The 144,179-nt window shown below is 40.0% G+C and overlaps 1 protein-coding gene and 1 pseudogene across 10 annotated transcripts; one reads left to right on the forward strand and one right to left on the reverse strand.

The window, feature by feature from the left end:
- Nucleotides 1-17,371: 17,371 nt before the first annotated feature.
- LOC124101934 (dual specificity tyrosine-phosphorylation-regulated kinase 1A-like) lies at nt 17,372-21,262 on the forward strand (annotated as a pseudogene).
- Nucleotides 21,263-27,955: 6,693 nt separating this feature from the next.
- On the reverse strand, nt 27,956-82,832 carry Hao2 (hydroxyacid oxidase 2). 10 transcript variants are annotated; one of them, XM_046458190.2, is made up of 11 exons: nt 82,757-82,832; nt 76,990-77,043; nt 74,466-74,604; nt 72,465-72,616; nt 70,465-70,748; nt 68,988-69,197; nt 65,464-65,622; nt 65,052-65,121; nt 34,423-34,629; nt 31,418-31,582; nt 27,956-29,156 (listed from the first exon to the last, which is right to left on the reverse strand). In XM_046458190.2, the coding sequence occupies exons 3-11, from the start codon at nt 74,594-74,596 to the stop codon at nt 28,345-28,347; spliced, it is 2,190 nt and encodes a 729-aa protein (XP_046314146.1). In that variant the 5' UTR covers nt 74,597-74,604; nt 76,990-77,043; nt 82,757-82,832; the 3' UTR covers nt 27,956-28,344. The 10 variants fall into 10 exon arrangements, with proteins under 10 accessions (XP_046314146.1, XP_058439570.1, XP_046314145.1 ...); XM_058583587.1 differs by lacking the exon at nt 82,757-82,832 and adding an exon at nt 82,684-82,702; XM_046458189.2 differs by lacking the exon at nt 76,990-77,043.
- Between the last annotated feature and the right edge of the window lie 61,347 nt (nt 82,833-144,179).

Here is a 144,179-nt window from a genome sequence, read left to right on the forward strand (position 1 = left end):
AATATGTAGATCGGCGCCAACTTTTTCTTCTATCAGACGCAGAGTCTCTGATTTGATATCTAGCTCCTTGATCCACTTTGAGTTAACTTTTGTGCATGGCGAGAGGAGGGGATTCAGTTTCATTTTGTTGCATACGGATTTCCAGTTTTCCCAGCACCATTTGTTGAAGGTGCTATCCTCCCTCCATTGCATGCTTTTAGCTCCTTTATCAAATATAAGATAGTTGTAGCTTTGTGGATTAGTCTCTGTGTCCTCTATTCTGTACCATTGGTCCACCCTCCTGTTTTGGTACCAGTACCATGCTGTTTTTGTTACTATTGCTCTGTAATATAGTTTTAAGTCTGGTATCGCTATACCGCCTGATTTGCACTTCCTGCTTAGAATTGCTTTTGCTATTCTGGGTCTTTTATTTTTCCATATGAATTTCATGATTGCTTTATCCATTTCTACAAGAAATGCCGTTGGGATTTTGATTGGCATTGCATTAAACCTATAGAGAACTTTTGGTAATATCGCCATTTTGATGATGTTAGTTCTGCCTATCAATGAACAGGATATATTTTTCCATCTTCTAAGATCTTCTTCTACTTCTCTTTTTAGGGTTTTGTAGTTTTCATTGTATAAATCTTTCACCTCTTGTGTTAGGTTGATTCCCAAGTATTTTATTTTTTTTGAGGATATTGTGAATGGAGTGTTTTTCCTCATTTCCGTTTCAGAAGTTTTGTCGCTGATATACAGAAATGCCTTTGATTTATGCGTGTTGATTTTATATCCTGCCACTTTGCTGAATTCATTTATTAGTTCTAGTAGTTTTTTTGTAGACCCTTTTGGGTCTTCTAGGTATAGAATCATGTCATCTGCAAATAGTGATAATTTAAGTTCTTCCTTTCCTATTTTTATGCCTTTAATTTCTTTCGTCTGTCTAATTGCTCTGGCCAGTGTTTCGAGAACTATATTGAATAGAAGTGGTGATAGAGGGCATCCCTGTCTTGTTCCAGATTTTAGGGGGAATGCCTTCAATTTTTCTCCATTGAGAATGATGCTAGCCTGAGGCTTAGCATAGATAGCTTTTACAATGTCGAGGTAAGTTCCTGTTATCCCTAGTTTTTCTAATGTTTTGAACATAAAGGGATGCTGTACTTTGTCGAATGCTTTTTCTGCGTCTATTGAGATGATCATATGGTTCTTATTTTTAAGTCTATTGATGTGGTGAATAACATTTATTGATTTCCGTATATTGAACCATCCTTGCATCCCAGGGATGAATCCTACTTGATCATGGTGCACAATTTTTTTGAGGTGCCTTTGTATCCGATTCGCCAGAATTTTATTGAGGATTTTTGCATCTAGGTTCATCAGAGATATTGGTCTGTAGTTTTCTTTCTTTGAGGTGTCTTTGTCTGGTTTCGGAATCAGGGTGATGTTGGCCTCATAGAATGAGTTTGGCAGAGCTCCTTCTTTTTCTATTTCCTGAAATAACTTGAAAAATATTGGTATTAATTCTTCCTTAAAGGTTTTGTAAAACTCCGCTGTATACCCATCCGGTCCTGGGCTTTTCTTGGTTGGAAGTCTTTTGATTGCTTCTTCTATTTCATCTATTGTTATTGGTCTGTTTAAGTTGTGAGTATCCTCCTGACTCAGTCTGGGCAAATCATATGACTTAAGGAATTTATCGATGTCTTCACTATCTTCTATTTTATTGGAATATAGGTTTTCAAAATAATTTCTAATTGTCTTCTGTATTTCTGTAGCGTCTGTTGTGATATTGCCTTTTTCATCCCGTATGTTAGTAATTTGAGTTCTCTCTCTTCTTCTCTTCGTTAGCATGGCCAAGGGTCTGTCAATCTTATTATTTTTTCAAAGAACCAACTTTTAGTTTTGTTAATTTTTTCAATGGTTTCTTTTGTTTCAATTTCGTTGATTTCTGCTCTGATTTTAATTATTTCTTGCCTTCTGCTACATTTGCTGTTGTTTTGCTCTTCCTTTTCTAGGGCTTTGAGATGAAGTGTGAGCTCATTTATTTGTTGGTTCTTCCTATTTTTGAGGAATGACCTCCAAGCGATGAATTTCCCTCTTAAAACTGCTTTCATTGTGTCTCATAGATTCCGATATGTTGTGTCTGTATTTTCATTTATCTCTAAGAATTTTTTGATTTCCTCCTTTATGTCTTCTGTAACCCATTGATCATTCAGTAACATATTGTTCATTTTCCATATGATGTAGGATTTTTCCTTCCTTCTTTTATCATTGATTTCCAGTTTCATTCCATTATGATCAGATAAAATGCATGGTATTATCTCCACCCCTGTATATTTACTGAGGGTTGCCCTATGGCATAATATATGGTCTATTTTTGAGAAGGATCCATGTGCTGCTGAGAAAAAAGTATATCCACTTGATGATGGTTGATATATTCTATATATGTCAGTTAAGTCTAGGTTGTTGATTGTGATATTGAGTTCTATAGTTTCTTTATTCAGCTTTTGTTTGGAGGATCTGTCCAATTGTGAGAGAGGTGTGTTGAAGTCACCCATAATTATTGTGTTGTGGTCTATTTGATTCTTGAACTTGAGGAGAATTTGTTTTATGAACGTCGCAGCACCATTATTTGGTGCATAAATATTGATAATTGTTATGTCTTGTTGGTGAATGGTTCCTTTTAACAGTATATAATGTCCTTCCTTATCCCTTTTGATTAATTTAGTCTTGAAGTCAATTTTATTCGATATGAGGATGGCTACCCCTGCTTGCTTACGAGGACCGTGTGCGTGGTATATTTTTTCCCAACCTTTCACCTTCAGCCTGTGTATGTCTTTTCCAATCAGATGTGTCTCCTGGAGGCAGCATATTGTTGGATTTGTTTTTTTAATCCATGTTTCCAGCCTATGTCGCTTTATTGGAGAGTTTAAGCCATTAACGTTTAGAGTTACTATTGTTATATGGTTTGTATTTCCAGCCATGTTTGATTATTTATCTTCTTTTTTTTTTTTTTTAATTTAGTTTGTTTCTCCATGGTTAGCTTTTCCCCCGCCCTCTGTCTTTATAGAGGCACTTCCCACTGATGGTTTTGGTTATTGTTTTTCATTTCTTCCTCGTGTAGTGTTTTGCTCAAGATGCTTTGCAATGCTGGTTTTCTGGCTGCAAATTCTTTTAGCTTTTGTTTATCATGAAAGATTTTTATTTCGTTGTCATACCTGAAGCTTAATTTTGCTGGATACAGAATTCTTGGTTGGCATCCATTGTCTTTCAGTGTTTGAAATACGTTGTTCCAGGATCTTCTCGCTTTCAGCGTCTGTGATGAAAAATCCGTTGTTAACCTTATTGGTTTACCCCTGAATGTAATCTGCCTCCTTTCTCTTGTAGCTTTTAATATTTTCTCTTTGTTCTGTATATTGGATATCTTCATAACAATGTGTCTTGGCGTTGGTCTACTGTGATTTTGTGTGCTCGGTGTCCTGTATGCATCTACAATTTGTATATCTGTTTCCTCTTTTATTTCTGGAAAGTTTTCTGTAATTATTTCATTCAGCAGGCTACTCATTCCCTTGGTTTGAATCTCTGTACCTTCTTCTATCCCAATGACTCGTAGGTTTGGTTTTTTTATGTTATCCCATATCTCTTGGATGTTTTTCTCGTGGTTTTTAACCAGCCTTTCTGAGTTGGCTAGGCTCTTTTCAAGATGATATATTTTGTCTTCATTATCTGATGTTCTGGCTTCTACTGCTCCACTCTGTTGGTGATACTCTCAATTGAGTTTTTAATTTGGTTTATTGTTTCTTTCATTTCTAGAATTATTGTTTGGTTTTTTTTTTATAATCTCTATCTCCTGATAAAGATGCTTAACTTCTTCTTTTATCTGTTTATGTAATTCATTTTCAAAGTGTTCTTTCACTGTTTGGATTTGCTGTCTCGTATCTTCTTTAAGGTTCCATTCCATTTGTCTAAGGTATTCCTTGAGTTCTTTATATGACCATTTTTCTGCTGACTCTAGGTCCTCCTGAATATTTAGGCTGTCCTTCATTGTTTGTACTCCTTTTCTTCCTTGCTTTTTTATGCTGCTCATGTTACTTCTTGTTCTGTTTGACTGCTGAGTTTCTGTTTACTCTTATAGATTTATTTGATGCTTGGGAGGAAAGATATTAGAAGGGAAGGGAAGAAGTCACTAAAGAGAATGAGAGTAGGCAGGTAGAATTCAAGGAAGGGGGAATAAGAAAATTGAAAAGAAATGAAAAGACAAAAGAAACAAAAATAACAAAGATTAGATAATAAAGAAAGAAAAGACGAGAAAAAAAATTTTAACAAAAATAATAATGATAATAAAAAAATGAAAATTAAAATTTAAAAAATAATAATAATAATAAAATAAAAAAAAATTTAAAAAAAATTAGAAACATTGAAAAAAAGTTAAAGAACAACAACAAATAAAAATTGAAAATGAAAGAAAAAGAAGAAAAAAAAAGAAAAAGAAAAAAAATGATAATAATAATAATAATAAATGCAGTCCTAGAGTTCTATTAACTTCTCTTCCAGTAGTTGGAGCTGTGCCCACTGGGCCAAGCTTCTCCTCTCAATAGGTGGGAACCATTCACTGTGCAGCAGCTCTTTCTCCTAGACTGGGCGGGTCTCTAATCCTGAGTGTCTAGGGCCTTGTCTTGTGTTTCCTCAAGCCAGGCCGTGCTCACCTGTGGCGCTCACCACAATACTGGCTACATGCCAGGTCTGCTGCTCCTGGGAGCCCTGTTTTCATGAACTCCTGGGCTCACTCTCCCTGTTTGCCTCCCTCAGACCCTAAGTTTGTAGAGCTTGGGGCTGAGATCCCCCAGCGAATTTGCTTGCCCTCCTGTAGCCACGCCCCCGGTAGCTGGTGCAAGAGACCTCAGTTGTCAGCACTGGTGGGAGCGGTAGCCGGGAGTTCCACGCCGCGAGTCCCGCGCCACTCCTGATTCCCTCGGTCTGGTTATTGTGTTCACAGGAGAGCTGGGAGTGGCCCTTAAGGTTTCCCCGCTGTGTGGAGAGAGATGACTAGGGGATTACACACCTGTCGCGCTGGTTTCAATGCAGTTATCTCCTCTGCCCGTGACGCCATTTCTCTGCCATGGTGGTTTCCCATGCAAATGGTGACCGTTCGTTCCCTTTGCCGGGTGACCAATGCAACGGGTGGGTCCTGACTGTCTCTCCCAATCCCCGTTTCAGTCCTGTGGCCACTGCCTATGAAGGCTCGGTTGGCTTTTACCTCTGTAAGTTCCTAAGGGCCGGCCAATTATTTCAGCGGGATCGTTAGTGCTGAGTCACACGAAGCAGGTGAACCGAAGCTTAATTGCCTCCGATTCGGGCTCTGTGTGTGTGTTCTGAGGGGCCCAGCCTGTACACCCCAGATCCACGTCAGCTCAGCATTGCCTAGAGATCCTGAGCCAACAGCATTTAGACAGTTTACAGCTCCCTATGCCCGCGCAGTTGAAGATGTCGGAGACTTGATCTCTCTGCGCCTGCCACCATGTTAGATCTCCTCAATGATATTCATGTTGCCCTTACAGCTTCCTGGCATAAGCAAGTTCTTGGGATTATACAAACTGCTGCTTCTGTTTCCAGTCCAGATTTCTAGAAATGAAACCCTGCCGCCGTCGCCTCCATCTCTGGGCCGCGCTGACAGGCGCTGCGCTCGTCTGTGACCGTAGCAGAGCCTCCCTGGCCTCCGTGCTCTTCAGCCCAGTGCCCGGCCCCTGGGGCCCAAGCGGCTGCCGCCGCGGCTCTCCGTCCCCCTCCTCCGGAGCACGGGTCCCCTGGCAGGGGGGTGCAGAACGACCCCAGAGCAGGCTCTGCCCGAAGGTGCAGTGGCGAACAGGCCACCGAGGCGCTCGAGGCTGCAGTCCAGCCTTCGGAGGACAGGGCTCGGCACGCAGCCCAGCTCCAACCTCTAGGTGCGGCTGCCGGACAATGTATACAGAGCCATCAAGACAGCGAGCAGAAAGCAAATGGCGGCTCCCGCGGAGTGGATTTTCGGCACAGAAACCACAGCCCCGCCAACAATCCCAATCCACAAACTCTCCCTGTATAAAAAATATTCAAAAAAAAAAAAAGAAAAAAAGGCGGGGCGCACTGAGCTTTCTTTGCCTCGGGTACTTACAATCCACTGCTGATTACACATTCAGCTTCTCTGCCCGGAGCGAAGCGAAAGAGGAAGCAGATGGGAACAAAGCACCCGCGGCTCTGAGCAGCCAAGCGTCTCTTTTTCGATCTCTTTGTTCTTCCTGCTGCTTGGCAAAGTGGTCCACTACAGATTAACGGTGAAAGGAGCTCTAACAGACTGTGCGAAATCTCTATTAAAGCCGCTGTTCTGAGCACCATGCTCAGCACTTCAGCAACCCCCGTACGCAGCGGCCATCTTCCAAAATGCTGTCTTTTTGGAGCGGGGGACCAAGAATACAATTCAGGGGCACTCAACCACTGAGCCACTGCACCTCCCTATTGTTTTTTTCTATTCTACTTAGAGACAGGTCTCACTATGTTGCTTAGCCCCTTGTTTTTTGCTGAATCTGGTTATGAACTCTCCATCTTCCTAGCTTATCCTCCCAAGCCACTGGGATCACAGGCATGTGCTTCCAAGCCTGGTGAGATGCTGTATCAAAAAAAAGAAAAAAAATATTATATCTTCCTGAATCTTCCTGTCAATGAATCACATGAAAGTGTTTCTTTACTTCCTCAGGCACAAAAATGTAAACTAATGATTACCAATTATACCGGAGGGAACTTATCAATTGGACTAGATTATGTTCAAGTCATTTCTTAGCTAGTCTCTCTGTCCACCTCGTGGAAACTTGCATCAGGAATTTCTCGGAAGAAGTGATCAAGACATAGACAAGAAAAGCAGGAAAAAACATCTTATTTTGTGTTAATAATCACGGCTAGGTCCTGCTTGGTGTGTTCACAAGCCCCTTTTCTACCCAGCAGGATCATGGGAAGGCTGGCTTATCATCTGGAAGGAGGGAGGTCTTGTCCAAGCCTCACTGTGGTGGCTTGAAGCGTGAAGCAGACCAGCTCTTGGTTGCACAGGCACCTCGTGACATCACTGGGACTTATGTAGATAGTGATCTGAAGGAAGAAAACGGGGGCTCTGATCCTCAGAGCTATACCTGAAGCATTTCCCAGCCTGCATATGCAGGTGGAGCCTCTAACCAAGGACCAATGAGAGAAACTGCGTCTGGTCACCCTGGAATTCCTTGGCTGTATTAGTTGAGGCTAGAGATAGTCTCAACTTCAGAGTGGCTTTTGAACATTTACTTATAAAATGTGGATATTGAGTAAATAGATTGGGTGGTCAATCATATGCAATTTTATTTAAGCTATACTAGCGATTTTAGTGGCAAAAATGGTCAAGAAGGAGCTCAGTGGTAGAGCACTTGCCTTGCACATATGAGGCCCTGGGTTCGATCTACAGCACCACAAAAAATAAATGAATAAAATAAAAGTTTCCATCTACAACTAAAAAAATATTACTTAAAAAATGGTTGGGATGGCTATAGTATCAGTTATGTATCTCCTTCTTTGGGATGATATAAATTAAAAGCCATCAGCCTAAAGTCCTTTCAAGTGTCCAGGTGAACAGAGGCAAGCATTGTAAGGCCCTAGGCTTTTCTGTAATGGCTCCTAGAGACCACTTCCACACAGCTTCCCCAACTGGAAAAAGAAAGGCCAGGGTCAGGCCAAGTGTCTGTCTTAACTGTTCACCACACAAGACAGGAAGGTGCACGGAAGGATGCCAAAGGCCAGTCTCTGCTCTATTGAACACATTTTTGGTAAACTTTAGAAATAGTTCAAATGTTTAAACTCAATATAGTTGTTAGGAAAATTTACATTTGACACTTTCCCACCAGGACTTGAGCAGTACATCATCCACTTGGACACTCTACCTGGCACCACTGAGGTCAGCGTTACCTAGTGCTGGGGTCAGTCTGCACCTGTGCTCCCTAAAGAATCCCAGTTAATCCTGCTTAGTTGACATCAAGCTTCTGCACTCCCCTTGTCTCTCCTCAGGTGCCACCTGCACACTCAGCCTCCGCTCTGCACTAGCTCTCAGGCTGTTTCCTCAAGGTGCGCTCCTTGGTCTCTTCCCCAAATCCCACCTGCTCTCTGGTGGTTCTCCCAACACCTTAGGCTCAGCTTTCTCTCTGTGCTCATGTTTTCCCCTAGCACTTTAGCCAGTGGCGGAGCATCTGCCCCTGTTTTCCTTATTCCTTCCCACAGGCTGCAGTCCCCAGGAGCAGGTAGGGGAAGGGAGAGTGCAGGCTGGAGCTGCCTGCCATTGCCCTGTTGGCTTTTCCTCCTCTGTGTGCTGCATGTCATGCAGTGCATGCTGGTGTGTGTGCAGGAGCTCTGACTGCCTGTAAGAGGCAGTTCTGTGCCAGTCTGAGGTAGGAATGGAGGACCCTGTTGTCCCAAGCATTTGGAGGCCTTATGCTTATTGAGTGGAGGCCACCATCCAATCCAATATCCACTTCTCTTCCTCTGCTCACCCTTGTCTGCCTTTTGGAGACAATGCCTCCATTTGTGAAAATGCCTCAGTGTGTTCAATGACAGAAATCACTGGGCTAAAAGTGAGAGCGAAGGCCTTTCCCAGATCCCACCTCTCTGCTTTGCTTCCTGTGCTACTGACATAAACATGCTGAAGGCTGTACACACCTCACAGAGCTGGGCAGTAACTGGCTTTTGTTTTTTCTGCATCTGAGGGTCCTGAGGGCATCCTCCTTACCACTCCCTCACCTTTCCCCTGCTGGTGACCCTTTACCCTGGTGCCTGCTGCTGAACTAAGCATGTTGTAGGTGGTTCCCAAGGGATTCTTTTCCATTTCTCCTTCAGACCACAGTTTATAAGTATAGCTTTAGTGTGAGTGCCACTCCACAGAATTCATGATTTTATCTCCTCCACTTTAGACATCCAGTGTTTCAATTGCCCCTTCCACTCTCTAGAAAATTATTATTGAGGAGCATCTCTCTCTGTCCACTATTGAACATCATGGACTATAAAGAGATTTCCTTGGTTTTCAGAACTAATATTTGTCTAAGCTTTAGAAAGAACTTCTACTCTGGCCTGTAGTCTTCTGAGCATTTATTTTTCTCTGGCACTCTGTAAGCATAGCATAGTCCAGAGCCATTTCTACTCCTGTTGGGGCCCATGTGTGGCCCCCCTGCCAGAACGTTCAGGACCTTCCCTCCATGGATTCTTTAGCCACCTGCTGCCTCTATCCTCTTTGCAGGAAGACAGACAATTTCCTATGGCATCATGTCCCTGAAAGGGTGGGAGAGAAACTTGTCTTGATTAAGCCCCATCTCTACTGCAATAGAACCCTCATGCCAATTCATTTTGTAGACCTAGGTGACCACATTCAGTGACAAGATGGGGACATCACATTGTCAATTCCAACAACCTTCCCAACTTGGAAGGGATTTTTTTTGATGAACATCAAGTCCTACTTCATTATGCACTCTGGAAATGTCCACAGATTGTTCCCCAAGTGTTTGTTCTTGTATGTACCAGGGTTCCACTGCACTTCTACCTGACTTAGAGCATGACTTTGCTTATTTCCCACGACTCATAAAACCCCAGGACAGAGGGGGATTTTCTCATGGTTTCATTTTTATACATGCAGTTCAGCCTTTTATACATGCTTTTTACACATGCTTCCATGGTAATAATTTTCATCCATTCATCTTGGACCTATTAACTGCAAACCAAACGGGTCTCTGTTGGTTAGTTGAGAGCTGTTTCTAGGTCTCCATCCACGTGCTGATAGACTCTAGCAGCTCTTTAAACAGTTCCAATCCTCAGGAAATGTGTTGTGTGTTTGTGAATACCTCCTCCCTGCCTCCCTCAGTAGCATAGTCCTGTGTGAAACATTTCCAATTGATTCAGGTCTCCTTGGGCAGTATCATGCAAGTAGAGTGTTGCCCTAATGTCACCCAAGACGCTGTGGTGTTTCAGGTTTCAAGATGAATTTATGAATTCTATTCATGAGAATAACTTCAATTAATTTCTGATAGTAGGAAAGAAATGTGAAAATGGTAAGAATTAAATGGGCTCAGTGGGGTCAACCCTCACAAGCTATCAAAAAAGCTGGGAATCATGAAGGAAGTACTTTTATTCATACTTACCTCAAACCATGACAAAAGTCTGTCCCAGAAGCAACCTTGCAGGAATGCCATGGCCACCTGAGTTCAAAAATTATCTGAATGTTTCATCTCCAATTATACTCACCATATTTTTAATCTTTGTGGCCAGAGATCATTCTTTCAAAATATTTGCTGCAATCCTTTTCAGTTTTCTCTTTAACAAAAAAAAAAAACTCATTGCATCAACATATTTTAATTTGCCCATAGTTTTCTATGGCACACATAGTCCCATTGTCCTGCTCTCCTCTTACAAAAGTATCATCATTCATGGGAGAATCATCCTGTGATTTTTCCCCACCTTTAATGAATAGCATCACAATAGTACACACCCATTGAGGTGAATGTCCTCTCCTGCAAAGTCCTATTAGTTGGTTTTCTCTGGATGGTGCTCGTAAATCTTTGCATAAACCCCACTTTTGTCACACATAAAGCTGTTGTACACTAGGGATTACTCTGCATTCTCCAGGCTCAAGCAAAGTTACAAATTTCCATTCACCAATTGTAATTGATATGGTTTGAAGGATGTGTACTCATGCTGTTATGTTTGTATAGGAGCCCACTCTAAAGCTCCTGTGTTAATGCAGAAAAATTCAGATGTGAACTTTTTAGATGAACACAGCTATTACCTAATCAATTGATTCTAGCTTAATGAACTGGCTGGGTTTTAACTGTAGGCAGGTGGAGTGTGGCTGGAAGAGGTGGGTCACTAAGGATGTGCCTTGGAAGGGTTGTTCTTTCCTGCAGCAATTTCCCCTCTCTCTTATTCTGCTTTCTATCAGACATGAATTACGAGTGCTCCTCCATCAGGCCCTTCTACCATGATGTTCTGCCTTATCTTAGTCCCAGTGGAGTGGACTTGGTCCACCATGGAATAAAATATATGGAACAAGGAGCCGAAAGAACCTTTCACTCCTCTACATTTTTGTTGTCAGGCATTTTGGTCACAGCCATGAAAATCTACCTAAAATACATTTTCTATTCTATGGTACTTGTAGGAGAAACACTCTCCCAATTAGATACAAAGTATGTTCCTTTAACATAGTCAGGTGAAAGAGCGGCAGGGACTTCACATAAAGCCTTTGAAAGATCACACCTCTCCTGTATGCTTTCATTGTATTCCATCAACCCTTACTTTGCTAGCAGTGGCCTCTATTAGGACCTTACCCATGGGTTTTGGCCTCTCTCTTCTCCATAGGTAACCATTCCTCTGCGAGATGTAGTCTTCCTTTGCATCAAATTTTAAGCTAATGAGAAACAGTTTATTTACATAAGCCATTTTACACATTTCCTTTCTCAGAATTCAGTCAACCTTTAAATTTTATGTTCCAGACATTTCTCCTTCCCCAAGACCTTTATCCCCTCTCCTGTGCAAAAGAATTTGTGTCCCCAGCAGGAACCAGCCAAGGGACCTTGGACTGTGGTCAATCTGTATCTTGATTCCTGACTATTGATTATCTTGATTTCTGACTATTGCCCCAGGCAATATCAGATTCAATTTTTGCTTTGTGTTTGTGCACAACCCTGTTAAGCAACTGGCCTTGGGTCATTGATATTTGAAAGATGTGGTGATAAAATCTTTGTTCAACCCCATCTCTATTCATGGGTTTCATTTTATTTCTTAGTAACCATTTATAATTTCCCATCTACTGTGAAGACTTCTGAGAGTGTTGGCTTACATTTTTTTTCTTCTTACTTTCACCACTACCAATGTTTTTAATAAGTGTATTTTGATATGTCTTTAAATTAGCACAAGGCAAAAGATTAGAAGAGAGCGTAAAAAAGAAGCTATTTGGCTAACAATTTGGGGCTAAACCTACTAAGAAAATACTGATCCACATTCCTAAGTATATGTTGAATCCAGAGACTCAAAACACAAAAGGGCCAGTGGGTTTTTTCTAGCTACCCAAGACTTGGATTTGGTAGGCAGCACCTTTAAGGTAGAGAGAGGGCGGGTGGAGAGAAGTCAAAAGGAAAAGGAGGACAATTATCTGTCAAATGTTCATCATGTTCTGATTTCAACCTGCATTAGTCAAGAAGCAAAATGTATTTGCTAGTATAATCTAATTTCCAAATGTATCCACTGACAATATAGCATCTTCCTTCCCCCAAAGTTTACACGAATGCTCCCACCTGTGGTGGGACAGACATCTTCCAGTGGCTACCTTGACCTGTTGCTGCTGGTTGTGGGAACCTGCCCAGATGTGGTTCTTTCTTGTCCAAGCCAGTGTTCGTATAAAATGGGTCAAAAATATGTCTAGTTTCAGACTTCCCTTGGCCTCAAATGTTTTACTTTAACATTTTCTTTATCCATATTATTTCTCAAAAATCTTTAAAAAATTTCTGCCTTCTTAGGATGAGTCCTGTGGCAGTCCCTCTGCTTTCCACTATTTATTTCCTAATGAGCCTCTTGTTTTTATTTGCATGTGGAAGATGTGGGAAGAGAAGCTAATACAGCAATTTTCAAATGGCTTCTCTGACCACAGCTTGATTTACCTTGAGTGAAGTTATATGGCACCCTTCACTGGAACATTGACTGTGAACTTGGTGATGAGATTTTTGAATAGCAGGGTGTCCAGATCTTCTGGATCTAGTCCCACAGACTTGCATAGGAGGCATGCTGCTGCCTCTCTTTGGGGCTCTACTCTGCATTTATAGGGGAGTTGGGAGTCCCCTTTTCAGGGAAAAAGACCATACAATGGCTTTTATCCAATCCACAAGGCTGGCTGTTTCCTTGAGAGTAACAAGTATGGGTCTATAAAATGTGTTCTTAAGAATCGTTGGTAAAAAAAAAAAAAAAAAAAAAAAAAAGAATCGTTGGTAAATGGGAAACAGTTTAGGATTGATTTGTTTGGGGGTCTTCATTAAAAGTCAAGTTTTTCAAGAGTTAAAGTTCTAATTAATATATGTAAGTGTATATTCAAAGAATGCAAAGAGTTTAGATGTGCTTTGATGAAAAACCTAAAGGAAAAGCATACAGCACAGTATTTCATTCAGAAAAAAAACTAATCTTTCTAAATTCAGAAATTTTGTAGGAATTGTTCCAAAATACAAACTTAAGGAAAAATCAGCAAATTGGTAAAAGACCTAAAAAGGTTAAAAACAGGAGAACTTTTTCTTTATTTTTGGTACTAAGGATTAAAGTAAGGGGCACTCAACCACTGAGCCAAATTCTCAGCCCCACTTTGTATTTTATTGAGAGACAAGGTGTCACTGAGTTGCTTAGCACCTCAGCATTGTTGAGGCTGGCTTTGAACTTAAGATCCTCCTGCCTCAGCCTCCCCAGCCCCACTGAGATTACAGGTGTGCAACACCATGCCCAGCAGGAAAACATATTTCCAAGGAGTATTTTTAAATGAATAATAATTTCATATGGTACAGTAACATTTTTGTCCTACAACCCAAGACACACATTTCTGGTATGGGATAAAAGAAGGTAAGACAAGAATTAAGGATGTGAACAATTGTACAGTGTCTTAGTTGTAAAAGTTTATAAGTGACAATGTTCTTAAAAATTATGTGTAATTAAGTTGGCTACAATTTTTTAAAAAGCTATTTAAAGTGTTCTTTGAATTTACAATCAAATGTACCAATATCAGGCCACAAGCTAGTTCTCTTAGCTAAGCATGGTTTACCTAAGAGATTAATTTGTTCCTTTGAATGTTTACAAAAAAACTTATGTAGGAAGCAAAGGTTTTCCATTTCATTAAGATAATTTCTTGGGTTTTTCTCTGTTTTTTATAAAGTTTTGATTTCCTAGATAAACTGAATGTTACATTTAAGTTTCATTTAAACATCTATTTGTTTTAAAATCCATCACATGATCACTGTATGCCTCTGGTTAAATCTGGTTTATAATTCTAAATGAATGAGCAATTATTATTTTATAATGATATATGGGATATATATTTTATAATAATATGTGGGATATATGATATGGATAAAAATGTTCAAAAGACATTCTAAACCTTAGAAAATCCAATGGTCCTGCCATAATACTATCAATCATGAGGGCTATGTTAAAATACTGTGTACTATGAAAGTAGCTAAATTGTTATGTTAGTTCCTAAATTCTCATCAAAATCCCAACCATAGCTGTCCTGAGTCTTTTGTGGTCCATAGGTCTGATTCTTCTCAGAAACATTTACAACCAGAGTCCTAGAACAGACTCTAACAAGTACTCATAGATATAGCTTTCTGATAAAAATCAAACTTTTTCATAGACAAATGGGTTATCCTTTAATTATCTTATTAGGATTTGGTATGACTAAAAAATCATTTCTTGATTCAAAAATGCAATACAAACTAAATTTGTTTTGATCTTCTTGGTTTTGTTTCATATTTTTTTAAATTTACAAATAACTTTGTAAGGGTAAAAGAAATTGAAGTTAAAGCATAAAAGTTAAAGGGTAAAAGACCGGGTGTTGTAAAGTTTCTAAGCTGCAAGGTCTGAGTTAAAATGTAAAGGATTAGGTATTGTTAGGTATCTATGCTACCTGCAAAACCTGAAATTTCTGTAGCTGTTGAGACAATGCTTGGAACTGCCCAGTAAATATTTCCCCTGACTATTTGGTTGTTTAATAAGGGCTCTGTGTGGTCGCACGTAGGCATTGCAGGGCCTGGACCAATCAGTTTAAATGTAACCCCCTCCTTAGGAAAGACCTATCACTCCAGCCTGACCTGTTCCCGCCAATGAATGAACCAATCATGTTTAGGAGTTGTTATTCAATTTTCCCGCGCCTCATGATGATTTGTTCTGATGTATACAAGGCCCTCCGCCCTCCCCAAAAAGTGTACTTAAGCAGTGCTCAGCCCCTGCTCGGGGCTCTGGGCTGCTTTCCCTTCTTGAGTGGGCACGGAGCCCCAGCATGCTGGTTCAATAAATCCCCCCTTCTGCCAATTGCATGAGTGGTCACTTGGTGGTCTCTTTCTCCGACATTTCGCGAGATCCTTACAACTTGTTTAAGAAGATCTGCATCAGCAACAGTTTTTAAATTAATTTTGTTTTTATTAGAAGTATTTTCCTTTTAAAGCTTTGTTAATGTATCCTTTTGGAATTCTGCAGAAGTGCCACACCTCATAAGGATCTGGACTGATGTTTTGAGATGCAGGCCATTCCCTACAGAACATACAAGATTTTAAAAAACCTAACAGTGGACTCAGGTAAGCTTGGCCTAAAAACCACTCCTTCTAATCCTCCTTGTTGCCCAAATATGTCAAAAGAGACTTTGACACTGAATCCCATTCAGTAATCACTATCCCTCCAATGTGGGACAGACAGATGCATCCTAGCAATGAGGGACAATCAAACAGGATCAGTGATCAGCAATTGTCTTCAGGAAAACTGTCACAAAGACAAGGCAGCAATTGGGAAAAAAGAAAGAGGCGGGGGTGGGGGGCATCTGAATGAAGGTGAAGTCACTTGTGTCAGTTCTACCAAGAACTAAGTAAAGCCAGGAAGTTGTAAAGAAAGTTCTTATGCATAAAAGTAGCTAAATTGTCATGGTAGTTCCTAAAACAAGTTATTTGTAAATTGGAAAAAAAAAAAGGAAAATAATGAAACAAAGCCAAGAAGATCAAAACAAATTTAGTATGTATAGCAGTTTTGAATCAAGAAACATTTTTTTCAGAATTATCACAGAAGACTCTGCCAGAATCTTAAATTGAAGATTCTGATCTAACAGGCCTACTTATCACTTGGATTTCTGGAACATCTGCTAAAAAAAAATACTACCAAAAAGTGATGGCTCACACCTGTATTCCCAGCAGCTTGGGAGGCTGAGACAGAAGGACCTCAAATTCAAAGCCAGCCTTGACAATTCAGTCAGGCCCTAAGCAATTGAGTGAGACCCTGCCTCAAAATAATACATAAAAAAGGCTGGGGTTGTAGAAAACCCATAATCTGTCAAGCACATCTAGTTTGTCCCAGGGATATTCTTTTCATAAAGGGTTAAACACCTAACTTTTATGTATGTCTTTATTCTTCCTTTTGGCCATGAGATGAAAAGATGTGAGTGGGCTTACATTCTTGAGAATTTTTTTTTTAATGCAAAATGCAGGGGTTGGAGGAAATGGTCCAGAGGCTGAGAAGTAAGAAGTATGTCTGTGTATTAAAGGCAAAGTTGCTCAAGTCACTAGTAATTAACAGAAGGAATGATCTAGCCTATTTATTTCCAATCAAGGCTGCTTCCCCAGTTGCAAGGACCCCAAACCCAAAGGTAGACAGTAAAGTGAGATAGGCCAGTGCTGCTCATCCAGGTTCACTATGGGAATGTATGAGCCTCCCGGAAACCTTACAAAATAAGTATCCTAATAGGGAAACTGGGGATAGAGCAATGTCTCATCCCAGTTTAGATTATATCGAAGAAACTTTTAAAAATCTCCTGTTTTTCTTTAATTTTTTTTTCCAGAAAGATATAAGGAAAGCTTTGAACATGTGCTTATAAGATTATGGGTTGGGCTGGGATGTGGCTCAATTGGTCGCGTGCTCACCTGGCATGCATGCGGCGCTGGGTTCGATCCTCAGCACCACATACAAATAAAGATGTTGTGTCCATGAAAACTAAAAATAAATATTAAAAAATTCTCTCTCAAAAAAAAAAAAAGAAAAGAAAAAAGAAAAAAAAAGATTATGGGTAATTCGGAGTCTATCTCTGAAAACTAAACTCAGGTACATATTAAATAACTGGAATTATTTTAAGGCAGAGCACTAGAGGAAAAAGAAACTGATCTTTTTTTTTTTTTTTTTTGTAACACAGCTTGGTTCCAATATAAGTTAGAGAGCAGAAAATAAGAAGGCTCCAAAGAAATGAATCCAGGCTTCAGAACAGGCCTAATTGCTTGCCTTACCTTAAGCAAAAGCTCCCCCCTCCTTCAAAGATGCCCCAAGGCGCCATACAAAATAAGGGAAAAATAACTCTAGTCCCAGAGACCCTGGACACTGGAGCAAGGACTGCCCCAGAGTCCACCCACACTTGAGTTATACAAAGTTATACAAAGAGGGAAATCATAAGAGATAAGATAGTTGATGTGCCATGAAAGGCTGAGGGTACCTGAGGTCTCTCAGAGCTCCCTTTGATCAACTGGAATTACTTCAGAAGAGCCTTGGGTAATTTTGCCATGTTTGACATGGCAAGGAAGGATGTTAACTGCCCTTTGGACATAGGGGCTTGATTTTCTCCATTGATTGAAACTCCTGGACCGCTTTCCAATCAAACTTGTCTTGTAACCAGAGTTGATGGGACTCCTCAGCCTAAAGGATTAATATACTAACAAGGTCCTCTGGCTCTTGAAAACTCAGCTCAGACACCAACATTTCAACTTGGTGATTATATCTTACTTAAAACTTATGGAAAGGATTTTTCCCTCACATCTGCTCCTTGCAAAGTGAGAAGATCTGTATCTAGATATTTTAAGGAGGCTTTCAGGAGATGGAAAAGCACGGAAGAAAGTGCACAGCTTTAAAAAGTTTTTATGATGGCTCCATGGGTAATTTTAGAAGGCCGCGGCACGGTGCTGGCATGATCTGAGCATGGTGGTGGCCGCAGGAGCATCCTGGATCTGGGTGCAGAATCTGGAATTGCTGAGATATCTGCAATGCAGAGCAGCCTCTTCCCCGCCCCCACCGCAGCCTCTAGGGCATTTTCTTGGGAGTTGGGGCACAGGAGCCCTTCCAAGAATGTTAAGGCGCGGACAACTGCAGCAGAGCGCCCCCTGGGAGAAAGGCTAGCGCAGCGCGGGAAAGCGTGTTATAGGTTTTATTTATTTATTTATTTATTTTTAATAAAAAAATTTATTTATTTTTTAGTTTTCGGCAGACACAACATCTTTGTATGTATGTGGTGCTGAGGATCGAACCCGGGACACACGCATGCCAGACGATCGCGCTACCGCTTGAGCCACATCCCCAGCCTGAGTACTGGATTCTTCCCTCCCTTCCCCCACCCCAGTAGGATGATAACAGACTTGAAAGAAGACCATGCATACAGAAGGAGAGACTTCAGCATGCAAACTTTCATCAGTTCGGCTTGCACTGTATAGATGCCCCATTCACATCAGTACAGTGACCACCACCAGACAAATGTAAGTGACTAACAGGGTTTTTTCTGCCTTATCATATTCTGACCGGATTTAGCAACCTCTAACTAAACAGAGGCGGATGCCCCAAACCTTCCATGATCCCCTAACTGCTCTCCTGAGAAAACTTTCTGTTGACTTGATCAAAACATATAAGCATATTAATGAAGTTTACTATGCAAAAAAGAAGCAGAGACACCAACAGGTCAGGGAGACAAATCTAGTCATAAGAAGGAGTGGAAGGTTTACAATAATGGTTATGATGATGATAACAATGATTATTGTAAAAAACAGAGAAAAGTGGATGGATCGTTGCAAAATTGACTTCTTGATAGGCAAAGGTTCCTTTGGACAGGCTATAAAGGCATATGATTGGGTGGAGCAAGAATGGGTTGCCATTAAAATAATAAAGAACAAGAAAGCTTTTCTAAATCAAGCCCAAATAGAAGTGTAACTTCTGGAGCTCATGAACAAGCATGACACAGAAATGAAATACTACATAGTGCATTTGAAACACCACTTTATGTTTGGAAACCATCTCTGTTTAGTTTCTGAAATGCTGTCCTACAACCTTTATGACTTAAGGAACACCAGTTTCCTAGTGGTGTCTTTGAACCTCACACGAAAATTTGCACGACAGATGTGCACTACACTGCTTTTCCTTGAGACTCCAGAACTTAGTATCATTCACTGTGACCTAAAACCTGAGAAAATCCTTCTTTGTAACCCCAAATGCAGTGCAATCAAGATTGTTGACTTTGGCAGTTCTTGTCAGTTGGGGTAGAGGATAATACCAGTATATTCAGAGTCACTTTTATGGGTCTTCAGAGGTGCTACTGGAAATGCCTTATGATCTTGCTGTTGACATGTGGTCCCTTGGGTGTATTTTGGTTGAAATGCATGCTGGAGAACCTCTGTTCAGCGGTGCCAATGAGGTAGATCAGATGAATAAAGTAGTGGAAGTTCTGGGTATTCCACCTGCTCATATTCTTGACCAAGCACCCAAAGCAAGAAAGTTTTTTGAGAAGTTGCCAGATGGCCCTTGGCACTTATAGACCAAAGATGGAAAATGAGAGTACAAACCACCAACAACCCATAAACTTCATAATATTCTTGGAGTAGAAAGAGGAGGACCTGGTGGGTGGCATGCTGGGGAGTCAGGTCATATGGCAGCTGACTACTTGAAGTTCAAAGACCTCATTTTAAGGATGCTTGATTATGACCTCAAAACTCAGATTCAACCTCATTATGCCCTGCAGCACAGTTTTTTCAAGAAAACAGTTGATGGAGGTATAAATACAAGTAATAGTGTATCCTCAAGCCCTGCAATGGAGCAGTTCCAGTCTTCAGACATAACCTCCAGTACATTGTGGAGCTCAGTGGATCACAGGGGAGGAGCAACAGTGGGAGAGACAGGTCAGACCTGACACACCAGCATGGGCACAGTGGCAGGCATTTCACGGCTGCCATCCAGGCCATGGACTGTGAGTCACACAGTCCCCAGGTGTGTTAGCAATTTCCAGCTTCTCTTGGCTGGTCAGACACTAAAGGTCCTACACAAATCACTGCTGAAACCCATCCCATTCAAGAAACAACCTATCATATAGCCCTTCAGCAGAATGCATTGCATCATCAGCATGGAAACATTTCCCATCATTACCACCAAAACCATGGACAGCAAGCTTTGGGTAACTGGACCCAACCAAGGTCTACAATTCTTCAACAAATAGCTCCTGTACTCAGGATTCTATGGAGGTTGGCCACAGTCACCACTCCATGACATCCCTGTGTTCCTCGACATCTTCCTCCTCTTCTGGTAATCAAAGCAATCAGGCCTACCAGAGCGGCCCAGTGGCTGCTAACACCTTGGACTTTGGACAGAATGGAGCTATGGACATAAATTTGTCTATTCCAGTCCCTGCCAAGAGACTGGCATAGCTGGGCATCCAACTCACCAATTTTCTGCTAATACACCTGTATATTACATGACTGAGTGACATCTGACGACGAGGCAATAGGGCTGACGGAGAAGAATCTCCCATGACAGGAGTGTGTGTACAACAGAGTCCTGTAGCTAGCTCATGACTACATTGAAACGTGTTTTTATAGAAGTGGTGTATTTTTTCCAAAAACAACGTGAAAAACTGCTTGAATCAGAAGGAGATTAACACACTGAACTGCTACAAGTGGACAAAGCTGACTCTTTTTTTTTAAACTTGAAAAGATTGCAAAGGGACAATGAAGTTTTTTAGAGTCATGTCCAAATCCGTCTTCATGGATAGCTCAGAGGTACCCTCTTTTTGCCTCCCCCATTTAACTTGCCACCTCTTCGTCATAGAGGGTTTTTTTTTCCTTATAGTCAATAAAAAAAGTTAATGTTCAGCTGTTGGTCTTGGTCATTTGCCAACTAATTTTGAAATAAAAAGGCACAGTACATAATTTGCACAGGGCCCATGAGGTTTTGATTGTTTGTTTGCACCAACAGGTCCAAACTAGGAGCAGGAGTAAACCAGAACTCTCAGCATGACCTGAAGTGAACCGGCTGGTATTTAACACGTGCTTCATTTTGAGATTATGCTGTCTTAATGTAACACAGTTTGGCAGTTGCTAAATGTGTGCTCCTATTTTAAATTGACCACTTTTAGGGTGTTATACTTTTGAGTAATTAAATTGGGAGAATAAAGATATAGTAATTTATTACCTGTCCAGAATCAAAAGAAGCCTAGAAAAGAAGCAGTTCTACCTCTGCTGATAATCCTGTTCAAAACAGTTCAGCAGAACACCACGTTACTTTTTATTGGTTAACTCCATGTGGCTGACTAGGTCAATTTTTTCTGAATAAAACAGGTTTTTATATGTAGTCAGTGACAAAAGAAAGGCTTAAAACTACGTAAATGTGAATGGAAACTTGGAAATATTCGTTTTTATAAACCACAATTTGCTTGTTGTTGTTAATCAGGAAATCCATATTTATTTTGTAATTAAATGTCAAGACTGTTTTGAACAACCAACAATAAAAAATTTAAAAAAAAAAGAAAAAAAAATGTCAAGACTTTGGATGAAAAAAAGATATTTTAAGTGTATTCACAGTTAAATTTCAGGGATGCACTGCATGGACCCATGTGCCTAGATTTAAATCTACTCTTCTTAAGAATTTACAGGATCAGGACCTTGCTGAAGCCACAATCAATATTCATGTCTTTATGGTCCTGTTCAAAAGGAAGGAAGATCTTAAGTTTCCCTATGTATTATGTACCAGAAATCTTGCTCCTTTTTGTGGTGCTGGTTCTTTTTCTTTGGCTATGGGGATTACTCCACTCTATCAAAAACCAGTACCTGATCTGTGAATCTGCTTAATAATCCTTCATCTTTTACTCCTCAACTTCTTGGCTTACTTACCCCTTGGAACTACCACACACAAAAGGATATGTCAAGAGTAATGACTAGATGCCTTCTTCATCTTCTGATAGATTTTGCATCATTCACATTACAACAATTTCTGCTTAAGATGATGGTAATGCTAGAAATGTTTCGACCCATCTCAACAATGGAGTTCAACCTTCCTGTGTCTCCTTTAGGTCAGGCAGGGTGAGACTTTCCATCCCTGACTAGGAAGGGCCCACACCCTTGTTAGCTTGAAGCAGTTCTGGAAGATAGATTTTCAACCTTCATCAACCTTGAGAATAAGAGGTCAAAATCAGGGCAGGAAGAAATAAGGTGGCATAGAAGTCATAGGATAGGTAAAAGAGAAACAGACAGGGAAGGAAAGAAGGACCATCACTATCCATCTAAGATCTCCATGAAAACACTCACCTTTACCTCACCCCCACCCTAGGCCTGTTTCTCCTCCCAGGACCACCTTCTTAAAACTCAATAAAACTTAAGGGTATTGAAGTCCAGTTCATTTGTGCCTATGTACCTTGTTAGGTGACAGAATGAATTTTAAGACTAACATAAAAAGCCTAGAGAGAGCAATGGGGAAAGTCCAAGCACTGGTGTCAATCCAAAGATTCTGAAAGAACCAGACTCTTGGGACCCACGCATGCTCAGCGGTCATCAAACGAATCAAGATTATGCTGACACCACCCCACCTCCACTCATGTCCACCCTTTACAAAGTGTCCTTTAAAGGTCTCCTGAGCCCTTTTCCTCTAGAGTTTTAAGCACATTTTTCTCTAGAGTTCTGCAATCCCTCTCCCTTTGAGTGCATATCCTGCTCTATTGCTTGCTTTCCTGAATAAGTCTCTTCTTGTGCATCCTTTGTCAGGTCCTGTAATTTCTTTCCATGGTAAATCAAGAATCTGCTGGGGCTTACATGAGCCGTAAAACCCCACAAATCGATAAGGAATGAAGACAAAGATATTCAGAAAGGGTTTTACGGCCCATGTCGCACACAGGCGGTGGACATGGGGTTCCCCTCTGGTGGAATGGGCTGGCTGAGAAATAAAAGCAAAGAGAAATAAAATGGCAAAATAATCACAGAACACAGAAAGTAGTTTCAAAGGAGGAGCAAGACAGGGAAGCTGACCAGATGGGTCCAGCTTCTGACACACAAAGAAGCCCACGTCTGCTTTATTTATATTGGGAAATATCAAAGACTTTCCATAGAAAGTTCTTCAACAAAATAGGATAGTGGTGGAGGTTGGTAGGCAGCTCAGTTCCTAACAGGTTACTGCCCATCCCTGGTGCTACTGCGAGGGACCTTTCTAGCTGATTGGAGGGGAAGATCACGTGCACTGGGTGGTCTGTCTCTGTGGGAGAGTCATGGGAAGTTCCCAATGCCAGACCTATTCCCTCCCTAGATGCATGCCTAGAAAAGGTTCTCATGCATTTCACAGATGGCTTCCTGCAGGGTTTGGGGGAAAGTTCAGGGATAGGTAGTTGTCTAGAGGAGGAAATAACCTCTAATTTATAAAATTCTTGAATCACAATGTATTCCCTCAGCTCTCAAAAAATGTATTCCATCCATTCTTGGAAATATAACTTACTGGTTTCTGATGATACTGAAGGGAACCTGTCAGCTAGACTGGATTTTGTTCAAGTCATTCCTTAGCTAGTCTCTGCCCATGATGTAAGCATTGTATCAGCAGTTCATCAGGAAGAAATGATCAAGACACAGACATGAAGAAGCATGAAAGGCATCTTGTTTTCATTTAATAATCACAGTTATGTCTCCGACTTTCTTAGTTCACTGACCAGAGCAGATTTTCTCCCCTCACACTTTCTCCTCAGTGTAAAGAAAACAATAAGAGACACAGAGACAAGATGCAGAAGCAGGAAAGATGGCAGAATGGCAGAATGGCCAAGCTACCAGCTTAATTTATATCAATAGGTTATAGTAGGTCAGTGGCATCAGTATTACATTATTGTCCATTGTCATTAGGTAGGTTATAGAGTTAGCAACATCATGCAGCTTATTCCTCAGTTACATACTGTAGTTGCAATACGCAATGTTAGGAGCATTGTGTAGCTCTCAAGAAAATTCATTGTTTAAAGTGACTGTTATGTGGCCAGGTTCAGGTGCAGCAGAGCTTGGTGAAACATTGTGGTTATCTAACAAGAGAGTTTTGTTATTTCCAGGAGCTGTGTGCTTGAGATCAAAGTCGAGGCTGATAAGACTCTAGTACAGAGCATAAAGCGGGGCACTGCTATAGCAGCCAGGCATCCTGTATCTTTGCAGCCAGGCATTCTGTGTCTTTGCACAGAAACTCCCTAGCCACCTAGCATGCCAGTCATAAATCTATCAGAGACTTCTATCCCAAACACAGAATCCTTACACCTCAGCTGCCCTTTGCAAGCAGGATGTTTTGATGATGGGAAGATAGGAAGGAGAAGACGGAGAAGTTGGCACATTCTAACACAGTAAGGGTGAACGTGAAGGCTGATTTTGTTCACTGACTACAATCAACTTTGACTTCTTTGTGGTGAATTACTCTGCCAACTAGAAGTGTGACTTTTGATGAATGATAGAGGGTTAGGTGGTAAGGACAGGAGGATGTCTTTAGTACCAAGATCTTATCTGCTGTGCATGGGGGATTATTAACCCAGCAGACTCAAGGTCAGTCAGAATCTCTCCTGAGGTCTTGTGTAACTGTAGAACATTGTGTTGAAAGTCCTGCAAATCAGGCAATGGACACTTTATCTGGCTTGTTGGGCAGTGTGTGTTCTTGGAGATACTAGTAGAGACCCGGCTGGGAAAGATCTTGCTAGAAGTGCCCTGAGCATAGGTCTAAGTGAAAGTGATGGAAGCATCATGGGTGGTTTGCGGAGGTAATTCTAGTGCTCCCTGGGTTGAAGTCTACAGAGGCTATGGGCATCATGTTCATGACTTCAGACCCAGACTATTACTGGCCTTGGATAGCCACTGTTTAACGATGCTGCAACCTTGGCCCAGTGCTGTATGGAGATGAATCCTTGACCTTGTCTATGCTGGGGTGGGTGGGGAGAGAGGAGAGGAACAAGTGTGAGGTGTTGGGGAAGGAGCTCATGAGATCGCAAGTCAGAAGGATCTTGGTAGATTCCAGGAAAAATGTCAGAGGCCAGGAATGGCAAGGTAGTCGCACCCAGGGCTCCTGTGAAGGGTTAAACTTAGGGTTAGGTTACGTGAATCTCCATTTACCCTTGATGCCTGCATATGGGGTGGATTCCATCTATCATTTCCCTGGCACATGTCAAATACTACATAAAACTTCAAACACGATGGTAAATCCAAAACCACAGAGGAAAGAGTTAGTTCCCAAGGGACCAGAAATACCTTAATAATATAAAACTTTATCTAGAATATATCGTAAGGGTCCCGCGAAACGTCGGAGAAAGAGACCACCAAGTGACCACTCATGCAATTGGCAGAAGGGGATTTATTGAACCAGCATGCTGGGGCTCCATGCCCACTCAAGAAGGGAAAGCAGCCCAGAGCCCCGAGCAGGGGCTGAGCACTGCTTAAGTACACTTTTTGGGGAGGGCGAAGAGCTTTGTATACATCAGAACAAATCATCATGAGGCGCGGGAAAATTGAACAACAACTCCTAAACATGATTAGTTCATTCATTGGCGGGAACAGGTCAGGCTGGAGTGATAGGTCATTTCTAAACGGGGTACACATTCAAACTGATTGGTTTTAGGGCCTAGAGGACTACGTGAGCAGTTACACAGAGCCCTTCAGTTATTAAATAACCAAACAGCCAGGGGAAATGTTTACTGGGCGGTTCTAAGCATTGTCTTAACAGCTACAGAAATTTCAGGTTTTGCAGGTAGTATAGAAACCTAACAATACCTCCTTTACATTTTAACTCAGACCTTGCAGCTTAGAAACTTTTACAACACCCGGTCTTTAACCCTTTAACTTTTACGCTTTAACTTCAATTTCTTTTACCCTTACAATATCTGCCTTAAATTAGTACTGCTGAAATAATATGTTGAGTATTTACAGTAACACCTGGAAATTCTTTCCAATGTACATATAAATAGAATTGTGGAAGCTTTTTAGGTCACCTGTTTTATGGCCTTATAGATTTCATGAACCCAATGAAAACTGAATCTCCATTCCGCATTCCATCCTTTACCTCTAGATATAATCTATTCTTGTTTTCAAGGTAGAGTTTTAAGTGTCTATATTCTTAAGCCTCATTCAAGGAAATTTTGATGTTATATCCTTTATTTCATTCAATTTTGGATGTTATATCTTTTTATCTTGTAGGTGAAACTCCAGATGATCTAATATTAGCATTAATCACCTGTGAAATCCTTCATATGTCCTTCAAATCAATCAAATTTGGAATTATCAACATTTCCTGTGCCAATAAAATCAGGTGTGGAATTGGTAGATTTTATGCAGACCTGCTTCTTCCTTGACAAACTGGAACTACAGTTGCCATTAAGATTGGGTTTAGAAAATGGGAAAGTAGAGATGTTCCTTGGCCTGTGTCTCCAACAGAAGAGATGTGTGTGTGTGTGTGTGTGTGTGTGTGTGTGTGTGTGTGTGTGAAAGAGAGAGAGAGAGAGAGAGAGAGAGAGAGAGAGAGAGATCATCACAAGGGATAGCATTAATTGAATTGGGGGTGGCAGAGGTACTTTGTGAGTAGTTACTTGAAAATGTCACAATAGCTGTTTGGTTTGAATAAATTTGCATTTGAATAAATCTGGGTAGAAGCAGCAGCAGAGGCAGCAGCCCTGGCCCCAGGCTGGCCACCATTGCTCTGCTCATGTCTGTTCCGTAGGTGTACTATGTGTGTGGCTGGATGTTAGATGTGAGGAGATAGGATAGCTCTGGCTCCCGGACTGTTCAGGTAAGGTGGGTGACATGACCAGTGATGGTAGCTTAGTATGGCTGGAGCATGCACAGGTGATAGGAGGAGATGTGGCAGTTGCTGTAATGTAATCCAGCCGCTCGCTCTTGGTGGCATTGAGCTTCTCCTCATAAGTCTCTGTTTCTCAAGCCCTGCAGACACTGCTTCACACTCTTCCCTTTCTAAGTGTAGGCGTGTCAACCTGTTCTTGGGCAGCAGAGTGGTGAGATGGTGGTCACAGCCCGCTTTACTACTGATAATTTGGGTGTATTTAGGCAAGTCACTTCGTCTAACAGGCCTCAATTTTCTCATTGGTGATAGGAAGGAAACCAGAGCTGCAGGCAATGGAATCCCACAAAGACTCTGATCTGCCCATCAGGAGAGAAGGCTCCTTCCCCATTTGCCTAGGATGTAACCAGGGACAGTTGTTTCCCTTGTGACCTGACTTTTGGACTTTGGGTTCTCTGGTTCATGCCTATGTAATTTAAGTCCCTGCACTTGTCTCAGTTGGGCCCCTGTCCTTAGGGAAATTGAGAAGGGCAAGAGGGAGAGACGGAGGGAACAGAAAGAGGCTAAGAATATACAGGGATAAAGTAATATAAGATGGGACCAAAGGCAGAGGGGAGAAGGAAGAAGGAGGGAAATGCGGTTAAATCTGGAACTGAGAGAGAGTGTGATTCCACTTTGCGGGGTGTATAGGCTATATAGAGGTAAATTTTGAGAGGGGATTTGGACCGACTCTCTTTAATTTCCCAGGAATTCATGGTTTTTCTTTATTATGTGGGTTGAAAGTTTGAAAAAGGGTTATGAAGATCCAGAAGGGCCAACACACACATGTTCAGGTGTGTTCTAGAAAGTTCAGGGACTCTGACATTGGAGGTGGAGGCTAGAAGCCTCCAGTCTCATCTTTTTTGCCCAGGGCCATTTATGAAGGCATAAAGACCTCCCAGGTACCCCTCAAGGATTCTCTTGGTTCTAGAAATCCTCCTGCACTGGGCTGGGAAGGAAGGAGGTAAATCAAGGGACCCGTGACTCTACCAGAGGGAAGTAAGCCTGTGCTCCATAGCTCTGCTGTCCCACTGACAAACACGGTGCAAATTGCAGGATTCAGAGGCAAGATGGGAGCTTTCAAGGGAGTCTCCCTGATGAACGGGCCTAGCCATGAACCAGTGACTGTGAGCAAAGTTGCCTCAATTGTGACACGGGAACTGGGATCCCTGCCTTCTAGTGAATCTGCTGAGGCTGGAATGTCAGCCGTCTAGTACATGCCTGAAACATTGTAGGTTAAATTAATCTCAAGTCCTCCTCCAGGCCCCAAAACCAATATGCCAATGGTTTATTCTCCTTTTCTAAACAAGAGGCGGCCATAACTGGAAATGCAAGGGAAAGTTTAAAAAAAAAAAGTGTGTATCAACAGAGAGACACCTCCTGCAGATTAGTTTTTAAACATTTATTGGTCTTTTCATTGAGTTTGTGAAGGAACAGGAGTTTTCCAAAGAAAAGAAACACTTTAGCTTAGGAGCAAGATAATGGAATCAATAGACAAAACTCTAGGTTATAAGATGTCCCAAACAGTCCCAAACTGGCAACAGAAACTGATAACAGCAGGTTAAGCAAAGCAGCTTAATTTCCTCAGAAATTAAGGCAGAAAGCTTTTGGTTGGACCAGTAACTGGGAAGTTTTCTGAGGAAGAGACTAAGTTGGCCATTGTGTGAAAGGGAGGCTATTGGACTTGGGCTTCTCAGTTTCTGGAAGAAACCAGGAGTAAGAACCTGACAGATAGCTCCTGACAGCACCCATGTCCATATCCCTGCCATCTCCACATCACTTAGACTTGGTCTTCATGGTTTCCCTGTGCTCCTCTATCAGGGAAGTGACCCACCCCATGGTTTTCTCTTTGGCTTCTTCCCAGCTATATAAGGGCTTATACCCCAGATCTTGTTGAGCTTTCTTGTAGGAGAAGGTGAATACACTATTTGACAATGTCAGCAGGTGGCGGGTAAATGGGGGTTGATACTGGTGAATGGGACTCAGCAAGAAGCTCACTATCTCTAGCAGGAAGGCAAGCCAGTACATCAGAAAGAGAGGAGGGCCCTGCCTGGAATCAAGACAGACGCCACCTGCTTTGCTCATGGTGGAATTCAATTCATCATAGCTTTGGTGGGGTGTGTCATCTGAGATGTAGTAGAACTGTCCTCGGATGCTCACGGCCTTCTTGGGGTCCCTCAGAGCCCTGCAGGCCAGAATGTGTGCCCAGGCCACGTTGCCCACGTAGACCGGGTTAGCTACAGAGAACTTTCCTGTATTTTCCAGGACTCCATTGTTCCTGAGGGCCCTATTCACAATTCCAGAAAGTACAGGGCTTCCTTCCCCATAGATGTACATGGGCCTTAAGGAACAAGTCCACAAGGTGTCCCCATTTTTCAGAGTGCTCCCATTAGCTGCCAGCACAGCCTTCTCAGCCAGCTTTTTGCTGTAGGGGTATGAAGCCATCCATATAGTTTCATGATGCTCTTCCTCGTGGCCATTCTGGACGATCTCCTTGTAGGAGTTGGGTCCTGCTACTTCTACTGAACTGGTGTAGATGAAGAATGGCACACTAGCTTGGATGCAGGCATCCAACAGGAGCTGGGTACCTGCATATGGGGAATAAGTTGTCAGTATCAGGAAATAACCCTAAAACACCATGACCATAGATTTATATGTATCTCATTCTCCTCCTAGAAAAGAGGGTTTGCTACAGATCTATGTGCAATTTTTTTTCTGTGCTGACTAATGCCATGCTATAGCCATAGGAAGAATATAAAAAGGGAGGCTGGGGACATAGCTCAGTTGGTAGAGTGCCTGCCTCACATGTACAACGCCCTGGGTTCAATCCATGACACCTCACACACACAAAAGGGAAAAATAAAAAGAATACACAAAGGATAGGAGGCTAACATTTGGGTTCTAATAACAAAGGATTTCTAGGCTTTGGAGTTTCATAGATTGTGTATGTGTGAGTGTGTATGTGTATGTGTGTGTCCTTTGATTTTGGAAAAAGACATAGGGTTTCTACTCTATTGTTGGACATTAAAGAATTATTTTCATGTGTATCATTTCATTAAAAATAAATCTTTTGAAATCTAAAAATTCAGGAATCCATACTCTCAAGGACAGCTGGAATTTCACATTACATTAACTCGTGCACAGTGGTTTATAGAAGACATGCACTGTTAGATGGAAATTAGAGTGCTGCCATGTTTCCCATTTGTTGAAAGTCAATAAAAACTTTGTCACAAGAGCATCGTTTGAGTCCGTAAGTAAATGGTTATCAAGTTGTGGGGAGGTGATGGAGACCCAGCCTCTGTTCCCAACCGTGTGTTCCCTCAAAGGCTCACTCCCAGCTCTTTCTGTGATTCTGTTTGCCTAGTTATGAGCAGTAGGGGTAGTAATCATTCCCTTTACTTAGCTTTCTTCAGTCCCACACTGGACTTTACTATTGAGCCTGGTTGGAACTGACGAGAAGCATGAGCTTTCTGTTGGGAAGACCTATAATATTAGAGTTGTCTGGAATCCCTGTAGCAGTGTAGATCTGCAAGTCCTGGAGGAGAGGTAGAATGCATTCTCTTGAAGAAGGAAGTGATGTCCTGAGCAAAGGATCATTTTCATTTGTTTACCTATATGTGCATTTATTTATTTTTATGTTTTTCCGTTTAAAACTTTTACAAAAATTTGATTTTCTGGAAAGGCAACCTCATTTATTTGAAAATTGTTAATGTAGTATCTAGAAAATTTTGACTTGGTTTACTAGCAGAGGGAAAAGTCAATAATTATGATGTATTTTTTAAAGCTGTGACAGTATTTTGGTAAACTGATGCATATAATCCTGCTGTTTTCATTTTGTATTCTGTTAGAATAAACAAAGGCCTTAGAGATAGGGACCGAAAATGAATATCTAGTTACTCACAGTACCATCCTGCAATGTGGATGGTTAGTGGTGCAGCTATGTAGAAACTGGGAAAGGCTTCATTTTAGATAGTGCTGGAGATCAGAAAGCACCACTGGGTTGCTTTGAAAAAAGGAGTCACTGAGTGAATTGAGGTCAAGGCATAGAGGACAGATGGGCCAGGGGCTTGAGGACACTAGTGCAGGGAAGACTGTCCTCCAGAGCTCAGATATTATATGACTTCCTTGAACTAACCTATCTCAATTTGGAGTAGATTGGAAATGCAATTCAGGAAGAACCACCTAGCATTTAGTGATGAGAGTCTGAGGAGGAGTTACTTTGGGCACTTGTGTAGGAGCTACAACATTAAGTATAGACCCAGTGGGAGCAGAAGAGTTAGGATTATGGAAATGGGATCCAATTATTGGTAATGAAATATCATAGGATGGCAAATGCTTGACCATTCTGTCCTCTGTGGGCCAGCTATGCTAGTTCTCTGGAGAGGAATTCTTCCCTGAGGTGGGAATTTTTGGATGTTCTCATTGTCCCTCACACAAAAGCTAATAGCATGAAGGAAGAGGCACCTGCAAGGTCTCTTCTGGCCCAGAGAGGCAGGGGGTGAATGGACCTCAAGAGCTTGAAATGAGAGTCAAGGTGACTTTGGAATGAAGGAGCAGGAGGACAAGGTTCAAGTTGGATGAAGCCGCACAGGTGTGAATTTAAATTTCTTCTCTCTAGGGTCTACCTGTGGGGCCTTGGCCAAGTTCCTTGTCCTTTCTCAGCCCTGGATTCCTCATGTAAAATCCTGAAAAAATAATAGCCCTGGGCTCTGTCAACTGAGATTGATGAGCAAAGACACCTAGGCCAGAGCACAGTTGGAGTTTGGTGGTGGGGGCTTCTCTACCCCTCCTCATTCTTTACTGCCACCCTCATCTTTCACCTGCCACATACCAACCCAGGTCACTCTACCTTTCAGATTGACGTCTATGATAGCCTGTCTGGAATGGATATTCCAGATATCAATAAGAGCAGCTGTGTGGATGACAACCAAGATGCCCTGGCAGGCGCTCCTCAGGCACTGGGCATCCAGAATGTCGCCTTCCACCAATGTCACCTTGGTCTTTGTCTGCAACTCTGTAGGAACACAAAGTAGGTGATTAGAAAGCTTTCTGAATGAGCTTGAAAGTTTCCTGATAAAGCAGTTACCTGTGTCTTCCAGTACCATCATAGATGACAGGGAGAGTGTTGGTGGGAGACACCTTCCAAGGAAAAAGCAAGGAAGGAAATCAAAATGGATAGCAGATTTACTCAGAAAGAAAAAAAGGACTATTTAATTCTATTCCAATCCAGAAATCAAAATCGGAGCATAGAGCTAATGATTGAAGGTGAAGCAGAGGCAGAGGGTAGGCAGCATACAAACCAACCTTGGCCTCAGCGTGTCAAAGGCACAGCTCTGGGGTTTAAGAGATAGAGAGATCAGGGTAAGCAACAGGTTAACAGGTATGTCTCTGCTCCAGACCTGATGAGGAGGATCTAAGTCCCAACAGTGGGAGCAGAGGAGGGAGACCCGCAAGGTGTATCAGGCCTCCCCCTGACAGGTCCTGTTTGTCACTGGGTCTGGGCTGAGCAGAAAAGAAGAGATCACATCAGCCTTAGTGTTTCATGCTTGTGTGACTAGGAGACTGGAGCCATTAACAGGGAAGTTAGGATGGGCTTCAATGACAGATCTAATGGAACATCTCTAATTGAATATGAGATATTATTAAAAGCAAACATCAGTCCTGAAAATGCATCAGTCTCCAAGGCACTTCCACTACAGCCACCTAGCTAGGAGCAATGGATACAAGACCAATGTCTTCAGGCTTCTCTGAGATCCTCAGGAATGATACTGCCCGTCAGGCTGTCAAAACTTTGCTACCCTTCACTTGATTTCTTATACATAAATTTGCAGTTTGCTTACATTTTTATTTCTTAGTTATCCCATCAGATAGGAGTTCTGATTGCAAGAATTGCTTATCCTTTTTAATCCTCTGCAGACCTTTGTGTCTTCCAGGAAGGCACTACAGTGAAGGAGGTCAGGACAGGGAATGGCAAGGAGGTAGGTTTGTCCTGAGAGTGGCATTGCTCCTTCCTCTGAATCTCCTTTGCTGCTGCCTTCAGAGGAACTGTCTCAGAGAAAGTGATGGGATAAGGTGGTGAAGCCCAGAGCTCTGAGGAGAATTGACCTTTATCTGCCAGCACTGAGGCACCTAAGATCCAGGAAAGGACATTTTGGGTGCTTTAAGGTGGCGCCATAGCTCCTGCCTTGTCCAAGACACTGAGGACTTGGCCCGTGTTTTATTTATATGGAATAAGTATTTGCTTTTCTGGTTGAATCAGATTGGAGGGAGGCCCAGAGGGAAATGATTGGACTAATCCATCTATAAGAGCTCAGATGTTGCAACCAGACCTCCTGAGATCAAACCCCTCAATGTCTTACTCTAGCTGTGGGGCCTTGGGCAAGTTAATTAGCCTTTCTTTCCTCATCTGTAAAATAAGGATAACACCATTATCTAACTTCTGGTGATCTCATGAAGAGATGATTAGTTAATACTGCCAACACTGTACCTGGCAGAGAAAAAAAACTGTAAGGATTCTCCACTGGTACCCCTGACCTGTTACCATTAGGAAGCTATTCCTCTAGGCTGAACATTGCCCTCTCCTGCTGTGATACATTAGATTGCAATTACTGTTGAAGCATCAGGCTTATAGTAAGTATTGGTCACGTGTCAGTATTTGTTTGAGAACACACTGAAGCAGGTAGGAGAGAAAGATGGAACTTTGGAAGCAGTCAGAGGAGCAGAAAATAGTACAGTGATCATTGTGGTTCCAGAGTGTTGTCCTGGGTCCTCTGTGTGCAGGACTGGTTCATTTGAGAACCTGTGCCTGTGGGTAGACACCCAGTGCCTCCAAATTGTATGTGTAGGAAGGCAACTCTTTGGAATACACAGGGGCCAATGAAAGACTCAGGACTTACTGTGCCAGGAGTCAGTCCAGGGCCAGGTGATGGACTTTAGACAAAGTTCAGGAATAAGACTTTAGACAAAGTTCTGATTTCCAATAATGAAGTAACCTCAGATCAATCTCCCATCCTATTAGGACTTTAATATCCTCACTATCTGAAAGGGTGAATCCTCTTTCCTACCTCCCCACAGGATTGTTTTGAGGATCTGGGTTTAAGCAGGTTGGAAATGCACTGGGGTAGCACTTTTGGCAAAGAATAATATGTTGCTATATCAAATATGCAGTCACCTTTTTGAGAGAATGAAGAGCAGAGAGGATTGGTGAGTAAGAGGAATTCAGATGAGGCAGGTCTGGTTTTGTCTTGCCTGTCATGTTTACTCTGGCTACTGCTACCCACTACTGTTCTCTCTGTCTCTGTTATCTTTCTCTGTTATCTGTCTCTCTTTCCTGCACACACATGCATCCTTAGTCAGCTTTACCTTCCCTTCCTTTTCATTCACCTCACAGAAGATACTGAGGCATTCTCTTAAAAAGCAGAACAAATGAAAGCAAAACACAAAAACCCCAGTTAATCAAGGGGGCAGTACCCTATTTTAAGGTCTCCCTCAGAATGGCCCTTTTCAGATGCTGCACGCCAATTCTGAAGTCCCAAACCTTCAGCACATTAAAGAGCTGTAGGCAGAGAGAACTGATGTGTCCTAGAAGCCCATTGGCTGCTTATGGCCATTTATCTACTTCTGGTTCTTGTCAGAATCCAGTCTCCAGAGAGTTTCGCAGCGTCCTTATGCAATAGCACCTGTGACTACTCTGGATATTCAGACATAGGTGGAGACTTATGGCTCCCTATTTCCTTCATTTGCTGGACAATAGGCCTTCAACACACACTCCCCCAACACACACACACACACACACACACACATATACTCAGGATTCATAACGGAGACAGACTTTCAAGCATCCAGCATACTTACTAGACAATTTCTCCTTGATTTCTGGTCTGAAGGTCTTGTCCAGGGCCCTGACCTCCTGCAGTTCCTTCTCCTGCACCAACAAGCTGATGATCCTCTGGCCCAGAAATCCTCCGGCTCCTGTCACCAGGCAGCTCCACCCAGTCATGGCCAATGCAGGAAGCAGTACACAGTAGGGGACAGGTGTACAACAGGGTGACCCTGAAGAGGCTAAAAAGAGAAGTCCCATGAGTACAGGGGTACAGAAACACAATATATTTACTCCACTCTATTGTCGAAAGCTCCCATATCCCCCCCATCTCCACCACTACCACTAGGAGTAGCAGAAAGAACATGAACAGTTCTAACATATTAGATTGTTAAAAGACCGATGAAAGAGCCTTGGTCCTGGTCTCCTCCTTCTCCAAGGGCAGGACTGGAGCTTTTTATGTTGTGCTTTCCAGATCAGCCAATCACCTGAACTCTTGCTTCACTTTCATTGCTTGCTCTCCTCTCTGATGCCTCCTCCCCCAAGGCATGGCCTTGGTGTTTCATCCCTTATTCCTTCCAAGATCAGGAAAAGAAAATAGCTTCAAGGCCACAGTGTGATTAAGAGTCTGTATTTTAGTCTTAGTCAGACACTTGTTCATACAAACTGTCTGTTATTCCCAATCTATGAACTTAAATTAGAAAAGGAGAAATTTCAAAGTAAAATATATGATTTGGTCTTGTTCAATAAATACATCTGGAAGGAAAATCCACATCAGCCCTTAGTCTCCTCTCTCACATAGTTTGAGATGTTGCTGCCGTCTTGCAAACTTTAGAAAATTTTAATGGTGGTAGCTTCAATCAGCAAGTCATAGGTCAGGTGACTTCCTTTCCCACCAAATATATTCAAAACTTCAATTTCCTTCTCCCAAAAGAGCTGTGATTTCCTATGGGGAGAGCATCTTTAAAAGGAAGCCATGCAGCCATTTAAAATTTATGGCTCACATCCCAAGAGTGGGGTTTTGTAGTTGTGTGACGCTGTGGATCTCAACGTGGATGTTTGCACTCACTCCACATTTTGGCTATAAAACCACTTGCAGAAAATTCCTGAACTGAAGGTGCTATGAATGCTTTTAAAGCCTATGCCCCAGAGGTGCCCAAACGTCACTGCCAGAAGGTACTCTAGATACTGTGTTTCCTCCATTTTTAAACATTTAGTTATAACTCATGGACATTAAAATGCTCAGATTTTAGTTTTTTTTTTTTTTGGTTAACCTTAGACACTTGTAAGTACCCGTGTAAGTACCACCCCAAAAAATATATGAAACATTTCTGTTACCCCAGAAAGTTCTTCTTGACTCTTTCCAAAAGTGACTCCTTCCTCCAGTCTACTCCTGTAGATACCCTAAAGGCATCTACTTTTAGAATTTTATCTCCTTAGAATTCGTTTTATTTCCACAGTTTGGTATTTTCTTCTTCTAAGATGTCAGTGTTCCTGGATAGATATTTAAATAGACAATCCATCTGAAATTAAGTTTTGTGAGAGAGGGCAGAATTGACTTGACTTTTTTTCTATTGTTTGTCAGTTGTTACATTTTATTGATTTCTTTTATTTTTATTATTTGCTTTTATTTATTCAATTTGGGCTTAATTTATTATTCTTTTTCAAAGTTCTTATGGTAAAAGCTAAGATAAATGATATTAACTGATTTTAGCTATTTTGTCTCTTCAACTGTAAACATTTCATTTTTCTCTGTAACAATTTAATTAAACTCACCCTGTGCTAACTGCATCCAAAATTTTGAAGTATTGCGGTTTTAATCGTCATTTAGATACAGGTATCTTCCAATTTCCTTCATATTTCTTTTCTTTACCCAAGTGTCATTCAGAAATATGTCACCCATTTGCTAAAAGTGAGGCTTTTTTTCTATAAGGCTTATTATCATTGATTTTTAGTTTAATAACTTTGTAGCCAGAGTATATTCTTTGTATGATTCTGCAATATTTATTGAGACTTGCCTATGGCCTTATATATACATGTTTTATATTGTGAACATGACATATGGACCTTAAATGAATGTTTTTTGCAATTGTTGGGAGTAATGGTCCATAAGTGAGTGAACTTGACCCATCACTTAACCCCCCTAAGATGTCAGTATTCCTGGATAGATATTTAAATAGACAATCCCTCTGTATCACAGATGTTCTCCTCTTCCCACCTGGGACCTCACTGACAATATTTCAAATACACTTTCTTAGGAGAGTTGACCCTATTCATTGTGTAGCAACTTGTTTTCTGAAGTTTTCAGCACTAGCTAAAGGCCTCTGTTCTTGCTGAGACCGGAGTCAGGGACTCTCTGAGCCATGCAGTTGCATTTTATGCCTTTGTATGTTGTAGTGGACACTGAAGTGTTCCTTAGAGATCTCCTATCACCTTCAGCTCTTGGGAGTGTTGGAGGCTGGTTGATTTCATCTAGAATCTCTCTGGATGAAATGAGTTGCCTTCAACCAAAAGAGCATTTAGACTCTGAAAGGAATCAATAAATATGAACCCTAATGAAATTGTGAAAGGCAAGGCCAAAAGGATCACAGTATGACCTTTCTTTTATTAATTTTTTTATTAGCTCTTCTTAGTTACCCATGGCATAATTTTCCTTTCTTTTACTTTTAAACATCTTTTTTTTTTAAAAAAAGTATCATTTACATGCCATAACACCTGTTTTAAGTATACAATCTATTATTTTTGGTAAAATGTGGACTTGTGTAACCATCCTCATAATCTTGTTAGGGGACAATTCTCTTATCCTCTAAAAGATCTCTTATACCCCCCAGATACTCCTCCTTATTTTTACCTCCCCACCCCCCCCCCAGCTCTAGCCAACCCCTAACTGACTCTAAAGATTTGTTTTTTTCTGGACATCAGATGAATGAACTCATATAATATGCAGTCTTTTATACCTGGCTTTTTTATTTAGCATAAAGTGTTTTGGGGATTCACCTATGTTGTAGCCTGTATTAGTATTTCATTCCCTTTATGTGCTGAACAGTATCAATTATATGGGTACACCACATTTGTTTTCTTATTTTTTAGTTGATGACAATGTTGAGTGTTTCTACATTTTGAACTGTTCTGGAGAAAGTTGCTATGAATATTTACATAGATGTGTTGTTGTAACGATATGTCTTTATTTCTCTTGGGTAGATACCTAGGCATAAAATCACAGGGTCATATAGTCAATTTATCTTTAACTTTTTAAAGGAACTGCCAAACCAGTTTTCTTATTTTTAAGTCTATTGATGTATTACATTTATTGATTTCCATATGTTGACCCGACCTTGCATCCCTGGAAGGAGCCCCACTTGATCACGGTGCACTATTTTTGTAAATATGATTTTATATGCAATTTTCCAGAATGTTATTGAGAATTTTTGCGTCTATGTTCATCAGGGATATTGGTCTGAAATTTTCTTTCCTTGTTGTGTCTCTGCCTGGTTTTGGTATCAGGATGATACCAGCTTCATAGAATGAGTGTAGAAAGGATCACTCCTTTTCTCTTTCATGGAATAATTTGAGGAGGATTGGTATTAATTCTTCTTTGTAGGTCTTATAGAACTCAGCTGTGACTCTGTCTGGTCCCGGGCTTTTCTTGGTTGGTAGGCTATTGATGGCATCTTCTATTTCTTTGCTTGAAATCGATTTGCTTAAATTTTGTATGTCCTTCTGACTCAGTTTGGGTGGATAATATGCCTCTAGAAATTTGTCAGTGTCTTTGAGGTTTTCTATTTTACTGGAGTATAGATTTTCAAAATAGTTTCAAATTGTCTTCTGTATTTCAATAGTGTCTGTCACGATATTTCCTTTTTCATCATGAATTTTAGTAATTTGAGTTCTTTCTCCTTCTTTTCATAAGGGTGACTAAGGGTTTGTCAATTTTATTTATTTATTTCAAAGAACCAGCTTTTTCTTTTGTCAGTTTTTTGAATTGTTTCTTTTGTTTCAATTTCATTGATTTCTACCCAGATTTTAATTATTTCCTGTCTTTTACTACTTTTGGTGTTGGTTTCTTCTTCTTTTTCTAGGGCTTTGAGATGTAGTGTCAGGTCATTTATTTGTTGACTTTCTATGAACTCAATGCAATGAATCTTCCTCTTAGCACTGCCTTCACAGTGTTCCAGAGATTTTGATGAGCTGTATCAGAGTTCTCATTTACCCCTAAGAATTTTTTTTATCTCCTCTCTGATGTCTTCTGTAACCCATGAATCATTCAATAGCATATTATTTAATCTATCTGTGCTAAACCCAAGGCCAACATCATTCTAAGTGGAGAAAAATTGAGAGCATTTCCTTTAAAAACTGGAATAAGACAGAAATGCCCTCTTTCACCATTTATATTCAACAGTCCTTGAAATTCTAGCCAGAGCAATTAGACAGACAAAAGAAATTAAAGGGATACAGACAGGGGATACGGACTGGAAAAGAAGAACTCACAGTATCATTATCTGCTGATAACATGATTCTATACTTAGAGGATTAAAAAAAAATAAAAAAACTCCACCAGAAAACTTCTAGAATCAACAAATGAACTCAGCAAAGTAGCAGGATATAAAATAAATACCCATAAATCAAATTTATTTCTATGCATCAGTGATGAATCCTCTGAAAAAGAAATTAGGAAAACTACCCCATTCACAATAGCCTTAAAAACAATACTTGGGAATCAATTTAACAAATTAGGTGAAAGACTTCTACCACGATAACTACAGAACACTAAAAAAACAAATAGAAGAAGAGCTTAGAAGATGGAAAGATCTCACAAACTCTTGAATAGGCAGAATTAATATTGTCAAAATGACCATACTCCCAAAGCTCAGATTCAATGCTGTTGAATACAATGTCATTTCTTATAGAAATAGAAAAAGCAATCATGAGATTCATTTGGAAAAATGAGAGACCTAGAATAGCCAAAGAAATCCTTAGAAAGAACAGTGAAGTAGGAGGCATCAAAATACCAGAACTTAAACTATACTACAAAGCTACAGTAACAAAAACGGCATGATATTGGCACCAAAATAGACTTGTAGACCAATGGTAGAGAATAGAAGACACAGAGACAAACCCACATAAATATAGTTATCTCGTACTAGACAAAGGCACCAAAATATACATTGGAGAAAAGATAGCATCTCCAATAAATGGTGCTGGGAAAACTTGAAATCCATATGCAGCAAAATGAATCTAAACCCCTATCTCTCACCATGTACAAAACTCAATTCAAAGTGGATCAAGGACCTAGGAATTAGTCCAGAGATCCTTTGCCTAATAGAGGAAAAAGTAGGCCCAAATCTTCATCATGTCTGATTAAACACCAACTTCCTTAACAAGACTCCTAAAGTGCAAAAAATAAAATCAAGATTCAATTAATGGGTTGGATTCAAACTAAAAAGCTTCTTCTCAGCAAAAGAAACAATCAATGAGGTGAAGAGAGAGCCTACATTTTGGGAGCAAATTTTTGCCATACGCACATCAGATAGAGCACTAATTTCTAGGATATATAAAGAACTAAAAAAACAACACCAAAAAAACCAAACAACCCAATCAATAAATGGACTAAGAAACTGAACAGACATATCTGTTGTACATCTTTTCTCAGAAAAAGATATACATTTGAACATCAAATATATGAAAAAATGTTTAGCATCTCTAGTAATTAGAGAAATGCAAATCAAAATTACTCTAAGATTTCATATCATGCCAGTCAGAATAGCAGTTATCAAGAATACAAACAACAATAAGTGTTGGTCAGGATGTGGGGGGAAAGGCACATTTATACATTGCTGGTGGGACTGCAAATTGTTGCAACCAATCTGGAAAGCAGTATGGGGATTCCTTAAAAAACTTGGAATGGAACCACAATTTGACTGAGCTATCTTATTCCTTTGTCTATACCCAAGGGACTTAAAAACAGCATGCTACAGTGACACAGCCACTACAATGTTTATAGCTGCACAATCCATAATAGCTAAACTGTGGAACCAACCTAGGTACCCTTCCATAGATGAATGAATAAAGAAACTGTGGTATATATACACAATAGAATATTCCTCAGCATTAAAAGAGAATAAAATTATGGCATTTGCAGGTAAATGGATGGAGTTGGAGAATATCATGCTAAGTGAAATAAGCCAATTCTAAAAAACCAAAGACTGAATGTTCTCTCTGATAAGTGGATGCTGATCCATAATGGGTGTGGGTGTGGAGAATGGGGAGAATGGGCAAAGGGGACATGGAGGTAGGAAAGATGGTGGAATGAGATGAACATTTTTACCCTAGGCACATGTATGATTGTACATGTGGGTGCGACTCTACATCATACACAACCAGAGAAATGAAAAGTTGTGCTCCATTTGTGTATAATGAGTTGAAAAGCTTTCTTCTGTCATGTATAACTGATTAGAACTAATAAAAAATAAATTAAAAAATTATTGCCTAGAAAAAAATGGTCCTTGGTCATTAAGGTCAAGAATTCTACAGTTACTGATATGGCATTATGTAAAAATGTGGATGTGTAACCGATGTGATTCTGCAATCTGTATTTGGGGTAAAAATGGGAGTTCATAACCCACTTGAATATAATGTATGAAATATGATATGTCAAAAGCTTTGTAATGTTTTGAACAACCAATAAAAAAATTTTAAAAAAGAATTCTAACCCATCAATATTGTAATGGTTAAGGAATGATGTCAAATTTCCTTTAAGATCTCCTTAATTCCAGTTCAGGGGCCCAAAAATTTAGAGCACTAGTTCATCCATGTGTGTGAATAAACCTGAGTTCTCCAATCCTGTGAGTGATGGTTGGTCTTTTGCTAGTGTGATTTCCATAGCACTACTGTGGCTGTAGCTGTATCTACTCAGGAGCTAGGCCCCAACCTCCCTCTATCAGTGCCTGTCTGAGGACAGGTCAACTGCTAGGAGCTTTAAGTAGAAATGTTCACCAGGGTTTTAACAGGACTTGAAACTTGGTGGCCAAAGCTGTATTTAATTCTTCCCTGCTGAGTTAGGAGTATAACTCAGAAACAGAGCACCTGTCCAATATGTGCGTGGCCTGATGTTCAATCCCCAGCACCAGGAGAATAAAAAAAAAAGGAAAAAAAGAAAAAAGAGAAAAACATTAAAAAATAAAAATAAGAGGAGAGTAATAAGAATAAAGAAATGATGATGACAATACTATTAATAATAAAAATAGATGAAGAAAAAACTGAAAATTAGCAAAATATTCCTCCCAGCTAAGATGCTTAGAAGTGCTTCTCTCTAGATCTTGCAAGGTTGGAGTCTGTCCTGGAGAGTTAGTGGATTCCAACTGCAGCTTGATGTAATTCCTCTCAGCTCTGCCCAAGGTCTTGGGGTGGTGTGCAGGCTATAATACCCTGTGTTTCTTGCCATAGGGATTAAGGTAGAATGTTGAACCTGCAAGGGGTATGTCTATTTGCAACCAAGATTTTTAGTCTGTGCACTGGCAAGTGTCAAAGCCCTAAAGTGGGTCCCTGGAAGGCAACTGAACCAGAGAATTCTGTGCTGGATGGGGTGATATGGGACAGAGAGACTGGCTAGCCTCGAGCAGGAACCTGTCACCTGGTCCTCATTCAAAATCACATGTGACTCCTGTTTCTTCATGTCACAGGGCAGAATGGCTGAATCACTGGGCCTACCACACACACCCTGTTGCAGCTCACACTCCATCAATATAAACCTTTCAGTGAGTTTGTGTCAAAGTTGCTTCCCAAGCCATGACTATCTTGTGTGGTCACTGTCTGCCTAGTCAATCCAGTGGGTGTCCACAGGGAGCCTGAGAGGTGATTATGCTGGATTTTCTGATTCCCCCTAAAGTGGTTTAGTCTTTGACAATAGTGAGACAAGAACAAAGAGGCAGTCAGTGTAAATAGATGATCAGGTCAGATCTGGAAGATGGGGATTGGTTTTAAAGGAAATGAAATGCTAATACCTCCAGAGCACTTCCCCCTCCTCTTCACCTGTTGCTAAGGTCACCTGCCTGCAGGAAATTGTTCCTTTCAGCAAGGAATTGTTGACAAAAACTCCCCTGGGCGACTCCTTTCCAGTCTTTTCAGGCAGATATGGAAAATAGGGAGAGGTACCCTATAGGGATGGTTCTCTTCCTTCCCTTGGGGTCACTATATAGGTGGAAAGGGAGGAAAGGGCATGAGAATAAAGGAAACCTAAAATCTATAAAGGGGCAGGATACCCCCACTCCCTCAGGTACCAGCTTTGAAACCCCTCCTCTCTGGAGGAGTCTCTCTCTCTCTCTCCCCACCCCCCCCCATCATTTAAATGAAACTTTTTGCTCTTGCCTCCATGTTTCTTGGGTGTTCAATCTACAACACTGGAGGAATGGAACCAGTTGATAATTTTCAAGATGGATTTCAATAGGACCTTTCTAAAGTTAGTTCCTAGTTAAAGTACTTTAAGAGTTTGCCAAAAGATGCAGTGATATTTTTACTCTAAACCTAACTTGTTGTGCAGACTCCAGGGTGCTGCCTTCTGACCATGCTATGATTTTTTTCTCTTTTACCTTTACTCCCTTGGAGGGAAAAGTCTCCTTCCTGTGCCTGAGATATGGGTGTCAGGGGCTCAGGTACTCTGCTTATCTTGCTTGGTTATTCTCCTTACGTAACAGTGATCCTCATTACCTTTGGAACAGTAGCCCTTGCTGCTTATTTTAAGAGAGACATGTTTTTCTTTTATTCTTCTCTTTCTCTCCCTCCCTAACCTGGGGGCAGGGAATAAGATTACCTTGAGTTATCTATTCTTCAAAGGAAGGAGACATCCCGCAAGAACTGGGACGTGACTGTCTCCAAAATTAACAAGTGAGTTTCAACACATTATTCAGGGCACACTTGGGACCTCCTGCCAGGGCACACCTGGAATGGAGCCTCTGAAGAGCTTCTTTAAAAGCCCTCTGTTTTCGCTGATGGGCAGAATCAGAACCTCTGGGACAGGAGTCCCTTGTGTTTTTCCTTTGCTTGCAAAGCAATAAATCTTCTTTTTCTTTTTTCTCAATACCATGTCCTTGTTAATGGATTGCCATTGGGGACAAGGACCAAGCTTTTGGTAATAACTTGTCTCCAGAATTCACTAGGTTCCTGGAAGATCAGGCAATGGCAGTGACCAAAGGAAGCAGATTATAAAGGCCACTGAACAAGGCTGTATTTGAGACTCACTTCCAGGCGGAACTTGATCAGACAGACAGAGTGGACAGGAGGAAGGTCTGAGGAGAAACGGCGTGGGAGCTTGACAGGACTGGAATTTTATGGGGCTTACGGCAGGAAGTGTAGTGCCAGATTTGTGGGACCCCAATAGCCAAATCCGATGCAATCACACAAGAGTCTTTATTGCAAGCTCGAGCCTGGACTCACCACCGTTCCTGATGCAGTGGTCCCAGGGAGTGAGTCCTGGCACTTTGTCCAGTGAGATTTTATAGGTTTTGGGAGGATACTCTATGCGTCACAACATCACACAGCAAATCATTTCACATCTCGGGAAAGTCAAACAACAACTCTTAACATTGATTAGCACATTCACTGGCAGGAACAAGTTGGGTAGGGGTGATTGGTTGGTACAAGAGGGGGATTCCTTTGAACTGATTGGTTTAGGCCATGAGAGGTGTATATGCTAAACTACATGGTTTCCCAACATGTTATCAACCACCATAAACTACTGGGGTGGGGGGGGGTCAATCTGGTGTCCCAGGTATTTTCCCTGTCTCATGCTGATTGGTGGTTGCTAGGGGGTTGCTATGGGTCCTCACCTAGCCTAACTGAGTCAGGGACACCTGGTGCCACAGATCTCTCCTGTTATTGGCAGACAAACAACTCAGCAGGGTGTGTATGTGCCTAGAAAGGCTCTGTGGGTTTTTCCAAGGACAAGGGTCACGCCCCCTTCCTTAGAACAGGCCTTGAGTTATCTATTCAGGTAGAAGCTGCTGTTATTTATTTATTTTCAAAAGTGGAGTCACATCAGTTTCTCAGAAGGAAAGGGCTTGGGACAGGAAAAGGGATTTTTAGAGTCCCTTGTCCCAATGGAGTTGTTCAGGGGAAGTGGCTGAGATCCAGGATTGGCCAAGAGACCCTGCTGATTGACAGGCAGTATCTTGGGTGCCTGGTTGTTGTTTCTTTCACTCGTGAGGGCTGCTTGGTGCTTTATTCCTAAGTCACCGCCACCCACCTGACAGTTTGATTTTCTGTGATGTCAATTTCTGCTGTTAATCCACAGCCACTCACCTCCACAAGCAGTTATACACCTATTGCTTTGTTTCCATCCTGTAGAGGAACAAACTAATGCTGGATATCCATTCCATCATTTTTTCTATAAAAGTGTTTTATATTCTAGATACAAGTCCTTTAATATATTAAAATATTTTTCCAGTCTGTAGATTTTCATTTTAAAAGGGTACTTTCTGAAGTGAATTTTTAATTTTAATGACGTTCTATTTTTCAATCCTCCTCCCATTTACTACTCTCATTTTTACCTATTCGAGGTCACAAAGATTTTCATCTGTTTTCTATAAAGAAGTATATCATTTTGGCCATCATTTAGGACTATAATACATTTGGATAGAAATTATGCATGTGTTAGTTAATGGTCTAAATTCAGATGATTAACTGGTTTAAATTCATTGGGCTGGGGAAGATAGTCTTTAAGTAAGTAATGCTTGACAACTGGATTGTCCACATGCTTAGGGAAGGTCAGGGCATGCTACATAAAATGAGGCTCATCAATAATTGGCATTAGAGGTATTTTCTTAATATAACAAATCACAGATTAAATGATATTTTGTATTAGAAGAACTCACAAAGTTCACAGGTCAGCAAAGGAATATATAAGTTATGATTTCCCTATTCTCCTATCAAATACAGTTGCAGAAGTGGTCACGAGATTGTTGGGCTCAAAGTATTGGTCTTCATTCCAGCATAGGGATATTAGCCTCCTTTATTATATTTTTGTATCAGGTAAGTCCAAGAGATTAGCTTTATCAATGAAGAAACCCAAAGAACATTGGTGCCAGATTCTGAATTTGGCATGCTGGCTGTTCACAAAAGTTATATGGGGAAATCAGATTCCTTGCATCTGGAGTCCTTGGGACTCGTAAGAAGTATTTTCCTCTCCCTAGAAAAGAAAGTCACCTACTCCATGGGGTGTGCTGGGCACAGTCCCTCATGCTGGGAAAAGGGAAATCCCTCTTCTGAGATATCTTGTTAAACTCCTTTGGTTGTTATGCTCAAATTCGGGAACCCCCAAAAGACCACCAGAGACCAAGATCAATGTAAGCAGCAAAGAGGTGTTTATTGCAAGCTAGCTCAATCCTCCGCTTGCACTCAGCAACTGGTGACGCTGAGAGGCCCTGAGCCTAGGGTTTGCAGCAGTTTTATACACTCTTTGGGAAAGGTAGGGACTTCACATACATCATAACATCTCTTAGCAAATCATCACACACCACGGGAAAATCATAAAACAACTCTAAAACATGATTAGTGTATCAAGTGGCAGGAAAGAATCTGTAAAGGATTATTGGTTAGTTCAAGGGGTTGATGCACTTAAAAATGATTGGTTTAAACAGTGAGGGTGTTGCAAGCGGGGTATGTGCCAAGCTGCAGGGCTTCTAGTTTAGATATTGGTCACCACACCTAGGTGGGGGCCATCTGGAATTTCAGATATTTCGATATCTTGGCCTATCTTAGGTGATCACCATCTGCAGCTTTTCTGAGAACTGTTTCCACGGAGCTTTTCTGTGGTATTTTCCTGACTTTAGGACTACAGTAGGTCAGAGGTTAAGTTTCAGAGCAAAATGAGGTCCCAAGTAGAATGAGGTTGCTTAGGTCTTTCATGGTCACTTTAGAACCATTATGCTCCTTGTATGTCCTGGAGAGGTAAATTTGGGAAAGAAAAGCATATGATAATTTTTAAAACTACAGGAGTAAATGAAATAATTTAGGGTGAAATTATTTGTGGGTAAAAAGAAAAGTCTCAGGAGTGAATCCTGAACAGAGATACCAACATTTAGAGTCTGAACAGAGGGGAAGGAGGGGCCAAGGTAAGGAGACTGAACAGGAGTACTGGGAGGCAGGCGAAAAGGAAGAATGTGCAGTTGTGCAAGTCAAGCGAAGAAAATGTTTCAAGAAGGAGAATGTGGTTCACTATGTTGGAGGCTACTGAGACACCAGATGCAATGAAGGAACTGACCACCGGTTTCAGCAACATTAAGTTCATCAGTACCCCAGTAAGAGCAATTTCCAGGAAGTGTTGTGTGTAAAGGCCAATTAGAAGTCAACACACTATCATCTATGTGTGGAGGAACAGATGGAGAATAGTGAAGAGAGTGACTACACAAAAAGCTTGTTCAAAAATTTGTGGCATACTTTGTGTTCCTCTAAGACTATGTTTGGTACATAAAGCTCCTCAGGTGGGTTGCTGAAGCACATGGGCCTAATTTAATTTTTAATGAGTTCAGAACAGTCCTGTAATTTATTCTTCTACTTCTTTAAAGAAAAGATTCTCCTTAAATCTTCCCACTATTTGGAAATGAAAAGAAACTCAATAACTCATATAATTGCATTTTTCCCTCCACTGTGAGAAACATCAGACATTTTGAAGGAGATATATCCCCATTAGTTAATATGATTAATATTATTTAAATCAGGTATTATATGCAATTTATATCATGTTGAAGCAGAGCACATTTTTGTATTGCCTCTTATAAATACTTAAAGTAATTGTTATGTATAATTCCTTTTAGTTTTGTGTTCTAATGAACTATTTGTGCAACTCTAGATCTAGTTCTAAAGAACTATTTATGCCAAGAAAAAAATGTGCAGCTCCAATACTAAAATAGTATTGCCAATATAAAAAAAACAAAGAATTTATGGCGTAAAGATATCAGTTAAAAGGTGTTATAGACAGCAAGGCCAAGAGTTTGTTATTGTCGTGATGTTGTTTTACTCTACTCCATTTATTAATCTTTAACTCCTAGCACAGATAGTCAAAAATGCATGATACAGAATAGATCTTCATAAAGCTAAGTGAAATTAGCCAATCCCCCCCAAAACAAATGCCTAATGGTTTCTCTGATATAAGGCGTCTGACTCAGAGTGGGGTAGGGAGGGGGAGCATGGGAGGAATAGACGGATTCTAGATAGTGCAGAGGGGTGGGAGGGACAGGGAGGGGCAGGGGGTTAGCAATGATGGTGGAATGTGATGGACATCATTATCCAAAGTACATGTACGAAGATATGAATTGGTGTGAATATACTTTATATATAAACAGAGATATGAAAAATTGTGCTCTATGTGTGTAATAAGAATTGTAATGCATTCCACTGTCATGTATTTAAAAAATGAAATAAATTAAAAAAAGGAATAGATCTTCAAAAATTTTTGAATGTTTTTTTTTTAATTTTTTTTATTGGTTGTTCAAAACATTATAAAGCTCTTGACATATCATATTTCATACATTAGATTCAAGTTGGTTAGGAACTCCCAATTTTACCCCAAATAAACTGGTATGCCTTTCAAAAAAAAAATTTTTTTTGAATGTTTGACTAAACAAAGTGTTTATGGATCATACATATTTACATCACCTAAGAACTAGCCTTGGATCTAACACATAATAGGAACTGAATAAATTTTATTGGATGATTGAATAAGTGGCTAGGAAGATAAATAAGCAATAAAGGACTCTAGAATATCTTGGTGCTTTGGAAAACCATATGGACTAATAAATAAGAGGAAATAGAAGAGAACAGTGAAAACAAAATAAGACTACATACTAATGAAAAGTCAGAATTACTGTCCAGGCCAAAGCAATTTGTCAAGAAAAAGCAATTTTATTCCCATCTAAAGGATGGATATGAGTAGATTTCCGGGTATTTGGAGTGTTTTTTGAAGATCCAGTTGTCATAAATAAAAAAAGAGAATGTTCTATAACATTTACTATAAAGGGAGGCTTACGTCCAAGTTGTTTCTGAGTGCAACTTGGCTGTCTTTTCTAGCACAGCTGTCTGTGGGAGGAAGGAAAGGGAAAAACATATACCTATGGATCTCTTCCCATCTACCATCTATTATTCTGCCTGCCAGTTCTCTTGGGAAAAGGTCACATGGATGCTCTTCAAGTGTGTAATCCAGCGGCTAACAATGTGGTGTGATAGCCAGTTTCTACAGAGGCCTCCTGGCATTCATGTCATTGTGTAATCTTCTCTTGAGTTGGGTGGAATCTAGTGATTTTATCCTAACTAATATGACAAAGGAATGTTACTCTTGTAAATAGAAATAATCATGGTTACCATGCTGCTAGCAGATTTCCTTGTTTGCATTGAGTTTGATGAAGCAAATTGCCATGTTGGAGGTGAAAATACAGCAAGGAACTGAGGGCAGCCTCCAGGCAATTGTCACTGAACAGCTCAGAACCATTGTCAGTAGCATCCAAGGAACTGAATCTTCCAACAGCGATGTAAGTGAGCTTGGAAGTAGACTATGCCCTAATTGAGTATTCAGATGAGATCTCAATCCTGGGTGTCACCTTGGTTGACATGAGAAACCCTGAAGCAAAGGACACAGATAAGCCATATCTGAGTTCTTCATGCTCAAAAATTGTAAGATAATAATTACTGCAGTTTAAGCTGCTAGGTTTGGGACAATTTGTTACACAACAACAGAATACTAATACAAGTGGAATCTCAGGCAGTGGTGGAATGCTGATCTGGTGACTGAGCACAAGCTAAGCCTAGCATTACACAAGGTCACTGTAAAATTCATCCATGCATTTCTCTGGGATATATGGAGTGAACTCATCACTATGTCAGGAGAGATCTGGATTCAAGTACTGATTAATTACTAGCTCACGATGTAGTTTTAGATATGTCACTTCATCCCTTTAGGTCTGACCTAAAATATGAAGGTATTTAGTTTGGAGCTCTGGCAATTCCAAAGAATCCAGTAGAAAAATGTATTCAAGGTGTCAGAGGTCTTCCGGGGAATATCTTTTGGGATAATGTTGACAATTAAACACTAACTTTCAACAAAATTAAACATTAACTTTCAAAGTTGAAAACTAACTTTCCAGCTACTGATATACTTCATGACTTATAATGTCACTTAAAACATATGGACTTAGTTGGAAAACATATTAACCTTTCTTGGGCCATGATTCATGTCTTATTTATCTTTATATCTCCCCAGGTGATTGTCACATAGAGGTATAATGGATATTTGTTGGACATATTAATAAATAAATGATGAATGAATGCCAGATGACCACATTCATGCCTTTATGAGTTCTTAGCCTGTTTGGTACTGCTATAACAAAAATATTAAAGATTGGACAATGTATAATAAACAAAAATTTAGTGGCTAATAATAGTTCTATAGACTGAAGTCCAGGATTGAGGGGTACATTTGACGAAGTTCTTTTTGCTGCATCATCCTATGAGAAGAGGGCAAAGAGTGAAGGAGAGAGAGCAAAAGTAGACCAACTTGTTTTTTCTAAAAGGAAACTACTCCCTTGATAATAAAACCACTCCTGAAATAATGGCATTAATTCATAAAGGCAGAGCCTTAATCCCTTCATTGGCAACACTTTTGCAGTGAGGATTAAGTTTCTAGCATGTGTTTATTTGGGAGATACATTCAAACCACATCAATGGACAAGGTCTAAATGTCTTAGAGGGAAAACGTAAAGCAGACTCAACTTCTTCCCTTTTAATAAAACTAAAACTAAAACTCTTTGCTGCATGTTTTTTACTAAGTTGATATGTGGGCAGAAGGTGATGAGAACTGTTGTAATTCTAGGGAACTCAATTAGAGCAGGACCAAGAGCTTTATCCAGAGTCAGAGTATGGAAAATACAGAACTATCCACTATTTATCACTGATGCAACTGATTGGTTGAACTGATTGATTAATCATGTCTCTGTGGCAGAAGCCTCATATTTATATTTCGTTCACTTATTTTTTCTTTTGTTATGCTTTTATGTTTATTTATTTGTTTATTTTATTGGTGCACTCTAATTACACATTATAGTAGAATTTGTTGTTACACATTTGTACATGAAGCCATGTGCAAACCTTTTACACTAACAAAGCACTCTTCTGTTTACTTCAAACTTATGTCATAACTGATAGACCATGGCCTTAGGATTCAGTTCAAGTGTTGAGAAAAATGTTCTTTGATGACCAAATGCACCCAAGATTTTAGGATGATTTTTTTTTCTAGCCTTTAGTCCTTGAAAGTCCTCAAGATATGTTCCCTTATCTTATCGTTGTACTACATTTTCTCATAATTATGATTTTTTTCAGCCCACAGGATCATATTTTTTTTCCAGTGGGAATATGTTTTTAACCCCTATTCAGTCATTAAAAACCTATCTATTGGGCAATAGTGAGAGAAAAGCTTACTGAAAAAAAAGTGTGGAAATGGGGTAAAACAGGAACTCCCTGATTTCTTATTCAAGTTAGCCCAACTCTGCTCTCTTCCTGTATCTGCATTAAGAGTGGATCCTAGGATTCCACCCTAGTCCAAGAAAATCCTAGCCAGAAGGAATCAAAACTCCTGGGAGAAGAATTTCTGGGTCCATACTATTGAATGTCCCTTCTCCAAGAACACCAAGTTCTCTAGAGAAGAAGGAAGCTTAGGATTGTGGACGACTTAGGGACCTCACACTTTCTTAGAGAAACACAGGAGGCCATCGTGTGATTAATGATGAAGGTGCAATTAGAGTGATGTGTCTACAATCTACAGAACACAAAGGTTGGCTGGCAACCTCAGGAAGCATAAGAAGGAGGCTCTTCCCTAGAGCCTCCAGAGAATTATGGCTCTGCCAGCACCTGAATTTTGGACTTTTAGCTTCAAGAACTGTGAAAATAAATTCCTGTTGTTTTAAGCACAAAATGAAAAACTATAAACAAACAAAACCATTGAAAGTGACTGATTTGTAGCAGAACATGTGCTAAAATCTAGAGGGAATTAAGGGTGAACAAGACAGAGCCTTTGCCCTTGAAGAACTACCATTCTAAAATTGAGAACATATTCAAAGAGTTCCTCATATTGCAATTGAGTTGTGGCTTGAGACAGGAAGCCAGAGCCATCTACCCCTAGGACTTAGTCAGAACTGGAATTGTGTTTGGAGACTTGGTATAGCATAGGTTTGAGTTAAATTATTCACCTGGCTCTCTTCTTCATCCTCAACTTTTTTTTTCTTTCCTCCTCCTTAAAAAAAGCATTAAAAACATTCTGCATAAAGATTATATTACTTACTTTTTTCTTTAGACAGCTTTCCTGACATAATTTATATACACTATGATTCACACATTTAAAGTGTAAAAGGTTTTTACATAGCCACAGAGCTGTAAAACTGTCATCACAATGTAATTTTAGAGTATTTCTCACCCCACAAAGACTCCCCACACCCATTGCCAGTAATTACCCATTCTTCACCTTCACCCGTAATCCTGGGCAACCAGTAGTCTGCTTTCTGCATGTCAGTACATAATGTATAATCCTGCATGCAATATTTGATCATTTTTTAACTTTCACTTATCACAATGCTTTTAAGGATTATCCTGGTTGTAGCATGTCAGTACTTCATCCTTTTTATTATAAATATATTAGAAACTAGAGAAAAGTAAAAAGAAGAAAAGTAACCATACCCAGAGGTAACTCTTGTAAATGTGTCCATAAGTTTCTTTCCCACTCTTTTTCTTGTATGGTTTTATGTGCTTGCCTGTGTGTTGTGTATGTGTTTGTGTGTACTTTGCATTTAGTTAATAGCAGATATGATTTTGTATCCTGTTTTTGGCACTTATACTAAAGACTGATTTCTCATGTCATTGATATTCTTTGAAAATATTGTGCCTATGTGATATTTCATCATATAAATGTACTATAAAACACTTAGCTATTTCCTTATTATTGAGTATTTGGGTGATTTTTCATTTTCACTATTAAATTATTATTTATAATCTTGAATTGAACCTCACAATAAAACAATAGAATAAATAACAATGTGCACTGGTGTGGGTCTGTTGTAATTTTGTGTATTTGGTGTCTTGTAAGACCCTATATTTGATTTCCCATTCCATTCTTAAGGTTCAGGAAATTTTCTGATATCATTTCATTGAAAAGATTGTGCATTCCTTTGGTTTGTATCTCCAAGCCTTCATCTATCCTAATAAATTTTATATTTGGTCTTTCTCTATTTTTCCCCCATGTTTCTTGGGATTTCTGTTCATAGTTTCTTAGTATCTTTTTTCCATGGTCAAGGTTATTTTCAAGATTACATATTTAGTCTTCATTGCCTCAAACTGTAATTCAAATGGAAGATCACTATTGAAATTATCTTTCACTTCCTGTATTTTCTTTTTGATTCAGGCCTTACTTTTTCTTATACCTCAAGATCAGTTTATGCACATTTAAAATTCCTTCTCTGACATCTCTTCCACTTTGGTGTTGAGGGATTTGGTTATTGAAGTATCTTGGTTTTTATGGGGCAATTTTTTCCCTTGCTTTTTCAGCATACAGAACAAGGATAGCAATTTAGAGCCTGTCAGAAAAAAAGGATAGGTCACATTTATAGGGAAATCAATCCAGATCTCAGCTAATTTTATAACCCAGACACTCAAAGCTAGGAGGTGTTGGAATAGTATATACCAAGCTCTGAAAGAAAATGGATGCCAGCCAAGAATACTATACCCAGCAAAATTCAGCTTCAGAATTGATGGTTAAATGAAAACCTTCCATGATAAACAAAAGTTAAAAGAATTCACAACTAGAAAGCAGGCAATAAAAAACATACTCAATAAAATATTTCATGAAGAAGAAATAAAAAATAAACATTAAACTAGCAAAGGGAGAAATTATACTAGAGAATAGTCAATCAAAGAAAGAACTAATTCAAAGAAAATTCAGAAATAAATCAAAATGAAAGGGTATGAAAATTATTTCTCAATAGTAACATTGAATGTAAATAGTCTAAATTCTTCAATCAAAACACATAGTCTGGCAGATTTTATTTAAAAATAAGATCCAACAATATGCTGTCTCAAAGAGACTCACCATATAGGCAAAGACATCCAGGACTGAAGGTGAAAGGATAAAAAAAAAATTGTTCACATGGATCTTGTAGACAAGCAGGGGTTTCTAGCCTCATATCAGATGAAGTGGTCTTCAAGCCAAAGTCAATCAGAAGAGACAAAGAAGGACATTTCGTACTGCTTAAGGGAATAATACATCAACAAGACATAACAACATAAATATTTATGCCCCAAACAATGGAGCATCTATGTACTTCAAACAAACCCTTCTCAATTTCAAGAATCAAATAGACCACAACACAATAATACTGGGTGACTGTAACACACCTCTGTCACCAATGGATATATTCCCCAAGCAAAAATGAAATAAAGAAACTATAGAAATAAAAAGTACAATTAATAATTTAGACAGGTATATAATATAGAATATTTCACCCCTAAATGACTGAATACACTTTCTTCCCAACAGCAAAATTGATCCTTCACTAAAATAGACCATATCTGAGGCCACAAAGCAACTTTTAGCAACTGCAAAATGGCAAGAGAAATAGGGAGAGACAGACAGAGAGAGAGAGATAGATACTATCTTGCATTTCTTCAGATTATAATGGAATGCAATTAGAGAAATTAATGATAAGATATAAAATGGAAATCATTCTATAGACTAAATAATACACTATGGAATGAACAATGAATAGCAGAAGAATTCAGGCATGAAATTAAAAAAAAAAAACAAACTACTTAGAGGTAAACGAGACTAGTGATACAACCTACCAAAATCTCTGGGACACTATGAAGGCAGTTCTCAGAGGAAAGTTCATTGCATTTAGCCCATTCATTAAAAGACTAGAAGGTCACCAAATAAATAACCTAACATTGCATCTCAAAGCCCTAGAAAAATTAGAGCAAATCAACACCATAACCATAGAAGACAGGAAATAATTAAAATCAGAGCAAAAATCAATGAAATTGAAAGAAAAAAAAATAATGAACAAAAAGTTGGTTTTTGAAAAAAAATAAGTAAAACTGAAAAACCCTTAGACAAGCTAATGAAGAGAAAGAGAGAAAAAACTCAAATCACTAAAACTTGTGATGAAAAAGACAATATCACAATGTGCAGATGATAATCAGAAACTATTCTGAAAATTTATACTCTATAAAATAGAAAATCTTGAGAACCTCAACAAATTTCTAGAGACAAATGGTCTACCCAAATAAAATCAAAAAGACATAGAAAATTTAAACAGATCAATTTCAAGCAAGAAAATTAAAAATACCATGAAAGATCTCCCTTGTTCGTGAATAGGCAGAATTGATATTGTTAAAATGGCTAAACTAGCAAAAGTGCTCTACAGATTTAATGCAATTCTTATTACAATTCCAATGAGGGGATATAAGAGGGCAGGCTAGAGGGAGGCTGCATTTTGTGTTGCTCTGTGACCTGGGATTCAAGTAGTGGGAATACTATTTCTCTGTGAGTGGTTAGAGGACCCTTGACAGCTGTTTCTATGCTGAAATCATGGCAGCTGTGCCTGCACAGGTCTCCAAGCCTCAGTGTCAGTGCAGAACTCCTAGCCACTTGCCTACACAGGACCTCTGGATGCCCGAACAGGACCACCAGCATCAGCACACTTGCAGGAATTCTGGCTGCTGCTCCCATGCAGGACCCCCAGCCGCCACTACTCTGTGGACCCTCATCTAACAATGTGGGGCTCCCCAGGTCGCCTCCATCTTGGGACATTGCAACCACTGCCATACTCCCCTACATATGATAGCTTGCACCTGGGGACACCGCACAGGGTCTGGAGACAGCCTCCAGCCACAACACTACATGCCACAGAGCTGCATCTTTGAACACACCACCCAATGCCACCTCCAGGGCCCACCCAACACAACACTCCGTTGCTGAAAGCAGCCACCTGCATCTTGGGACACCTTTGTTGCCATCTTAGTTGGGGCAACTCCAAGCTTGGGACATTGGCTGGGTCTTAGAAGCAATATCAAAGTATCTATAGTCCCCAACTTTCCTCTTCCCAGCAGCCACTAACCCGGCATTGTGCTTGCAGCTATGCAGCCGATCTGTAGCTCACAAAACCTGGTCCTGAACTTCCCAATACAAAACAGCTCTCTGCAACAGGTGTGCAGCACCCAGAGCACAGCCTACAAGACCTTCGGAGAGAGAGGTTCCTGATTGGGAAGTAGAAAGGGAGAGGGTGAGTGAGATACAGTTTAGAGACTAAATTAGAGACCAGGAATTGTGAGGTTTACAGTCCATATAAGGAAATAAGACCAGGCACCCACGTCACATGAGCAGGCCCCAAAGGAAATCCTTGGGGGTGCAGTCTCCTATCAGGGACCTGCAAATGCTATACTCCACCTCCAGGAGCTTTTCCCTGTAGACCAACCCTCTCACCCTAATAACTTTCACCATCCTGAGGGTGGAGATACCAGCAAACAGACAACCCCATTTATTGGATGAGAAGGGAATCAGGAAAGATACTAATCTCCAGCAAAAACAATCCTTGTATCTCCCTTTGAGATTTTTGTTTCTCTTTTGTCTCTCTCTCTCTCTCACTTCTCCCAGCCTCACATCCACAACATTTGTGAAACCAAGTACATTTTATGAATTATGCTACTGTCTGAATAGTATGTTACAGTTTTGTTGTACATTTTTTAATCTCCTATTTTTACATTTTTAAATTTTTCCTAATATTAGGTTTGTTTTTGTTTTTTTTACTCTCTCTATTGTCTTCCCACTTACTTGTCTCCTGAAAATCAATTTCTCTCTCTTCTCCTGCTACTAATCAACTTCTTTAGATTCTTCTTTCATGCTTCTTAAGATCTAATAACTCTGTATCCTCTCACCTCCTACCCCCTCAACATCTCATCCCACACCTCATCCCTGGTTCTTTGTCCACCATCAGAAACAGTAGACCCTTTTGCAAACCTACTGAATATATTGTAGGTAATAACTGAACTCACCATTTCTGTGTATTGTGACACAACTGTGGACATTTTCATAGCAGCTATTTTGTTTGAGGCTGTATATTGTTTGTATTGGAATTAGTTAATATTGTTCTTCCCCTTAAATGAGAGGTATTGGAGCCATGCAGGAACATTATAAGCCTATAGGTTAAAAAATGTAATGCTAGAAGGGAAGACACAAATAATAAGAAAAAACAAGGGAAGAAAATGCTCCAAACAAACCAAGATACTACATTAAGAGAATCCATGACAAGCACAACTGAAGAAATTACAGAGCTGGAGTTCAGGATGTACATAATTAAAATGTTCTGCAAATTGAAAAATGATATAAAAGAGAAAATACAAACAGTAAAAGATCATTTTGATAAAGAGCTACATAATCAAATACAGGAAACAAAAGATTATTTCAATAAAAAGATAGAGGTTCTGAAACAAACAAACAAACACAAATCCTAGAAATGAAAGAAACAATAAACAAAATTAAAAGTTCAAATGAAAGCACCACAATTAGATCACTTGGAAGACAGGACCTCAGACATTGAAGACAAATTATAAAATCTTGAAAAGAATGTAGTCCACATGTAAGAAACCGTGAGAAGAATATTCAAGAATTATGGGATAACATAGAAAGACCAAATTTAAGAATTATTGGGTAGAGGAAGTCATAGGATTCCAAACCAAAGGAATGAACAATCTATTCAATGAAATAATATCAGAAAAATTTTGAAACATGAAGAATAAATTGGAAAATTCATTCTTACAGGATGCCAAATGTACAAAATCACAAAAGATCCACACCAAGGAACATTATATAATGAAAATGCCTAACATACAGAATAAGAAGAGAATTTTAAAAGCCACAAGAGAAAATTTTCAGATTACATATAGGGGAAAACCAATTAAGTTATCTGCAGATTTTTCAACCCAGACCTTGAAAGCTAGAAGATCCTGGAATAACATATACCAAGCTCTGAAAGAAAATGGATGCCAACCAAGAATCTTAAATCCAGCAAAATTAAGCTTTAGATTCAATGACAAAATAAAAACCTACCATGATAAACAAAAGTTAAAAATATTTACAACTCGAAAGCCTGCACCAAAGAACATCCTTGACAAAATATTCCATGAGGAGGAAATGAAAAACAACAATAAAAATCATCAAAGGGAGGTATTACACTAAAGGAAAAACCAATTAAAGGAGAAACCATTTAAGTTAAATACCAAAAATAAACAAAAATCATCAGAAATACAAATCATGTCTCAATAATAATCTGAATGTTAATGACCTAAACTCACCAATGAAGAGACATAGACTGGCAGGTTGGATTTTAAAAGACCCAACAATGTGCTTTCTCCAAGAGATCATCTCATAGGAAAAGACATCCACAGACTGAAGGTGAAAGGTTGGGAAAAATCATGCCACTAACATAGAGTATAGAAACAAGCAGTGGTCTCCATCTTCATATAAAAAGTAGACTTCAAGCCAAAGTTAATCAAAAGGGATAAAGATGGGCATTTCATACTACTTAAGGGAACCATTCATCAGGATACAAAATCAACACCCATAAATCAAAGGCATTTATGTATATAAGTAACAAATTCTCTGAAAGAGAAACTAGCAAAACTACCCCATTTACAATAGCCTCAAAAAATAAAATACTTGGGAATCAACTTAATAAAAGAGGTGAAAGACCTCTACAATGAAAACTACAGAATGCTAAAGAAAGAAATTAAAGAAGACCTTAGAAGATGGAAAGATATCCCTAGTTCTTGGATAGGCAGAATTGATATTGTCAAAATGACCATACTACCAAAAGCAGTATACAGATTTAATGCAATTCCAATCAAAATCCCAATAACATTTCTCATAGAAATAGAAAAAATAGTCATAAAATTCATCTGGAAAAATAAGAGATCCAGAATAGCCAAAGCAATCCTTAGCAAGAAGATTGAAGAAGATGGCATCTCTATACCAGGCCTTAAACAATACTACAGAGCAGTATTAAAAAAAACAGCATGGTATTGGCACCAAAATAGACTAGTAGACCAATGGTACAGAATAGAAGACACAGACACAAACCCACATGAATACAGTTATCTCATATTAGACAAAGGTGCCAAAACATATATTGAAGAAAAGATAGCCTCTTTAACAAATGGTGCTTGGAAAACTGCAAATCCATATGCAGCAATATGAAACTAAACCCTTATCTCTCACCATGCACAAAACTCAGCTAAAAGTGGATCAAGGACCTAGGAATTATACCAGAGATCCTTGCCTAATAGAAAAAAAGTAGGTCCAAATCTTCATCATGTTGGATTAGGCCCTAACATCCCTAATAAGACTTCCATAGTGCAAGAAATAAAATCAAGAATCAATAAATGGATGGATTCAAACTAAAAAGCTTTTTCTCAGCAAAAGAAACAATCAGTGAGGTGAATAGAGAGTCTACAGAATTGAAACAAATTTTTACCACATGCACATCAGATAGAGCACTAAACTCTATGATATTTAAAGAACTCAAGAATTTTAATACCGAAAAAAAACCAAATAACACAATCAATAAATGGACCAAGGAACTTAACAGACACTTCTCAGAAGATAATATACAATCAATCAACAAATATATGAAAAAATGTTCAACATCTTTAGCAATTAGAGAAATGCAAATCAAAACTACTCTTAAGATTTCATCTCACTCCAGTCAGAATGGCAGCTATTAAGAACACAAACAACAATAAGTGTTGGCGAAGATGTGGGGTGAAAGGTACACTCATACATTGCTGGTGGGACTGCAAATTGGTGCAGCCAAGATGGAAAGCAGTATGGAGATTCCTTGAAAAACTTGGAATGGAACCATAATTTGACCCAGCTATCCCACTCATCAGTTTATGCCCAAAGGACTTAAAAACAGCATACTACCGTGATGCAGCCACATCAATGTTTATAGCAGCGCACTTTACAATAGCTACACTGTGGAACCAAGCTAGATGTCCTTCAGTGGATGAATGGATAAAGAAAATGTGGTATATATACACAATAGAATATTACTCCGCATTAAAAGGGAATAAAATAATGGCATTTTCAGGTAAATGGATGGAGCTGGGGAATATTATAAAGTAAGCCAATAAAAAAAATGCTGACTGTTTTCTCTGATATGTGGATGCTGATCCATATTGGGGATGAGGGGCAGTGAGGAGCATGAGAGAAATGGAGGAGCTTTAGATAGGCAAAGGGGAGGGAGGAGTAGGGTAAGTACATAGGGTAGGGAAGATGGTGGAATGAGATGAACATCATTGCCCTAAGTACATGTATGAAGATATGAATGGTGTGACTCTACTTTGTGTACAACCAGAGACATGAAAAATTGTGCTCTGTATGTGTACTATAAATTGAAATTCATCTGCTTTCATGTATAATAAACTTGAATAAATAAATAATAAATAAATAAATAAGAGTTCCAATGTTATTCTTCATAGGAATAGAAAAAGAAGTCATGAAATTAATTTGGAAACATAAAGGGTCTAGAGTAGCTAAAGTAATTCCCAGTGAGAAAATTGAAGCAGGAGGTATCACAATACCATATCTTAAATTATACTACCGAGCTATAGTAATAAAAAATGGCATGGTATTGGCACCAAAACAGACATGAAGACCAACTGAGCAGAATAGAAGACACACAGACAAACCCACATAAATACATTTATCTCATACTAGAAAAATGTGACAAAAACATATACTGGAGAAAAAGATAGCCCCTTCAACAAATGGTGTTGGGAAAACTGGAAATCCATATGTTGTAAAATGAAATTGAACCCCTGTCTTTCACCCTGCACAAAACTCAACTCCAAGTAGAACAGGACCTAGGCATTAAACCAAAGACCCTGTGTCTACTAGAAGAAAAAGTAGGCAAATATTCATCATGTTGGCTTAGGAACAAAATTCCTCAACAAGACTCCTAAAGCACGAGAAGTAAAATCAAGAATCAATAAATGAGACGGTATCAAACTAAAAAGTTTCTTCACAGCAAAGTAAATAATCAAGAACATGAAGAGAGAGCTTACATAATAGGAGAAAATCTTTGCCACCTGCACCTCAGAGCATTAATCTCCAGGATATTTAAAGAACTTAAATAAACCTAACACCAAAACCCCCAAACAACCCAATCAATAAATGGGCAAAGGAACTGAATGGGCACTTCACAGAAGAAGAAATATTAATAATCAACAAACATATGAAAAAAATGATCAGCATTTCTAGCACTTGGAGAAGTGCAAATTAAAACCACACTGAGATTCCATCTCACTCCAATCAGAATAGCAATTATCAAGAACACAAGTAACAATAATTGTTGGTGAGGATGTGGGGGGGAAGATACACTCATATATTGTTGGTGGGACTGCAAATTGGTGCAACCACTCTGAAAAGCAGTATGGAGTTTCCTCAGAAATCTTGGAATGGAATCATCATTTGATCCAGTTATCCCAGTCCTCTTTATATACCCAAAGGACTTAAAGTCGGCACACTACAGTGATGTAGCCACATGATTGTTTATAGCCCCTCAATTCACAATAGCTAAGCTATGGAACCAACCCAGGTGCCCTTCAACAGATGAATGGACAATGAAAATGTGCCATATCTGCACAATGGACTATTACTCCACATCAAACAGGAATGAAATTATGGCATTTGCCAGTAAGTGGATGGAACTGGAGACTATCATGCTAAGTGAAATAAGTCAATCCCATAAAACCAAAGGCTGAATATTCTTTCTGATATGGGATACTAACACACAATAAGGGGCAGGAAGAGGGAAGAATAGAAGTTCATTGGAATAGACAAACAGGAATGAACAGAAGTGGGGATGGGAATAGGAACAAGAGTGCAATGAACAGGACATAACTTTCCTATGAATACATCACCAGTATTATACCATACTATGTATAATCACAATTAGAACACAACCTAATTAGAATAAGCTATACTGCATGTATGTATAATATGTCAAAATACACTCTACTATCATGTACATCTAAAAAATAACAAAAAAATGAAATAAAATGGTGATTTTGGAGTCGGAATGTTCACTTATTCCTCTTTCTGGATTCTGAGCATGCCCTAGTCATGAGTAAGTAGGAATATACCTCTTGCCACCACATCTTACTTTCTCTTTCTAGGTATGTAGGTAATGTAGGCCACATGCATGTATCTGGGTTAGGTAAATAGCATTAGCAGATATAACCAGGGAGACTGCTGTGGGTCTGTTTTCTCTTTCAGGATTTCCCACCTTAATGATCCCTTGACCAGCCCTTAGTTATGTGGGATAAACTGGGCAAAGTGGAGCTATAAAAGGGCATGGGTTCATGCAGAAAAGCATCTAGTCCAGGAATTGTAGAAACTCTGAATGTCTCTTGGCTTAGGCAGAAACCCATGCCTCTTGGTTCCATTCTAACTCGGGTATTGCCATAATTCTCTAAATACAACAATATAGTGTGATCAGTCTTTGACTTCCTAGGATAATTCATTTAATAAATACTTACTCAAAGCCCTCTATGGTGTTAGACATGATTCTAGGCTCTTGGGAACCTGGCACTGCACTAGACTAAGTTTCCTCTGCTCTTGCAGATAATAATCAGCAAGCAAAAAAAGAAGGTTAATTAGGGAAGATGAGTGTTTAGATGAGTACAGTCTTTTCTAGATTGGATGGAATCTTACCTCCTTCCGGAGGTGACGTTTCAACTGAGAGCTAAACATCAGGAAAGAGTCAACCATGGGAAGAGGATGGGAAATGACATTTTATGTACAGGAAATAATAAATGTGAAGGACCAGAGATAAGAATTTTGCTTGTTTAAGGAATAGAAAGCAAGTCAATATGGCTAGTGCATACTGAGGGAAGGGGGAATGATTAAGAAAAGAGATGTCGGGTTCAGCAGATCCTGCAGTGCCTCAGAGACCTGAGGATCAGTTTAGAGTTTATACTAAGTGGAATGGGAAACCATAAAGGTTTTATAGGCAAGATACAGATTTTTGCTTTAAAAAAAAAAGCCCTCAGGAAATCTCTCAGGCATCTACATGGAGAACAGAATGTAGACAACAAAAAAGACATGGGGAAACTTGTTCTAGACTATTTATATAGGACATAGGTTTTCTTTCCTAATTTTTTGATGTCTTTAAGCATTAGGTCTTATTCAAATGAGTGCTTCTGTTCTAGAAATATATTCTAGCTGACTACCGGTCTCGTTTACTTTGGTATGACATATATTCATTTCTGCATCTTTCTTTTATCCTTTTATCTATAATCTATCACCCACAAATGTTCATTGAGATGCTACTGTTTGCCAAGCCCAGTATTAAGCATACAATGTTTAAAATTTTTTTTTTTTGGTCTGGAGCCATTCATAGTTTATTTGTATAGAAAGACATGCAAATAGATAAATATAATATGTTTCAATAAAGGTTGTAATCATGGGAGCATAAAGTACATACATAAGAGGCAGGGAGCAAGTAGTCCCAGGTAAGATTTGGTGATATTTGAACAAGGTTTTGAAAGATCAGTAGAAAATTATTCAACAATAATAATAATAGCTATTATTTCTTAAATTTCTAGTTGCTGAGGATTGTATTCTGAACTTAAGACATATTATCCTACTTAATCTTTCTCCCAACCTATTGTGACAGGTAGTATAATTCCCATTGCATGCAAAGACAGAAATACTGAGAGATCAAGAGCTGCAGCCCAGACTATGAAATCCATTTGTCTCCAGAGACAACATCCCTAACTCTACAAATTTCCTACTGTATATAAATAGAAGTGTAATGGGGGGGGGGTGTGTATGTATAGTCTCTCTTTCTAGAGTACAAAGTTCCACAGTTATTTCCTAGAGATGCATAGGATATGTGAAAAATATAACACGCTAGTTGTTTCGATCATTGCCAACCTGCTTTTTAAAGATATTTTATTTCAGGGAGAATTTTAGCCAAGAGAACAAGGTATGAAAGGCAGGGAGGCAAAGAAGGGGACATTTGAGGAGGATTGGGGGTTTGGAGCACTGAAAAGCACAGGGATGAAGAATTTGAGGAGGCAGGGCATGAGCCACTGGACAGGATGGAGCCCGGGCAGGACATCACTGCACAGCGTGAAGGGGGCTTGCCTTCCTCCTGCAGGCAGTCTCAGTGGTTCCTTACAACCTGGAGAACTGGATCAGGTCACGATTGATTTCAGCAACTGACCGACAGCCTAAAAGAACCACAGATGGTTACAAAGCTTGGTTCTCTCATTTCACAGGCATGGGATGATGCATTGGGAAAAAGATGATGATTTAGGGGCTCATGCAGAAAAGTGTCTAGCCCAGGAATAGTAGGTGTTTTCATGTCTGTTGACTTACAAAGCAACCTATTCTTCTGGGTTCCACCCTAACTTATTGTCTTCCTTCTAGAATTGTCATAATTCTCTAGAAGTGACAATGTAGTTGGATCTACTTTTGTCTTCCTAAATTATATATATATATATATATATATATATATATTTGTGTGTTGTGCTGGGGATTGAACCCAGGGTCTTGTGCATGCAAGGCAAGCACTCTACCAACTGACCTATATTCCCAGTCCCTGATAAAATATTATGTGCACAGAATGAATCATTTAATTCTGATTACATTGGAAATTATTTTATGATGCCATACCATGTCATGTTTCAACATTTCAAAATGTCAGGGTAAAAACTCTATTTTAATATTTTAAAAAAATCATCCTTGTGTACTGTAGATATCTTTGAACTTTATCTAAATTTTGATAAGGTGCAGGATGTTGAAAGCAATTTCTAAGGAGAGACAGACTCAGGGATAGTGTAGGAGGTGGGCTGAGTCCCCCCTACACCAGCTGCTTTTAATGCAAAATTCTGTCAAAGGAAAAAGATCTTTTTTAGCAGAAGATCTTAATTAATATGCAAAATGGGACTATAGTAGAGATTGCATACAGGAATTCAAAAGAGTCTTTTCAGACAAAAAGTGAAAAAAGAAGGGAGAAAGAGAAGCTAGCATGGTGGTGTGGGACTAGAGAGTTGTGGACACGGGTAGACAAAAAGAAGTCCCTAGTAATGCGAAGGCTGAAAGAACTTAATAACAATCAGTGTGATTTTGAACTTCACATTCTTTCCATATCTATGATTTATACACCTTCGCCTCCCAAACGTAATATTAGCAAAATCTATTACCAAAATATTAACCAATGAGAGAATCTTTTTCTAAAAATAGAAACAAATAAAAGGGTTGAGTTTCTGGGTTGATCGAATCGAACACAAACAACAGGCATGGGATCTGTAGACAGCCTGTGAACTGAACACAGAATCAGGAAATTAGAGACAGAGGTGACCCTCTCCAGAAATTGCAATGATCTTGAGGAAAGTTCTGGGTTACCACTGGCAGAGAATAGTGCTTGATCTTTGTGTAGGACAGTTCTTCCCTGTTCTCTCTTCTGGACAGCTAGGAAAGGACTCATTCAAGGGAAAGGCTCTTGCTTCTGTTCTACAGATCTCCCACTTAAAGCCCCAAATCCAGAAAAAAAAAATAATAAAAATAAAAACTTACCTATAAGTGACATGGAAGTGTGGAACTCATTTTTTAAAATGTTTAAAACTTCCGCAACACCATCTTCACCCTGCTCCCAAGACAGAAAGGGCAGAGGCCCCAAAAGAGACTTGAAGGAACATTCTGACCATCTGCTGGGTAGGAACCGTGGATATAGTGAGAACTATGGCAGGGATGTGGAAGAATATCTAGGACATTAGAATTATCTGGGGAAGAAATGAAAGCAATAAGGAAAAGTTAGAGATGAGAGCTCTTGAAAGTTTGTGGCACGCATCAGAGGGCATGTGTAGGAGAGGTGATTATCCTCGGGCACCTCGAAAAGTGGTGAGGGTGGAGGATGAACCACAGAAAAGCATGAAAATGAGCAAGAATCTCTGTATCTTCCCAATGATTCACACTGTGCCACTCTTACCTTATAGGCAAGACCCCAGAGGATTGGTCTCCCAAGAAAAATGCACTTAGCTCCGAGGGCCAGAGCTTTCAACACATCGGTACCAGTTCGGACCCCACCATCGAGGTACACTTCAATTTTCCCTTTTACAGCAGACACCACTTCTGACAGAGCATCAATCTGAAAAGGAGACAGACATGTGACTGCAGGGACTTCTCTTTTGACTTTCAGGGAGTGGGTGGGGGGGTAGGTGCCCTCCACTAGTTTGGCCACCTGGTCCCTAACTCCCTCACAGTTTATCTGAGAAATGGAAAGAAGAATGCAACAGCAGTGTTGTGAAAGTCAAGTGCAAGCCTTCCAAAGACAGAACAAAAGCAGCTTATCACTGTGGCTGCATTTCTCCCCTGAATTTTCTATCTTATCTAATCACTTCATTTCCAGCCACTGAGGCTGACAGGCCTTGACTCTACAAGATGCCCAGGGCCACTCCAGGCTCCTGGCACTTCCAAGTCTATGAGGAGGATGGTAGCAGGCCCCTCAGGATTTTAGCAAGAGGATCCTGGGGAGGGAGTTCGGAACTACCTCAGGGTTCTTGTTCGTGCTTCACTGAGGGATGCCAGAAAAGAGGACTTGAAATTGGGCTCTAGTGGGCCTTCTGTTGCAGAGGAACTCATCAGAATTCTACCTGGCTTGAGACTGAGCAGCCTAATAAACTAGTGAGAAAATTTGTGCTTTAATTTACAAACAGAGGGGTTAATTGAATATATTTTGGACTCACATAGAACAACCAGAGAAAATTCATGTCCAAGTATTATTTGGAATATTTCAATGATGTTGTGAAAAAGAAATAAAAGTATTTGTACAGACAACCCCTCTAGCCATATTGGACAAGGGAATTGACAATAAGTTTGGAAGTCGAAGAGGGAATGAATTTCAGCCAAGGGTACAGTGTGGTTTTTAGAGTTTGTTTTTAATAGGCCAGATCAGGATGTTCATTGGAGACTCCCAAGGACAACAGCTGACTTATCTTGTTCCCTAGAAACACAAGGACATTAGATATGGAACCTCATAGAGGTGGGATCTATATTCAAAATATATCAGGTATTATAGGGCTGGCATCAGCCAGGGGAGAGTAAGGGACTTGCCACAGGCAGAAAACTTATGAGGGCACCAAAAAAAAAAAATCTCAGATAAATGATATTGAAATATTTTAAACAAACAAAGGCAGGATCTGCAGAAAGAAATTGACCAAATGATGCTATATGTACATACAAAATACACCACAGTGAATGTTACCTTCATGTATATCTATGAAGCACTAATTTAAAAATCGATCAATAAATAGAAGAAAGACCAGTAGAGAGAGGAAGGGGAACAAGTAGTAAAAGGAGTAGAGGGAAAGAAAAAGTACTAGGGACCGAAATGGAAAACGTTATATTCCATGCATGTGTTATTATATTAAAATAACTCTCACTATTATGTATAATTATAATGTAATAGTAAAAACATTTAATAAAACAAAAAAAAGGTAAATTCTGATTTGTGAAGATTTATTTGTATAAATAAAATGTTCCTGGATCCAGAGTAAGGATCAAGGTGAAATAAGTGAGACAGGGTTATGTAGATGTGGGGGCAGATCCTGTCTTTATTTAAAATATGGATATCTTGTTCATTGCAGATTCTTTTGCATTGATTTTTCAATTTTTTTAAATAGTGTATTGAAATATTTATCTTACTAAGTCCTTTAGTACCTGCTTAAAGTTTGGAATCCAGGGGAGCATCTCACTAGCCTCACACTACTCTGGATGCTGTCCCTGGATGAACTTGTATTTGAATGATTTAAAAAAAAAAATGGTTGATCAGCATAGTTTGAGGGAGGAATGCTCCTAAATCTCTCTCTGGCTCAGTGTGTTAGCCAGTTCTTGTTCTCTATTGAGGAAGTACAGTGGGATATTAGTTGGTCTCTTTCTACACTCATTAATCAGTCCTCCCAAGGGAGTAGGACTAGCTAAATGGATTAATGAGAGCCTGACACCTATGGTAGCTGCCTCCTACCCTGCTTGCTGCTTGTGGGTGGTAGGCTCTTGCTTTCTGCTTCTATCTGGTAAGCACATTTGGGCAATTCAGGAGACCTGCAAGGATTTTGCATTCTCTGTTCTGTTAATGGCTGGATGTGTGAGAAATAGGCCCTTGGGCATCCTTGCAGGAGCTGGTTGAGAGCTCAATGTGTGCACTGCAGACCCACTTTCTCTTACGGTTATAGGTCAAGAATTGGGAGTATTACTCAGCCATAAATAAGAATGACTTTATGACATTTGCCAGCAAATTGATGCATCTGGAGACTATCATGCTAAGTGAAATAAGCCAGACCCCCAAATCCAAAGGTGAAATGTTTTCTGTGATGTGTGGAAGCTAACCCACAATAAGGGTGGGGGATGAGGGGAAGAAGAGAAGTTCAATAGATTAGACAATGGGGGATGAAGAGAAGAGAGGGGAAATAGGAAAAGGAAAGAAAGTGAAGTGAATCTGACATAATTTTCCCATGTACATATATGAAAACAGCACAGTGAATCCCACCATCATGTACATCCATAAGAATGGGATCATAACTAGAATAAAATATGTGCCATGCTTGTATAATTATATCAAAATGGAAAAGAAGTAACAAAAATATTGACATTAATAACAGAGATGAAATTTGGGTGATTTTTATCTTTTTCTTTTTTCTTATGTGTATTTTATAATTTATGTGCATGTTTTGCTCCCCAAAAGCTTAGGATAAAAAAGCTTCACTTCCCTTTCTTAATACAAGTCAAACAGCAATAAAACAACCTTTTGAAAAAAGATAATATACACATCTCCATGAAAATAAATCAACAACTAATTCCCATTTAAATATTCTTTTTAATATCTAAATATTCTGCCTCCCTTCTCCTTGTTATCTTCTTATAAACCCCATCTATAATGAACATAAGTTCATGGGTTTGGGAAGAAAATTATAGGCTGTTGTAGATTTTAGTAATGAATTCATTGGGGGTGATTTGGGGTTTTAATGTGCAAGACAGTTACTTATTAGCTTAAGTGAGCACTGCCCCTTCCTGGGATGTATCAGATGGGAAAACATGGGGTTATAATCTATGCAGACATGCAGTCTTCAATCTGAATGCTTTACAGTAGGCGGGAAGTTTCATTCCTTTGAAAAATCTCTCTGATTCCACCTCAACCATGTTATCCATGTGAACTAGACAAGTTACTTGACATCTTTTAAATCCAGTATCCCCATCTGTAAAATAAGGATATGCCTGACTTGTAGCACTGTCAAAAGACATAGAGATAATACTTGCAACACTTGTAAAAAAAATAGTCTGGTACAACTAGACTACTGTAATGATTAACAGTCCTTAAGATCATGGGGGCACTAGGGTAAGGGAGAGGGGAAGGGCACCAGATTGCACAGAGGGTTTTGAGGTGGACACACACACACACACACACACACAGCTTCACAGTCACACCTCCTTCCCTCCCTCTGAGATCGTCCTACTTACTGAAGCAGGGACCTCATCAAGCTGCCTCCCACCATGGTTAGAAACAATGATGCCATGGACATTGTGCTCCACTGCTAACTCTGCATCCTCTTTTGTCAAAATCCCTTTGAGGATGATGGGGAGTTGAGTTATACTCTGAATCCAAGAGAGGTTATCCCAGCAGAAAGATGCACTGATGGGAGGCGCCTGGGTACAAGGCACGGAATTTCTCTGTGGGGAATAAAAAGCCAAGTCTTAGTCCTGAACTCCTGTAAGACTGCTTGACGTATTCCAAAGAAGAAGCGCATTTGGAGAGCTGCCGTTTATAAGCTTGAAAAGAAAAAGAAGGAAATCCAAAATGCTTCTGTTTTTCCCAACAAAATTTGTATGAAAGAATTTTTTACTTCAGTTGCTTATTCATTAACCACTGGTTATGTCCTTGATTAATAATTATGCTAAAATATGAGGACACAAAAAAGATTAAAAAAAGATAAGATAAGATCCTTTTACAAAGAATTCAGAGTTTATAATATGAAACCGATAAACAGACATATTTACTGGTCAGTGTGACATTTTATGGTTGAGATATTCACAGGCTAAGACTTAAGCAATAATTCAAGAATCCTAACTCAGGTTATTTCCCAATATTTACAGTTGACTCACTATGAGCATCAAATACCCATAAATCCTAATGTACCTAATTTTTTGATAAAGTTTCCAGAGTACCTGATGGTCAATTTGTGGTTAAGGAGAACTGCTGAGTATCTCGGCTGGGTATCACAGCTGCCCATTGGCTGAAAAGGCTGTCCTTACCACCTCTATGACAGTCAGTCAAGGGATTCCAACTTTACCATGGTATTCCCTCTCTGGAGTACTCCATCCCATTCAAATATAAAATTTTAATGAAGGAAGTGCCCACTTAATTAAGTAGTCACTTCATTCAAAGATTCCAAGCAGATGAGTGTGCAGCACTCTGATGTTCCAGAGTGTGATATTCTAAGTGTGCAGAGATACCGACTCCTTAGTTTTGGCAAGGTGGAGCCTGGGCTAGACTAAACTGGATGGCCAGTCATCTTGACCGTGAACATCCTCTTCAGAGAACTAGTTTATCTATGTGTACTATCTACAATTATCTTCTCCTAAGTATGCCTGGATGTAGAAAACGTTGGATGACATTAATTTACTCTCCTAATCCTGCTAAATTCCTTTCCAGGGATTTCTTATTTCTCAACATCCAGTTCTGGCCTGAATACTGCTGGTGTTCAGAAGTGTTCAAGTTGGGAAGCTCCAGAAGTGAGAATATTGGTCTTGTTTTCTGCTTGTTTACAGAGAATAAATCAGATATTCTTTTTGAACAGCTGCATCCCTAGTGTCTGGCATAGGACAGGCACTCAAAAAAAAAAGTAATTATGGAAAGGAAGATGGGAGGGAAGGAGGAAAGAAGGAAGGAATTTTGGCTTCTGTACTGCCTGCAAGCTGAATCTGATATCTTTCCTACCTCCGTAGGTGACTGAAGATTCTTTAGCTGTAAGCTCTTCATCAGGTCGAACTGATTTCTAATGTCCTCTCGCCTTTTGCCAATTATGGGTGCATCCACTGTGATCACCAAAGCTTTGAAACCCAGGGATTCTACTCTTTGGATAAGCTGTTTGTTTAGCTGCCAGTCTGACTGCACATAGAGTTGGAACCATCGGAGGCCTTGGGGAGCAGAAGCGACAATATCTTCAAGGGTACAGCTGGCAAATGTGCTGGTGATGTAACAGATGCCGGCTGCTTGGGCAGCTGCAAAGCAAAGGACATGACTCAGGTTGGAGAGCACAGGAATTCTGGACTGTTGTGAGAGGCCCTAGGAGTCCACACTGCCCCTGGCCAGCTTGTCCTGGATGTGAAGATAAAACTTGACTTCCTTCTGTTTCCCTGTAGGGCAGGGACTGGAGACAGTTTGATCAGATGGAGAGGCCTAAAGCTGTTCTTGTCCCTCTTCTGTACCATCTGTCTTACAAGTCCTGTGACCTATCATAAAATGTTTCCAGCTAGAGATATCATTTAATCCCCAGAACCATGTTGGATATATTACAGTCTTCAGATAAGAAAGGAGGCTTCTTATGAATTCCCCTTAATGAAGGAAGAGAATTACAGAGGCCAGAGGAAGGGAAACACGATTCTGGTGGAAAAGCCTAAACTGTGGAGTAGAAACATCATGATATCACAAATAGAGGAATACTGGCTCTACTACTGCTTCCTTGCTGTGTGACCTTGAGTCTCATTTACTTTATCCATAAAATAGGGGAAAGAATAATATCTGTCTTTTGTTGGGAGACTAAATAACATACTAGATACGGAAGCATTGTTTAAATTGCAAAGTGACATACTGCACAGATGCCAGTGATAAGGAGGTTGATGGTGACAATGGTGATGATATTGACATCACCACTACCGCAGAATTGAGTATTTCTCACTTCCTACATTCAGTCCTTCAGGGAGCTTCACCAACAGGTTAATGTCACTAATGTTACAAACCATGGCAGAAAATTTGGACTGACCAAAAATTAATACCAATATCTCATGTCAATGGGAGGTACCTCATTCTCAAACCAATACCTTCAACTGTGTAGATTTAATAAACTATTCAAATTCTTATAGGAAATTCATGTTTCAATTCAGCCAGACCTGGCTATGTTACTTTTAGCTCTAGAATACTTGGACTTGTTATCTCTGTATCACGGAGTCAAAGGAAAAGACCCCAAAGAAACTCTGGATAACTAAAAAACAATAACAACAACAACAACAAAAAAAAACCCCAACAGATTCAGCCTAGAGTGAAGATTACAGAATCTTAAGAGAATTTTTATTCCCATCTCTTCTCATTTTTATTATCGATATTAATATTATTATTATTATTGGTATTGGTGGAAGACATGGAAGTTACTAGGAAGGATAAATACACAGAAAAAACAAACTATTTTTTTTTGTTAAAGAAGATGACAAGGTCAATTGAGGAGAAGGGAAATGGAACATTTACACAAGAGAAAACTACGGGGCCTTGTGTTAGAACCTAATGTCATAATTTTCTCTTCACTTAATTCAGACATTCATCATTCAGCCCCATACCTGATCCCTAAAGAGCCAGACAGACCTACTCTTGGGGTCATCCTCAGGATCTACTCATGGAGTATTCCTTTCCCCAAAGATAGTGTGGTTCATCAGGCCAGCACCCTTCTTCTGAGTGACAACTTGGTGGGATCTTAGCACACTCCTCTTTATCTGTGGTCCTCCCTTCACTCTGTTTGCTATTACGAGTGCTGGGTGTTTTCTCAGCATTAGGTAAAAAGACATACCAACAGCTTTAAGCATTCCTTTTCCCACCTTCCAGTCAGATTGATGTCCCTAAGGCCTTTCTATGAGGAGTCCTAAAGCTCCCTGCTGTTGTTCTGAGGAGGCCTCCTGAACACATCTGGCCTTCTGGAAAGGAAGCCTTGAGATGGGGTTAGTTTATACCTCTGGCTGTGCTCACTTCTCCATCGGGCCAGAAAATGCCATGGAAGGCTGTGGGCGAGATGCAAATAGGGGCACTGATCTCTTCCCCTTGGATTGTGGTCCTGGTGTCCACCTCTGACACATCTCGCAGGTACCGGGGACGGAGGCGGATTCTGTGGTAGACAAAAGTTCTATTGGTGTGATTATGCTTCAGCATGATGGGGCCCCCTGATTCCTGGTGCAGGTCTAAGCCAGTCTAGATCCTGTGAATCCTTGGTGAGTTCACTTGACGGATCCTGAGTAAGCAGTGTAGGTCCTGCAGGGGCCTCATCTGATCCCAATGTCCAGTTCCACACAAACCCCACCCTCTCTAAACTGCTAGTGCACTACGCTCCATGCCAGGCCCCGCCTTCTGTTTGCAGAGTCTGTGTCTTTTAAGGGTGCCTGCCTGACTAGGGTCTTCAGTGGTTGGACAACTTGATTGATCCATCATAACAAGGACTAGAAAGGGAAAGAAGAGAGAATTTCCAGGCTCATTTCCTTCTGGGAAAGAAAGAATTCCCTAGAAAGTATGAAGGAGCCACTGAGAGAAGACACATACCAGAAAATAATCATGGCTTTGTTGGAGGATGCTGATTCATTTGATTATTTGACTTAAGTACTACTTTAGAAAAAGGTAGGAGAATTATAAATAAATACACCTGTAAGATATAATTTTAAGTTGAGTGAAGACCGAGCCTCCTAAACTGAGCCTCCCAAACTTTTAGTTTTTCGTGAATTATTATTGTTTCTGTTCAAAAACTTAGAGTTTCTCAAAATACTCATTGGCAAACTTGAGTAAGTGAGTCTCAGTTACTTCATCCGTGAAATAGGAGTCATGATTTAATTTACTAACATTTTTTTGTGAAGACAAACTGAGATGGAGCATTTAAAGTGCCCAGTGTTGTTCCAGCTAAGTATGAAAGTACAGAATAGAATGTTCACTTGGTGTTCCTTTTTGCAGTTTTCTCCTGACTTTTCTATCACAGGGGTTGGCAAACTCTCTTTAAAGAGTCACATGGTAAATATTCTAGAATTTTAGATGGTCTCCATCAGAATTATTCATCTCTGTTCTTAAAGTAAAAAAGTAGCCACAGACAATAGTACATGACTAAGTATGACTGTATTTCAATAAAAACTTCATTTATGGATACTAGGATTTGAAGTTTATATGTAGTCATGTGCCATATAATGATGATTCAGTCAACAATAGACCCCATATATGAGAAAGATCACATAAGATTACATCCCCTAGTGACACTGGATCCATCTTTTATTGTATAAATACACTCTACAATGTTTTCACAATGATGAGATTCTTTAACAGTGCAATCCACAGACTGTATCCCATTTCTAAGTGACACATCTATAAGTTTTACATATCTTCTTCTTTTGGCTTTTTGCCCCAAATGGGTAAAAATGCACAACCATTCCCAGTTTTTTTCCAATACAAACAAAAAATAGGTGGTGAACCAGACTCGGTTTGTAGCTATTGTTGGCTGATCCATGCTCTATCCCCTGTTTTTCAAGTCTACCTATTTTCCCTTAAAACAATCTTCTCTCATCCTGGAGACTTGCTGGGTTTCATATTTTCTCCAAACCCAAATCCACTCTCCTGTCTTACATTTTCTCCTCCAAGATAGAAGTCTATGAGCTCAGAGCATCTAGGCTTCCTGCCCTATGGCTGGTCTTCCTGGGACTCTGTCTTATCTTTTCGGGTTGCAAAATTACTGAAATACAAAGGAAGGATGACTCACTTGTGTTTGTTCTAAGATAAATTCTCTCTCCATCTTCTCTCCAACCCTCTTCCCCCTCTGCCTCTCCTAACCCCCCCTCAAAAAAAATCACCACAACAAAAACCCATATTACTATATCTTGATTATTCCTTCTTCTTCGGAGGCAGAAGCCAGCACTACCAATATCTAAGGAGCTCCCAACCAATGCACTTTAGTTTAACAATAAGAAGAATATGAAAGAACAGACTTTTTAAATGCTGCAATGTTCTCGTCCCGTGTGATGCCTTCATCAGCCACTCCTTCAATAAAATCCCAAGATGACTTGGACAGCCGCTCTCGGGCATGTGCTTTAAAGTCTTTCAAACACACCAATGGCATTTCTGGACCTTCAAAAAAACAAACCGAACCAAACCTCATAAGAGCACTTCAGATGTAAAAGAGAGAGTAAAGGGGGACTGTGGTGTGAAATTGCTGGGGTGCAATATTGGTCTCCCTTGTTCTTTAATTTAAAGGAATTACTGTCCAGGACATGATCTCTAAGCCAGAAGGCAGGGAGCCTCATGTCCATCCCCTACAAAGTGCACACTGCCCTAGATCAAGTTGAGACCCTACCACCTCTTAAGAGATTATTACCAAAAAACTTTTTTATTTTGTTTCTTGCCTCCAGACCCGCTCTCCATCTCATCTCCCTGCAGCTTCCTGAGGTAATCTAAAATGCAAGCCTGTTCATGCCTCTGGTCTTTCAACGCGTCCATATCATAGCACTTGGAGTTTTCCAGGTCCTGCTTCCTAACTGCTTCACTAGACTCATTTCTTGTTGGCTTTTCCCCAAGAAGAAAAATAGGGAATGAACTGGTACTAATGGGAGCTCCCAGGAACCTCAGATATTTGAATTACCTGAGGCTGTGGGTGAAATGGGGGCGGGGGAGGCAGCTGGGGGTTTTTTTTGTTCACTCCTTGACCGGAACATTAAACATATTCCTTTATATCATTAGGACAACAAAATATCATTACCTATCTCTTTGTTATTTTTTATAATGTTGAGGCCAGAAAAAAATGGCATATGTTGCTTCTATTTATTCCCATCCAGTCTGAACCTATAAACCTGGAGCTTGGTACTTCTGATACAATTGTCCCAGAAAGAAGAAAGAGGGCAGAGTTTGAGGTCATTAGTTCATTTTTTTAACAGGAGCAAGGACTGTGGGATCAGTCACTGCTGGCTACTGCAGTGGCTATCGTCAGTCACAGCACATAGAGCTCCTACATGAAAGGATTCCAGAAGGAAAAGCTGAGAAACCCGAAGTTTCAAGCTCCAGCCAACTCCCTTCTGAGCCTAAGACTGCAAGAAAAACTAGAAGGCTTTTAAGTGATTGACTGAAGAAAGGGAAAGGTCCCAGGAACTAGAACTTCAAACGGGAATGGGTTTAGTTCCATTAATGGGCAAGGGGCCAAAGGTCCAGATGTAACAACGTGAGGTGCTGGATATCTTGGCTGAGGTAGAGAAGGAGCAGAACTGGCCTGAGGGTATCCTGAGCTAAGCCCAAACCCAGTAAAGTCAAAAAGAGAAGTAGCCCCGTAACATTAACCCAAGGGGCTGAACAGAAAATTATATGACAGAAAAAAAGAGCCACTGGGATGTGTAGGTTACAGATGGAGGAAAGGATGAGGAATGTGGACCACAGCTGCAGAGCTTTTCATAGGCAGCCTTGTCATTGGGTGGGCAGGAAGCTGTTCTGCTGCTGAATTGAGTCTGACAAAGCACAGCATCTGTACCTCACTTAACTCATTCCTACCCAACCCTTGAAGGATCAATAAACCTTAGTCCAATCAATCATTACATTGATCCAACTATATTTCAATTACACATTTATACTTCTGTGTGCATAAATGAATTAATATAGCAGGCCCGAGAATGCTATTTTTCTAAGTCCTGCCTGCAAGGTTAGACCTTGGCTGGTGTCCATGAACTTGCATCTTAACAGGGTCCCTGATAAGAATGGCTCCTTGCATGCGAACTGTTTGTACAAACAGCATTATTTATGCTGAACACCTGCTTTCCCTCTGGGAGTCTAGGATATTGGTACAGAGTGACCAAATGACCATCTCCCAGCATGAAAGTCTTAGTTTTGAGTCTCTAATGAGCTTTGGTAGACAGCTCTGTACATGCGTTCTTACAACGCAGGAATGGGGGAATTAAGTGCATCCTGCCTAACTCCACTGGGAGTGGACTCTTGGGAGCTTATACCTGGTTTCCTCCAGATTTTGTCCTGTGATCCTTTCCCTTTGCTAAATTTGCTTTCAATCTTTTCACTATAATAAATCAGAGCCTCAACTGTATGCTGAGCCCTGTGAATCCTCCTAGAAAAACATCAACCCTGGGACTCTGAACACACTCTATCCTTAGACTTTAGGATTGTACATGACATTGAGTAAACATTCGTAAATGTCCACTACTGGAATGAATATTTCTCTGTATGTCATCTCTCTGCTTTACTGGATGAGAATTCCCCACACCAAGTTTTAACTCCCGATATCCTGTATATTAAAACCTCACAGATGCTCTCCTGAATATTTCTAGTATAGAAACTACACAAAGCTTATGTATAATCCAGGAGAAATGGCTCAGACTCACTCCAAATTACTTGCCTTGAATAGAGTAAACTATGTCATTTGAAAACTGCTTGGAAATAAGGTTGGAACCCTGCTTAGAAATAAAGCATTAATCCCAACATCCTTATATATAGCAAACACTATTTTATCTGATTTCATACCTTTTATAATCTTTCTTTAGCCTTTCTTCTATCCAGTAGTGTCTCTCAATTTCCCTGTGAAATATTAGAATTAATGGGGTATTAATCTCCCCTGTTTTTCATTTGAAGAGAATGAGGTGTAGGAAATGAATATCTTGTGAAAGATTGGGCAGTAAGTTACTATAGGAGGTGGGGTTCTGGAATCCTGTCTCTTGGTGGCTTCTAAAGATGAAGTTCTCCATTTTCAGTTCAAGAGTGAAAAGCAAACTAGTTGCTCAAATAAATTATGTTATATTGAATTTAAAATCACTTTGTAGATCCAAAAAATATAATTGTGCATTTTTTTGTTGTTATAACATGTGAGCTTAGTAGAGTACTTAGTAGTCTATCATTCTTATTAAAGAAACAATGTCAGACTTAGAGGCAAAAAGAAAGATAATTTGGCTGTTCAAAGCTTTTCCTTAAATTTGGGAGGGAAGAATTTAGCACAGTATGTTTTTGTGTATTTCAGTCTGCACCCGTCCGTACAAGACTAGAAAACACCAGAAATTAAAGAGAAGATTGACGTTATCTCCTAGTTTTCTTGTACTCTCATTTTAGTTCATTTCCATTCCAGTGTTTTTTTCTTCTGTTTGTTTCTACTCCAACTGTCTAAGAGACAGGAGGAAAATGATGAAAGTCTTTATTTTTTTTTAATTTTTTTATTTTTTTTTTTGCACATTGACCAAATAACAGATCCCATTCTAAGAACATTGGTTCATTTTTCCTCTTTTACCTTCTCAGGCTCTTTTTTCTTTTTAATAGCAAAATAAACAACTAGGTACAATTAGCAGACCAGTGACAAGAAAGTGAAAAGGCAGAGACCTTCATTGGTACCTGTTGCTAAACAGTCTAATGTTCAAACTCTTTTCCCTGACACTAGACTCGGACTGGAGCTCATGGGCATCTTAAGGAAGACCTTGCTTTCTTCAGTGTTGCAATCTGACCTGATACAGTTCAGCTACATAAGAAGTTGATTTCTTTTGAATATCTCAAATAATTCATGGGATTAGGAACTCTGCACTCTCATTGTTGGTGTCTGTATGGAAGGGAAATCTCAGGGTGAAGATCTCAGGGCAGGTTGTGGAGACAGGGTGGGCAGGGGGGTGGGGGACAAAAATCTGCCCCTGATGACTCACCTTAAGGTACCTATCTTTGGCACGACCGGATGTGTCCTTCAAGAGCCCTGACACTTTCCTAAAACTCATGCCAAGTTTCTTTGGAATGGCAGAGATAACATCAAGGCTGCATTCTGGGAACAAGGTTGGAGACACTAAACGGCTCAAGGGCTGGCGGAATTTCATCCTACGTGGGATGACTCTTCCTCAGCCTCAAGGATAGTGACTTCAAAGAACAGAGAGTCAGCTGAGTTATCAAAGAGATTACAGCCACAGAAGTTTCTGGTAATGGCTTGGATGCTAGCCGAAGGATCAGGGGCCCAGAGCTGCAGGGACCCTGTGAGCCTTGGTGCAGAAGGCAATCATCCCAGGAATGGAAAAAGCCACTAGAACTGGGGAAGATGAGCACCCAGGGAGATCCCAATGTGGGGAGATGAGGTAAGGGGCAGGACTTGGATTCCCAATAACAAACAGCAAGTGAGTCCTCAGAGTAAAAGTGGAACCAGAATGTTCCTGACACGGGGGTGGCCTGAGGAAACCAAGGATGTGTCTGTCAGGAAGGGAACAAGGGGCCCAGTGTGGGTCTGACAGGCACCATTCCAGTTAGATGCTGCGAGAATTGACTCCTGGTCTCCTCCAGCCCAGGATCAGCTCTGGCCTCTTTCTGAGCCCTCACACTTTGTGAGCCAAGGACCCAGGACCCCTTCCTTCCACAACATGATGGTCATGTCTTTGTTTTATTCTGTTCTGTATAAGAATAATTCTTCCTTGTCAGCCCACTAGCCCTCCACCTCTCTCATCTGCCTGTTTTCCTTCCCAGTACTGAAACGTCTTCTCTTGAACTGTACACATGTTCTATCACGAGGATTGTGATGTTTGGGTTCTTGGGACTAAATCAAACAAATTTGACTCTAGGAGCTTTGTGTGTCATGGGTCAAAAGAGTTTGAGAGGTTCTGGGTCAGGGGACATATTTATGGGAGTCTCATTCTGGAGTGTTGTGACCTAAATTAGGCTGTCCTGCCTCCTCAGGCCATAATGACCACAGATCCTGTCCATCAGCACTGGAAGACAAAACAGTTGCCCTTGATGGAGCTGAGACAGACCTCAGAGAGGAGAGGCATGCCTGAGCTTCGCGGCAGGATTAAGAAACGAGCCCAGGTCTCCTTCCTCCACACTCAGTGCTCTTTCCGAACTGGCTCATTTAGCTTCTCAGCACAGAGCAAAGAATCCTAGAAACTCACTTTATTACACTTGATGCCATCATTCCACCTCCTCCTCCACTCCTGCAGATTCTGCTTAGCCAGTGTCAGCAAAGGAGGCTGCACTTCAAGTGGGACATATTAAATAAACTGGCTTCGTCCACTGGTGTTTGTGACAGCTGCAGGGAGTCTGCTTTGAGGAGAAGGTGACTGACAATAGTTCTATCAGTGGAGGCATTGCTTCTCTCTAAAACTCAGTTCCTTCATATGAAAAGGTATGGGTTTTTGCATATTTCAGTTTAATCCATATTAAATTCAAAGGCACCAGAGGGAGCTGAGGTCCTTCAGATCCTCTCCTGTGCTTCCCATAAACACAAAGGCCTCTGGATAGATGAAGTCATGTGAGCATTCTAGTTCAGCATTTACTTCGTAGCCAAAAAGTGCAAAAGAGGGAAGTGGCACATTATTTAGACATATCTGCTAACAAGTCAGTGCTCACAGCCTGCCTTGGCTCCTTCTCCCCAATCTTATTTTTTTTTTCTTTTTTTTTCAAGCTGTTCTGGCTCTGTGGTGTCACCTTATGGCTCCAGTGGGAATTATTTGACAATTCATCTACCTTCGAGGAGAGGACTAGATTCTCAGAACACCTCTTTTCCCTGCTTCCAGACCTAGTAATCAAAAGCCATCTTCCATAAGAATTCCTCTTCCTCCTTCCTCAGGGGCTCCAAACTATTGGCTGATTTTCTCATTCCTTCTTCCTTCTCCCTAATCTCTTCTATTCCCTTCCCTTGCCCATTTGTAAACCAAAAATAATTCCATTATGGTGGATGAAATCCATGTTACTTAGGCCCTGTGTCAAGAAGCAAAAAAAACAAAAGGTCAAAATATGCTAAAATCACATTAGACCTCACAAAGAACTTCAAAAGCCTTTGAAAATACCCTCAGAGGCATCTAAGAGTCTTTTTCAAAATTTCCAGCGAGCTCTTTCTTTCTCTAATTAAGACTGCTGTTCCTCACCATTAATGTTCATGACAAATAACAGAAACCATTTATTACACAATTTTCAGTTCTCAGTGTTGGTTAATGACTAGCAATATAGTAAGTTTGCTTTATAGTCACTTGCATCGCAAATACGCCAATTTTCTGCTACTTTGTGAACCAAGTGGGTATTTTCAGTCATCTGAGGATACAATCATTATTTTAGTAGCATTCTTTCCATGGCAAAACATGTTCTGAGTTCCAAACAAATGTCTTTCAAGTAGAGTTTTGAAGGCCAGCCATGCTGTACAGTGTGTGTTCTATAGTGGGATAGAGGCAATCAAGGCACACTGGGAGACTGGTACAAGTGTTTACATGGTGTTTTGAAAGGTTGAGGATATCCTTATTCTATTCCGGATAATAGGATAATTTTATTATTCAGATAGCTTTGGAGACAGGCTGAGGGAGCAGTGCAGAAGAGAAGATACTCTTTCACATGCTTTGTGACTTGGCTAATGGCTCACATCTCAGCTTTGCTAGTTACTCACCATATTTCCATGAAAAACTAGTTTCTGAAAGAAGAATATTCACATGAGAATCCTTGTAAGGCTGAACCCTATAGTCATGTAAAGTTTCTAGAACTGTCCCTTATAGTAGGTTGTCAATAAATGGCAGGTCTACTTTCATCATTCCTGTTGACAGGTGCATTTTCATGGCTCTGAAGTGAAAGCTGTTCCAAGATTCTAGGAGTACTGCGATTTAAACCTTATATTCTGTCATTTTTACCCAGTGTCAGATTTGCTTATTAGTTTATCCAACACGGTTCATCAAAGCATGCTCTCAGCCAAGATGGCAGAGGCAGGTACTGCTCTCCCTGGGCTCCCAACACTTCCCAGTTGCTGAAAGATAGACAGGGTTATACTACAGGGTTATATGGGCAGGAATTGGGAGTGACATGCGTTAGTTCTCCACCAAGATTTAGGAGTCAGTATGTGACCTTCTATCTTTTTTCCTACTACAACAAACCAAAGGTCACATCCTCCAGAAGGTACAGCTTTAAGATAACAGTAGCTTGGGTCCCCCAATTGCCACCTGGAAAGGAGTAGCGTGGGACATTAGCCGATATTATATGAACAAGAGAAAAATATCTGTGCATTAACCCACTAAGGTTTTGGGGTCTATTCTTAACTACAACATAGCCTAACTTGGCCTAACTAAAATATCTAGGCATTATACTAAACATTAGAGAGCAAACAAAGAGCCCTATGTCTTCTCAGTCTGTGATATAAAGAAGCCAGACTGCAGCCCTCATGCTCTGCTTGTTAATGTGACTTACAGTATAACAAGAGTGTTTTTCTATGGAGAGTTACTTGGGAATATGGAAATATTTCCCATTGTTTCTCAAATGGTACCACCCAGAAGATGTTCAACTTTATCTGTGTAAGCTCTCCGTTCTCATCTATCTATAGTAGTAGAATATTACTACCTACCTGAGAGAGCTTGTAAGAACCAAATGATCTAGTAAAGACATAATAAGCTGAGTGGTTCAGAGTACAGGCTTTGGGAGCTTTGCCTATTGTTTGGAGGTAGTCGACCATAAAAACCATTTCTCCCTCAGTCCTGTTTTCAGACTGTCCTGTTCCACTCAGTTATCTTTATGCAAACACCACCCTAGCTTTCTATCAATACCACCCTATCTTTATTACTGATCTTATATAGTTCTGCCCAAATTGATCAATAGATTTTCCTTGACCTGATCACAACCCCAAGAGGGTCTTTCACTGCAGGGAATTTGTACCTAATTCCAAGCAAGTGAATATCCCCAAAGAAACACCACCAGTTCAGTTGTTTGAGAAATAATAACTTTGCTTTTTAGAAGCAGTAGCCTTGACATTGTTTTTTTTTTTTTCTATTTGTGGTCAAGAAATAGTAATCAATATATTACCTGAGGGTAGGGGCTATACGTTTTGAATTTTCAGAACCTTTCACGTGAACATATTTTTTTTAAAGAGAAAGAGAGAGAGAATTTTTTTAATATTCATTTTTTAGTTTTTGGCTGACATAACATCTTTGTTTTTATGTGGTGCTGAGGATTGAACGCGGGCCGCAGGCATGCCAGGCGAGCATGCTACCGCTTGAGCCACATCCCCAGCCCCCAATGTGAACATATTTTGACCCATTTGTCCTCCTAACAACACATACAAATATTCCACCATGTGTCTCTTAGACTTAACTTCACTAGACCTGACCTTCTCTGTCTGTATAATGTCAAGGCTTCCTCTGCCAGGGTCATGAGCGTCCCCATTGCCTGCCTCCATGTGAACCTCTTTGTCACAGCTCTTGCCTTGTGGACTCACAGTCAGCTCCCACCGTGACTCACACAAACAGGGCGCTCCTGGCGGCTCCATCTTCTCCCCCAGCTTCAAGCACACTTGGGGAACCCCACAACAAACCTGATCCTGAGGTCTTCGAGGGTTTGGGAAATGTGGTGTTCCCCACACAGCCTGGCTCCCTGCTGGATGTGGTAGGAAACAACAGCTCCCTGCCTATATAGCTCAGGAGTAAAATACAAGCTCAAAGTTAAACATTAATCTTTTAATTAAGCTCTCTGGTAATAAGTAACAAAGCCAGAGTGAGGTTGGATGAAATAAACTTGATTGGCTTTGAGAAATTCACCCCCAAAAGAAGCTCTCCCCCCACTCTCTGTGTGTGTGTGTGTCTCCCCTCATGCAAATCAAACTTTATAAGTAGATAAATGATAGAAAATGTGGGGATTGATGTGCAGAAACAGTTTCCCAGAATGTCAAGTTTGGTCAAACTTCTGAACCAAAAGAAGTTATTTAGTTATAAGATCTTACAAGACTTACAAAGTAAATTCAAGACTCTTGAATTCATTATAAAATTAAACTGCAAAACAAACCAGTTGCTTATTCACTCCCAAACTGTAAGGTGGTCACCTGTTCGTCAACGATGGCTAATGGAAGGGAGTGGGTGATTTTAGAGTTAGAATTATGAAACACCACTGTTTGGAAAGGAAGGGCTAGTCTGGATATGATGTTGGGATGGTGGCAGAGAAGAGAGACTGGAAGCAGTGAGGACCCGGGTTGGGAGTCCCTCAGGGGGCACACGGTGTAGCACCCTTCTTGCCTGAGCAGACAGATTAACGGGGGAGGCAGGGACAACCACTGTTTTCGAGTAGAGACACAATTCAATAATGCAATGTGAAGGCTGAGCAGAGCAAACACAAAAGTACACAGAGAAAACAGAATGGATTAGCTGGTCAATGCCCCAGCTGATTCCCGTCAGGCTTCCCTAAACATTGCTAACTGGCTTCTAATTGGTCCAGTCCTTCCTTTATTCTCCTATCCCAGCTCTTGCCACCTGTCCCTCGTACTGCAAGAGCAGCTAACCTTTATTAAGTGCTCCGATGCCCTAGACACATTGTGGGCATTCTTTTACTTGATCTTGTATTTTACTTGAATCTCACAGCAGGTTCAGTACCTTGCCCAAGGCCTTTCAGCAGTAATGAGCAGATTTCAGTGAACCTAGACTGACCACACAGTGGCACATGGAAACTGTGGGCTGATCTGATGACCAGTGCAGAGGGATCCGTCTCTTAGAATCTGTAGTTAGAGTAAAAAAGAAAAACCTTCCCTCTGATTTTTCACACTTTCTCCACTCAAGGCTCCTTTGCATTTTTTTTTATCATTAAGTGCTACCTGTCCTCTGACCACTTGATGGCGGTATTACCTCAAAAATACTTCCAAAGCTGCCATCTGAATCTGGAGATTCTTTTGGCAAGGCAGGTTTCCTCTTTAGGTTCTGTGCCCATGGTCAGCTCCCACATCACCCAGCCTGTCTACAGCCCCTGGATCTACACTTTCCACAGCACTTTCCAATCCTCAACCACATTACTCTCTTCCAGTTCCCTTTTAGAAGGCAGTTCATAGGAGCATGCCTGAGTTCCCCTCTGTGGCCACCTACTAACCTCCACGTGTTATTTAATTTCTCTGTACCTCATTTCCTCACATCTCTCCTACTGTAATAAGAAATAAATAAGTTAATACATCAAAGTGCCTGTAGTAGAGCTGTAGGAATTCTCATAGGAGATTCACCTGTGCATTCAGGGAAAAAGTTGCAACCCTTTTAAATGGGCCCGGCATTATGCTTAGTACCAGCAGATGCTAATAAATAAAAGTAGTGTTGGTAGCCTCTATGAAGGTAATCAGTAATAAATCAGTAATAAAAATGGATAAATCAGTAGTAGATTAAAAGACATCTCTGCCCTAAAGGGGAGGCTGGTTGGGTACACCTGGCCATGTTGGCAGATTAAGAGAAATCTCTGCATTGGTTGCTGGCGATTGAAAGTTCGGGAGATCAGAAGATATCTCCTCCTGCAGATGTACATCAGGGTAAAGTAACTCCGAAGGGAAATGTATATAATTATCATCATCATCATTCCAGAAACAAGTTGTTTAATTTTATGCTCCAAAATATTGTAACAGTAGACTAAATTAGAAAATTAGATCTGGGTAGGTAAAGAATTGTGGGATTTGCATTTTGACTAATCTTTCTTTCCAGACTTTAGATAGCTAATATGGGCAACAAGGTATCCCCACCAAGCAGAGCCAGTCTCCATCACTGGCAGATATTTCACAATGCACCAATGACTAAGAAAATTGCCCTCAGAATTCCTAGGAACACCCTTGATGGGGGTTCCAGTGGCAGCTTTTTTGGGAACTATTTTCTCCCGTTTTTTTTTTTAGCATTATTGAGCTCAGGGTAGCAACTTACGGCCTTTTCCTGGTGAATTCACTTTGGGATCTGTACACCTAATTAAATATTTTATTTGATCAACATTCCTAATTTAGAATATTTCTAGTGAACACCTTCAGACAATCCTTAAACTGCAGTTATGGGATTCACATGTTAAGGCTTTTGGCTCCTGATCTATCCAACCTGTGACATGAACAGCATGGTTTGCAGACTTCCTAAGGCAACGCATGAACAGGTGACCTTAACTTGTTCCATTTTGTCAGGAATATGATTTGGATTCAATTTTTGATTCAATAATTGTCTTTTTGTAAACTGATAGATTTGTATTACTGAATCACCTTGTCTCATGAATAAAATTATGCAATGTCCATTGCTTTCTGTTTCAAATGTAGCAACAGTTAGCAAATTTTTTTTCTTTGACAAGGAAATAGCTCAAAATGATTATGGTTGTGTGATTGGTTTCATGGATAATCTAGGGATAACTGTTAAAAAATAAATGTAATGCCAGGTGGTGGCACATGCCAGTCATCCTAGGGGCTCAGGAGTATGAGGCAGGAGGATTGTGAGTTCAAAGCCAGTCTCAGCAAAAGCAAGGGGCTAAGCAACTCAGTGAGACCATGTCTCTAAAATACAAAATAGGACTGGGGATGTGGCTCAGTGGTTGAGTGCCCCTGAGTTCAATCCCTAGTACTCTAAGTAAATAAATAAATAAATAGATGTAAATGGACTAAATGTTTATAAGTGTACTCTTCATGTAATTTAAAGTTTGGAAGTTATGTGATAGAGTTAAAACATCTGGATTATTTCTAATTCAATTGAAATACTGAAATATCAATTGCTAAATATAAATTCAAGTATGCTTGACTTCTTAAATTCTATCAAAAGCAACACATTTGGGATCTATTAATAAATGTGTTTGCAGGAATTGTAGGCATGTGGATAAACAGTCTAAAATGGCTTTTTTATGGGTCTTAATTAACAAGCAAGGTTCCTAAGAGCTAAAATTTAATGTATGTACATCTAATGTAAAGAATACAAAAAGAAAGTAAGTTTGTGTTTATGATGAAAAGAATAATCATCTAAATTTGGAGGTTTTGTACCAAATCTAAATTTCAGGAAGGAAATGAGATCCATAGGAACCAGTAAGGAGGATTAAAGAGAATATGAAGGAAGTTATAAGTATGAGACTACTTGGGGATGAGAAAAAATTTTATATGGGAAAAATAGGATTTCTGTCCTTAAGTGGAATGACTAGAAGAAAAATAGGACAAAACTAAAGGTGTAGGCCAGTTCTTAGGGTTTGAGCAAGTGGCAGAAGGTTTGTGAATGAAGGCAACCAGGTCATACGCCAGGTTCTAGAGATCAGTGAACAGAACCGACATGGTTACGGAGCAGCGTACGAGGTTGAGAGCCAAGGAATACGTAGGAATGTGGAAAATGGAACAGGGATGGGGAAAGTTGGTGCAGTGAGATCAGGTGTAGGAAGGGAGCAGACCCCCCATGGAAGAAGAGGACTCTATCTGTGGGAAAGGCAGGTATGAGATCGCTAAGAGATGTGGGCCGCAGAAAAGACATGGGGTAATTCCCCTTGGGTGGAGGCAAAGAAGGAATGAATCACCAGAGAGCTGCAGAAAGACATGAGTGTGGGAGGAAGGAGTGGCTGGTGCCACAGCTAAGCTCATGCCTCTGTCTGGATAGATTTTCTAGCTGCCTTTGATTCCTCCCTGCCTCTCTATAAATTTGCCCCCTCCCACTTGGAAGAAGACATGAAGAGAGCCAAAATGGCGGGTTTCCAAACATTTCCTGTCTCAGAGGGATGGATGACAGACAAGGAAGGGAGGTCTGGTTGCCAGAAAACGTGGCCTGGGCCATTATTAAATTTGTCTATGGTTCAACTCATTGTGGAAAAGAAATCCTATACAACTGGCTTCTTAGAGGAATAAAGACCCCAAACTTACAGGGGATCATAAAGAAACTTGCCTGAATATTGTGTATAATGCCAACAAAATAACATTTAAACAAGGCCACCTGTACCCCCATGAGCAAGGGAAGTACAAGTCTGAACATGCTAGACAGACAGGACTGGAGAGTGGATTTTACAGTCCCAGGGACCCAGGAGGATTTTAATATCTCTTGGTGTTTTGGATACCTTTACTTGGTGGATGGAGGTCTTCTCTTACAGAACAGATGAAGCTAAAGATGTTACAAAAGGACTATAAGGGGAATTATCCTGAGGCTTAGACTCACCTACTTTTATTCCAAAGACACTGGGTGGGGTTTCCCAGGGTCTTGGAGTACAATGGAGATGACATACAGCCTGGAGATCCTAGTCAGACCTCAAAGGGTCAGTTGTATGCATAAGAACACTTTGGTCAAATTGCACCAAGAAGCTCAGGATATGTGGTCAAAACTTTTACTCCCAATGGGAAGCTCAATTGCAGCTGTTCTCGGTCCTTTCTGGGGGGAATCTACCTCTAGAATATACCCTGATTTGGAAGTGGAACTGGTGATAAAACACATAGTCAATCTAAGGTAGGCAATATCTGTCTTAATAGGTATGCCAACTTAAATCTTCCTTCTCTTACAGGGACAAGATTCTACCTCTATGAATCAGGGAACTGGTATATTTAAAAACCTAGGGATCAGAGTTCCTGGTAGGTCCAGCTTTGGACAGGGTCTTATTTAATCTTAGTACTTACTCATCCCTTAAATTTCAAGGCATATCTCCCAGTTTTCATCACACCAGAGTAAACAGGGACCAGGAACAGGAAGACTTAGGTGAGCCCAGAAATGCCTACTCCTGTGAACTGGGACCTGAACTCATAGTGAAGCTGAAAAACTTAAATAGATAAGTAGAGTTAAGCCATGAATGACTCCATTTGTCCTATTATCTTGGTCTGTTCACCTGCACAGTTGTTGGTCTTCCATCTGTTTATGCTCTGTGTCTTAATAGAAGGGTGGACCCATATTCAACGTAGATATATTATAACTAATGCATTGATTGCATGCAATCACAAGTAGGGCAAGACTATGGTATGTTTTCTGTTTATATTATTGTTTTCTTGCATTTCCATGGGTAGGTAAATCTATGATAAGAATTTCCAAATCCTGACTAAGATAGGAAATTTAACAAAGAGTTGTATATGTCACTGAAAGTACTTCTCAGTTCATGACCATGGACCCCTTGGTCTTGTCAGTAACTACCATTTCCATGGTTCCTAACTTCATTGTGAGATATGATAAAAAGCCCTCTGTAGCAACAAATGGAGTTAAGAGTGATCACCCAGGACTGGACACACTCAAACTTGTTTGTTATTAACTCCCCTGTGGAGGAGCTTGAGTTCCGTCAAGAATTTTGAGAATGTTAATTGCTGTTATTTATCAGAGTACACACTCCTCTGATAAATCTTTAAAGACCTGGTCAATAATTTTGAACTTGTTAGAACACTGACCCGAAGTTCAGACCCGACCAGTTATAGTGACCTGAATTGATCCAGTCTAGAAAAATTTGCTCAACTCAGTGCTAAATTTAAACACTCTATCAGGAGTCCTATGTACTCCATCAGAATACCTGCTTGTTTGTGGATGGCTTTGAGACATGCTGGAGAATTGGGTGAACTTATCTGTTTGGATATCTGGCCCCGAGAAACTAAGCATTAGATCAGCTCATGAAAATTATTCTCAAGAGCTAGAAAACAGCCTCATAACTATTTATCTGGCTAACAGAAAGATGATTTTCAGGATACATTTGATAGAACCTTCTTGCCCTGGTAAGGAGTGGGAGCCCTTGAACATATGATTAGAAAACTGTCTTTCACCTTGGGAGTATAGTACTTGAGACTGTGCCATTTCTGTTCAGCAGAAAGAAATAGAATCCTTAGCTAAAGTAGTGTTTGATAACTGAATTGCTTTAGATTATAGTCTAGTCAAGCAAGAAGTGGACAGTGCTATTGTGAACACTTCCTGTTGTGCTTACCTTAAATACTTCTGCTGAAATTGAAATGCACCTCAAAAGGGTTAAAAAAATAAAAATAGGCATCCTGGCCTTAGCAGATATCCCCCAAAATACCTGGAATAAATGATTTGTTCTTATAATTGTTTTCCTAGACTTCCTGGATCACTAAGTCTGTATTTCCTAGGGATTTTCATTTTACCTGTGAATTATGTCATAATTAAATGTGTTTCAAAATGTTATAGTAAAATAATTGTAAAGGGAGCTCAAAATATGGTTTTAAAGAGGGTTTCACTCCTTTAAAGAGATATTGATATATACAATAGCACCTCCATTTAGCAGGAAGTAGTTTCCAAAGAATGACCTCTGTCCCTAAACCCTTTGAGATTGAGGAGTGAAATGTTTTAAGGGGGTAATTTGTTACCTACTAGTTAAGTACTTTTAGGGGCAATCACCTATGTTTGTGGAGGGGGGTGAACTGCTTTCCCTTTAATGACTATTAATATGCCTTCAAAATTTTTGTTGTTTCAGATAGGGCCTTCCAGAGAAACTTGTAAGAAATGAGCACAAATCACCAAGTCATTCTGACTCTCCCCTTTTAGGTAATCTTGAGAAAACACTGCTCTTTATAATACTAAATTTTCCACCCAAAGGCATTCCTGTCCACCATTTTTTGAACACTCAGTGTATAAAGAAGTATGACTTCAAACTGAGCATGCTCAGTTATGTTCACCTCTACATGTGATGAGGCTTTCCTATATGCATATACACATGAGTTTCCCAAATAAAAGCTTTCTTTGGGGGAACCTTGCTTTCTTTACTTCAGGAGACACTGCTTTGGGAATTATTCTCAATGCTCTCCTTACTTGCTGCAAGTAATAAGCCTTTCTTCACTCTTTTTATCTTCTGGTTGTGCTTATTGGCTTCGCGTTTACCTAGGAGTAAACACACTGTGTTCAGTATTATCCTCAATAATAATAATTAATAAAATGTATAAGACATTGGCTGTGCGCCAGGTCATGCTGTAAGGGCTTAGCACAAGTTAAATCATGAGGTAGGGACCATCCTTATTTCCATTTTACATATAAGAAAACTGAGGTGCACAGAGAGAAAGTTCACATAGTTAATAAATGGCAAAACTGGGATTCAAAGCCAGGCAGTTTGGCCTCAGAGCCTACACTTAATTGTTAATACATTTAGTTAATACCACAAAGAGTTGTCTGTAGGACACCAGAGCAGAAAGAGACTCCTTCCCGTTGGAGAAACTAGTGAAGACTTCGCAAATGGGTATTTCAACTATTCTTTTAACATAAATAGAACCAGATTTTCTGCTTCCAATACTAGTTCTTGGGTCCAAAATTAAGCCCATGGGTCTTGCTTCTATGTGAATTGCTGAACTGAAAGCCCAAATGAATGGAAGAGCTGTGGCTCTGCTGGTGAGGACCTCTTTGGAGCTGCCTGTGTCTTTAGGAAAGGTCTAGCAGCCTACTGGCTGACTCTTGGCCTCTATTTGCACCAAAATTCATTGTTTTCATGCCTCAGTACCTTCTACTTCCCTCTTCCTTCTTCCTGGAATATTGTTATTGCTCCTACCCATTCTCAGGACTTAGTTAATTTGTCTGACCTTCCATGAAGCCTTCCTCAGCACTGCGGGCAGAGCTGGCTATGTGTGTATGCACGTGCATGTGAGAAACTTGTCACTGTATTTCAGTTGATCCATCACAGTGTACTTGGAATTCCTTGGAATCAGCAGAACTTGGAATTCCTTGAGGCCAAGAACCATGTTATATTTATTCTTCAGTCCCATTACGCAGCCCAGAACCTGGTCCCTAGTACCTGGTAGCATTACTTACTGTGGGATTAGAGCAAAGATATTATAAAACTGAATACTTGCCAAGTACACTGGCATATGCCTGTAATCCCAGTGACTTGGGATCCTGAGGCAGAAGGATCACAAGGTCAAAGCCAGCCTCAGTAATTTAGTGAGGCCCTAAGCAGTTTAGCAAGACCCTATCTTTAAATAAACGATAAAAAGCATCCCTGAATTCAATCCCTGTTCAAACAAACAAACAAACTAATAAATAAACTGAACGTTCTGTCAGAAGCAGGGTTAGAATGCAGCCAGCATCATTCATTCCCATCTTTACCCCTTTTCTCCCTCCTCTCTCTCCTTACTACTGTGGTCCCACTGAAGAGTATGGTCAATGTAATGCAAAGGTCAGGATGTGTTTGGTTCTTGGATTGTTGAATGATGTTTTTATTTCTGAACCTGTGAGGACTTTAGCAGATCCAAGGGTGAACTTCAAGTATACATACAAGATTGCATTGGTATAATGAGCTTTATGGGAGAGTTGCTTTGTTAGATCCTAAGAGTCTAATGAGACCCCCAGAACTTACACCACTGACTCCCAGTGTGGTTCCCAAATTTCTGGATTCTGAGTGAGCTTCCCTGGGTCAAAGTGCATTCATCAAGACTGCTATGCCACTTGGGGACATGATACCTTGGTGCTTTTGAAAAGCAGGTGCCTGAAACTGCTCTTCTGCCCCTTAATACACTAAATTTAGAAATCCTCCTCCTGTAGAATCTCCTGTGTATGCCCAGGGTTCATTATATTTGGGTTCCTGAGCATGCTTCTGGGTGCTCTTCTTACACTCTGGCAGTGGGACAGGGAGCAAAAGGGGAGGCAGCAATCACTGGTTGTGCCTCAAATTTATTTAATGCACAGTTTGCTGAATGCATTTCTGGAATGATGAATTGGCCATAATTTTATACATCAAAATAGAATTCACCCAATTCCCCAGGCCCCCACTCCAAGGATGCACTCCCAGTAAAAGTTGATTGTGTGATTCTTGATAGTTGAAGGTCTGAGGCATGAAATCAGTAAGAAGAAAAGAAGGCAGAATAGAAAGAGAACCCAGACATGCTCCCCTAGTAGCAGAAACAACAAAAGAGGTTTCATTTTTCAATTGGAATATAATCTACACACTATAAAATGAACCCATTCTAAGGACACAGTTTTGATATTTTCATTACCTCAGGATTCCAGGTTCCTCTTTTCCCATTCGCACAAGGAATCACTATTGAGATTTCTAGCACCATAGATTACTTATGCCTACACTAGAATTTAAATTACTGGAATCAATTAAACATTTCTTTATTTGATTATGTATTTCTCCTGTCAGTCCAAAAAATACTTTTGAGATGCACCTTATGTTGTTTTGTATGAGTAGTTTATTTTTTATTGTTAAATACTGCCCTACTACATAAACATAACACAAATTTGTTTATCTAGTAACCTGTTCTTGGGCATTTAGATGGTTTTCAGTTTGGGGGCTCTTGGGAATAAGGCCACTACAAACATTCCTTACATAATTCTTTTTTAAACATGTTTTTATTTCTCTTAGATAAATGCCCAACAGTGAAACTACTGAGCACGAGGGTAGGTGTATTTTTTAACTTTGTAAGAAAAAATTTCTCCAAAGCAGTTTACATTCCTGCTCCCAGAGTACAAAAGATAGGGTTACTTCAACCTCTCTTAGGCTTCTTTCTATCAGCTCGTAGTCAGTGTTAGAGAGAACAGCTCACCCAGTCGTAAAATTGGTTCTGAAAAACTGATTTCACAGTATATTCTGCCCTCACGAGATGCTTCACACTTGGATACTCTTCATGGGATAAAGTTTTCCACTCTTGAGACCTTACTTAGGGTCTGCACACAAGTTTAGGAAGTTTGTTCAAGATGCAACACAGGCAGATGGCAGTACATCCAGCCTACCAGGCAGGATCAAACCCAACATCCATCTGATGACAGATGTTCACGCCAGATCACCATTGTATCCAAGAGAAGCTTTCTAAGGCTTCTATCCCATCCCTGAGAGTAATCAGAGAATTTATTTGCAGTCTGTTGGCTAATTGTTCCCATACTGAGCACAGATCTTAACTAAATGCCCTAAGTGACATTTAGATTTCTGGTCTCTATTATAAAACAGTTGATAAATTACCATGCTCATATCCTGCCAGTAGAGTTTAATTTAATTTGCTTAAGATTGGAACAGATTTCCGAGATTCCCAAGAACAAAATATGATGTAAATATCAAAGGATATGATGCAAATGCTGAGAAGATAGGGACTTTGCAATCCGTAGAGAGACATTGCATGAATGTTCAAGGTGATGGATTTAATCATTACACATTGCATGAATGTTAGTCAGATTTACATTGCTGTAACCAAAATATTGACAAGAACAACTTAGAGGAGGAATAGCTTATTTTGGGCTCATGGTTTCAGAGATTCAATCCATGGTGGGCCAACTCCACAGTTCAGGGTCCAAGGTAAGACAGAGCATCATGGCAGAAGGGCATGACAGAACGGTTCTGCTCTGCTTTTGGTAGCCAGGAGAGGGGGAAAAAAAAAAGGGTAACCAGGGGAGCGAGATACAGTTCCCAGGTCACAGCCCCAGTGACCTAATTCCACTAGTCACTTCCCACCTACCCATAGTTACCACTCCCACTGGGCACAGAAGTCCTTTCATATTATTACTCCATCAAATGGATTAATTTGCTAAGTATGTTCCAGCTCTCAAAAGCTAAGCGTTTCACCTCTGACCATTTCTACATTGTCTCACATGAACTTTTGGGAGGCACTTTATAGCCAAACCGTAACAATGCAGTATCGAAATATCATGCTGTACCCCACACGTATACAATTATTATGTGTCAATTAAAAGTCTTAAGAAAGAAGAAGTGGGACATGGCACACCAGCAACACAGCATTGAGCAAGTCACATTACTGCCCATGTGACTCAAAAATCAAAGTGGTTTTCTATCACCTGCTTACTAGGGTGAGCTTGAGATTCAAATATGATAAAGCTGCATTCAAATCCTGGCTCTGCCACATCCTGTCAAGAGCTTGACCAAATCTGTGTTCAACTTTCCAAATGTGGGTTTTCATCCCTGTGAATATAAAAATACATGCCTTATGGAGCTGTTATACAAATTAAACTTGTTAATGTATATAAAGCTCCACACTGTGCTTGGTAAACCAAAGCCTCAATATGAAGTTGGCTACGTGTCTAAGGTATACAGGACACCAACCGCCAAATGGCAGAGCGGACAACCAACCTTTGCTCAGCACCTGCTGTGAGCCAGGTACTTCCTTTATCCGGCTCATACAACTCACACAATGACAGTAGCATCCCTTGGGCTGTGATTCGTGTGTCAGACTCCTCAGTGTCCCTGGCCCTCTAATTATATGGGGCCATGCCCTCTTCAACGTTAAAAAAACAAATAAGCTGGTTCTAGCTCCCATCTCACATAGGGTGGGAAATTCCTATCAATTCCTCTCCATATTTCAGTGGATTCTCAGAGATTTGGGGTTTTTGTTTGTTTTTTTGTTTGTTTGTTTTTTGGTAGCAGGGATTGAACCCAGGGGAGCTTTAACACTGAGCTGCATCCCCAGCCCTTTTTATTTTTTATTTTGAGACAGGGTCTCCTTAAGTTGCTCAGGACCTCGATAAATTACAGAGACTGGCCTCAAATTGGAGAGCATCCTGCCTCAGCCTCCTGAGTCACTGGGATTACAGGCATGCATCAACATGTCTGGCTCCTTATATACTTCTTAATTTCCTACTTCTGCTGAATTCTTAATCTTCACTAGTAGCTCTTTTCTTGTAGCTCTTTTCCTTTTTCCATTCTCTATTTACCCAAATGTAAAACACATATCCTTTTCTTTCTTTGTATTTCTCATTACATACCAATAACCAGGCTGGTCTGTATTCCTGCTCTCTTGTTTTCTTGCATGTCTTGTACACTCTTACTTCTTACCAAAATTGTTGCTTCTCTTAAATTCAAACCTAAACACTTTATGTTCATGTGAGTATGTGACCCAATTATGTGTTCTACTCCGTTTGTGAATAAATAAACAGTAAAAATACATTTTTGCCACATAATACTCTTTTTCTCCTATATATTATTGTTAGATACAATCTGATTTTTACATTAATATGCATAGGTGCATTGTAAATGTCTATGTATTTAATTTTAGGACATTAGTTGAGTACAATTACTAATTATATATTATAAAACGAGGGTGTTGGACCTGGTAGTGCTGAAAGTCAATGTTATGGGTGTTGTATGGGTGAATGGGGTGACATGGAAATCTGTAGCTTTCCCTTCCTGCAGACTTTCCTTCTGCCGGCAGCCATTCTTGTCAAAGAAGCTGTCCAAGGTGCACCCTGCAGGGCTGAGCCAGGTCTGGCTGGGACCCTCCCTTTGCATGTCAGCCATTTCTCTGTCTCTACATTAGATGCCAGCCTCATCCCAGGACACCTCCTGGATGGATGCTCTGAGTTTCAGAGGCAGACAGCACATGAAAACTGTCCCAGCTTCAAGCACACTGCAGTCCTTCTGGAGTTGGAGGGCTGCTGATAGCCTCCTGATCACCCGATCCCCACTTGCTCTGGTTTCAGAGCTACAAGGTTAACTTTAGGCAGAAGCAGCCTCTCAGGTGAGATTCAAAGCATAGCCTTGGGCCCCCCAGCCCCCGTGCTGACTCACCCACCCACCCACAGAGCACATCTGCTGGAGACTGACCATAAATATTTACCTTTCATTAAACATGTCATCGCTGCCATTCACACAGAGCCTCAAGAGCACTGTACAGAAGCTCAGGGACAGGGAACAGGGAACTTGGGATTCCTTCCAATGCCTAGAGGACAGCATTCTCTAGTTCTGCTCCACTTCCAGCCCAGGAAAAGGTTCTGTCTCTTCTGAGCCCCAGCTTCATGTTGATTTTTACCTAACAGAATAGAAAAAGAATGAGCACTTTCTAGCAGTGTAAATACATAGCTTCTAGATTTCTAAGGATCTTGTAATAATAAGAAAGATGCAGAAAGACACCAACAAATGATACAGTGCTGTCCCCCAAAACCCTTAGCGATGTCCCTGTGGATTATAATACGCTCTAGCTGCCTGTGCCTACCAACACTAGAAATGGGGCTGGTGTGACTGAGGAACTGAGCTTTAAATTGTATTTAACATTATTTAATTTAAATTTATATAGCCACATGTGGCTAGTGGCTACTGTACTGAATATACTGTAATAAAATAGGAGACAAGTGCGTTAACTAAGGGCCCACAAATTGTCAAGCCTTGTGCTAGACATGTATGTACAATCAGCCTCTGGATCTGTGGGCTCCACATCCACATATTCAACTAACCATGGACCAAAAATATATTTTTTAAAAAATCTTCTGTACTGAACAGGTACAGACTTTATTTATATCATTATTGCCTAACCAAGACAGTATAATACCTATTTGCTCAGCATTTAGGATATTTGAGTTATTATAAATAATCCAGAGATGGTCTAAAGAATATGGGAGAATATGTGGAGGCTATATGCAAAGACGATGCTATTTTTATATACAGTGCTTGAGCATACTTTGAGGTTGGTATCTGCAGTGTATCCTGGAACCAAATTCCTGTAGACACCTAGGGACAGCTGTAGGTACATATATAACATAACTTCCAAATGTATATTATATATGGAATTTGCATGTATATATAAAAATGGGCAATAGAATTTAAGAGAGGTGATTGAAGTTAGATCTGAAACTGTCAGCCATCATTATTGGGAGTGGATCGGTGGGCAGTAAGAGGAGAAGAATTTGTCATAAAAGAGTAAGATGAACCAGGCAATTGGGACAGAGGTTTTCTAAGACACAGAAATTAAAAGAAAAGAAATCAAGATATAAGTGTTAGAGAAGGGAAAAAGGAGGTTCATAAAATAAAGATGATTAAGGTTATCAAGGACACCTCCCTCCATTATGTTCCTGGATTTCAGGGTAAAGGGGAAGGGAAAAGATGGGGGCAAGAACACAGCAAAAAGAGCTGGTGGTGGTCATCCCTGGAAAGAAACAGAAAGAAAGCCTTCAGCCTGGTGTCAAGGGTAGGTAAAATGGGGCAGCTGGGGACCAGAATCGCTTGGACAGACAGCGGTGGGCCATATGGAAGTTGCAGCAGGAAGGTGCCTATTCCTGTGGCCAGGAGTAAGGAGGAGGATGTGCAGAAGGCTGATATTCCAGAGGAATCTTGAAAGAACATGAAAATCTGCTAACTTAATGCTTGTCACTGGAATTCCTTTTTTTTGTGTGTGTTTATTTGAATAATTTTTTAAGGGAATAAAAAAGTAATTGGGCATATAGATCCCAAAAAGCAAGCAATGTATTCTGGGAGAGAATCAGTCAGAGTAGGAGTCACAGCAGGTCAGAGAGAGAGGATCAATCAGAGTAGGAGTCACAGCAGGTCAGAGTAGGAGTAGGTCATGTGATCTCCAGAGCAATGTTTTGGAGCAGGTGCTATGGGTTTTATAGCTAGGAAACTAGGGCTCAGAAAGGAGAATAAGATTGCTCATGATCACGCAGACTTCAGTTTTACCCCAAGATCTCACCACTTTGTGTCTAGTATTCAAATTCAGTGGTTTAATCACACATCCTTCATACTCTCATTGAAAGTATAGTAGACAAATGATGGAGAAAGAATAAAATAAAACTAAAATTTTATATACATTTATATAACCCCTTGAATATCTTAATTTTATATGCTAACTGGTTCCCTCAACACTAAATTTTTAATGTTAGTGGAAGAAGGTAGTTTTGAGCCATCAACCCCTGAGTAATAGGCCCAGCACCTTTCATATACCATTCTGTAGGATGACTACTTAGCAAATAATAATGATGATGGTAATCTAAATAATAACATAACAACCAGTGGGGAATCCTATACATTAATAAAATAAAGATGTAACCATGGCCCCAACCTATAAGAATGGAACTGCCATCATTATAACTGGCTTTTACTTTACAGAGGAGAGTGCTGGCAGCCTTGTTGCTCAAGTTGAAGCAACATGGTATATCTTAAAATGGGATATTCATCTGACAGATGCCATCAACTGCTGCAGGTGTCACCCACACACTTGTCCCTCCAGTGCTCACTGGTTCCTCAGCACCTCCTGGAAATTTAAAAACTCATTAACTCAGCATTTAGGATTTTTCAATATACAGCCCCAACGTGCCAGTTGAGGGCTTCCATATTGATCTCTGAATATATGTCCTGGTGGATTTGGGATTTCTGGTTGATTATATGGCAAATTCTCATTTCTTCACAGATATCCATCCTGAAGTTGTGCATTCAAACATTCCTAAAAGCAGGAGACCACTCTTTCATCAAAGATATACACTCACAAAGGTTTTTTTTAATATATAAAGAATACTTATATGAAAACTACTTCCTCTGTGGTAAAGCCTCTGGAAAATCAAATTGGGAAAACTCTACAAAGTCTGTTGAAACTATTATAAGCAACATGATTTCTATAAGATCTATGAGTAACTAACAGAAGGAACAATATAGTAATTGCAAGTTTGGCCAATGGGTCATTTAGCAAATTAATGATTTTACAAAACTGATTTTTTGACTAATTTATTTTTAGCCAATTGGATTTTGTGGATATACCTTGTTTTTCCACATTCTTAACACTCTCTAATATCCTTATTCCTTTAAAATCTCCCTACTCACGAATGGTCCACCTCTTCAGGAGACTTTGTGCAAAAGTGACACCCAAAACCTCAGATAATAACAAAGTATTGGTTTGGCTGAGGTTTCTGTTCCTGTAATTCCTTTGTGGCTTGGAGGTTGTGAGAGGACTGTGGCTACAGTCAGCAACCAGCATAATTCTCTCTGCTGCACTCTTACTAACCAAGGTACCCAACTTCTCTGAACCTTGATTTCTTCATCTATACTAGGAGAACAATACTTTTGATATAAGAAGAGTTTTATGAGAATTAATAGGATAAGGTATGTGGATACCTTAATGCAGTACGTGGTATACAGAAATATTTCAGATGGCTTTCTCTCCTTCCTTAGGTAGATTGCAATGACTCTCCAGTAGGGCAAGGTCTCATGTTCCCAACCTTTCCTACGTGTTCTCATCAAAGTTCTTCTGACCCAGGTTCAATGTCCTCATAGCTCAGATCCCACAACTGATGAAATAATTCAAGTTCAAGTGAGGTAAAATCCAATAAATTGATATCAGGTGTTATTTTATCAAACACCATAAGACTACACAGACCAAATTCTTCCTCCCACCAATCCCTACCCTGCTTCAACTTCTTCAGCCTTGAGTTTTTTCAAGTGTCCATGTTCTTCCTTATAATCATGTGCTTACCACGGTTGATCCCATTATTCAAGGTGAAAGCTGATCATTCTAATCATGGAAATTCCATTTCTATTCCAGTGCTTGGTTTATGAGTGGGAATGTTACTCTGTTCCAGCCATGAAACATGAAGCAATGTTTGCCGGGGAGCTTCTGAGGAAGATTGCCTCATTGTCACCAAGAGCTGCTACCAGAGACTGTTGTGCCTGGCATCACAATGTGCTTGTGACTGTGAGGAGCAGTATTGAGGATGGCAGAGGAAAAAGATGGAGATACCCTGGAGTCCAGGTGATGTCACTGAGTGGCTGCATTAACCAGTCCTGGAGACACTGTACTTTTGGGAAAATCTTGTTATTTCAGATGAAACATCTTCAAATTCATTTGAGTTAGGTTTTCTGTTACTTTGGTTGAAGTCATCCTGACTGACACACTAACATATTGGGTGTGAGTGTAAAGGATAGGAAGAGAATGTGGCAGAATATTCGTTCCTGAGCAGTTTTTTATTTCATAAAGAGTAAAGCAGGAAGAGTGGGAACAATAGTGACCTCAGATCCTGGTCCTGGTTCCAATGTTTGTCATTCGGGAACATGAGGGACTAGGGGGACTGTTAGTTCCCTCTCCTAACAGCCCGGCAGGTCTCAGTACCCCTTGCTCCTCCTACCTTTCCCACCACCATCACTCCAGATTTCAAACAAATCTCAGGGGTCAGTGACTGTGTGGGGAAGTTTAATAGGAAGGGTCAGACAGCAGAAGCCTGCTGCATGAGAATTCATAGTGTTGAGAACAGAGAAAACCTGGGCTTTGATGAGCTTCTTGATTCCTCTTCCTTCCACTGTGGCAGTGACTGGAGAAAAGAGCCTCAGAGTTTCAAAAGCTGATTCTGCCACTCATGGACAGGGCTGACACTCAGGGACAGGCCTCTCCACATGGTGGACAGCCTGGACCAGGAAGGCGGTCTGACTATTTGAACTCTGCCTCCTCTTTTTAATGACTGTACTGTCTGGGCCAAATTACTGAACTCTCTGCTCTTCAGTTTCCTCAACTTTGGAATGATTTTAAATGGTCTTAAGTCACTATTATAAAGATTAAATAGATGCAAATGTGTACATAGGATTGCAAGGATGATGAGCACTGAGTCAGTGCTCCATCAGTCTTAGCTATTATGCTAGAAAACTGAAAACCAATAGAACCAGAGGGAGGTGATCCTTTTGTAGCATCAAAAGGCTCACATAAATGAAAACTTAGGCTTTCAAACCTCGAATGCCTTCCTTAATTTTGTTTTCAAATATTTTTTTCAAGATATTTTCAGAAAAAAAAAAAAAGATGTCTATAATCATTGTCTCCACGTCTGTCTATTCAATCAGGTTTGTGTTTCTACTCTTACAGTTCAAAGTCAGCTCCAAAGCAAGGAAGTAATTCTCCATTCCCATCCTGAGCTGTCAGTCAGTGGCATTTGACAGGAGGTCAGAAATGCTTTCTTCAGTTGGCCTTTTGTTCAAAATTCTCCCTTGGTTCTCTTTTTGCCTCACGGCTGCTCTTTCTCTGCCTCCTTTACTGTTCCATCTTATTTTCCTGACTTCTAAACATTGGAGTGCCCCAGGACTCAACCTTACAAGTTTCTTTGTGTCAGCTGATGGGAATTCCATGTTTTAGGCCTATGCCTACACCCGGCCAAAATGGGAGGGACTGACCACTGACTGTCCCACACATGCCCTCAGGAGCAATGTTTTTCTTGTTGTTGTTGTTTGTTTGTTTGTTTGGGTTACTTACTCGGACCACATTTATCCTGGCTACATTACTAGAAAAGAGGTAGTTTAGAATTGGGATGATGTTGAGAGTTCAACCAAATCAAGACACAGTGGCATCAGCCTCATGAAGGGGCATATTTAATTGTCCTTCCCCTTTATTCCTCTCTACTTTTTCTTTTTATGCTCCATATCTGTCTTTCCCTGTCCTGTGTATGGACTTCTTTTATGTGAACAGTGAGTTCATCTTCAAATCCTTACAATGTCCATACTATTGCCTTGAGCAGAAGAATTGAGCAAATTTTATGGAGAACTTTCCTTAAGATCCACTCTTACCTTAAGAATCTCAGCCTGAATGTCTTATTTTGGTGACACAAAGAGCTGTGGTAAAATGACTGACCCATGCCAGTCTTTGCAGAAGGCCGGCTGGCTGCAAAATAACCGGGGGGTGACGAACAACTTGTGAACGTTGATACAGCAGGAGTAGGAGCCGTTTATTGCAGGACAGGAGCAGTATTTATACATTCCACACAGCTTATCTAATTAGCATAAACTAGATACATCAGTCAACCAATATGGAATCTCCACACTTAATGGCTCGCTTTTGTTACTTCTCAAACCACTCCCTCTGGCATTTTGCCAGGCACCATCCAGACTTGTTTATGAACTCTAACATTCCCCTGGCAAAATGCCAGGTGTTATTTTTGACTTGTTTACAGACTCTAACATTTCCCCCTTTTGTTTAATTTAAATAACGACCATAGTGGTTTTTACAGAAACACCATAAATAACCTGCTACAAACAGAAAGGGAGGATACAATATGCCACAATACCAAGCCACTTGATGGCTCCATGCAAGAAGCCCTTGGAAAAATTATACCAGCAATGACACTGTTAGCAAAGATACCGAGTAACAATTTGTTGTACATTACAGTTTGTTGTCTCAGTCCAGGTAAAGCAATGTCTCAATAGATTAACTCACAGTCCAGGTAAGTTCTGCAGGCATCTAGCTTAAATCACAGTCCAGGTAAGTTCTGCAGGCAGCTAGCTTAAGTTGTAGCAGCAGAAACAGCAATAGCTCCGAAGTCTCCTCCAGTTTTCAGCAACACTGGAAATTCTTCCACCTTGGTCTTTACCGGCACTGGGACGAAGGCAGGAACTCCGGATGGCTAAAGAAAATCCTGTAGCATTCTACTAAGAAAACAACCTTCTGAACAATTTAGTACATTATCTCAAGGTTTTTTTGCATTTGAAATAAGCCTTAATGGTGCTCATTACTCATTAGCTTCCAGGTGTGGGAGAACCATTGTAGCTTAGTTATTGGCATTGAAAATGACCAAACATCAGGGACACCAGTAGCGTCTTTTGCCGGCTGTAGTGTCCTGGGCAGCCCCAGATGGCCCTGGGCAGTGTCCCAGACTCAAACTGCTACTGGGCACAGGGAACAAGAGCCTGGGAGACTGTGCCTCGGGGTCAGGTCTAGATTTGGGCTCGCGGCAGTGGAAGAGCCAGCTCCCAGGCCAGGAGGCGGGGAAGGGCCAGTCGCCGCCACCTCTTGGAAAATCCTTGCTGCGCTGTGAGAGGCTTGCACACTCGGCAGCCGCCTCTCCGCTTCATGCACCCTCCGGTAACGAAAAGTATTTAGTAATAGCCTTTTGCTGCAACTTTTTTCCTGATAATCCTTCCTCCTCTGATAATCTTTCTTCTTCTGAACTTTCTTTTTCTTTCTGACTAGAGTTCCTGGGCTCTTATCAACACATGCCCTAACTATTCTTGGTTCCACTGGGGTGCCTTCTTCTCTTAGTAATTTACTTAACACCCCTTCCATATTTTCATCACAAAGACAATACAATACACTGAGACAAAACAAGACACAAACATACTGTATCAATCTTCTCCATTTTCTCGAAATGGCCATTTTTCCTCTCGCCCTATCTGCCTAGGGACGAGCAGATTTGCTCCCGTCCTATCTATGGACGGGCAGCTTTTTTTCGTCACTTACCCCCGAGTGTCCCGGGGCTCCCCGTAACAGGCCACCATCTGCAGAAGGCCGGCTGGCTGCAAAATAACCGGGGGGTGACGAACAACTTGTGAACGTTGATACAGCAGGAGTAGGAGCCGTTTATTGCAGGACAGGAGCAGTATTTATACATTCCACACAGCTTATCTAATTAGCATAAACTAGATACATCAGTCAACCAATATGGAATCTCCACACTTAATGGCTCGCTTTTGTTACTTCTCAAACCACTCCCTCTGGCATTTTGCCAGGCACCATCCAGACTTGTTTATGAACTCTAACATTCCCCTGGCAAAATGCCAGGTGTTATTTTTGACTTGTTTACAGACTCTAACAAGTCTTGTTTGAAAGACCTAACTGTGAAGAGGAAAGAGCCCAGGAGGTAGACATATGGCTTCTCTTCCTGACTCTGTCTCAGCCCACATTTGGGAAAAAAGAACCCTAAAGTTCCCTCTCTTTATTTTTGCTTGCCATGAAAAATGAGACTGAGCTTAAGATGGGTCATGATGTCACATACCAAGTAAACAGGGAATTGGAATTAGAATGCTTGGTATTTGGGATGGGGGGAGGGGGAGATCTGGTGCTCACCTTTTGTCTTTTTATTTTAAAAAAATCACAAAGTCACGTAAAAATTCTTACTTCTTCTCTTCTTCCCAATGAAGATCTATGAGATTATCCTAGTGGTTGCTTGCTGGAACTCTGTCGAGAGAAATATAAATTTTACAAACTGATATGATGTCCGCAATTCCATAGGAAAACAGATTTAGGGACCACCAAACCAGGATGGGCCCCAGAGCCATAAGGAGCCCTGATGAATGAACAGAACCACATTATAAAGTTCTCCAGAGGGTGGGGCAAAAGTTACCGATTGTCTTACTGAAATATACCAACAAGAATGCAGGCCTTAATTAACGAAGCTCAAGGTTGATTTTTCTTGCTGGATTTTTCTCTGAAAGACAAATAATAAGAAATGAATGAGGTTGAAAGCAAATGAGAACCATATTGAGAAAGTGAAGCATAGTCAAACTTTTGGCTGAGCTGGTTGCAAAGAACTAAAGTTCTTTAATCATCTCATTGGAGATGTAGCCAAAAAATGCAATTTGAAACACACACACACACACACACATTTCCACAACCCAACACTACCTCTTTGTCACTGTAGATGAATCAAGATGGTGGAGACAGGATATGATGAGAACCATTCCTGCTTCCCACCTACTTTATAAAAGGCTTTGGCAATCAGTTTGGGGAATCCATCTATCATTTATTATTCTTTAAACATTCATTGTGTAGTGTGCATTGACTGCAAGAAGCTAATAAGCAGCTGGACTTGGCAATGGGATTGGGATAGGCTAAAATTACAACCTATTTAAAATTCAAATTTTTCTAACAGATGAATTTTTTTTTTTTAGAAAAAGATGCATATGAGTGTAAAGTACACTACTACATTTGAAGGTGGGGAATGGCAACTTCATTGGAATTAACATAGTTTTCATTAGAAATAAGATAGTCTCTTATTAGTTAACAAGTGGATGAAAGAGAGGTTTTTCTTGTGTCTGGATCAGTCAGGTTGACTGGGAAGAAGGCTGAACATGTGGTGTGATTTCAGTGCGATTCAGTATGTACTCCATCCCACTCCACCTCACTGCATTTCAGAATATGATTGTTGAAAAATGGCTATTGTTTTCGCTAACAGACAGAAGAAATATCTATCTTGTTTTTAAGGAAGTGGAATGAATGAGATGTCGGTTTTTCTAATGGAGCCTGACTTAGATTGATATTAAATAAAGAATGGTATATTTTAGAATATTTTTACCCAACTTATAATCTTTCCTTTTGCTAAAGGGAATAATTTAGTGTCTGGGAATAATTTAGTGTCACTAAACTGGGTTTCTTCCTTCCCTTTACTCACCATTCCCTGGGAGAGGATGGAGTATGTTACTTACTGGCTGATCCATCTGGACACGCTCAGCTCAGATTATTCTTCCTCTTGGGAGTGAGTTGCTCACAAAGGAAAACATTTTATTTTGATCCTCTAGAGGAGGATTTTTTTCCCCTCGCTAGGGTCTAATATCTCAGCTCTACTTGGCTAATAGAAAGCCTCTATCATAAATAAAGGGTATGTTTTAGTCTGCTTTTTTTTTTATCTGCTGTGACCAAAAGAGCTGACAAGAACAATTTTAAAGGAGTAAAAGTTTATTTGGGGCTCACAGTTTCAGAAGTCTCATTCTACAGATGACCAACTCCATCACTCTGGGCCCAAGGAGAAGGAGAACATCATGGTGAAAAGATGTGAAAAAGTAAAAGAGCTCAGGACATGGCACCAGAGGGAGATGAGGAGGGAGAGAATTCTTTCACCAAAGATAAAGTATATACCCCAAAGGCATGTCCCCCAGAAATCCACCTCATCCAGTCATACCCCACCTACCTATAGTCACCACCTAGTGAATCCCTGTCAGGGGATTAATAAGTGATTAGGTCAAGGCTCTCATAACTGACTCGTTTTACCTCTAAACTCTCTTGGTTGTCTCATACATGAGCTTTTGGGGGGACACCTAACATCTAAACCATAGTAGGATGTTTTTGTTCTGCATCTACCAGGTTTCTGTTTTACTTATCAGTTTGAACAGAAAAAAGAGGGCAACTAGTTAGTTATTAGGCTTCCTTAGACATGATTTAGGTGCCAAGAAAACTGAATGAGCAACTAAAAATCTTACTTCTGATCCTGGATTTGTCTTTCCTTAGGTTTTTGAATTTAGGGAAAATATTGGATAAGCCTTCCACAAAGTCCCATGTTAAAGACTTGGTTTCCAGCTTGACACTATGAACAGGTGGTAGAAACTTTACAAGATGGGGCCTAGTGGAAGGTCTGGAGATCACTGAGGGCACGCCCTGGTAGGGGGTTGTGGGACCCTGATCTATTCCTCTTCATTGTTTCACTTCCTAGCCGTGTGATGAAAAGTTTTGTTCTGACAATTATTCCTGCCATGATATGCTTTCATAGGCCCAAGATAATAGGGTCAACTTAATATTGACTAAAATTCCTAAAACTATGAGGCAAAATAAACCTTTTATCTTTATAAGTTGATGACCTTAGGTGTTCATTATAGTAAAAGAATGCTGACTAATACAGACATTTAAATTTTCTTGTGCTTCAGTTTCCTTGAATGTAACATTAGTTTATGAAATAATTACCCTAGAATTATAAGTACAGTAGGGTACTTACATAACACAGTACATATCAAGAGACACTTCAGGTGCTGTAAAGTCACATCTTTGGAAATCCCTGTTAGTCACAGAGAGTTGGCTGAAGAGATTATCATTTTCTTGGATAAGGATAAGTGCACGTTCTGATTTTTGAGACCTCACAAACTTGCCTGTTTCTTTGGGAATAGAAGATCTGGCAAAGAGCTATGGAATTTTTGAAAAAGAATCCCAGGGGCCTTTTGAGAAGGCAGGTGCTGAGATCGCAGCCCTGTGACCCAAAGGTCAGATGTACAGTGATCCACGATCAGGGGTAGGGGAGCGCTAATAAAGTCTCTCAAAATAAAATCATCATGAGGAAAGAGGAAATCAAAGTTGATGGCCTGAGCTCAACACAGGGTGAACAGTTAATATGACCACACTAATGCTTTGGAACAAACAGCAAGATATCACTTGCAAAATCCATAAGCACTATTTAGTTCAGGACTCTGCAAGCTGACTAAGAGTTGGCTAATCCATGCTGGGCTCAGTTGCAGCTCATTGGTTTCAAATATGTATGGGTCTGCTAGAGTTCAACTTCTCTAAGGGGTCTTGGCTGGTAAGGCTCAATTCAGTTCTACAAGAAAAAAAAAAAAAAAAAAAGCATGAACTGTCTTAGGACCCAGTCTTAAAATGGACACACTGTCACTTCCTTCTTTTTCTATTGGCCAAGGCAAGTCATGTGACCAAATCCAAAGTGAAAGGGAAATATACTCTTTCCTTTTAGTGGGGAAACTCCAAAATTAGATGGTAAAGAGCATAGATATAGGGAAAGGGGAGAACTCCTACTGATGATGCAATTTTAGTCAATATTAAGTTGACCCTATTATCCTCCAGATCAGGGAGGGTAGGTTTGAGCACACAAGGTGAGTTTCATGACCACAGGTCCTCCAGACACAAACACCTAGGCACCAAAGTTTGTGCCCTGGAAAATGATGGCTGTGCAAGGAAATGTGAGCTCAAAAGACTTGTGATCTTTACACAGAATGCTATGGTGAGCTGGAAAAGACAATCATAATACCTGGAGTCAAGTGTAGCTGTCAACTCATACAGGGCCTACAGGGATTATGGTAGATAATCAATTATCTCCCTTTAACTGAAAACCTCCTTGCAACTGTTATGCACCTGGAACGTGGACAATCTTATTGTTGAGATGCCGTGGAGGAAGATTAAAAAATATGATTCTGGATAACACAACATGCAAGAACCAGAGGTTAACTGGAAAATGAGTTCAGATAAATGTACCCTGAACCGGTGACACAGACAGCTCCACAGACAAATGTAAACCACTCACAAATGAATCTACCCCTTCTAATGCGGCCACTCTCTTCTTTATTTCCCTCTTTCTTTCTCTTCGTAATTTTTCAGTTTATAGTTATAAATATTGAGGAAAGGGTCCTCATTGCTATTTTGAACATGGTCAGTGTTTTGAATCACAGGAATTTGAGGTATCATTCTGTTTCTTCCTCTCCCCTAAGATCAGCTTTAGAATCATCATTTCTATCCAACTTCCAAGAATCATGTGTGAAATGAAAATCTAACCCCCACAAATTTCATTTGATCAGGACACAATTTCCTGTTTTCTGTCCCTTGTTCATATAAGGAATTCCTTTGTCCCACATGGTGATAGGAAATCTGATAGGAAACTAGTGGTGCTGGCTAGCATGTGTTGAGAAGAGAGCCCAGAAAAGAAAGCAAAGGGTACATCACTACTGTACTGTACCTCCTTCTCCCAGTACATGGGTGGTGGGGGGGATTCCTTTTCTATGTTCCCACCCTTTCAAAAGTCTAGAGTAACATAGGTTATGAGCAAAGGAAGAACCGCAGGTCTTTGGATGTTTTAAGGGGCCTTCATCTTAAAAGGCAAACATATTCTTGTTTGCCTCCCAGGGCAGGAGCCCATCTCAGCCTGCATTGACTGATCATCCCCATGAAGGGAAAGCACAGCTCTATTGCCCAGCTGAAGCCTAGTTTTAAGGGATCAGCACTTTATAGACCCCTACAAAGAGGAGATGGAAAAGGATTAAGTGGCTTGTGGATATCAATGTGCCTTTGTGTAGGGTGGGTATGGAGGTAGACACTGTGTCATAAAAAACATTAGCTTATGTGCATCTATAAATATAATCCCAATTTATTCCAATTTTATATATAACTATAATGTACCAATTAAATAAATAAATAGAAGGAAGACCAATAGAGTAAAGGAAGGGGATATGGGTGAGGGAACAGGGGAGGAAAAGAGAAACTTTTGGGGACTTCAATGAAGAAAATCATCTTTTTTTTATTGGTTGTTCAAAACATTACAAAACTCTTGACATATCATATTTCATACATTAGATTCAAGTGGGTTATGAACTCCCATTTTTACCCCAAATACAGATTGCAGAATCATCATCTTATATGCATTTATGGATATGTCAAAATGAACATCACTATTATGTATAATGATAATACACTAGCAAAAAAATTAGCTTTATTTTAATTTTAATGACATTTATTGTTACATAGGTTAAAAAAATAGCCACATGGTTTAAAAATCAAAGATGCAAATGGTGTACTAGTTAAATCCTTCTCTCTAATCCCAAGAATATATGTTTTAGAGTCATACAGATACAGATACAAATCATGTTTTTTCTGATGATTGGCAGGTGATCTTGGGTAAGTAATTTAGTTCCCTTGGTCTTACGGAGAGGATTCAGTAACTTACACATCATAAAGTTATGTTGAAATTAGATGATGTATACAAAGTTCTTGACATAAAATTGGCCGTTGATAAATAATAGCTAATGTAACAACTATTCATTTCACAAAATATAAGCACAGGTGAGCAACAATAGTACCTTTCTTTCTTCTTACTTGGATTGCCTTGGAGCACTGCTGATGAGCTGCTTCAGAGGTACCTTGCCCTCTAAGAAGCCAAGATAGGCTGCTGCAGACCTGCAATCTTCTGAAATTTAACTGTGTCTTCCCGTAACTTCAGCAATCTGGTCCCTGGGCTATAAGCTTCTCATCCAGTGTTCCTTTAGGCTGGCCTGAGGGCCCCATGGCCTTACTCTTTCTCAGAAAATTTTTGTGTCTTACTCAAGAAATTTGAATATTTTCACATAGCCATTTGCTCCTCTTCAAGAATACAGAAATGGGCTGGGGATATAGCTCAGTTGGTAGAGTGCCTGCTTCACATACACAAGGCCCTTGGTTCGATCGATCCCCAGCACCAAAAAAAAAAAAAAAAAAAAAAGAATATAGAAACCCAGGACAGCCTCTGGCTCCATTATGTCACAACACACTTTCCACTCCACTGTAGATACATAAAAATGAGTCAGCCTTGCATCTCTTTGGATTTCATACAGAAAGCAAGACACAGTTTCTCTCCATTTGCAGATCTCTAAATTTAAAAGGGGTGTTTTATGTACTCCCAGCAGGAACACCCTCATTTGTGATTCAACTACATGGGGATTAGAAGAATGCACAAATTTTATTTCTCAGTTGACACTCGTATTTCTTTTCAACCTTCCTTTCTTTCTACTCAGACTAGAGGGCTTCATCTTAGACTTGGAAGTGGGGGAAAATACAGATGCAGGGGAGAAACAAGAAAAGGCTGCCTACTCCTAAATTCTTTCACATGTTTTCTGTCTTACTACTGGAAAATGCCTTCTGAAATTAAGGAGTTTGATGTCTTTGCTCACTTTTTCTGCAGTGCTTGGATTATAGGCAGCTGTTTAGGGCACAATGAATGATGTGTGTGAGGATATATGTGGGGACCGTGTCCATTAATACTACACATTATCCCTCATCCATTTTTCCATCACTGCCAATGCATTTAATGATTTTTGTTCCAGTAGGTAATGCACTACACTGTCCAATACTCCTTGAGAGGAGGAATTTTATTTGCTCTAAAAAGGCATCAGTGGATTAAAGAGAAGCACATTGTCTATGATGTGAGGTGATCTGGGTGGAGTCCAGGAAGTGACTCTTCATTTCTAGCTGACTTTGAACACTCAATCTCTTTGAACCAAGGTTATCTTATTTCAAATTAGGAATGAGGTATCAACAATTCTCTCAAGGTTGTGACAGAAATTGTCAGATAATGATTCTGAAAGTGATTAAGAATTGAACTACTGTAAAGAACATTAATATCTCAAGCCTAGTTTCCCCACAATCCCCCACACAACTAAATTATCTTGTTATTTGAAATTCACGTAAATACAATGGGAATAATCAATTCTCCTCTCAGGCAACCTGGTAAAATTATTCATGTGATTATTAATGCTGAAACAAAAGTTGGTAATGATGCTTAAATAAATAAGTAATTTATAAGAAGAATGGCCTTATGAATTTCTGACACTATCAAATGTAATTCCAATAACAATAGTAAACTTGGATGTAGTCGTCAAGGGCTTGGTGCTATTATGAGCACTTCACATGTATCAACTGAATCCTAAAGCAATACATACTAGAGAAACTTAACTGTGATCTGGTCTTAAACAAGAATTTTATATTGCTCCTATGGATGTAAATGTATCCCCCCCAAAAAAAAACATAACCCGCAATGTAAAAGTATTTGGAGATGGGGACTTTGAGAAATAATCAGACTTAGATGAGGTCAGGAGGGCCAGACCCTCCTGATGGTACTTAGAGAAGAGACTGCAGAGTCAGCTCTTTCTCTTTCTTCCTGCTATGTGAGCACACAGCAAGAAGGTGGCCACTTATAAAGCAGGAAAGGAACCCTCACCAGAAAGTGACCATGTTGGCACATTGATCTTGGACTTCCAGCCTCCAGAACTGCAAGAAAAGTTGGATATAATCCATAAACTGCACTGCACTGTTGATACATATTTCTGCTGTTCAAGCTGCCCAGTGTATGGTATTTTGTTATGACATCCAAGTTGACTAATGTATTATTCTTATAAATCCTGTATTTCTTCATGGTTGGCTCTTTTCCCTCTGCCTGCCCTGGGGAAAAAAAATCTGTTTATAGAGCTTTTTGTCTTTTACATTGAGAAGGCCAGCAAATGTATCAACATCCATAACTATAAAAATTTTCATTCTGTCCACCATGGAACTAAAATTTATCCAATGCTAAAGACACCTTTATCCTTTTTTACATCTACTTTCAACCAAAACAGTTATTGCCAGAAAGAAATTATCAAGCTTCTGATAGTTTTCACATATGCTCATCAAAGAGATATTTTTCCTACATTTTTTAAAATTAAAACCTAATCAGTTCTTCTCTCATCCTATTATAAATTTCTTGAACACAGCAATGGAATCATTTTTATTTTTGAAGGATATGCAAATCCTAGTGTAGCTGCCTTGTACCTATTTGATATCTGCTAAACTGTGCTGCATTTTTTAAGGAAAAGGTATGGGGACTCAAGATCAGTCTTGGTGTAAGAAAAAAAAATTAAGGAATTAGTATTCTCTGTCTATACCTCATTTCTTGAGAATCCATTCTTCCAGATGACCAAGGAAGTCTTATTTTGAAGCATAAAGATAAATAACCACAAAATAAAAATATATAAATGGTTAACCCTTGTTCTAGGGAAGTTGGGCCTGGGATTATCATTTTCAGTGGCTTTTAATGTTTGCTTTTTAAAAATGTGTCATGATATAAACCCTAAGTGTGAAAAAAAATATTGGTGATGTGTGTGTGAAAGTTGTGGAATTATCAGAATTGTTTACTAAATGTTAAGATAGGTCAACTTTATAATAAGATAAATTATTCATACTCATTAGTGCATCTGAAGGTTTTCTTAAATGAATTTTACAAAGAACAAGACTATATTTTTATTAGGGACTTAAGCTGATTGTTCTTATTGCAGGTTGAAGAGAGGACCCAACACTTTCAATATCATTTTCCAACACACAGCACTCAGTGACATATAGCTTCTGATACAAGACCTGCAATTAATGATCTAATGTCCCAGCCTTATCCTGAATTCATTTCTTAATCCAAATCTTGTTTTCATTCCTTTACACGAGGGATTGGCAACCTATGGTCTATGAACTAAGCATAGTTTTTACATCTTTTAAAGGTACTTAAAATAAAAAATAAAACATAACAACAACAAAGACAGCATGTGACAAATACCAAATGTTAAGCCTAAAATGCCTTCTTTTATAGGACCTTTGCTTTGGACTGCAGCCTTCCTCAATGAGGGGAACTGCCCTTGAATGAGCAGAGAACATCCCCTGGCAGCTTCGGGAGCGTGGAGCATGGGACACACATCTGCGGGGCTGGTTCATGCACAGGCTGGGAGCCAAAATTTCATCTCTATATTCATCTTTATGCTGTTCTTCTAAGGAAAATTCCTTCTCATCTTGGTTCCTTTATAAAACATCCATCAAGCAGTACCCTGCACATTTCAGGGGTTAAATCTTTGCTGACATGAATTGAAAGTCATTGTCCATGAGGTTGGGATTAGCCTGCAGCCTCCATGGAAGATCTGCTTCACCTTAAATTACATTCAAAACAGTAAATAACTCTTAAAATGCATTTCACAACAGCAGCACACTCATCTTAGTGTCCTGGCCTTGGTCCAGAGGATTGTGATCTAAATTCTCCATTTCATATGTTCATGTTTCTAATATTGCCCAGAAAGGTCATTCCCAGGTTGCAATGGATTGTAAGGCAGGAAATAGGAGCAGATTTTTGGCCTCACCACCAGATTTTGTTCTGTGGTTTTGGGTCCCTGAGCAAGATGTCTCCTGACTCGGCTCTCAGTTACTCCATCTGGGAAATGGGAATAACAAACTCCCTCTTGAAAACATGAAGATGGATTAGAAATGATATTTTTAAAATGATTTCCCAGCTAAGTAAGAGAATGCTGAAAAGTTCATAGATGCTTCAGGGAAGAAATCAGACACATGTAAAATTCATTGTCTTCCTCTGGGAATTGAGACAAATTATAGAACTTGAATTGGGCAATTCATTGTTCCAGTGTTTGAGAGGGTGTGGTTAGTGTTCTGAAAAATTGGCCATTTACAGCTGACATCAAGAGATGCTAACCACTAGTGGAATCAGATGGCTTTGGAAGAAAAGAAAAATCCCCAACAAAATAGCTCGATAACCCCTATTCTTGGCTCTGGCTCAAATCCCCACATTTAGGTTTTAAAGTCTGGTGAGAAGCTCCTGGTACCGGCACCATCCCAGGGTCCTTCTGGCCTTGTGAAACTCTTCCACCCGTGCACAAGTCTGCTCCTGCTTACCATTCAGGGAAGATGCCCACTGCATGCTTCTCTGGTGAGCCCAGGTCTCTGCCAAGCTGAAATCACCATGTAACATAGTCTCCCCAAAGCCTAGCTAAAGAGCTTGGTGCATTGTGAGCACTTGGTGATATCTGTCAAAGGAATGATATGCTTGCTCTGTGCAGATGAAGGCTTGGGCAGCTCCGCTCACTCTCCCCTGGGAGAAGACACAACTCTGTACACACTAAGATGACATCTGGTAGGCACCCAACTCTGGAAAGGAGCCAACAATAACAACACTAACAGTCATTTAGCACTTGCTGAAATTGTCAGGCATGACTGGAAGTGTGTGTGTGTGTGTGTGTATGTGTGTGTTTGGTACTGGGAATTAAACTCACCAGTATGCTCCCCCTGAGCTATAATCTCAGCCATTTTTTTTATGAGACAGGATCTTTTTCTTGCCCAAACTGGCTTGAAATTTGCAATCCTCCTAACAAGCATTTTTATATATTTTAATTTTTTTAACCTTCACAACAATCTTAGGAGCTACGCAATATGGCTATAAGTCCCATTTGACAGAGGAAGTCACTGAGGCCTAATGGAGGTTTGTAACTTGCCTAATGATTAGGATGATGAATGATCTGAATGCAGCTGACTCCAGACCCACTTTAACTACTTAGTTACAGTGTACTTCAAGGACCTATCACTCCTACCAGGGAAGCAGACTCCTGGAGAAGATACCACTGTGTCACTGACCCCTCTGACCAATTAGCAGAATAGAGCACTGCTCAGTTTTCTAATAGCCCAGGGTAAGTTGGACCAGGTTTCTCTATTCTCTAACCTGGACACTGAGGTGCAGAGCAGTCAGCTGTCTCAATCCCAGTCTCTGGGTTTACTGTGGCAGAGCAGGTGTCAGCAAGCAAGTCTGCTGACACTGTCATGCTTCCTGGGACTCTGCAGTGCAGTCACTTGCACCAGAAATGCTCACCTAGTATACTTCTCTGCCCCACCATCACCAGACTCCTTTGCCTAAGGTTGACAGTTGCCACCATGCCTGGCAATTGATTAATAAACACCTGCTACATGTGAGGGACCTCATGCATCTAAATAAAAAGCTAGAAATAGAAGACATTTATTAAGGAACTTTTAATCCAACCTTTCTATGTACAAGTGCAGAAACCAAAGCAGCTGGCCTAAGCTGCCAGACTACTTGGTAGCAGCATAGAGAACAGAGGCCAGGTCTCCCAACAAGACATCTGGAGTGCTTTCCCTACTCTGATGGGCAGTACAATGGGAGGTACCAAGAACCTCTCCATAATGCTTGTTGAACCTCTCTCTGCCTCACCCACAGTGAATACAGGCCACTCACTGAACTCTGTGTCCCGAGGGACACAGAAGGCAAGCCATACCATGTGGGAGAAAATATTCACCCAGCTATAGAGATTCTTCCCAGGCCTATGTATAAAAGGGATCCTGAGAGAGCCATGCATCCCACCCATCCCCCTCCCTCTCCTCCCTCAAAACTTAATTAATCATGTTTGCATCTGGATCCAGACAAGACAATAGCAGGGATGTGTTTTTGGTTAGGAACTGAAGCTGCATTCGCAAAGGAATGTTGATTAGTTAGTGGTCGGTATCATTTTTCATGCCTTTTTAAGTTACAAAAAATTTTAATATCAAAGCATTTCTCCCTGCACCACACGTATCTATTTCTCATAAGTGCATTCTGCTGGCATAATTTTCTTTTCCTTCCTGCGGGCTCTGTTTATGAGATGATCCATCAGGTTGTCTCAGAGTCTCCATCCCACTCTTTAGCAACCAGAGGCCTTCCAGGTGAGCTGTGAGCTACAGCCTACAGCCTCTCCCCATGTGGAAGGGGAAAGAGAAAGGCAGACTTAGGCTGCAGTTTCATCCATCGTTGATCAGGGATGGATGTAAGACAGCAGGCACTTCCTGTAGCATGCCCCAGGCCCTCATTATAAATGCTGCTGCCCTTTAGGATAAGGGTGGACCCTTAAAGGGAAGAAAACATCTTGAACCTTCTTAGACCTATGGATTTTGAGGTCAACCTGAATGCCTCAATTCAATCTTTCTGTTCTGCTCCAGGAAAATGCCCTCAATCTGGGAAAATCTCCTAATGTAGGAAGCATGTCTTAATGTGTACAACATGCCCATGTGTGTAGAACATGTCAAATCACAGATGGTAAGTCATGGCAGATAAGTAATGTTGGAAATATGTGGCAGAGCCGGAAATCTGTCTTCCTGGCCAGCTATCAAGTTAGACTCCCCTTTCAGATAGAGGTGATGAAGCAGCCATAGAAGACACTGAGGTACTTCTTCCTTCTGTGCAGAGACCATTTCTTCTCAGTTCCAAGCATGGTTCATTACCAGGTGTGCAGCATTGAGAGGAATGACCAGAGGACAGCAAGAACAAAATGTTCTAAGATGCTCGGAAGCAATCGGACCATTCCACGTGAGACAACATCAGATGCCATGGTCACTGATTCTCCAGGGATACTGGTCCAAAGGGTAGGAGGATTTGTTTAGGAAAGGGTCGCTGGTAGGGGCAGTTGGGGAAACAAGGGATTTCAGGATATATTTAGGCCCGTTTGATTCCAAAGCAGTTTGGGTTAGCTGAGGCATGCTTGATTTGATCAGAACACAGCCCCTTTGACTTTTTGCTAATATTATTCCTTGAATGTGGCAAAGAAAATTATTGTGGGTGAAATATTGAAGCTGATGGTTAACCTGGAGACCCAGAATATTCTAGGACAATTAAACAGTGGAATCACATTCCCAGAAAACAATCAATTAATTATTTACTGATTCAGAAAATAAAATCCACATCATGCTAGACATACACTACACTGATCTCATTTACTTCCAGGCCTTACCATGGGGCTTGGCCTAACTTGGTCTCATTTTTCTCTCCCTCTACCTCTCAGGCCTTTTATTTGGGGTTGGCCAGGGACTAGGGTGGATGTTCAGTTGTAGCTAGTTCCAGCCCTAAGGAAATCTCTTAATATCAGAGGCACAATGGGATGAAATAGAGATCAGCAAACCATATACAGCCTTTGGGCAAATCTGATCTCTTGCCTATTTTTATAAATAAATTTTTTATTGGAACATAGCTTCACTGATTCTTTATAGAATCATTTATAGCTGATTGTATCCTACACGAACAGAACTATGTAGTTGAGACAGGGAACAAGTGGCCTACTAATCCTAAAATGTTTATAGTTTGGCCAATTATAGAAAAAATTTCACCTCGTATTAATGATTTTCCCATTTTCCAAGTAGTGAATCAATGATCAAGTAAGATATACAATCAGATTTCCTGATTTCTTCCCTAAGATCCAAACTACAGATTGGCCTTCTTATTAGGAAGTTCTCTTGTTTTGTTTTTTAAACTTTTTGATTCCTGCCTCCTGTGGAATCAAAAATCGAAAAAATCGAAGAAGGAAAAAGTCATGAAAAAAATTTCACAATTATCTAGAAACCTGGGGACGACTTCAGTCTTTTCATCTTTATGGGGCCTGATATGAGCTCAGAGATGGGACTGTCCTCTGTTACTGACTTAAGGCCTCAGTCAGAATTGGGGTATGTTTGTGTTGACTCTAAATAGCCATCTGCAGAACACATAAAAATAGGTCATTTACATGCATTTATTATAAAATTAAAAAGGTGTTTATGTTCTTATTTATTTTTACCACCGATACATACCCATAAAGCATCTGTAAATGAAACACATCTTTAGGATTAATTACATTAGCAATAATATAAAAATGAAGCAATACATATTCAGTTTTATACTCATTTGGGTAAAAACATAGGTTCTTTCAGGACTTTGGAGTAGATAAATAGATGAAGTACAAAGCTCAGAGACACTGAGTTCCTTGCATAAGCCTGCATCATCTTTGACTACCTCAAGTCAGCCACACTGGAGAACTCATAAACATCCGACTCTGTGACCTTGCTCTTGGGGGTAGGGGAAGCTTAATGCCTCTGGAAAGTTGGACTGGTGAGTTGGCCCTGGGATGCTCCTAGGCTGGTCTCCCCAGATACCTGTGTTCTCAAACCATACATTAAGATGCTGCCCTTACTCTTCTCCAAGCCCTAGGCCTTTTTGCCATTCTTGTTGGAATGCTGCTAAATGAGAGTCCATATCCATTATTTTCCAAACTAAGTGTGCCTTAACACTTCTCCTGGATCATGGTCTTGGACTGCCCATGCTGTGGTTCAGAGCGTTGGGCTGAACAAAGATGAGAATCACTGTGTTTACACACTCATGAAAGTGTAAATCTTCTGGGGAAATTTTAAACTGACAGTGGGGCCCGCAATAAAATGAAGGAATAGTCATGATCTGCAATGCTCTGGCTCAGTTCAACACAGCACCACAGTGTTTTCCAAGGGTCAATCTAGTAACAGCTTGTATGCAGCGTTGAGAACTAGCATGATGCTTGTCACTGCTGGTTGAAGGGTGATAGAAGCAGCAATGAGGGCTGAGACAGGAGGATCAGAAGCTGTAGACTCCAGGGCTCATATTGGGCACCTGCAGAAAAATTTTGCTGTTGTCACAGCCTGACTACCTGCTGTCCAATCATCCCCTACTCACTTTAAGGACAAGGATGGACACAGGTATCTCCAGAAACCCTTCCAACTCAGAGAATCAAAATTACTTCCTAATCCTTAATCTTGTAAGAGACACTGTCATTAGATATATGAGGGTGTGGGCCTAGATATCTACACTGGTGCTCAGTGGTCATTACTTCATCCCCGATAAAAGTCCTATGGGAGAAGGAGGCCCATCCCTGTTTTACAAAAAGGGAAAGTAACTCAGCAAGAACCCCCAATCACACAGACTGTAAACAGCACAGCTGGGATTTTCATAGCTCTGCAAACCAGCTGTCTACAATGAGCCTTTTGGGAGGTCAAGGAGGGGACTGCAGACCCCAGAAGATCAGCAAGAGAGCTGGGCCTCCCAGAAGGCTGTGCAGGCTAACCTTTGCACAAGGAAGCCCAGCGGAGGGACCAGAGGGGTCTGAAACTCAGCCTGTGTTCTGCCCTCCAACTCATGAGCCCAGACACAAGACTGAGCCTCTAAAGAAGGCCTCCCTTATGATGGAGGAGCAGAGGCTGGTGCTGTCCTGCTTATGGTGTGCATGTTATGCAGCTGAGTGTGGAAAAGGAGAGCAGATCTACCTCCTTCCTGGATGATGCAGAGCTATGAGCTCATCTTACAAATACTTGCTTCATACTGTAGCATAGTCTCAAGTTAGAACTTCAAAAAATTATTGAAAACAAAATGTGAAGCTCATCCATTTCCAAATATCATGATGGGATGGAATTCTAGGAAAGAACAATCAACAAATACTTCTTCAGCATTATGGGCTCAGCACTAAGTCTATGCTCTTACTGAAGACAAAATCAGTTCTTGATAAAAAGCAATGGAAGTCATCAGAATCAAACCTCTTTTCCCCAGTTTGAGGAACAAATGCAATTTAATCTCTTTTATTTTTCAAAGTCCTCTCTCCTTATCCAATATCCTCCTTTTTACCCTTATCCTCACACTGAATTACCTGAGAACACTGGGACCTGAAAGTTTAAAAGTAGACCCAGGGTCTGATTTAGTGACAATTCCCTTTCATTTCCTTATTTCTTGATGATGTTTTTGAACATGATTCTGTGCAAGTTTAGAAACTAATACTTGGGTTTGGCTGGGGAAAAACCCTGGAGGGTGATGCTTCATGTGTCTGTCCCAGGTATAAGGATTTTAGGTCAGATTCTCATGTTGAGCATCTTCCCCTCAAATGCAATCATTGTGTCAAAGTAGGTAGTTGTGGAGAATCAAATAGCACCAGCCACACCATGCTTCATTAACACCAGGTACCCTCTCAATTCTTTTGGCCTTTGTACTGAGCTAGGATTATGATCCCAAGTTGCTCTTCTCCTTAATTTTATTTCTGTGGCCTAATTGTCCCTCTCTGCCCCTGGATCTTGACTGGGAATGGACCATCTTGGGTTTGTTTTCAAATATTTGGAAACAGAAGTTGGCAGCCTTCCTATCTTCTCTCTCAGAAATTTCTGGCCTCCTTTTGCAAACTGATGCAGCTCTTGCTCAGGGATTGTCGTGGCACACTGGAGGCCTTAAGGACTTGCAACCTTGCTCTGGTAACAGAAAGTTCTCATCTCTCTCCTATCTCTCCTACCAAGGCCTCATATTTGCAAAAACCCAGAAAAACAGTTATTTTATGTTCCCCAGGAAAAAAATAAACCTTCTAGATGATCTGGAGTTTCTATTTCTAACATCTTTGTATAATAGTGTGGCAAATCCGGCAATGGGGACAACTAGAGAGCAGGCCTATACACAACACATGGTTAGGCTATGATGGTGTGGCCCAGAAATACAGGCACTGACAAGAAAGATTTTATAGGGAAGTTGGATCAACCATTACTTTATTCTTGGACAAGCACAACCATCTTCTACAGGACATCTTTAAGTGTCTTGCTACTGTATAGCATAAAAAATGAAATGTAGACTATAGGTTCCTAGCATCATCTCCAACTCTCCTCTGCTTATTTTCTGTGGTCCATCACATTGGTCCTTCCTGTTCCCTTTCCAGCTACTTCCTGGTAGCTTCATCCTTCGGAGTAGGGGTAGAACTTTATTTCATAAACTAATCATCATACCACTCCATTCAGTGTAAATATTTTATATATATATATATATATATATATATATATATATATATATATATATATATCCATCCCCATTTTATAGATGAGAAAGCAAATACAAAGGGATGAAGTAGTTCACCCATAATCCCCTAATCCCCTAACTAATAAGTAATAGGTTCGGAATTTCCATCCACTTGTCTGATGGGAATTAGTTCACCCGGACTCTGCCCTACACTGTGAGAAATTAGCCTCTATCCTACACTGTGGTCCAGACCAGAAGTCATGTGACACACTCCAGGCTGGCCTATGAATCAGAATATCCCGTGGGTGCCGCCAACCCACCCAGCCCTGGACAGCGCCAAAGACTGGCGACTTGGGGACACGGCCTACATCAGCCTGGGCTAAGGCGTCTGGGACACCCTCAGCCAGCTTGGCTGCCAGTTAGGAGAGAGAAGGCGCTGGCGAGAGCCCAGAGAAGATCCCCCGCAAGAAATATATCGCTTGCTGACACTTTTATGACCCGGGCCGGCTTACAGAACACCGGCCGGTGCGCAGGGCTGCCTTCCCCTGCCCAGCTTGACATCACATGCTCGCCCGGGGGCTGCCACTTGGAGTCAGGAAAGGCTATATATTTCCCTCCTCAGATAGGCCTAGTGGTTCTCGTCAGGTGCAGAAAGCCAATAAATCACCAAGGAAGTCTCGGCGTATCTCTCCGTCAGGAGGCTTGTCATCTTCTCAGCCTTGATCCACATGAAAGCCGAGCGGAGGGGCGGGGCGCGGCCGGGACGCGGACACCTGCAGGGCGCTGGGGCGCCCGATCCGCACGTGTTCACAACTCGGAGGGGCAGCGGGAAAAATTTACACCTCCTCCCCCTCCTGCACGAGCTTCCTTTCGCTTTGAAGTTTCGTGGCTCCGGACTGGGGTTGTGGCAGGCAAGGGCTCCAGCCTGGGGCTTTTAATATTCACCTCACGTCCTCTTTGCAGCTACTTTGGGAGGAATAAAAGCTATCAAGGAAGTTTGGACGACCTCCTTACAACACAAAAGGGAGGGGACATTTTCACACCAGACTGCCCTTTTTGCTGTATCCATGCCACCAGGAAGTTTAATCGGGAGTGGGGATTTGGCGCCAGTCCCACTAGGCAGAAGAACCCTCTTGGGTAAGTCCTTTCGAAAGTTCCCAGTTTCTTCCAGAGAGCAGAATGGTGGCTGTGGAATCTGATGGACTTGAGTTCAAACCCCACCTCTCCAATTTTCACCTTTCCAGCTTGAGTACATTTACTTTTACTCTCTCACTTTCCTCGGGCATAAATGGGAACATAAACATACTTCTCAGGGTGAGTGGGGGAATTAAACTAGGCAATATGTGTCCATTGCTTACCCTGGTACCTTGTACTGCGTGCAGTAAAATCGTGAAAATATGATGGTTCCATTTTTATCTCCTCCCTCTTCTATAAATTGTCAATCATTCCAGCTGAAAGCTGCACATCCTGAGCCAACCCTGCATCCTTGGGCACCATGTCCTGCTGTTGCTGCAGACTCCCACCCAGCCAGGCTGGCCATATCAAGCACCGAGGACCCAGTTCTCAGGCTGTCACTGACCTCCATGACCTTAGAGCCCTAATCTCCTTGAATGAGTTTCTACCGTTGAAGACATTCAGGTGGCTCCTCTTTGTGTCCTTGTTATATTTTCATAAGGGATGCCACAGGGTGTTGGATAGAAGATCTGTGTTTCCACTGAGAACCTGAGTTTTCAGGGTAAAGTAAGAAAACTGCTTTTGGTCACATGACCAGCTATGCATCCAGAACTGGAACTCAGTAGTTTTTCTGCCCCCCATGGCTCCACCAACTTATTTGGGGACACATTCACTAGGTGGAGGAAAGAAAGAAGAAAGCTTATTTAATGAACTCCATTTCCATTTTTAAATCTCTGACTCAGCAGTTTTTTGATTGTTTATTGGCTTTTTTTTTTTTTATCATCTCCAATCTGAAAGCCATAGAGAACCTTGTCATCTAATCTCTGGGCCTCAGTTTCTTCACCTGCAAAATGAATGGGCAGGAATACTAGTGTTTTTCAATGGAGGGCTTCTGGGATCTGGGAACAGGACTGTGTTGCATATTATAGAATGTTTAGCATCTGGCACCTCCAACATTAAATGCCAACAGAACCCCCAGGCCTGTGACAATCAAAATTGCCCTCACATTTACCAAGTCAAAAACACTGGATGACTCCATTTCCCTTACAGTCCTAATATTGCACCAGTTAAGGAGTCCTGTTTCAAGTACCAACCAATCACCCTATTACTTAAGTCAAGCTGGTTGATGTTCTTCTTAAAAAAAAAAGTCTGTATTATGGAAGCAATCAAACTTGCCTCATACTATGTTATAGAGCAATTGAGAAGATATGATATTTTAAAAAGTGGATGTGAAACCGCTTTTTAAAAGGTGGTTTCTAAAGGTAAGGTATTATTATAATGTGAAAATAGTAGTAACAACATCTTTTTAATAGACTCAAGTCATTGCATGCACATCCTTTATTTTAATTATGAAAGGATTCTCTGGGGTAGGTTTTACTATTTTCATTCTTCATGTAACAAATAGATTAAAAGGGTAAGAGATTTGCTCAAGGCCATGCTGCTAGAATTTGAGCCCAGACCATTTGATAACAAAACCCATATACTAAACAATGTCCTCAATTTACTGCTTATGTGGGTCAGGAAGGCTTATTCCCAGATCAGTGCAATCTCTCCATAACCAAGTTACAGCTGATTCAACACTAACTATGAGGTCATTACTTTAGAAGATTGAATCGGGGAATTCCATCAAGGGGAGCTATGACTTCAAGAAGCCTATCTTACAATTCACCTGCTCCATTGTCTTCCTTAACAGGACTCAGTTTTTGTGTTTTGTGCCTTTCCTGTACGCTTTGCGAGAAAGAAGTTTCCTTAAGTTCTTTCAATATTTGTATATTTTATTACTTTGCTACAAATCTCTGTTCTTGTTATCTTACTTACACACAAGTCACACCAGATTTACCAAATAAAAATACAGGATGCCCAGTTAAATTGAAATTTTATATAAACAGTCAATTATTTTGATGTAAGGATATCCCAAATATCGCATAGGACATATTTATTTTTTAATTATTCATTGTATTCAGAAATGCAGAATGTCACAGTCCAGTGCTCTTCAGCCTTCAAGTCCACCAGCAGACAGCCAGCCAGAGAGGGCCAGGGTTCTGGATGGGTCATGGTCAGAGAGCCCCAGAACACAGAAGTCTTTATCCTAAAAGTGTTCTCAGACTGGCTGAAAATAAAGACTAGTGTCAATTGCCTGACACTGAGTTCATGCCAGCACACTCCGTGGGTCACGTTGGACCCCTTTTCCTTCTTCCTTCACTCATTCCCAGCCCCCTTTGGCCTCTCCCTTTCAGGTTCCCCAGATAGCTTCGCTTCCCTCCATCTTCAGTTTTACTTCCTTTTCTCAACAGACTGCATCTGGGGGACTACAGCAGACCCTAGGCTTCCTGTTTCCATTCCTGTATTGAGTGGCCACCCTCCACTCACACCAGCGTGGTTGTGCTTTCTTTTGAAATAGCATGCTTCCTCTGATGATCCCAGTAACCCCACACGCATTGTAGAAATATTTTTAAAATCCCCACTACAATAAAGGGAAATAGTCCAATCTTCCCTGGTTATTTCTCTGTTCAATTTTTTTTTTTCATTTTGTACCCAATAAACCATGTTTGAGTATTTAAGGCTCCTGTGACCTGACCTTTACCTACCGTTCCCATCTTTGCCTGACACAACGTAGCTCACAACCCAAACTCTGGCTACTTCAGCTATACAGTAATTTTTCAATTCCCTAAAGAACATCCTTGTTCTTTGTCTAGGCTTTTGCAAAGCCTTTTTCCTCTTGCTAGAGGTCGCTTCTTCCATTACCTGCTAGTAAACACTCTTACTTATATTTCAGAACCCAGTTCCAATGTCACTTCCCTGAATTTCCCTTGCCAAAACAGACTTAGGAATAATCCCCTTCATGATCCTATAGTCTTCTGCACTCACACAGTCCCGATTAACACCATTCTTAGGGATTTTTAAAGCACAGTATGTTGGAAATTATTTGTTTACACATATATTGCCCATCTAAATTGATGTCCTTGAGGGCAGAGACCATATATTTTGGAGATGAAGCAAAAGACCTCCTGCAATTAAGAGCTCAATAAAATACTGGCTAATCACTACATTAACGAAAACATTTCTTTTCTATATGCCTTATGCATGTCACTGAGGGCCTAGTACTAATTATTCTACCCAACTAAATGCTAGTTTAAATGCTGCTCTTATTTAACACTTGACTATACAACTAAATTATAAATATGAGTTGAATGACTGAGTTATCTTCCCATGGACTGAGTAGAGGCCGTAGCACACAATAAATGGCAAAAGGTCCCAGGTAGGGATTCAGGGACCCTGACTTTTAAAAAAAAAAAGATAAACCTTATTCTAGAAAAATTTTTTAAAAAACCCCTAAGTTGTAGTCTCTACTTTTTCAAACTGTGTAAGTTGCCTTGGTTGCCTTACTTATAAAATATGAGGGGAGATCCAATCCACCTCCTACATGCTCTACATCTTTAAAGGGCAACTAATTTATAAATACTCTTGCCAATTGTGACTTTCTAGTAAGTTGTGCCTCTTCTGCTCAAAATGAGTATAAGGAAATGATATTTATTTATTTATAGTACTGGGGATGAACTCCGGCCTTGCACATGTTAGGCAAGCTCTCTTAACACTGAGCTCTTCCTCCAGGCAGGAAACACGTTTGTTAAGTACTTAATATGGGCTGGTCAGCCCCTGTCCTAGGAGCTCTCCAGTTTCGCCATTCAAGACATAATGAGAGCATTATATGGCATATGGCATAGATAACATCTCCAATTCAGTTAATGTTCCTCTGTATGCTCACCCACTCCTATGTGTTCAATATTGAATGTTGATTAAAATACCTCTCAAATCTACCTGAATTGGTAGACTAAGTAGATTGCCTTCCATAAAGTGTGTGTGTGTGTGTGTGTGTGTGTGTGTGTGTGAGTGAGAGAGAGAGAGAGAGAGAGAGAGAGAGAGAGAGAGAGAGGGGTCATCCAACCAGGAGAAGGTTTTTTATTATTCTGAACAGAATAAAAAGATAAACCTTTTTCTAGCAAGGGGGAAGTTCTCCTGTTGATTGCTTGAGTTGGGGCATGGGCCTTTCCTGATCTCTTTAGGCTAGAATTATATGTCGGCTTGCTTACTATTGATCTTCCCAGCCTCTATAATCTCTCATTCTCTGTCTCTGTTGAGCTTGCCCCCCACTCTCTACACATGCAGACACACACACACACACACACACACCCCACTGGGAATGAACACAATAAGTTATTGTTTTAAATCACATATATTTATATCTATAGGCCATATCAATAGTGGATGCATATGTGAATTATGAGGTTATGAATTGGTATTAAATGTTGAGTTTACATATATGTATATGATTGTGTGTGTGTGTGTCATTGATCTGTTTCTATGAAGAACCTGATTAATACAACCTGTCAGACAATGATCAGCCAGATGTCAAGGGCTCCTGCTAAACTTAATAGCCTGAAAGGAGAATTCAAAGCCTGCCCTATTCCTACCTTTTTCCATCCATCTATCTCCGAGGATCACCCACCCCTGCAGGGCCAGATTCCAACATCATTTTGAAGTCTCTTCACCATCTAGTCACCAATGCCATTGTCCTCTGCTGACTGTTTAATGCCTTGTGCCTTCTTCTTAGAAATCTGATGGTGCTACCTCAGGTTTCCTTACTATCACAGATTATAGTCATCTAATCATGTTAGTAATGATAGCTACCATTCATTTGCTAAGTTGCTAAAAGTGAATGATCTCATTTGATCTTCCAACAACTCTATTCGATAACTACTGTCAGCCCTATTTTATAGGTGACAAAGTACACGGAAGCTAAATGCCATTCCCGAGATTACTCAGCAAGGGACAGAGCTGGGCATGAACTCAGTAAATCTTGATTCTAAATCCTATACTGCTGCGAGAACGTTTCAGAGGTTACATAAACATGGTAGAGTGGAAAGAGCTTCCTCCCAGGAGCCAGAATACTTGACAACGAGAGGCAGCTCTACGGCAGGCCATCTGTAGGAACCCAAACTCTGAGTCTCAGCATTCTGTTCTATAAAATGGTAATAATCATCATCATGCCTGTTTCTCCTAACCCACAGCACTGTTCTGAGGATCACAAGAATGAGAGTATGTGAGAGTGCTTTGTCAATTGTAAAGAGCCTTACAAATATGAGTTATTATTATTTCCAGCTGGGGTTGTCTGGGACTACTTCAATAAGGGCATTATAAATGATTGATAAGACTTTATGTGGTATTTGTGCTTTAAGGGCAAATGAAGTCTTGAGTCAAAGGAGTGAAACTCTGGTATGGAATGTCGTTTGCAGCCCTCCAGACAGAGGGTTTGGGGCATGTGAATTGGGTTTGGGCCCAAATCCAAAATACCAGTCAGCTTAATTTTGATTCCATGGTTATTGAGTTGTTATTAAATGATGATTACTGTTTAGTTTTTCATTGAACATATCAAAAAGTAATAACATTAGCAGACACTTATTTGAATGCTTATCTTGTATCAAGTATTCTATTCTTAGAACAAGAATATACTTGTTCTAAGCATTTTGTATGTTTATATTATTGAATCTTTATAACAATCCAGTTAGATAAAAGTTTTTATGATAAATATGACTATCCTTACTTTCCAAATGAGAAAGATGAGGCTCAGAGAAGTAAAAAAAAATTTCTAGGATCACACAGATGATAAATGGTAGAACTTGGACTTGAACCCAGTTGTTCTGACCCCAGAACTAGGAAAAACCTAGGAGGAATGGAAGGGTGGTGGGGAGAAAGAAGATAAGGAGAAGGAAAACTTTCTACTAAGTATTTTCCAGACAGGTTATTCTGAGACCTGGGGAAAGGAACTGGACAGAGAAGGGAGAACAAAATAATCTCCAAATGAAACACGTCCTGGGAGAGTTAAAGCAAGGTCATTGGGCCTCTCTTTATCAGGTAGAGAACACTCACCTTCCTGTCTATGTATTATCCTAGAGCCACTACCATAGTGATGGAAACACAAATCAGGAGCTGTGAAGGTGAGGTCTGGGGCAGATCTCTGGCAAAGATGAGGTTCCAGTGAATCCTGGAGAGTCGATATGGTCCAGCCAGGCAAAGTAGGAAGGAGGCACAAAACCGCATGACAAGTGTTGGGGGAGCTACAAGTAGCATTACAGGTACTATACAATGCAAAAGGCAGCGTGGGGGAGGTTAGGCTCAGGCTGGAAGAGCAAGTAGGTCTAGGTCATCTGTGTATGGAGGACTCTGTGACAAGCCACCACATCTGAATTTTCAATATATATATATATATATATATATATATATATATATGTATTTCATAGTAGGGATTGAACCCCAGGGGTGCTTAACCACTGAGCCACATCCATAGCCCATTTTTGTTTTGTTTTTTGAGACAGGTTCTTACTAAGTTGGTCAGGGCCTCACTAAGTTGCTGAGGCTGGATTTGAACCTGCAATCCTCCTGCCTCAGCTTCCCAAGCTGCTGGGATTACAGGCATGTACCACTGTGCCTGACTGGATATGGTCATATTTTAAGTTAGATGATCTCCTCTGACCAGAGTGGGAAGAATACATTTGATGGATGGAGACCAGGGTAAAAAGATAAGAATGATCCAGATTCAACTCCACTTTCCAAGCAAATCACTGTACAGCTGATGGGGAATATCAGGAGGGGATACTTGGGTGGTGTTTATAGAAGCCCTTGACAATTGTCTGGATTGGGGTAGAGAGGGCAGCCTGGGAGATGTCTGGGTGGGTTCCTGCAGAGTATGTGGTAAAACTAGAAAAGGTCTGGAATACCAGAAGGGAAGCAGTTCTGAGAAATGGATTTGTCCAGCAACAGATGGGAACAATAAATCCATAAAACTCTGGGAAGCAATCATGGATAGAAATATTGATTTGATTTGTTTAAAATAATTCATTAATTATGGTAGGGTGATATTAGGCGAGGTACTGGACTTGGAAGGATTAGACAAGTTAAATAAGTTACAGTATCAGACCATCCTCAAAGATCAATGGCTTAAGACACAAATATATGTATTTCTCATGTCAGATATATATTGTTTGAGGGGCTCTGTTTCACATCATCACTTAGGGTTCCAAAATAACAAGGCTGCATCCCTCTTATAACTTCAGCATCTAGAACAGTGGTCCTCCTTGGCCTCCTCCTTGGCAAAGGAACAGAGAGACCACAGAATTTCATGGAGGTCTTTTTGCTCCCTCAACCTGGGAGTGACACATCATGTCTGAGTGTGTACACACACACACACACACACACACACACCTGTGGTGAACATTGCCGAGACTGCTGCATGTCATCAGCATATGGGAAGTGATTAAATTCAGGGCAGTAAGGATGGGATCAATCAAGATCAATTCCATGGAGTGAAAAGAGAAAGGTCAAGGATAAAACCCAGGGAAACACCTTCCATAGCCAAGGGTGAAGGAGAAGAGTCCAAAGATGAGACTGAGGTATGAAATTGAAAGAGATAAGAATTAGGAGGCAATAGAGTCTATCAAACCAAGTGGATATGTCTATAAGGAGGTATAGAGTGGCAAATGCAGCCTAGAAGTTAGTAGCATAAAGACTGAAGTCTATTGTATTTGTCAATCAAGAGCGATTAGAGACCCATGGCAGTGGCGCTCTCCTGTAATCCCAGCGGCTCAGGGGGCTGAGGCAGGAGGACAGCAAGTTCAAAGCCAGCTTCAGCAAACAAAGGTGCTTAGCAACTCAGTGGGACCCTGACTCTAAATAAAATACTGGGGATGTGGCTCAGTGGTCTAGTGCCCCTGAATTTAATCCCTGGTACCTCCCTCCCCCTGCCAAAAAAAGAGGGGTTGGAGAAGATTTTAATAAAAGTGTTTCTTTGAAGTAATTTTTTTCTTTTTTCTTTGCAATACAGAGGATTAAACCCAGGGACAATCTATCACTGAGCTACATCCTCAGAGCTTTTTTTTTTTTTTTTAATTTTGAGACAGGTCTTCCCAAATTACCCAGGCTAACCTCTAACTTGCAATCCTCCTATCTCGGTCTCCAGAGTAGTTGGCTTTACAAGCATGTGCCCTGTGCCTGACATGGAGTGAATATTTAACCAAACTTTTGTTTCAGAAAAATCTGGTCACTCTATAACTGGGTGGGAAAATTCCTAAGGTCATAGCCCCTAGAAGTACTTCTGAAAGTAATGCTGACAATTCAATTATGTGGTCCATCTTTATCTCTTAATACCATTGAAAAAGTTTAATGCATTTGTAATTGAAGATTAGTTAATTGGGTGGGCTAAGAGTTGTAAATGTATGATAACTGAAATGGACCTTACTGAAACATTCAGTAATATTCTGATAGGGTAGCAATATTATATCTTGGGAAGATTATCCAAAGTGAAGTTATTGCCAACTAATAATATTCCTTTAATTGAATTGGTAGCTTACATTTATGGTTTCTTCATCCTGCAAAGGAAGATGTGTTATTTTCTTTTTTGTTTTTTCACTTGAGAAAATTTACCTAATGCTAAAATGACTATAAGTTGATATTTGGAGCACATTTTCTGAGCACTTCTGGGGAAGAGGAACCTGAAAGAGACATTTGTCGACTACCTATTACGCGCTAGACAATTTCCATACAAATATTTCATAATCTTCACAACCACCCCGTGAAATAAATCTCCTTTTATCCTCATTTTGTAAATGTGACAAAATTTAATAGAAGGTGTGAGTTTACAAACTTCAGGGGCTCTATTGCATTTGCTGTTACCCAAGGAGACATTAAACACGGGCCTGCATTTCTGATTCTCACAGGCCAGCTGGGGATTTCCCTAGTTACCCTCAGTCCAGAGCTGGGAGCCCACAGATGAAAGGCTTCGGGGATCTGTGAACTACCACTCTACCTTCAGAGAACCTGCCTGCCAGCTTTCAGCCACATGCATGAAAGGGGCCATTTCCATCTGTCGACCTGTCAGGCTGCCTCTTTCTTGGGCTTCTTTCCTCCCTCCTTGGAGTTTCTTCAATAAAACATTTCACTCCCTTGAAAAGCATCTCCCTGAGTGGCCTGGGGAGGGCCCAATCTGGTTCCATTTAGCTCTCTGGGGATGAGGAGGAGGCATCCTCGCCTTTCACATAACTTTCCCAGCAAGTGGTATCTCGGTTTCTTTTCCCAAAAAAAAAAAAAAAAACTATGAAAAAATAAATTCTGGTTACTCTCCCATCTCACAAGTCCTATTCCTTGCAGTTTCTCCAGGGTGCTGACCTTTCCATTCCCCTGCCTTTACCCAGTGCCTCCGCCATTACTCCTGACTCCCAGGAAGACTGATGGGAGAGACTGAGTGTGGAGCCACCTTCTGGCCATGATTGGCAACTTCGCCTCTGTTAGTAGCTCTGCTTCAGCAAGTTTCTGTCACCCCTGCCCAAGACCACTGGGAGAAGCAGAACCAATTCTGCCTAAGGCCACCTGGAGGGAGAAAATACAATTGGCAAGCCCACGTGTATGGAAGGGCCTAACAGAATTTTCAAATCGTAAAGGAAATCATCTTCTAGCCAGGCTCTCCTTCCAGCATCTTCTCTGCTGTCTCCAATGCCTGAAGCTAGGACCTCTTCCTGCACCTATTTTGCTCCCCCTTGACTGATCAATCACCACTACAGTTCCAACCTGAGTCACCTGCACGGCTTCAGAAAACAGATCCTTGGGCCCCATCCAGAGTTTAGGAGAGGATTTGCATTTCATTGTACTACCATTGGTTTGCAATCCTGCATTGCAAATTCGAATCCCTGTTTAAAAATATTAAGTGTGTATGCCCTAGTACAATTAGCACAATGCTGATGTTTAAAAAACCACTCTAGGTGATTCTAAAGTGTAATCAGCCTGAGATTACCTCTGTATATCTAGGCCAGGTCTTCACCTCCCATAGTGAATTTGAGAAACTTTCTTAAAGACCCTAAATAACACATTTAAAAGGTTATACTTTCAGGACATGTTCAGATTAAGGGGAGGGATGAATATTTTACCAAAAGTGGTCATCTTTCCTGGTGTCTCTCCTGATACATGGCCTGCTTAAGCTGCCAGGATGATGGAGTGGTGACCCACATGGAACCCTGGAGACAGAATGAGGACCTAACTCCATGCCTTAGTGCTTTGTGACCTGGACCAGCTCTGTAACCTCACTAAACCTCAGGTTCCACGTCTGTGAAATGGGGACAATAAGCACACCTGTTGTATAAGGTTTTTCTGAGGAATAAAATAAACAATCCAGGCACTCACACGTAGTTAGAATTCTATAAATGACAGTTATTGCGTTACTGTGGCCATTGTAATCACCGTTGTTCTTTTTTATAACTCTGATAGCCGCGGGAGAGCAAGAGAATTATTCTGATTCCAAGCTTGAGGGTTCCTCCTCTGTAAGTTGTAGAGAAATAGACCTTATTCCTGAGATCAGCTGCACGATTTGTTATTGGTCTGTGATTCACCCCAACCACCATCCTTGCCAGAATGTTCAGCATCATTATCAAACTCTACCTGTCCAATCCTAACACAGGATATCGCTCCCTGATCTGTCCTCACATCATATTGGAACTCTCTGCAGGATGGCGTCTCTACCTACCATCTACCTAATTGCACAAACTAAATATAGGGAAATTATGCTAGATTCCTGCCTGTCCCACCACTGCTAGGAAACAAAGCAAACAAAAAATACATACAATCATTTATGAAACCTGATGTTTCTTCTAATTGTGTGTGTGTGTGTGTGTGTGTGTGTGTGTGGTGGGGTACTGGGAATTGAACCCAGGATCCCTTTACCATATCCCCAGCCCTGTTTATTTATTTTTAATTTTGAAATAGGATCTCATAAATTACTGAGTCTGGCCTTCAACTTGGGATCTTCCTGCCTCAGTCTCCTGAATTAGAGGTGTGCAACAATATGCCTGGAAATTCTTCAAATTTCTAAGTTTCCTGTACTGCTGCCCTCCTTCAGGTTCTCATCTTTGAATTATTTTAACAGTCTCTTACTTGTCTCTATTTCTAATTCTTCATTCTTCTGTCTTATATACCACATTATTAGCAGGGAGATACAAATATAATCATGTTCTTTGCTCAAAACTCTTCGATGCTTTTCTGTCACCTATTAGGTTGAACTGGACTTGCAAACCCAGATACCTGTAGGTACAGGCAGGAAACCCAAACTCATGGCATGGACGTTGGTAAAATACTTAGTGTGTCCTATCTAGATATATTGCTTTTCAAAAACTCAGTGCAAACCAAGGAAATGGCTTCTTAGTCATGAAACCATTGGGTCATATGTTTAAATTGCCCCTGGCATAAATTGAGAGTTTTTTGTATGGCCTGCAAGATATTTCTTAATGTGAAGTTTGGTACCTGCCTTTCCCCATTCTAATTCCTCTCTGCTTATATTTTATGCATGAATAATCCTAAAGTTCCTGAACTTTTACATGTTCTCTTGTACCCTCATGTTTTTGCTTGGGCGTACTCCCCCTGTAGAATTTACCGCTTTTTGATACCCTGGCCAAATCTAGTTTATATTTGACAGTTTGGTTTAGAGTCTAGCTAACTATGGTTCCTTTAGATTAATATAACTCTCACTCTCTTCTAATCCTCTAACCTAACAGTGACCAGATTATATTTACTTGTTTTTATTTGCATATCTATTTTCTTCTCCAGTCTCATTGAAGTGGCAACTTCTTCCTAAGATGATTCTTTTTATCACTGTCAATAGCTGCAAACTTTTAGTTTTTGTTTCTGCTCAGCATCAACAGCAGGAACCAGAGCTGCTTAGAGAAAGGGCTACTTGCAGGAGAAAGTCTTGAAACCAGGAAGTCTGTACTGTGTAAAAGATTCTGAGAACAAAGGCCTGTGCTCAGCCTTTGGAGAAAGCTCTGCTGAGCCTATACCTGTACTGAATAAACCTTGCTCTTCTGCTTCTCCAAGTGCAGTCTGTCTCTTTCCATTGCCTTAGGTTTGTGTATTTTTCTGTATTTTTCCATATTTTCCATTAACATCATAAAATCCTGAAGTCAAAGTCTGTCTTTTCATTTTAATATTCCCAGCTCTTACCACAATGTCTGGTATAGAGTCTCGTGAGTGTAAGAATGGAAAAGCAGTATTAGGTAACATTTCCACAATTCTAGGCACCCAAGCACTTTTGCATGCATCATTGTTTTAATTCCTAAATCAAGTACCAAAAATGAGAGGAAGGAGACAAGTCTGGACTGAGTCCCTATGTAACACACATGTGGGCTGTCCATAAGAGTTCTGTGGAAAGTGATCAAAAATGTCTGCAAGGGTGGAGTTTGAACATCTGGGAACCTCCATACTGATCTATGATTACCTGTATTCTACTATATTAAATTAATTATTTTATTCCCTATACAATAACAAAGCTCTTGAAGGCAAGGACTTCAAGAAGTTTATATCCTGCCTGGAATATAGTGGGCATCTGTGTAAATCTTAGATAAATGAGTGAATGAATGAATGCTTTTGCAGATTTTTTTTTACTACTCAAGTTTGAAAAGCTCTAAAATTCTGGTTCTAGCCTTCTCAGTAATTTCTTTGATTTTTTTTCCTTCAGAAACATGTTGGTTACATGGGATATATTTTATAAACCATAACCATATGCTATATCTGAGATAAAGGGAGAAAGAGAAAGAAAACTAGAGGTAAATAATGTATAAGGAGGCAAAGAAAGGGATAAATAGAAGACAAGGAAATAAAAAACCAATTGCAGCCCTTTCTATGGATGGTTTGAGGGTTTATCGTCAATACATTTCACTTGAAACTCTATAAAAGTGTTCCTGCAATTATTAAGCTATATGGTCACCATATGTCAGTAAAATAATAACATGGCTCAGCAAGATTCACCGAGGTCTGGAGTTCCAGAATATAACTTTAGACCTACAGAGACATAATCACAAAATTCCATTGTTACATTGTTATAAAATAAACTTTTTTAAAACAGATAAAGAAATAAAGAATCAAGATGTAAAACTGTTCAAGGAAAATATAAAAGTATCAAATTTCACAAGTATCTAAATGTGTCTCTTTTAAAAAATATATTTCTTAGCGTTTATTGGCTATTGTATAATAGCTAAAATTCATGTCTCAAATTTCTACTATTATAGTCCTCTTCACAGTCTCTGTCTAAACTTAAAGATAATTGAATTTGGTCAATTTACCTATGTATACTATTATCAATTCCTTTCCTCCCACTTATCCCTGCCCCCCATCTCACTGCCTCTACACACACACACACACACACACACACACCTGTCACTCAGAGTTTAAGACCTTGCATTAGTCTGCTTTCCATTATTAGAACTAATATCTGAGATAAATCAACATATAAATAGGAGAGGTTTACTTAGGCTCAGAATTTGGGAGGTTTCAGTCCATGGTCAGGTGGCCTCACTGCTTTGGGGTCTATGGTAAAGTAGCACATCATGGCAGAGGCATGTGGTAGAGAAAACTGCTCATCTCATAGCATCCAGGAAGGAAAGACTGGAAGGACCTAGTGATCTAACTTCCTTCTGTTGACCTCCCTCACAAATGTTCTACCACCTTCCAAAATCACCATAGGTTAGTCATCAAGCCTTCATCATATGGACTTTTGGAAGATATGCAAGAGCCAAATTATAGCAGATCTTATACACAGGACATAATTAAAGCTTATTTCCGTAGTTGGTTTTCATAAGTAAATCATTGAGTAAATCTTTTTTTAAGTATATCTAATGCTTACCTTTCTTACACTGTTAGAGTCTGTAAACAAGTCAGGATGGCGCCTGGCAAATGTTAGAGTCTGTAAATAAGTCAGGATGGCGCCTGGCATTTTGCCAGAGGGAGTGGTTTGTGAACTAACGCCAGCGAGCAATTAAGTGTGGAGATTCCTTATTGGTTGACTGCTGTATCTAGTTTACGCTAATTAAGATAAGCTGTGTGGAATGTATAAATACCTCTATTGTCCTACAATAAACAGCTCCTACTCCTGCTGTATCAATCTACACAAGTTGTTCGTCACCCACCCCCCCCACCCCGTTATTTTGCTGCAGCCGGACTGCGGCATTACACAAGGAAAATAAATTGACATAAAGTTTTGCAACTTCATGTTCCAGCTCTCTGATCAATCTTACCAATCTCCCTCTCTATTCTCCTGTCACCTAACCATTATGTTATGTCAACATCTTCATGTTATAATTTTTTGAAGCTATATAATGTTGAATTTTACCCATCAGACCTCCTTTAAGAATAGACTTTTGTAATCCATTTGCAACTGATAGTATGGTAGTGGCTGAGATTTGCCCTCTGAACCAGACAAAAGTAAATTTAAATTTTCATTCTACCTCTTCTTTTTTTCCTTTTGGAAAAGTATGCATAACATTCAGAATACGAAAGCTTATGCTGCAGAAGAAGCAGCCCCCCAGATCCCAGTAGATTAAGACAAAGTGTATTTTTCATTTGTATTACATGTCCAAATCAGATTGGCATGAAGCTCTACTCTTTGTATTAGGGACCCAGATTGATGGGGGTTCCTACCTCATGTAGACTAGCATGTTTAAAAGTAATCCACAGCCCTCATAGTGGTAACAAGAAGAGTCAAAAGTGTCTTCAGTTGTCACTTATGTGCTCTGTCCATGTCACTCTGCCCACAACCCATTGGCCAGAGCAGGTCATATCACTATGTCTAACTTCAAGTGTGTGTGAAAGTGAAGTTCTCTAAGTTCTCCAAAGGAGAGGAGAATTGAGTATTGGTGAATGGAAATATCTGCTGTAGTCTGTCTTTAGTCTCTGAATATTTTAGTGTTGTTTTCTGAATACATGCCGAACATACTTATTCTCTATTCAAGGAGATGACCTAAATATCCCACCAAGTCAGGGCATTAAATTAAAAATCTCAGGTCTTTGAGTGAAGCATGGTAGTTTCTTCAGCGTGGTTCTTACACTGTAATTTTACATCAGCTAAGTATATGGCATATTTGATCTCAAGAGCCATGAACTAATAAAATCACAGGTGGTCTCCTCCCCCTTCACTCCTGCCCAATGCACAGTTGATCAAATAGGAATGGGAAAATCACAATAACACTCCTATTCAGAAGAGGAAAGAATGGGACAGGTGCAGTAGATATTGGCTTATAGAAGTTGAGTCCTGGCTGGCTAATTTCTACTTGGACTTGAAATTTACTTTGATAGCTCTCTTATTCTTCAGGCTGAAGGATCTCCTCATTTGTTTTCCTCAATCACTGATGTATCTACCTCAAGGGGTTTCTTCCTTTTCCTTTATCTTTCTTGACCACATCTAAAGCAGGCATTGGGTGCCGCAGTCCGGCTGCAGCAAAATAACCTGGGGGTGACGAACAACTTGTGTAGATTGATACAGCAGGAGTAGGAGCCGTTTATTGTAGGACAATAGAGGTATTTATACATTCCACACAGCTTATCTTAATTAGCATAAACTAGATACATCAGTCAACCAATAAGGAATCTCCACACTTAATGGCTCGCTGGCGTTACTTCACAAACCACTCCCTCTGGCAAAATGTCAGGAGCCATCCTGACTTGTTTACAGACTCTAACAGTTGGGGAATATGATTTCTTAGGGGATTGAGCATTTGCCCCAGTGCACTTCTTGTCCCAAATGACTAACAATCAATGTCTCAACAGTCACAAGGTCTCAAGGACAATGGTTCCTTTGGCCATATAATTCAAAAACTCAGTAGACTGAGGACTGCCCCCATATATTGTACTTTAGTCTGCTCTGTGCTTTCTCTAAGGAGGTCCCATATTTGCTATTTCTTTGCTTTCTCACCATCTTCTGTCTAGGCATACAACTGATTCAACTGTATGCCACATCTTTATTTTATTTTCTTAAGGGCTTCTGTCCAGTTAAAAGATTTTACTGGTCACACTGCCCTTCACTGAATCTTCACTTTAAGATGCCTACCCCATGCAGAAGTTTTTACAGCTATGTGTGATGACTTTATCCTTAATTGAATCCTCCCTGAAAAACTGACTTTTAATTAGCCTTTCCTGTTCAGAGCCTTTCTCACTTTCATATATCTTAGAATTGAGCATATATATCTTTGTGACTCCATAGCTTCTGAATTTTTGGATTCTCTCTATTCTTTTGCATTTTTGCTTGTAAATAAGCCAATTTTTTTCTGAATGTATCTCTTTCTTGTGGGACCCTAACAAATTGCCGGAGTCTGGCTGGCTGGGCAAACTAGCCGGGGGGTGACGAATAACTTGTGTACATTGATACAGCAGGAGTGGGAGCCCTTTATTGCAGGACAGGAGCAGTATTTATACATTCCACACAGCTTATCTAATTAACATAAACTAGATACAGCAGTCAACCAATCAGGAATCTCCACACTTAATGGCTCGCTTTTGTTACTTCTCAAACCACTCCCTCTGGCATTTTGCCAGGCACCATCCAGACTTGTTTATGAACTCTAACATTCCCCTGGCAAAATGCCAGGTGTTATTTTGACTTGTTTACAGACTCTAACAACAAATATAGCCAATGGGCATACTGCAATACTCTGTTTCCCAACTTCTTCTAATAGATACATAAATTATTTAGACACATGATATATCTTTGCCCTTAAATAGCATGAATTGTCAACTTTCCAGCTTTAGTTTTCTTACCACCTTCCACCTGGTCCATAAGCCAATGTCACATATTTTAGGATTGCCTTTTTTCTCTTTTTTTTTTTTTGGGGGGGGGGTCACACTGGATATTTTTGTTTTGTTTTATTATAGTAGCAAACTTCTTCATGCTCCAGTATCTGTATCAGCAGAATTGTCCAGATTATACTTTTGTAAAACAACCACCCTAAAATTTTAGTGGTTTGAAATAGATTTGTGATTTCAACAAGATTGTTTAGAAAACTGTTAATTTCTGCTCATTGTAGTCATGCAAGAATGCAGGTTGATGGCAGCTTGCCACCACACTCCCAACATGAAAGGCAATTAAGTGCTCCAACCTGGAAGTAACTCACATCACTGCTCCCCACAACTCACTGGACAGAACTAGTCACATGGGCATGCTGCCTTCAAAGGTCACATTCTCAACCAATTGAGTGGTTTTGCTTTTTACTTTCTTACCTCTATATTGATGAAGCAGGGCACTGATAGAAATGTCTGCCACACAGTGTGGCTTTTCTGTACACTTATTTATTTGTGGAGGGAAAACCAAAATAATATGGTTTTAGAGAAATAGTCTTTTATTTCAGCAAACAGAAGAGATTGTTGGCATAACGGTGATGGAGGCGGAAGGATTAAGATAAGGGACCAACCAGGAAACTCTTTCAGTAGTCCAGATCAGAGGTGATAATGGGTATGAGTTGATGTTTATGAAGCTCAGTCAAGACTGAGATAATGAGTTTGTTTCTGTGTTCTCCATTCTATACCATTGGTCAACCAGTCTGTTTTGGTGCCAGTACCATGCTGTTTTTGTTACTATTGCTCTGTAGTATAGTTTAAGGTCTAGTATAGTGATGCCACCTGCTTCACTCTTCTTGCTAAGGATTGCTTTAGCTCTTCTGGGTCTCTTATTTTTCCAGATGGATTTCATGATTGCTTTTTCTATTTCCATGGGGAATGTCATTGGGATTTTGATTGGAATTGTATTAAATTTGTGTAGCACTTTTGGTAGTATGGTCATTTTGACAGTATTAATTCTGCCTATCTAAGAACAAGGGATATCTTTGCATCTTCTACAGTCTTCTTTAATTTCTTTCTTTAGTGTTTTTTAATTTTTATTGTAGAGGTCTTTCACTTCTTTCATTAAGTCAATTCCCAAGTTTTTTTTTTTTTTGAGGCTCCTTAATAAGACTCCGATAGTGCAAGAAATAAAATCAAGAACCATAAATGGATGGATTCACACTAAAAAACTTTTCCTCAGCAAAAGAAACAATCAATGATTTGAATAGAGAGCCTACAAAATGGGAACAAATCTTTGTTACCTCATGCACATCAGATGGAGCACTAATCTCTAGGATATATAAAGAACTCAAAACCCAAACAACCCAATCAAATAAGTGAGCCAAGGAACTGAACAGACACTTTTCAGAAGGTGATATATAATCAATCAACAAATATATGAAAAATGTTCAACATCTCTAGCAATTAGATAAATGCAAATCAAAACTACTCTAAGATTTCATCTCACTACAGTCAGAATGGCAGCTATCAAGAACACAAACAACAAGTGTTTACAAGAATGTGGGGAGAAAGGCACACTCATACATTGCTGGTGGGACTGCAAATTGGTGCAACCAATCTGGAAAGCAGTATGGAGATTCCTTGGAACACTTGGAATAGAACCATCATTTGACACAGCTATTCCACTCCTTGGTTTATACCCAAAGGACTTAAAAATAGCAAACTATAGTAATGCAGTCATATCAATGTTTATAGCAGCACAATTCACAATCGCTAAATGGTGGGACCAACCTATATGCCCTTCAATAAATAAATGGATAAAGAAACTGTGGTATATATACAGAATGGAATATGACTTAGCATTAAAAGAGGATAAAATCTTAGCATTTTCAGGTAAATTGATGGAGTTGGAAAATATTATGCTAAGTGAAGAAAACCAATCCCTAAAAACCAAATTCAGAATGTTTTCTCTGATAAGTGGCTGCTGATCCTTAATGGGGATGGAGGAGGGGCACGGGAGGAATGGAGGTAATTTAGATAGGGCAAAGAGGGGAGAGAGGGGAAGGAAAGAGGGAGCAGGGGTGTAGGAAAGACGGTGGAATGAGATGGACATCATTACCCCAAGTACATGTATGAAGACACGAATGGTGTGACTCCACTTATTTTGTATGTGTACAACTAGAAATATGAAAAAGTGTACTCTACATGTGTACTATGAATTGAAATGCAATTCTGCTGTCACGTATAACAAATTAGAATAAATAAATTCTTAAAAATACTTAATCACAGCTACTTTTCAATTATACAAACAGAAAAAGGAAATTAGCTTTGGAGAATTTGTTTTCTAGGAATTTATAGTGAATCTCTTGAGATTCCATTCTTCTAATGCTTATTTAGTCTTGTAAATTTGCTTTTTAAATAATGGCATACATAAAAACTATGTGACTTAGGCCTGAATAAAAATGTTGAATATTTAAAAGATCATTGATATGTTTAAAAAAATAAAATAAAAGAGTGAGATACTGAATAGGACAGGAGAAGATCTAATTCGTAAAAACAAATCCAACCGTGGGTGGACAGAAGAAGATTACATTTTTTAGCAATGATCTCATTCTGAGTGACACTTAAGTTAAACTGAAACACCACAAAAACGTGAATCCTGAAACACCTCTGAGACCAAAGAGAGACTATTTCTAGGAGATGAAGGAGAACAGTCAACAACTAAATTCCTTTGTCAACTCTATTTGGCCTTACTAATTGAATCCTTGTCTAAACAGGGCTAGTAACCTCAGGCCTCCAAAACTTATAGCTATTCATGGCTGATTTCTACTCTAAATTTAGAGAAAGAAGCATTTTTCTACCTCTGTATCTTAACACTATAATTCTTTCATTTTCCTCTCAAGTTCTCCTTTTGAGATTGATGAAAAGCTGTTGTGTGGGAAAGGAAGCCTTTTCAGTTTTCCTACCCAATTTCTTCCTTAACTTCCCATGAAGGAGTCATTGGTACAGAAATCTTCAGACTTCATTATTAGACTTGGTTTCGGTTAATGTCTGTTAATGAGGTGAAGAGAGGTGATGAGTGCATATTAATGAGATTTGCAAAGGAGCCAAATTAAAAGCTGTTGCCAACTCCAGCGGTGACAGCAATAAACGAGAACAACAAAATGCAGTGAAACCTACACACGTGATACTGACTTTAGGGGAAAGAAGCAGAGGCTTAGGGATTTGATTAAAAAAGGAAGAACAATGCAGAAAACACAATCAATAGGAGAGACTTAAGGATAAAAAAAAATAGCTGAAGTTACAAAAACTGTCACCACAAGAGGAAGTTGAGAAGAATGTGGTAATTCAATTGACCTCAACCTCCATCCTCTACCTCACATTTTTCCTTCTGGAATAATGGTCATATGACCCCAGTCTAGAAAGTGTGTCCCCATATCTTGAACCAGAGATGGGTTCTGGTACAGACGTGTAACCCAAGGAGTCCAATGAGACTCTTGTCTGAGATATTTTTTTGAAGGCTAGAAATAATGTAAAAATAAGAAGCTTTCTTCCTACAAGGATTGCCAAGTTATACAGGTAATATAAACCTGGAGCTGTCAGAGAACACCTATTGGAGAAACCCTACCTGAAGCCGAGCTAACAGAAGAGAGACAGAAACAGAGACAAAGAATATGAGAATGGACGGGACGGAGGCCTCTGGAATCATGCCTGAAGCCATAACTCTTGGAGTTTCAGTTATTTGTGTTAATAAATTCCTTTTTGGTACACAAGCCAGTTTCAGTTGGATTTCTTTATTTGAAAGTAAGGGGGCACTGATCCAAGATATGCTTTCAAATATATTTCCCTCCTTTTTTTCCCATACCCTTTACTTTTCAACCATATGAGATGACTGCAATTTTCAGAGTATTTTGTAAAAATCATTCTTCTGACGCCTTGCTCAAGTGGCCTTCTTCTTCTGCTAGTGGAACAACACTTGTCTTCATAAGCTTACCTATAGAAACTTTCTCATCTTCAGGGTTCCAGACCATTTCTTTCTGGATATCCCTCCTAAACACTTAGTGGAATGTGATTTTTATTCTCTTTGTTATTCTAGATGAAGAGGCTTAGAATAGATTAAGAAATCTTGAAGAAGAACAAAGTTGGAGGGTTAGAACTATTTGGTCTGAAGGTTTATCACAAGTCTCTGGTGCTTGAATTAGTCAGAGTTCCCTGGGGAAATAGAACCAAGAGGAGGCCACACACACACACACACACATGCTTACACACACACACACACGTGAGTTGACTCACATGATGGTGGAGGCTGGTATGTATGGAATTTGTAGTAAACGATGATACTGGAAACTCAGACATGAGTTCTTATTACAGTCCTGAGGCAGAATTTCCTCTCCAGGAATCCCCCAGGAACACTTTTTGCTTTTAACAATTTTCAGAAGATTGGATAAGACCCATAATTGAGGGTAATCTCTTTTACTTAAAATCAACTGTTTTTCGATGTCAAGAATATCTGAAAAATGCCTTCACAAAAATTCTTCGAAATATCTTAATACTTAGCACAATTGTGTACCACAGCCTAACCAAATCGGCACATAAAATTAACCATCATGGAAATTAAGACAATGTGGTATTGGAATAAAGACAGACAGACTGATGGAAGAGAGAGTCCAAAAACAGAAGTACACACATATGAACAACTATTTAAGCAAAACGTCAATGGCAGATGGTGAAAAGAATGTTTTTTGTACAGTAGATCAGTTGGATAGCCACACACACAAAAAAAGAACTTTGATCCATACTTCTCACCATATCCAAAAATTATTGCAAAATGCATCACAGACATAAATGCAAATCCTAAAGCTATAAAATTTCTAGAAGACCTCATCAGGAAACTTTGGTTATATTGTGTTAGGCAAAGCTTTCTTAGATACAATATCAAAAGTATGGTTCATAAGAAAAACCCATTGAGTGAACTTATTGAAAAATTTAAGAGAATATTAAAAGAATAAACAGACCACATATATTTGAAAATCATGTATATGATAAATAATTTGTATTCAGAATTTAGATCAAATTCTAAAATCTCAACAAAAAGAAAAAATGACATAATTTAAAAATAGCAAAAGATGTTCGCAGACACTTTGCCAAAGAAAATATGTAGATGGTTAAAATAAAAAGCACATGAAAGTTGCTAAACATTATTACATTATTAGTCTTCAAAGAAATGCAATTTAAAGAAACATCCATTAAGGAAATGCATAATGAGATATTACTACACATCTATGAGTTTGGCTAAAATAAAAAGCTGATCATATCTAGTGTTGACCATGATGGTAAGGAACTAGAACCAAAAGGGAGGGAATGAAATTTGGTACAACCTCTTTGGAATATATCTTGGGAGTTTTATAAAATGTTAAACATATACCTAATGTAATAATGCAGACATTCCATGCCTTTGTGTAAACCCAGGAGAAATGAAGACCTTCGTCCATTTAAAGTCTTGTGTGTGAATGTTCATAGGAGTTTTATTTGTAATAACCCCAAACTGAAAACGAGCTAAATAGTAATCAACAGGTCTATGGATAAACTGTAATATGCCCATAGGATGGAGTATTGTTACACGAGAAAAAGGAATAAACTAATACTAATCCAGGCTTCAACATTATTGAATTAAAAAAAAATCTGAATTTTTTTTTAAAAAATGCATACTGTATGATTCCATTTATATAAAATTCTATGAAATTCAAATTAGTGTATCATGACAGAGCAGATCAGTGGTTGTGTGGGGATGAAAAAGGGGGAGCCTGAAGGAGGGATTACAAGAAGACTAAAGGAAACTTTTGAGGGTGATAAATGTGTGCATTATTTAATTATAGTGCTGATTTCACGGGTATAACATATGTCAAAACTTACCAAGTCGTGTTCTTTAAATATGTTCAGTTTATAGCATGTCAATTATACTTCAATAAAGACCTTAAATAAAAAGTAAATGTAGGCTAATGACAGAAATTTCAAACAAAGTAACCAAAGAACTCCAATAGCTAAAGCTGCACATTTTTCAGCCTGAGAGTTCTTAAGGGGAATTTAGAATCTCAAGTTCTGCTTCTACCACTTCTAACATCTTTAAGTTTTATATTAATCACTTGTAAAATGGGAACAATAATCATTTTTATTCTGCTACCTATCTCAAGGGGATTGCTGTGAAGACCAAAAAGCGATAATGCACGTGAAAGT

This window comes from Marmota monax, unplaced genomic scaffold (genome assembly GCF_021218885.2).
Source record: "Marmota monax isolate L192 unplaced genomic scaffold, Marmota_monax_Labrador192_F-V1.1 WCK01_AAM20220418_F8-fsc00087, whole genome shotgun sequence".
Taxonomy (NCBI): domain Eukaryota; kingdom Metazoa; phylum Chordata; class Mammalia; order Rodentia; family Sciuridae; genus Marmota; species Marmota monax.

What these genes read in the sequence shown, in the direction of transcription:
- Hao2 (XM_046458188.2), bottom strand. Translation starts at nt 82,711, where the DNA reads ATGGAGCCGCCAGGAGCGCCCTGTTTGT. An exon ending in AACATTGCAGCATTTAAAAA is followed by an intron (nt 72,617 to 74,465) that starts GTCTGTTCTTTC and finishes TGTCTACCACAG; the next exon opens with AATCCGCCTCCGTCCCCGGT. An exon ending in ATCTTCAGTCACCTACGGAG is followed by an intron (nt 69,198 to 70,464) that starts GTAGGAAAGATA and finishes TATTCCCCACAG; the next exon opens with AGAAATTCCGTGCCTTGTAC.